This window comes from Solea solea, chromosome 11, assembly GCF_958295425.1.
Source record: "Solea solea chromosome 11, fSolSol10.1, whole genome shotgun sequence".
NCBI classification, from domain to species: Eukaryota; Metazoa; Chordata; class Actinopteri; order Pleuronectiformes; family Soleidae; genus Solea; species Solea solea.
Window position 1 is genome coordinate 16,122,639 of NC_081144.1, and position 140,771 is coordinate 16,263,409.

General features: G+C 39.4%; 13 protein-coding genes, 1 long non-coding RNA gene and 2 other non-coding genes across 23 annotated transcripts in view; 7 read left to right on the top strand and 9 right to left on the bottom strand.

Annotated features, from left to right (window-relative positions):
• Positions 1-11,290: 11,290 nt before the first annotated feature.
• On the bottom strand, positions 11,291-27,750 carry kif5aa (kinesin family member 5A, a). 5 transcript variants are annotated; one of them, XM_058643141.1, is made up of 29 exons: positions 26,926-27,624; positions 22,569-22,656; positions 22,406-22,479; positions 22,032-22,136; positions 21,818-21,866; positions 21,658-21,713; positions 21,475-21,562; positions 20,008-20,132; positions 19,765-19,869; positions 19,298-19,446; positions 18,707-18,867; positions 18,425-18,603; positions 18,219-18,287; positions 17,922-18,128; positions 17,509-17,655; positions 17,139-17,327; positions 16,843-16,960; positions 16,646-16,707; positions 16,271-16,380; positions 16,002-16,103; positions 15,776-15,836; positions 15,596-15,667; positions 15,384-15,488; positions 14,866-15,082; positions 14,599-14,773; positions 14,218-14,297; positions 13,912-13,951; positions 13,664-13,749; positions 11,291-13,271 (listed from the first exon to the last, which is right to left on the bottom strand). In XM_058643141.1, the coding sequence occupies exons 1-28, from the start codon at positions 27,052-27,054 to the stop codon at positions 13,671-13,673; spliced, it is 3,141 nt and encodes a 1,046-aa protein (XP_058499124.1). In that variant the 5' UTR covers positions 27,055-27,624; the 3' UTR covers positions 11,291-13,271; positions 13,664-13,670. The 5 variants fall into 5 exon arrangements, with proteins under 5 accessions (XP_058499124.1, XP_058499125.1, XP_058499123.1 ...); XM_058643142.1 differs by having other exon boundaries at positions 18,719-18,867; positions 26,926-27,619; XM_058643140.1 differs by having other exon boundaries at positions 15,596-15,836; positions 16,271-16,362; positions 26,926-27,750.
• A 1,580-nt stretch (positions 27,751-29,330) lies between these two features.
• On the bottom strand, positions 29,331-48,067 carry LOC131468487 (proline-rich protein 36-like). Of its 3 annotated transcripts, XM_058642798.1 has the most exons (14): positions 47,463-48,067; positions 46,684-46,908; positions 45,541-45,680; positions 42,528-42,630; positions 41,665-41,836; positions 37,781-40,033; positions 37,619-37,705; positions 36,057-37,060; positions 35,575-35,683; positions 35,312-35,457; positions 33,767-34,534; positions 32,334-32,386; positions 32,039-32,105; positions 29,331-31,067 (listed from the first exon to the last, which is right to left on the bottom strand). In XM_058642798.1, exons 3-14 carry the CDS (start codon positions 45,654-45,656, stop codon positions 30,996-30,998), a joined length of 4,950 nt encoding a protein of 1,649 aa, XP_058498781.1. In that variant the 5' UTR covers positions 45,657-45,680; positions 46,684-46,908; positions 47,463-48,067; the 3' UTR covers positions 29,331-30,995. The 3 variants fall into 3 exon arrangements, with proteins under 3 accessions (XP_058498781.1, XP_058498780.1, XP_058498779.1); XM_058642797.1 differs by having other exon boundaries at positions 37,619-40,033; positions 47,826-48,066; XM_058642796.1 differs by having other exon boundaries at positions 37,619-40,033; positions 47,463-48,066.
• Positions 48,068-49,648: 1,581 nt separating this feature from the next.
• Positions 49,649-55,236, top strand: stac3 (SH3 and cysteine rich domain 3). The gene is made up of 13 exons (XM_058643115.1): positions 49,649-49,869; positions 50,481-50,522; positions 51,195-51,273; positions 51,854-52,010; positions 52,119-52,216; positions 52,346-52,406; positions 52,640-52,737; positions 52,882-52,951; positions 53,271-53,332; positions 53,440-53,522; positions 53,672-53,723; positions 53,814-53,951; positions 54,674-55,236. The coding sequence occupies exons 2-13, from the start codon at positions 50,515-50,517 to the stop codon at positions 54,779-54,781; spliced, it is 1,014 nt and encodes a 337-aa protein (XP_058499098.1). The 5' UTR covers positions 49,649-49,869; positions 50,481-50,514; the 3' UTR covers positions 54,782-55,236.
• A 1,231-nt stretch (positions 55,237-56,467) lies between these two features.
• Positions 56,468-56,581, bottom strand: LOC131469304 (U5 spliceosomal RNA). The gene has a single exon (XR_009241792.1). It is a non-coding gene; the product is annotated as a U5 spliceosomal RNA (small nuclear RNA).
• A 550-nt stretch (positions 56,582-57,131) lies between these two features.
• Positions 57,132-57,245, bottom strand: LOC131469305 (U5 spliceosomal RNA). Its single transcript, XR_009241793.1, has one exon. It is a non-coding gene; the product is annotated as a U5 spliceosomal RNA (small nuclear RNA).
• Positions 57,246-60,526: 3,281 nt separating this feature from the next.
• On the top strand, positions 60,527-67,021 carry LOC131469196 (neurexophilin-4-like). Its single transcript, XM_058644131.1, has 2 exons — positions 60,527-60,708; positions 65,251-67,021. Exons 1-2 carry the CDS (start codon positions 60,622-60,624, stop codon positions 66,094-66,096), a joined length of 933 nt encoding a protein of 310 aa, XP_058500114.1. The 5' UTR covers positions 60,527-60,621; the 3' UTR covers positions 66,097-67,021.
• LOC131468210 (serine hydroxymethyltransferase, mitochondrial-like) lies at positions 66,587-74,842 on the top strand. The gene is made up of 13 exons (XM_058642213.1): positions 66,587-66,599; positions 66,984-67,108; positions 68,132-68,293; positions 69,168-69,247; positions 69,369-69,569; positions 70,073-70,154; positions 70,283-70,405; positions 70,572-70,711; positions 70,835-70,997; positions 71,641-71,740; positions 72,042-72,197; positions 72,518-72,625; positions 74,178-74,842. The coding sequence occupies exons 1-13, from the start codon at positions 66,587-66,589 to the stop codon at positions 74,303-74,305; spliced, it is 1,581 nt and encodes a 526-aa protein (XP_058498196.1). The 3' UTR covers positions 74,306-74,842.
• A 3,151-nt stretch (positions 74,843-77,993) lies between these two features.
• Positions 77,994-81,896, bottom strand: ndufa4l2a (NDUFA4 mitochondrial complex associated like 2a). Its single transcript, XM_058643379.1, has 4 exons — positions 81,737-81,896; positions 80,250-80,335; positions 79,141-79,201; positions 77,994-79,051 (listed from the first exon to the last, which is right to left on the bottom strand). Exons 1-4 carry the CDS (start codon positions 81,779-81,781, stop codon positions 78,995-78,997), a joined length of 249 nt encoding a protein of 82 aa, XP_058499362.1. The 5' UTR covers positions 81,782-81,896; the 3' UTR covers positions 77,994-78,994.
• A 6,206-nt stretch (positions 81,897-88,102) lies between these two features.
• Positions 88,103-91,305, top strand: LOC131469090 (transcription factor 7-like 1). Its single transcript, XM_058643942.1, has 7 exons — positions 88,103-88,303; positions 88,736-89,043; positions 89,470-89,531; positions 89,649-89,717; positions 89,918-90,071; positions 90,605-90,712; positions 90,841-91,305. The coding sequence occupies exons 2-7, from the start codon at positions 88,801-88,803 to the stop codon at positions 90,901-90,903; spliced, it is 699 nt and encodes a 232-aa protein (XP_058499925.1). The 5' UTR covers positions 88,103-88,303; positions 88,736-88,800; the 3' UTR covers positions 90,904-91,305.
• Positions 91,306-92,534: 1,229 nt separating this feature from the next.
• actr5 (actin related protein 5) lies at positions 92,535-98,359 on the bottom strand. The gene is made up of 9 exons (XM_058641876.1): positions 97,938-98,359; positions 97,113-97,351; positions 96,287-96,456; positions 95,910-96,127; positions 95,660-95,824; positions 95,015-95,119; positions 94,661-94,800; positions 94,373-94,505; positions 92,535-93,989 (listed from the first exon to the last, which is right to left on the bottom strand). The coding sequence occupies exons 1-9, from the start codon at positions 98,319-98,321 to the stop codon at positions 93,657-93,659; spliced, it is 1,887 nt and encodes a 628-aa protein (XP_058497859.1). The 5' UTR covers positions 98,322-98,359; the 3' UTR covers positions 92,535-93,656.
• Positions 98,360-104,552: 6,193 nt separating this feature from the next.
• Positions 104,553-108,763, top strand: LOC131468650 (vesicular inhibitory amino acid transporter-like). The gene is made up of 2 exons (XM_058643145.1): positions 104,553-105,358; positions 106,755-108,763. Exons 1-2 carry the CDS (start codon positions 104,969-104,971, stop codon positions 107,940-107,942), a joined length of 1,578 nt encoding a protein of 525 aa, XP_058499128.1. The 5' UTR covers positions 104,553-104,968; the 3' UTR covers positions 107,943-108,763.
• Positions 108,764-110,295: 1,532 nt separating this feature from the next.
• On the top strand, positions 110,296-115,813 carry bpifcl (BPI fold containing family C, like). Of its 2 annotated transcripts, none has more exons than XM_058644269.1 (16): positions 110,296-110,363; positions 110,464-110,576; positions 110,717-110,831; positions 111,265-111,396; positions 112,090-112,245; positions 112,335-112,398; positions 112,509-112,569; positions 112,897-112,988; positions 113,204-113,380; positions 113,465-113,524; positions 113,684-113,851; positions 114,729-114,796; positions 114,902-114,944; positions 115,028-115,088; positions 115,313-115,389; positions 115,470-115,813. In XM_058644269.1, exons 2-16 carry the CDS (start codon positions 110,477-110,479, stop codon positions 115,551-115,553), a joined length of 1,458 nt encoding a protein of 485 aa, XP_058500252.1. In that variant the 5' UTR covers positions 110,296-110,363; positions 110,464-110,476; the 3' UTR covers positions 115,554-115,813. The 2 variants fall into 2 exon arrangements, with proteins under 2 accessions (XP_058500252.1, XP_058500253.1); XM_058644270.1 differs by having other exon boundaries at positions 110,311-110,363; positions 110,446-110,576.
• A 1,633-nt stretch (positions 115,814-117,446) lies between these two features.
• LOC131469277 (uncharacterized) lies at positions 117,447-123,316 on the bottom strand. Its single transcript, XR_009241782.1, has 3 exons — positions 118,447-123,316; positions 118,194-118,363; positions 117,447-118,110 (listed from the first exon to the last, which is right to left on the bottom strand). It is a non-coding gene; the product is annotated as an uncharacterized LOC131469277 (long non-coding RNA).
• A 4,818-nt stretch (positions 123,317-128,134) lies between these two features.
• On the bottom strand, positions 128,135-133,496 carry LOC131469208 (PRELI domain containing protein 3B-like). Its single transcript, XM_058644148.1, has 6 exons — positions 133,376-133,496; positions 130,984-131,152; positions 130,778-130,867; positions 130,566-130,636; positions 130,316-130,418; positions 128,135-130,231 (listed from the first exon to the last, which is right to left on the bottom strand). Exons 1-6 carry the CDS (start codon positions 133,405-133,407, stop codon positions 130,115-130,117), a joined length of 582 nt encoding a protein of 193 aa, XP_058500131.1. The 5' UTR covers positions 133,408-133,496; the 3' UTR covers positions 128,135-130,114.
• A 1,045-nt stretch (positions 133,497-134,541) lies between these two features.
• atp5f1e (ATP synthase F1 subunit epsilon) lies at positions 134,542-136,351 on the top strand. Its single transcript, XM_058644067.1, has 3 exons — positions 134,542-134,674; positions 135,033-135,160; positions 136,181-136,351. Exons 1-2 carry the CDS (start codon positions 134,643-134,645, stop codon positions 135,157-135,159), a joined length of 159 nt encoding a protein of 52 aa, XP_058500050.1. The 5' UTR covers positions 134,542-134,642; the 3' UTR covers position 135,160; positions 136,181-136,351.
• Positions 136,352-136,436: 85 nt separating this feature from the next.
• si:dkey-11f4.7 (piezo-type mechanosensitive ion channel component 2) overlaps positions 136,437-140,771 on the bottom strand; it is a 29,363-nt gene continuing 25,028 nt past the window's right edge. The window contains exons 51-56 of the mRNA XM_058644068.1: positions 140,560-140,652; positions 139,903-140,072; positions 139,564-139,680; positions 139,053-139,132; positions 138,591-138,816; positions 136,437-137,269 (exon numbers count right to left, since the gene is read on the bottom strand). Coding sequence (XP_058500051.1) covers positions 137,014-137,269; positions 138,591-138,816; positions 139,053-139,132; positions 139,564-139,680; positions 139,903-140,072; positions 140,560-140,652 — 942 coding nt within the window. The 3' untranslated portion in view covers positions 136,437-137,013. The remainder of the gene's footprint in view (positions 137,270-138,590; positions 138,817-139,052; positions 139,133-139,563; positions 139,681-139,902; positions 140,073-140,559; positions 140,653-140,771) is intronic.

The window sequence follows — 140,771 nt, forward strand, 5'->3', positions numbered from 1 at the left end:
GGGGATGATAACTGTCAGTGTCAAGGGTCAGGATAGGGGGTAAGACAGATAAGTATAAAATTAAATTAATAAATAATGCAAGTCCTCACAGCACAAGTAATACATGCCCACACACACACACACACACACACACACACACACTATAATTATAATTAACCTATACTGCCTGCAGGGAACATGATCTTGATACCATCAAATAATTTATAATGGGTTAGTAATACTTAATTAATAATAATAATAATAATAATAATAATAATAATAATAATTGTAGAGGGCTAATTTTCAATAAAACATGGTTTACGCTTAATAAAAAAAATACATTTTTAAACACATTCTTTCACCACATGAGCGTCAATCCCAGCTGACATAGGGAAGGGCACCCTGGACAGTTCACCAGTCTATCACAAGGCCACATAGAGACGAACAACCATCCACTGTTAACACTCACACCTATGGTCATTTTAGAGTGTCCAATTAACCTAATCTGCATGCTTTTAGACTGTGGAAGGAAACCAGAGAACCTGGAGAAAACCCACGCAAACACAACGTTTTATTCGTGTGGCTGATCAGTGGCCGATCAACAATGTTTGATGACACCTTAAGATTTTGGTCCAGCATTGGTTTCAGCATTGACTATTGAAAGTAGGGTGTTACTCATGAGCTGCATCTAACCCAGCAACAGAAACAACATTTTAATCATCATCATTATCAAATGTAAAGTAAAATGTAAAAGTATCTATCAAGAGTTTCTTGTCCTCTGCTTTGACATCAGCAGTTGAGAAAATGTCCAGAGGACAAACGTATGTACAGTAGATGATGTTGTCACTGCTGTCTTCATGCTCCTCCCTCCCCCCCTGCCTCTCTCTGGTCCTGCTCCGAGCTCTGTTAATGCACTGACTCAACTGTGTCATCGCAAGTAACAAAGTGACAGAGAGAGAGAGAGAAAAAGAGAGAGAGAGATTGAGAATGGAAGGAACAAGAGAGACAGGGAAGAGGATGAGAGAGAGGATAGAAACAGTGTTTGTGTGCATGTGTGTGTCAGCATGATGTGGCATTAAGCTCGAGATGAGGGAGCTTGTCCTCGCCAGAGGAGAGAGAGTGTTGATTCAACTGGTTGGAGCCAAATCCTTGTCGTCCTTGTCCTCATCCCTCCATATCCCTCACTTGCTCTCTCAAAATCCCATTCTTACTAAGTCTCATTCACCCTCTCTCAATTTCATGCTCACATATTATGAACGAGACATTTTTTCTTTAATCCCCGCTTCTTTGTGAGGTCATTATTGTGAATCACAATCTGCACAGAACTGCTGGTTATAAATAAATCCACATTCTGCGCACGTATATGTGTCTTTGTCCTCAGGAACTATCTATTCACCCTTGCAGAGAACGACAGCTGCCTAACTCTGCACTTCCAGAGTATGTGGACATGTAGACATGGGCTAGACTTCGCGTAATGTTGACATGAAAGTTACATTACAACTGTATTTTTATTCCTCGAGTTGTTGTTGCACATGAGACAGACAACTTTCATTTCCCAAGCAATTTCTGTTTGGTCACTGTAATAAATGTCTGTAAGCATTGGTGCTTCTTCAACAGAGCTGTTGTGTTGTTATAATAAGCAACCCGAGGTTAAAAACGCACCAGGTGAAAGCTATTCTCTTCATTGTTTTGAATACACAATAACACAGTAATTGTAAGACTGTGTATTGGCAAGAATCTGGCGATACGATACATATCTGGATACTGGAGTGACAAAATTATATACTGCGATATATTGGAATATTACAAGCAAAGTATTATACTGTGATGTCTATCACAATATATGTCTATTTTAACAAAGTTTAACAATTTAAATTAAAATGTTTTTATTAAACAACAGATAAACACTGCATTGCTGACCTTTACTGCCACCCACTGGCTTTATTCCACATTGCATCTGTTCGTGTCTCAAGACTACCATCACAACATTGGTGAAGGCATGGTGTCCTGATTCAGATGTTGCTGAATCGAATTACGCATCAGCAAGGTGTACAATATTCTGCCGTATCCGTTTCATTAGCACAGCCCTACTGCTAACTAGCGGTCAGAGGCTTGGTTACAAACCAAAACCGCTGCCAGGAATATTTCCATATTGCTTCAAAGAGTCAATATCGTATAATGTCATGAATATTGCAATATATTAGTGCATCAATATTTCTTACACCCTTAAGTAGTTGCAGTTCCTTTGTGCCGTAAATTGCGTCATTCATCCAGGTATTTTCTGGCACTTTTCCACTATATGGTTCTAGCGAGGCTCAACTCAACTGCTTTTCTATCAGTGATTATTTTAGTACCTGCTCTGGCGAGGTTCCAAGCTGCTAAAATGCTAAAATGTGACTCAACAGACTCTCTTCTCAACAGACTGCCAGACACTGACTGATTAGTCAGAGAGTGCCGTCACTGAAAGAGTCATGAGCGCGACGTCTGACACAAGAATCAAATCAAACAATGCAAAACAGTAGATCAGTTAAAAAGACTTCTCAAACATTTAGCAAGGAAATGTCAAAAATATCAATATTTAACAGAGTCTGGTATATTTAGTGAGAACACTGCTGAACGCTGGTGATAATGAGCCGCATCACAACCCCTTCCTCCGTATTTCAGTTCAGTGACTGTGCTGTGCGGTCATGCAGGAAGTACTGAATTAATCTTTTTAATGGAGTAACAGATTCTAATGACTCAGTACACTGAAAACAACTGCTTTGCTCGACCACTATTTTGTCGGGGTGTGTCGCGTATAAAACAACGTCACAGCAGTTTTGTGCAGCTGACGACCCCGTCCACGCTGAGGTACTATAGTAATGGAAAGTGACGTGTCTGTTACCCAAACCAAGTACAGTTGAGCCGAGCCGAGTCTTGCTAGAACTATATAGTGGAAAAGCCCCATTAGTGAAAACAAGACCTATAAGGAATGATATAAATAAAGGATTGTGTCATTTATTTTACCACCATTATACTGTGCAATCCATTCTAACATTATCATGACAAGTTTCAGCCACAAAGTTGCTTATTTCACTTAATTTAAAAGGCATCCATGTAACTCTATTGTTATTTAAGTGCCGAAGCAAATTCAAAGAGTGAATGTGTGTGGGTCCATGAGTGTGTGTGCTCTGTTACTTGTTACATTATTACAATAGTCTTAATGGAACAGCGTGTTTAGAAGCTGCTAATCCGCACAAGTAATGGAAACAAACGCACCTCGAGCCTTGGCCTTCTATTTTTGCCTCCTGTATCCACAGCACGTAAAGCATGCAACTTCCAGAGCTCTGGCTTAGGCAGCTAGCACCTCGTTACCATTCTGTAAAGCAGTTAACATAGCTGGAGATGCATTTCCTATAGTGAGTAAGCAAGGAGTTGAACCTGGGCTGCACTGAACAACATTACTGATGCTTTCACTTCTGACTGTTACAGTCTACTGTGATCTGCAATCTGTGGTTGGTCAAGAAAAAACAACTGGCAAAAATACTCAATGTTTTTTTTCTGCAAAACTGCTCTTAGCTCTGTCCTCAGTGGTTTTCACTCAGGCAGCCGCCCGCTCAGCTGATCCTTAAATCCCCAGTGAGTCAGATGCAATAGCTGTACTTACCACTAGATGCTGCATGGCTACAAAATAATCCCTGTGTGGAGCTTAAATCTAAAAACCTATTTCTAAGTCAGTCACGGCTGATACCCCTTATGTCGATGTAGCTCTAACACAGGGGTCTCAAACTCAGATGACCTGGTGGCCAGTGAGTGTCTAGTTTGGTCAGTAGGGGGCCAGTCAAGTGAAAGAAAGTCCAACTTTTTGAGGAAAGACATTTAAATAATAACAACAATAATAATAATAATAATAAATGATGATATTTCACAAAAATAAATAAAAATTGTTTTGATAAGGAACGAAAAATATTTCACAAGATTAATGATGCAAAATAAAACTATTAATAAAAAACATACAGAAATAACTCATAACTTGATATTAAGTGGCAGGCCGCATGACATTCAATGGGGGGCTGCATGTCTGAGACCTCTGTTCTAATATGTGTCATGAAAGCATTGAGAGCTTCGGCTGACAGGAGTGGGAGCCACACCCTTCAGGTGTTTTGATCACCACCTGCTCCACCTACTGAAGAACATTTACATGTGCTGACCCACTTTACAAAAGGTGCAGAAAGGTTTGGAATGAATGCTGGCAACATCATGACAGTCGTGACAAACATGTGACATACAAAACTGTTCAGTTCATCGCTGGGTGCTAATATTATACCACACCAACACTTATGCCGTGTTTCCACCAGCTCTACTTGCCTCGCCTCGCCTCGGCATGGCACGGCACGGTAAGGTTAAGTTGCATTTACACTAGCATAGTACCTGGTACCATGTACTTTTTTTTTTTGTTCCAAGCGTGTCGAGTAGGTGCTATGCGAAAAAGTCTTAGACACGCTGGACCAGGAGATGTAGGCTGTGATTCAACACTTACTTTACAGCAACAACTCCAGATTTAAGAGAAACAAATCAACCCAGTGGGGGACAGAATAAGAGAAGCGTCTATTTTGGCCACTGAACTGACTGCGTGACACCAAACAGCCTCTACTGGTCCTGACCCTGCTGACCATAAATCACCATGAGCAGTGTTGTGTTGTTTAAATCACAATTACAATTTGAAAAAGATTAAAATATGTTCAGCCTCACTTTACAATGGGTCTCCTCTGCCCTTATAAATGACTTGTCATTGTCAATTTAAATCAACTAAATTTGAACTATTTCAAGCCCAAATTCACAAATCAATGTTTGTATGACAGACAGACATGAAGTAAATGTCATGTGTACAGAGCAGACAAACAAGAAAACATATTTTAAAACAGAATTAAGTAATGATGATTAAAATAATGATGATATGTGATGATGTATTGCAGTACATATATAGTAACAGTGGTAATACAGTTGCACATATACAATAATGATAGTAGTACTGTATGTGGAACCAAATAATAAAAAAATGAAGAAAAAACAGTGTCCTTTTTATTCCTTTATCTGATCAAATTGAACAGAATTTAACAAAAAATGGCTAAATATTTATTTATTTATTTTTCTCAAATTAAAAATGGTAGAGTAACATGTCACCATGTTTGATGCTATAACTAGAACTATAACAAATATAGTTTGTTCTATGTGGACTTGGTTTTGTTACAGCGGATATTAATCTGTCAGTAGATCTGTGTATGTGGTCGTCACTGATGGTGGTCTGCCCTGCAAAGTCAGGCCACTTTCCCATGCTTCCCTCAGTCTAGACAAGAACACACACACACATGCACACACAAGTACACACAACCCTCATCTTTTTTAATTCTAACTGTTTTTGTGAGCCACTACTGTTTCCTCCATCATGTATCAGGCCACACACTACGGCTACAGAATGTGTCGTTTTCAAATCGAATTTTCAATCAACGCAATAAGCAAATTGGAAAAGAATGAACTTTAGTTCTCCTACTTTTTTGACTGTTCTATCTTCTCACATACTCATACATACACATTTACAAATGTAACACATATATGTTGGGAACAGCTAATTTCTTTAAGTTCTCACTTACACATTACTATATAAAGACGTATCTGTTATTATGGTAATGTGTGGTAAGGCTCCTTCACATTTTATATTTACACTATTGCATCGTGGAAAATTAAATTAACTCAGAAAATGAATTGCAAATCAGAGATCGATAGGTTGATAGAGAGAGAGAAAATTTCATTTGAAAAAGCTTGAAGGAAAAATAACAATGTCTGTTTGAAACACATAAACTCGACAGGTGATGCTGATCCAACAAGTGGTAAGTGCTGAAGTGCTGGTCAAGCTTGAGAACAGCATCTAGAGGAGAGTTCACCTGCACTCACAGGAGACAAACAATCCTCCCAGCAGCTGGTTAAACAACACACACACGCAAAAACCTCCAACCTTTTTATTTATAACCTTGCCCACACAGCAGAGAAGAAGCCCCAGAGCAGAGAAGACACTGCCACACAGACAGACAGACAGACAGACAGACAGATAGAGACAGCTGGTTACAGAAGTGAAGTCTCACAGTTCAGGTCACACAGGAGGTGCACTGAACATTAACTCAGGAATAACAGGAGTACAGGCTCTGTTATCAATCAAATACTTTACACACAATAATTTAGTTGGTAATTATGGAAATGTGTGCATTTAAATTGCAACAGTCAAAAACCACAATATCGGTATATAAGGTATAGAATATACAATTTCTATATATATATATATATATATATATATATATATATATATATATATATATACACACATGTATATGTGTGTGTGTGTGTGTGTGTGTGTGTGTGTCATCACATCATCAATTTTAAGTTGATGCAACTGACCGCCTGCAGAGCAAATACTTCATCACCTTCTCCTTTGGCTTTTGCTTAAAAGAGCATCTTCACAGACTGATCAGTCTCCTCTGATGTTAATGTCATTAAAGTGAAATATAAACTTCTAGGTGGCGATGTGTGTTTTAAGGTGTGACATAAATTACCCCATTATTGAGACACCATGAATACATGACCAAATTAGATCTAAGCCCTGATTATAATAATAACACATATTATTTGTTAAATGAAATAATGCTAAAGTCTATTCTGTAGCTCAGTAAAATAACATTTCAGTCAGAGAGACAATCATAGCAACAATGAGGCTGGACTCTCCAGCAGTTATACTCTGTGTATGTTGATAAACTGCAGACATGAGTGACGGTGACCCGAACCTCTATAATAATTAACTTTGACTTCAATTAAAGTCAATTAAATTGACTTTGTCAGTGTCCTACTGACACCACTGGCCTCTTTATCACTCAGTTCTATCGACGTGTGGAAATCAGAACTGGGTTTTTCCAACCCGGAGCAGCTGGAGACCGTAGATAACACATCATCAGTACGATCCTCTAAAGCGTGACCTGCTCATTAATGACGCTTTCTCTGCAATAACATCTCACCAAAGGTCAAAGCGGTAAGTGCATTTCTCGACGCAGTGCAAATACCACAATATATTAGATTGTCCGCAAAAGTGTGTTCCTTGCTCAAAAGCCTTAGTTTCTCTCTTAAAAGTAAACACTAATGTCAACGAACATGCCTGTGTCATCAAAATGTTAAGTCATGATGCCAATATGGCTGAGGTTTTAATGAAAATCATTGAAAATGTGCAATGCTGAGAACCAGTATCATACATTTTGATCATGAACAAGTCACAAGCATCTGCTGTGTGTCGAGATTGCATTTACGATGTGTGCATTATGAGTAAACGAACAAAGATTTTTCAGAATTTTAGCACATTTGTATTTTCTCCAGCCTTTTACTTACAAGGTCCAGGATATATGAATTAGTGACACCTAATGGTGAGAGTGCACATTGTAACAAACGGAGGACTCTTATCTCAAGAGTGTCAGGGAACTACATTGCCCTTCACATAACAGAGAGGATGTCATTCTTCTTTCTCTACATCGAAAACCTCTGCTTTTAAAGACCAAAATCATGCTCGGGCTGGTTTGTCTGGTAGAGACACACTGTGTAACAAAATGGAGGCGCCGCCATTAATCAAGGCCCTTGCCTGAAGTCCATGCAAAAGTTATACAAACATACTTATGATACTACAGTCACTTTCTGCATATAAACCCTCATAAATGTTACACTCGAGACCTTAAATGTATGTGTACATGTTTAAATGAACATGCCTAAAGTAAAGTTGTGATTCATTTGTCAAACATACAATATTACTATATACTAATTTCCTTGTAAATAATGTTTGGTGTTTGAGAAATTCGGACACATTATATGACGCAAAACCTCGCGACACTTTGCCATCTTTTAAAAAAAATGAGTCCCATTTAAAAAAAAAAAAAAAAAAAAAAGTTCAATCAATCAATCAACAACTCATTGACAAACTTGACACACATGTGAGGGTGCTCTTTACCTTGCGTGTCGCTCCTCGCGTCCACACTGAGAGAAGAGCAAGAGTTACAGCGGGAAGAGACTGCAGCACAGCGGACACACAGAGCTCCGTCTCTTAGTCTGTGTCCACCTGCTCAAGTTGAGGGACTCCTGTCTGTCTGTGGGCTCCAGCTGTGGGGGGTCAGCGGCGCTGTGACGGTGCCACACAGTCTCCCGTGTCTGATCCACGAGGCAGCGGGAGCGCGCAGCGGGGATGCGCAGCTGAGTTTGTGAAAAGAAATGGACAGCTTCTCTCTCTGTCTCTCTCTCTCTCTCTCTCTCTCTGTGTGTCTGTCTCTCTGTCAGTCATTAAGTGGGTGGATCACAACTGGAAAAAAAACATTTCAGAAAAATCTAACATGTTTCTGGTGTTAACACTGTCCTCAGGCCTTTTGAAATCAGAAATACGATTTGGGGGCAGGTTTGTGTTGAAGGAATGCCCCCTCAACTTGGAATTTCCAACACCTGCCATGAACCAATGAAGGAGAAAGTTGGAGAGAGTTGTGAGAGTGCTTGCTTGTATCTTAATCCTTTCTAGTTTGCAAAAGCAATAGTTCCCTGACATATTTTGGAAAGGGAGAGCTGAAGAGTCCTCTGTATGTAGTAATCTGGAGTCCCACCATTAGATGTCACTAGTTCTTACACACTGGACCTTTAACATTTCAACTTTGATATAAAACTACATTAGTGATTTAGAGAAATCACTTGAATTATTTTTTTCACATCTGTATGTGATTTGTCTGATAACTGTTCCCTCACCAATTTATATTGTAAATCTGTTTTGGTGCTGTTCAGAAATAATGCATAGGTGCTTTAAAGCAAGTAAGCCTATGAGAGAACCAATAATGGTTTTGAATCAAAACTGCATTGTAATTATGTAACGTTTTTATCATCAATACTTCGCACATTCCATACAATACACATAATTATAAAAACAAATTCACATGATGGATCATCATTGAAGAGATAAAGGAGGTGAAAAAACAAAAACAAACCAAGATGGCATAGTTGATAAAAGTATGACAGTGATGTGTATGTGTGAAGCACAGATGTCTCTGTTTTGATGGGTCTTTGATAGGTCTAACCCTGGCCTAAAACCAGGTCCTCCAAAAACCTGTTAAAGTTGTGTCAACCAGCCAAAATGTCCTCACAAAGATAGGTTTGCTTGACAATTGGTCCACACAGCCAGAGACAGAAGATGTCTCACATGCCACTGCTGTTTACATCAGTGCTTCCTTTCTCATGAGAACGATGAAGAGAGGCTTATTATAGCTGATAAAAAAAAAACGACACAGAGGAAGTTCCTTTTGGAGTTTTGTTCACTTCTCCAGGGAAATGTATATACTGTACACAGATACACCCACATAACCACATTCATTGTCTGTCCACATCACACTGTCCATTCTTATTTATGATGACAAAAATGCAGATTACTGGCGACTTTATTAATTGCCATAGTCTTATCTTATTTAAAAGATGGAGTTTGAGTACATAATTGATCTCTGCTGAATGTCCCACTGAATGTCAATGATCAAGTTACCTTTTCAATTACTTGACTTGAGAACTCACGTTTTTCCTCTCATTCTGCTGTTCTCTTTCATCTGTTTTGGTTTTAAATTCTAATTAACAGCCATCTTCCTTTCCATGTTCCATATTTCTATAAAGAAGTAGTTTTCAGAAATGTGAAAATATCAGGTATTAGTTCTTCATTGTTGACTATTTGATACGTTTTCCTGTTTTATTCCTACTCAACAGCTATCTTCCTTTTCATGCCATTCATTATTTTTGTACAAATTATAAACTCCTCACATGATAACTCCTTAATCCATCACTGTTCTCTCTTCCATTGTGTTTTATTAAGATCTTCCTTTCCATGTAATTATTCTTACCAGTGAAGTGATCTTTATCCCATTAAACCTACAACAGTGTCCTGATTTCTTTACTACGTCCACTAGGTGGAGACATTTCTTGCAGTGTTTGCTCACCTCTCTTTTTCTATAAAACCATCCATGATATTCAGTTAATTGGACTCAAAATAAAGTTCCCCCATCACAAACTCCTTTCTACAAGTTTATTGAACTTTTACTACAACACAATGGTTCACATACAGTACAGCATAGTCATGAATCTATATATACAGAAAATTTGATCAGTGATTCTTCACACAGTCATGTTGACGCTACGGTTTAGCATACTGAAATAAATAAAACAAACATTTCTTTGAACAACGTTTGCATGTACCTCTCTTTTTTTATTTAACTATGACGTGGCACGCTATATTACTTACAAGAGTGACAATATATAGCACATAAACTTTAGATATGTTGAAATTAGACAGTGGGACAGCAGGTGACAATAGAGTACACATTCACCCTGGTTTTAAATTATTCAGTATACTTGAAACATGATGTCAGATAGAGGGACTGCTTGGACTCATACAGTAGGGTTTGACCAGGGCGCGCTTGAGGGATTAGTTTGTTTTCAGAATTGTGCGCTGGAAGGGAAATGTTACGTAGGTGATATATAAAATGTGGTATTTCATCTACATTATATTTATCATCCCGCTCCGCTGTTTAGCCTTGAAGAACTCATATGCACACACTGACTTGATTGTTCATCTATGATCACATGTCTTTTTAGCCGATGAGGAAGACGGTGGTGATGGCCCATGATCGCTGTGATTGTGAAGCCCTGAGATGTTGTTAATGTGATGATCAGGCGACTCTATGAGTCTAAACTACAATGAGTCCAGTCATGAAATGTGATGAACTCAGGTTTCGAAAGAAAGAAATTGTTTTGAACACAAAACTGAAGACAGTTTGGACAAAATTTGGATGGCAATGATGTAAGTAAATCTGTTCAAGTAAACTATAAACAGAAAATATGAGACACTGCATCTCCCATCTACATAATGTAATCATTTTACACATTCAGCTTCACAATACAGTTTTGAATTTGGTTAAACTTCTCCTTAATACAAAAGCTGAACACACTTCTTATCTGCTCTGATCTGACCTAATCCACTCGTCCTCACATGCCTCAGACGTTCTGTTTTCTTCTATCCTGATTGGCTGGTCAGGATTTTTGACAGAAGAATTACAGCACGACCAGACATCAAGCTACAGTACATGCTTGTGTCCACACCAGACTGGTGGCTGCTCAGCTGGGGACAAACCATGGCATCATTGGAAGTTTGAGGAATCTGACAGAAAACCACTAAACAGCTTCAATACTGTTTTAATGTTTTTCTGACGTTCTGTTTAAAAAGCAGAATTGAGAAGTATGACGATGTAATGTGACTTTAGATAAAGACACATAATGATGGTACAGTATCATCATTTCAGCCTCAAAAGGTTAAGAATTTTAAGATATCTTAATTAACCAATTAATGTAGTCCTTGTTTCTCCCCTGACAAAGAATATTGACCTTACATGATAAATGAAACCAGACTTTCAGTTACTCTTCTGCAGTGGAATATTCTTATCTACTCTCCTCCTCTGATCCTACTGTATAATAAAGGAGTCTGTGGATACATGACCTTACAAGAGGACACAACATCTGTACTAAAAAGAGCATTTATATCTACTTAAAGCTACTGTGTACTAGTGTTGCAACCTGCTCTAGAGACTCAAAGATCTGCTCGTATTTAGAATGTGAAAAGGTGATTTTGTGGTATATGGTGATGGGGGTATAATGAGTAGCTTCAGAGGTAGTAATTACAAATGTAAGCACGGGAGAAATTAACTCTAGCTGCAATGCAGGTAGGGAGCAACATTACCTGAAGTGCACAATAGCATCATACAGCTGCAACATCACAGTATCAAAGCAGTTACAAAAGATTTCCTCGATACAGACTTATAATAGCCTGGGCTGTGTTTCCCCTCACACATTTTGGATGTGATGTGCATGAAAGATAAAAAGGAGCTTTGTTTTTCTTTTGTTCATATTTCCTGTGATTATGTCACAACAACCTGATGTTGCGGTCAGATTTACATTAAAATAATAAGTGTAACGCACTGAGACCTGGATCAGGATTAAGGGAAACAAGCTATCTTCCTGTGACATCTGTCGAAGTCGGTCATACGGTTCAGGAGCAGCATACCAGCTCCCGAGTGGAATCATGACATGCAACAATTTGAAAGCTAACCCGCTAAGTAACATGCATGCAGAGGGTGGGTCTTCTGTTACAAGCTGGCGCTACACACTATGCTCTTATTTTTGACTGAGAAAAAGGTCATGTCTGCTGACAGTGTGTCATCTGTATGATGCCCTCATGAAGATGTGTGTGGGGGATGATGGAGGCTGTGTGTTCACACAAACAGTTGCTGGTCGAAAACCTCTACTGGAGTACACACAGCACTATTATTTACAACATGTGTACTAAATAATCAGGGGCGGAGTCTGCCACTCCTCAGTTCAAACACCTCAGCAGGTATTCAGCATCAGCTATGACATTAATTGCGTGTAAAGCAACAGGAAAACGTGTTACTAAAAAAAAAAAAAAAAGTCACTAAGTGTTTAAAATGAGGTTTCAAATCGCACACACCTACACAAACACACACATTCCCCCTTTAGTTGGGACCAAAGCAGGTGAATGTTGCCGTGTTTTTGCAGAATGTGAACGTAAATGCTATCAAACCACTTTTCATTTCCTCATCTCTAGTTGTTTTAAATAAAGTGACAGAGCTTTTCTGTGTGTTTTTGTGTCCAGCATTTGTCGAACAAAGCAGCAGTGCAGGAACAGCTGCAATTACTCATATGTTGAAAGTGCGCTGAGGGTTTGAGTAGTGGCTATGCTAACTAACTATGGCTCCAGTATGTCATTTAGCCACTTATCTATACATGCCGAAAAAAACATTCTGAACAAAACAAGGGCAGTCGTTATTGCATAAGGATTTTCTCTACAGTTGTATTTCTTTCACACCTCATCCACTGTATAATGTGTGAAAAGGAAAATCTATGTATTTGCTTTACACGCACTTTAAATAACTTGTGGTCATTAGTATTGGACATTCTGTTATAATAATTATACTAATAATAAAAATTTGATATTATTTATTTGGAATGACTGAACTGGAATGGACTGGACCCCAAACCTGAAGAGTGGCCACCATAAGAGCAGGGGGGGGGGGGGCTTCATCTAGTAAATAAGACTATAGGGCTACAGATCTTCATCCTCATCAGTGATGTATGGTGAGACGGGCTGCATGCAGATGATAGGAAAGGAGGATCCATCAATAGATACAGTGTTTGGTCACCATCTGCAGAGAGACAATGAAAGGAAAACATTGTTTGGAGAAACACAGAAGTATGAAAAGCAGGAAGTTCTGAATGTGAGATTATTGATAACATTGATCAGAGAGTGACAGTTGACTGGAAAGTTGAGTTTAGGTGCGTTCTCTGGATGAACAACATCCAGCATTGATAAACACAGCAGAACAGAACAGGCATGCACATTACTGCATCTGTTACACACCAAGTAGTGATGTCACAGGGTCATGGAGTTAACCTGTATGTCACTGCAGCAAGCTGACAAAAACACAATTTCTTTTTCGTGAGAGCTTTGTATGTACAGGCCTTAACACCCGTGCTTTTCTTGCTGAAACCTGTCTGCTGTGAAAAGGCCTATGTGTGTGTGTGTGTGTTACGTTACCATGGCATTAACTTGCTGCTGTCTCCTGCTGAATGATGAAGTGCCTGTTTGGATCGTCCACTTCACTGCCACAGTGAACATCACTCCTGTAAATGCAGGGGACACATAAACACAACACTCAGTACACTAACAACTGAATGATTATTATTTATTCTGAATATCTACTACTCGATGCTGTATTTAACATCAGAAGTGACAAAGAAAAAAATGATGTGATTAGGTATTTTTCTGTTTATTGACATCCTTACCGATTGTCATTGATGTCTCTCGTTTCACTGATGTTGTTACCTGTTGGAAACAAACAAATGATTTTATATCACTGACGGATCAATACTATCAAAAGTGAATTCATAATGATTCATTAATTGGTCACCTGATACTGATAAAATAATACTTGATATCATAATGAAGCAGATAGTTCACACACTGACACACTCACTTGGAATAATTATCTCGTACATTTAACATGATGGTCCAGAAACAGATATGATACACATGCATGCAAACATTACTCAAGTGAGCAACCAGGGGAGTTTTAGGATCTTTTTTCTTACCATTGTCAATGTTGAGTGGGTAGCACTCCAGTGTGTCTCCATTATATCTGCCTGCTCTGTAGCCCAGTGCTGTGGAAATTCTGCACCAAACACCAGAAAGGAAACAGAAAACAGTCAAACACTGGCGCAGTGATGCTGCTGGAAATCTGACACATCTTTAAAAATATGAAATAACAGAAGTAGATCAGTATCGTCTACAGTTGCTAGATGTGATACAGCAGGTCTCTATGACTGGTCTTAGCACTCCAGTGGGAGAATTACCAAAATTCTCCCACACTACACCTCTCCTCCGCTCTTTTGCAGTGACGCCGGGATTACTGATTTTACAAGAAGTAATAGTCTAATGTCTGGCGGCAAAAGGCCGGTCAGATACAAACTCACGGGTTGGTCTGGATAGAGTTGGGGTTGGTGCTGACGGTGCTGGCGCTCGGTTGTGACGCGCTGCCTTGGAAAAGGACGTTGCTGTAGGTGTTTGTTTGTTCAGTGGCACGCATGTAGGGGTAGAACGGGTTTGTGGGGGAGCAAACTGGCAGCTGCTTCGGCCTCACTGGCTTGGCTGTCAGGATGATAAAGAGATGTAAGATACAGTAAGGTTCAACTGTAATAAACTGGGTCACTGATTTAACAGTATACACTGCATTTCTGTACCAATCTGTGCTGCATGGGGGCGCCGTAGGGCATTCTTTGTTCTCATGGCATCCTTGATGCGGTCCACCTCCTGTTGATAGCGGCGGCGGTCCAACATTGCACCCTCCTTTGCGTCTCTCAGTGCAGTCTCCAGGGCCTTAACTCTCTCAGCAGTAGACCGAAGACGTTTCTCCAACTTTGGAAGCTCACAGCGCAGATCTGCATTGTCACTAACCAACTGGACGGAGGAGAGTACACACACACGCACAGTTTAAAGAAAATTACTCTTTAAACATCCTTTAAAAGCCACTAAGTGATATACATTTAATGTCAGGTCAAGAACTTTTCTTTAAGTATGTCTGAGGTATATCAAGTGCGAGTGATTTGTATGAATGGGAAAATTACACTCCAAAACTATTTTATGTCTTGTAATGAATGAAACAGCAGTGTCCAAGTTATGGATATGAAGACAGGACAGCCACATTTTCATCATTAAGTTTTCAAGTTACAGTTAATCTTGCAGCGTTTGTGCGTATCACCTGTTTGTGAACCTTTGTAAGTTGGTCCAGGTTATTCTCAAGAAAGGAAATCTTCTGCTTCTGGGTGCAAGACCCCCCGCTATCATCAGGCTCCATTTCGGAACTCTGCAGAAAGGATAAGAGAATTAAAATAAGTATGTTGCTATTCTTAATCAGGAAGAACTAAAGATTCCTAAAAGAGCCAAAAGATAATTTTTCTTTCAGCTGCTTACTTTTTTAACCCGCGACGTGAGGTCTTGAACGAACAGCTTGCGCAGGTTGTGGAGGGTCTGGAGTTCGCGGGCCTGGGGGACAGTTTGAAAGGAGGTCAAGAAAACAAAATGCTTATACAAAACAGAAAAGAGTGAGTTAAGACAAAACAGTAAGGTGTTAATGTAATCTATTTTACTCACGACAGTCTCCTCCAGACCCTTCAAGTCCTGTTTAGTCTGCTCATGACGTTCATGCAAGAATCTGAACAAACAACACAATATTTAAAGAAAAAAAAGGAAAAAAAAGGGAGCATATATATACAGTATATAGTGAACATGATTTTTGTATGCCCTGTGCTGGAATTTAAGGTGGACTGGTTTTCCTCCAGTCAACCTAAAAAGAACATGGACTTCAAATAAAACTTACGAGAGCTCCTCCAGGCGCTCGCTCTTGGTGTTGTCCTGACTCTTCAAACGCTCAAAGTCAGCACGAACCTGAGCCAGCTCCAGCTCCATCTTAGAGTTACGACTGTTGTGATGTAACAACAGACATGTTCAGGATATAGTATATTTACAAACACATGTAATAAATGATCAATAATAAATACAATAGTAAATTACGATTAATAATAAGACATTTTTGTCATCATGTAGTATCTTTGAGTAAACATGGAGGACAAATAAAATGGCACAGACTCAGTGAGTTCGTCGATGACCCTCTGCTTCTCATTGATCTCATCCCGCAGGCGGGTCAGCTGCTTGTGATGGAGGCCACGGTGAGACTCGCCCTGTTGACGGACAGACTTCTGGACATGAAAACAACAAACGCAAAGTGTCTCTTAAAAAAGTTGAAAATAAATCAAGCAAAATGTGTGGTTAAGCTTTAAAGCAACAGAAGCTGAGAAATCAATCAGAGATACAGTAGTATGAGGCGACAGATGAAAGACAGCAGTTTGAGATCTGAACAAAATGTGTATTTGACGTTCCAATGCGTACTTTATTTAAAAATGACCCGATATGTAAATGGTTTGTATTTATAGAGTGCTTTTCTAGTCTCACAAGGCTGCTTACCTTCACATTGCCTTCTTCAGTCTCACCCTTCTCGCTATCCTTCTCCTCTAGCAGGGAGTTATCTGGGAAAAAGAATAGACAGAAAACATTTCATATCCACCTAAAACAGCTCGTAAGTAAGGAGAGTAGCTCAAATATCCGCTCTTTTCTTATGCTTGCTTCTTTTGCTAATTTTGATACAGCATGTTTTTTTTTACCCTGTTCTTGCAGCTTGGCAAGCTCCTCGCTCAGAGAGTCGTGGCTCTCCTCCAGCAGCCTCTTCTTCTGCTCCACACTCTGCATGTACTCCGTCAGAGAGCGAATCTTAGCCTCATGCTGCACAAACACAAACACCCACATTAAATTAAAGAGGTGGCATAAAACCCAACCATGACATATCCATTTATTGCATCTTTCACAAATAATTTCATTCCCATTTCTCAATTCACTTGGTTCTTTTTTCAATCCCACCAGGCTCTCCCTTTATCTAATGTCACAATGCCCTGCCCTTTACCTGGGAGATGAGGAGCTGGCAGGAGGAGAGCTCCCTCCCAGTCTCTTCCATCTTGCGATGGCACTCCAGCTGCATGTTCTCCAGCTGACGGCAGCGCTTCACCATGCTCTTCACCTCTGACTTGATCTTGCTGATGTAGAGACGAGCCACCGTGAACTCCTCCTCGATCGCCCCACTGATCTCCACCGGCTGCACATTGGAAAAGAAAGTCAGATCACTATCCCTGTGAGGTCTTCTCCAATATCACGTGTATGAACATACAGGACACTCATTAAGAACTGACAATATATTTTGCATTATATATCAAACTTGTAGCATGTGAACTTTATGCTGTAATTTAAACACCTTTCTTCACTGTGGTCCAACTCACCAGTTTGATCTCCCCATTGCCCACAATGGTGCTGAACTCACTGAGGTCCCTCATCAGACCATTGAGGACATCAGCGATACGCTTCCTCTGCTGAGCACTCACTTCCTGCATGCGAGACAGTTCTGCCTCCAGCTCCATCAAACTGGCCTGTTACAGAGAAAAGAGTTACTTTTTCAACAGACGTTTCCAATATAATTAAGCTACAGTGAGAAGTAAACAAAAAAAATATACAGTATTATGTCACAAAAATTAAGTTAGCATTCATGTACCACATTTACATTAAGATCCAGAGCAGAGTAAAAACATAATGGGACTAAAGCCTCTTTGGCAATGGGCTAAGCCATGTAGTTCCATTCATGAAAACTACACTGCCACACTGCTCACATTTAAACACTGTTCCTCTCAAAATGTACCATTTTCTGGGCCAGTTGATCAGCAAGCAGCTGGTTCTGCAGGCCTTTCTCCTCCACCTCCAGGCTCTTCTGGTCATAGTTGATGGCCAGCTCCTCCAGAGCCTGAAGCACCTCCTTCACCTCGGCCTTGGCACAGTCACTCTCCACCTGCAGCCTGCCAAGTTCAGCCTGGACCTTATCCCCATCACCACGAGACGACGCCAGGAGCTGTGAGGAGGAGAAGTGGTGTGTGTGGTGGTAAAATATAAATATATAAAGTGTGACTTTGTGCTTGTGTGTGAGACTGTCTCTACTCACCTCATCCTGGTCCAACATCTGCTGCTTCAGTTTCTCCACAAACTGGCACTGCAGGTTGATCTCATCATCCTGTGAAAATGGTTAGAAACAAAACATTCAGTATATCTCTGATTATGAAACTTTTCTAAAAAGAAATGAAAACATAAAACATGTGCACTTATTAACATCATAACACCGCAAGTGCTGTCATCCAGCATCCAGTTCACCTTGTCATCCAGCTGCTTATACAACTTGCGGATCTCCTCCTCATACTTCTGACGCTCCTCCTCGGAAATACGGACCACGATGGAGGAGGTGTCATTGTCCAAAATGGGACGCTCTTCCACAGTTTCAATCCGGGTCACAACTTCTGATGTAGTCCGTTCTGTCTCGGGCACATCCTCTCCTGAAGCAAGGGATGAAGCGATAAAAGCCATGAAAACAAATCAATGAGCACAATGTAATTTTGCTTAAAAAGTTAGTCGGCGGTCATTCCGAAGGAAACTTACGTAATGACTCACCATTTCTCCAGCGGTTGAGCTCAGCCTCCAGCCTCTGGATGGTTTCCTTCATAGTCTTGTTCTTCTCCTTCTCCTTCTCGTACTTCCTCTTCCACTGCTCGGCCGTCAGCTCCAGATTGATGGAGGCGGTGTTCCTGATGGTCTTGGCACTGTGATGGAGGAAGACAGAGACATGTAGACACTAATGGACAAATCTTGCCACTGGATCATTTGAACATGTATAGAAAACAATATGACATGATCTCATAGACATTTGAGTTTATGCTTTCACAGAATTATATATTGATACAGTTTTTCATATTAGCATTTCCATCTGTTTTTCTCAAGTTAAATGATCACATGTATATGATTAGAAAATAATAAAAAAAAGTAAGAACATAACAAACAACTTGGTCTCACTACAAATCACATGAGCTCTTCCCTGTATTCCTCATCAAGTCATTTCTGAATGTGATGTAATGAAATGGGCAGTGCAAGGGAGCGTCTGTCTTGTTTGGATTTTTTTTAGGATGGCTCCTTTTAAAATGTGGAAATGTGAGCGAAGCATTGTTCTGCATCCTCCTCTGTGTTAGGATTTACCGTTGTCCAAACATCAGAGTGGATTTGGTCTCAGCATCGTTGTAGCTGGAGGGAGAGCAGCAGATGAACATGGTCGTGCGACAGTTCCCACCGAGAGAGTCCTGCAGGATGCGAGTCATTTTGCTGTCACGATACGGCACATGACTTTTCTGTAGGCGTGTGGAGAAGAGAAGAAGACGGGCAGTTGTTAGGGATCAAGACGAAAGAAAAAAAACGAGCTATGTTTTGCGCTTCTGCAAAACATAAATTAGCACCTCTTTATTTCTAAATTTTTTATCCATACAAACCCTAGAATTGCTCTGCAAAGAAGCAGATTTAATGTGCTGGATCCAAACACACTTCAATAAATCTCCCACATATTGCTGCAACACTGACATAATCATCATGACAATTAGAAATTTGTATTTTAGATGAATATCTTCACTATTTTTAGTTCTCCTGTTGGAACTTTTGTGGGCGTGACTCACCGTGCCTTCAGCCAAGGCAGAGATGACATTTCCCAAAGCAGAAAGAGACTTGTTGATGTTTTTTGCCTCGTCCAGAACGGCTCCTGCAGCTCCGGTCTTACTGACCTGGAATAAAGACAAAACAGAGAGTGAAGTCAAACACCACTGACGGCCTATGATCACACTAAATAAAATTTAACATAACTATTAACTGGTAAGTTGCACATTGGGAAATAGTGATCCTTATGCCCAGGAGTTTCCTACCTTCTCACTACCAGCCAGATCAACCAGGTACAGTTTTCCACACAGCTTTTGCTCAGTCTCCACGTGCTCCTGTTTGATGTTGATCAGGAAGATGCTGTGGCTGCGAGAGCTGTGCTCATTCATGTCTGAACAAAGACAGAAACAGTAGGTGGGACAAAAAAAAAACCCCAGAGGTTTGACAGCAGTTGTATTACGGTAGAGTAACTTTTTCCCTTAAGAAACCTTTTTCCCTTCTCAAAATCCCTTTTGAAAATGGTAAACTGACATATACATAGAAGGCTTGTTTTAGAAAATGTCTTATAGTATCTGTGGTTGTGTGTGAAAGGCCCTAATCAGAATCAGAATCAGAATCCTTTTATTATCCTGAAGGAAATTGTCTCGATCAGATAAAAAACATGATGATATTTGAGGCCTTAAGCTCATTGTCTGCACTGTTACACCCTTAGTCTGTTATCAGCTCCCATTCTGCAGCACGGTGAGTCAGCAAGCATCGACAGGAAACGGAGGAGACTGCGTCTCTATCAGACAACCTGGTCCACTGCTGCGTACATTCCGTTAATTTTCAAGGCTGGGATGTTGATTGTTATCACCTCATTACCATTAAAAGCTTTGTATTACATTTTTACTAATAATGATACCTTTATTTCTCATTCTTATAAACATGAAAAAACATTTTTAATGTTTAGTGGTTTTATTAGATATGATAAGTAAATTATTTCTGTCGATGATGATGTCTTACAACCATTCAATAAAGCTAAAGCATCACTCTTGTTTACGTGAACTACTGGAACATTGCGGTAGTAGTTCAATATTATAACTCGACCAAAGAGGAATGAGTCAGCAGAACAGAGTCCAAAAAAGAATAATGATCAGCTTTTTATTGAGCTTTTATTTTTGTAAAGCCAAACACGCTGGTGTCGGTTTACTGAAAGCTGCACGGCCAAATGAGCAGAGAACAAACAGTGTTTATGTTTTTTGTGGAAGGAATAAATGAGATGTTATCAATAATTTCCATTGCTATCATTATGTTATTATTATGTCATTTTGTTGGTGTAATGTTTATTTGAACGAGATATACTTTATTATCTTTATTATCTTTATCTTTACTGTCTTTGCTGCTGTAACAATGTAAATGTCCCCACTGCGGGACGTCTTTACGCAATTGGATGACGTTTGAGAAGTAAAGCTCACTGTAGCACGAAGATTACATAACAAGACACAATAACAGCGATTGGTTCACACATCAGTAACAAGCTGCAAGTGCGACTGCTGGCACCACAGAGAAACCAACACTGGTCTCAGGCTGTCATTCAACAAAAGTAGCAAGAAAACTGACTTCCATTGTCAAAAAGAGAGAAGAGAGCATTTTTCCTTTTTAAAAAAATAAAAAAATACGAATATCATATTGTATCCACAGTCTTTGATACAGTGTAGTGTATATGTAGGGTTAATATGAAAAAGACTTACTGGTCACAGCAACATGGCGGTTAGATTTGCCCTCGTCGATCAAATCCATGACCTCATCAGGGCTGGAGACAAAACGTTCAGTGCATCCCTGAGACAAAACAGGACACAGATTTAACATCAAAGACACAGTGCAAACGTATTTTCATTCCATAAAACAACATCTAAAGCATAACTTTCACAAACCTTGACAAACGGGACCCTGTTCTTATCTTCATGGACAGACAGGTTGGTCTTTGTCACTGGAGAATAAAGAAAGAAATGATGAGAGTTTTTTTCATTTATTTATGTATACGTTTGTTTTGAATTTCAGAATGAAGTACAGCAAAAGTTGGTAAGCACTAACCATCCAACAGATCGCGGATTTTGTCCATGTAGATTTCAAAGTAGGAAACCTGATGAAGTAGAGAGAAAAACAAGGAACCAAAAACAAGAGGTTTACATGTTGCATAGCTGTTAAATTATATCAAAAGATAAAGTAGTATTACTTTACAAAACAATATTAAAAAGATACATAAGATGCAAAGCACAATATAATAAGATATTTACTAAACAAATACCTTGATGTGGAATTCAAGGTTTTCATCCATGGCAAAGATATGGTTGAAAATGTCCTCAGCGATTCGAGGAATGATACCCATCTGGTGAGGATCGTGGAGTTTGCCCTGCAGCCCAAAGTCACACATATTATTATAACTAAGAATTTAGAAAATTCTGTCCAAAATACAAATATTATATACAGTATATACAACTACAGTGTTGTTGTGAAGGAGAGGGACACCTTCTAAATTAGGTAACATTAGATTTAGTTCATGTTTTAGGTTCAAGAGGACCAACTGCCACTGAAACTGAAAAGAAAATGTACTTTTTTATACAAAGATTTGCAACGCTGACTGAAATAAATTCTTATTTGTAATTTCTCTTTATACTGTACCTCCATGGTGTGAGTCTTCCCGGAGGAGGTTTGTCCATATGCGAAGATAGTGCCATTATAGCCGGAAAGCACATCTATAAGACCAGAAGAAAACAAAAATAAGGCAACCACTCCTTCATATTTATGCGATTTTCAATACTTTTAACGCAGCTCAGTTCCATACCCTTGACAATCTGCTTGGCACAGGTGTTGTACACCTGCTCCTGGGTGGTGTTGGTTGGAAACACTCGGTCAAAAGCAAAGGACTTCCCCTGTGAAGACAATGAAGAACAACAGTTAAAAACAACAAAAATTCAAAAAAAAGGATGTTTGCAATCTGAAGATCTGAAGATAATTTTGCAGAAGGATTTGTGTTGGGATTTGAGTGAGGAAGAATGACATTGAATACTTTTAAACACTGATAAATATATAAAAGAGGCTTCAGGAAAGTTCAGTCAATAAATATGAGTTCATAGGTTTTATTTTACAACTTGGAATTGTCCATCCCTTTTTGAAAAAGAGAACTAGAATGCATATGGAATGCATGAGTCACAAAGGCTTCTTCTTTTGGGCCAGACCAGTCAGTGATGCCTAATGCATAAATGCAGTATTTTGTGATGATATAATTAGGGCTGATCACCAGTGATAATTTAAATATAAAATACATGTTCCCCAATAATTCCATAGTAACATAATAATATACTTTTGTTTCTGACTGGAACGGTGTATATGCAATGTGTATATAACAAAGATTCACTGTATATCAATATAAATGTTGATGAAGTGTGCGAACACAAAATTGCCATACAATGTTTTGCCTTAGATTTGTGAAATGTCTATTGTCTGACATTTCTTCGGGATAATTATCAATTTCGATTGAAATTTCTTTTTGGCCACATGGCCCAGCTCTCGTATCATATGAAGAGATGTTGGCTAAAGACAACAATACTCTGTGCCACAATTCCATGGGATTTTATCTTTTATCTTTAATCAGTTTATTTATCATGGACCTGAGATGTTTATTGGATTTATGTGATAATGCTGTCTGGTCAAGAATAACAAAATTAACAAAAACATCCAGGAAAAAGAAGAGAGAGAGAGAGAGACAGACAGAGAGAGAGAGAGAGAGAGACAGAGAGAGAGAGAGAGAGAGAGAGAGAGGTTCTTTTTCAAATATGAATCCATAAAAAGTCCAATATTTCATCCTATGGGTTTCAGTTCTTCCACAAGGATGCAAGTGTTAGAATAGATGTCAATTAAAATGTCCTGCAACTTGCAACTTACTAATGTCAAATATTTATCACCTACATTTTTCAAATTCTTTGGGAAATGATGTCAGCCCTGTGAGGTGCAGTGACTAAGGAGTCTGATGTGATGCTTGGAACCGACTGACTCATCCTCATATATCTGACCCTGAAGATACCATGAATAGGATTCCCACTAGCTTTTTTTAGCCTTTACATGCCATCCCTCTGGGAGAAAACACACATTTACACAGCATATTGTTGAAGGTGCATGAAAACACAACAACAAGACAATATCAGCAGAAAGAAAGGTAGAATGGTCTGCAGAGCTTTTTTCTCCCAGTTAGTCAGAGAGCCATAGTTCACCTAGGACCTGGAAACATCACCGGAACAATGAATCAAAGTCAATAAAAAAAACAATGCTCTTTCTCTTTTCTTAATAAAGTGAAAGAGAACAAAGTCTTATGAAAGACAACATAGATGTTTCACCAATAACTGTGGATCTTTTGGAATTTCCTTCCAGCAAAAAAAAGGGAATGCTTCATAGACTCATGAGCCAATGAGCTAAGGAGGCTCTTTGGATAGTGACAATAATACATGAGTCAAGCCTTAACACCTACATGACCATGACATGACAATAACATTAAATAGCATTTTAATTGTTGAACAGAAAGTGCCTCAGAGTCTTCATATGGCTTTCAAGTTATGGATTTTAAGTATTTGTTTGGTATTTAACAATGACATCACCCCCCTGCGCTGAGGCTCTGGCAGTGATCCAAGACAACAGAAATCTTGGACAGTGTTGATCAATATTGACCATTTGACAATGCCGATCAATATTTTCCAAACCTCAGAGTGATGATGTTCTCTAATGTCTTATTTTATCCACAGTAAATTGTTCCATAGGGCAAATAAACTAGAAAAGAAACCAAGCTGGAAAAAAAGCTGGAAAATCAATTAAAACACAGCTGCAGCCCTACAGCTCACAATTTCTAGGCTGCATTGTGTACTTACTGGACACATATGCATGAAACTGCTGGTGATGTTATTAATTTAATTTCCTAAAATGGTCTTGGTTTTAAAAATGTAATAATAAAGCCATGTCAGGCCATCTATTGTAACTTCCTGGTTTCAATATTTTGGCTGATTTAGTGTCTCTTTCTGAAACTTCCTCAGACAGAAATAATGTCAGTACTTAGTATGTTGTAGGAAAACTTGGCAAAGGCCAGTTAATCAATTCAATCATTAACAGTTTAAAAAAAAAACAGTTGATTAAAAGTAAATGAGTGAAAATTAAAAACAAATTACTATCAATGTAAATACAAGAGTACAAAAATAAGAATGACGTACAAAGTGGATTCCTCGGTGTGGGATCAACCTTGTCAAATCTAATCTAAACATGACCTGTCCAAAGAAGCCTCTGTCTTTCTGGGACTGACTCCAGCTCCACCCGTGACCCTTAACCAGATAAGTGGTAGAAAATGCCTGACTGAATAAATTAAATGCACATTTGTAGAATGACTTCAAACGTATGCTGATGAGTGACTCAGCCTTTACAATCGTCTCTGCTCCTGAATGTCACCCTCGCTTGTGATGCACACGCCAAACTGCAACACAATAATGTCAGCTGCCAGAACACCAGCCATATTAAATGTCATTAACAGATTGATCCATCTGCGTACCCACCGGCATGACAGAGTGATTTAACAAGAGTGACACATCTTAGTCTCAGGATGTGGGAGGAAGTGATGGAGGAGGCACATAAAGAGACGTAAAAATCAGAGATGGACAAGCACAATAAAAAGACAGTGAAAAAAGGAGTGAAACAGAGAGACCGGTGAGAAACAGACAGTCTGAGAAAAGAGACAGCAGGTCAGTCTCTAATGTAGGAGCTTGTTGGATGATTATTGATCTCTCAGGAGGCAATTAGAGAGATCAGTTTCTGTCCAGCATCATACAAAGAGCAGAGAGGCTGAGACTGGAGCAAGTTTCAGCATTACTCCTACATTAATTTTGGAATTCATTTATTTTCCCTTAAATCTTTCAATTAAAGATTTGTCCTTCATTGTTACAGATTGATTTTACACCGAGGATAGTTTACAACTGATTACATTTTAGTTTCCTGCCATTTTACATGCACGTTTGAATCACAATTTCCAATAATCAAACCTTGTTGAAATTGTGTACATTTCTGCACATTTCCTTCTGTCTTTATTTCACGTTTCATACTGCTGATATTTTTCAGTCTGTTATTTATGTTGGTTATTGATAATGTTGGAATACATTCACATGTTGTAATGATTTGTTCTTTGACGTATAACAAATAAGTTGAAGAAGAAGGCAGTAAGGCGACATATAGTAAACATAAACACCACTAATCAATCACTTAACTGATCAAAACAGGAGATTGTAAAAGAGAGGAGGATAAGAAAGAACAGAGACCAAGACCAAACAAAAAGAAGAAGAATTAAGAAGTACTGAACCCAGAGGAAGGCAGTAAATGTTGCTGCACAATATATCAAAAATATAATATATATATTAGTTATATTATATTATATAACTTGTGTTCAGATATTTACTTATTTATGGCTACAGTTCAGGTAGTAAGGGGTGTTTTTATTTAGGGTAATGGAAAAGGGTGTTCAAATGTTTAATTTTCCATTAAATCCATGTTTACGAATGGAAATGTTTTTTCCACTGTCCGTTGTTTGCATAGGCCAGACATCGTCTGTGCCTGTGTTAGCAGGGAACCCAAATCAGCAAGACATAATTATAGTATACTTATCTGTTTATTTACTGCAACGCATAATGTCATTGCGATATTTATCATTATTGAATGTTTTCAAAATACTGTTCAGCCTCATCCATAATGCAACATGGTGGAAGTCAACAAACGCCACTAATAATAAACCAATTTCATATCATCATCGTCATCATGACATCTTTTATAAGAGTAAAGGATGTGGTGTATGATGTCACAGGCAGGGTATCAGTGACACTGCCCCTCAGTGCAGACCTCATCAGCTGATGCAGAAGGCCAGCCTGCGCATTTTAACATCACATTACATTCACTTTAACTTTGTCATGGCACGATCATAAAGACAGATTGCAGAGGGAAAGGTGTGGTTGTATGTATTTCACTGTGCTGCACTGATGCCCGTGTTTTTGCTGCACATATGGGTCCACAGCAGCTGATGATTTATTAATGAAGGGCCTGTTAGTGTGTGTGTGTGTGTGAGAGACAGAGAGAGGGAGAGAGTGCACAACAAAGCACCCGACTCCCTATTATTTACTCACCCCGACGACGACAGTGTCGTCCGCTTGAAATTTGGGCAGAAACTGGTCCCCTCGTATAATCTCAGACTGGTTGAGAGGACGAAAGCGACACAGCACTTTTATGTTACACTCCGCCGGAACATCGGCCATTGCGCAGATTCACAGATGAGGAGGAGGAAGGATGCTGGGAGAAAAGAAAGATGCTGCTGAGCCTGACTGACCGACTGACTGACTGAGGCCTGACGATGAGACCGGCAAAATAAACGGGATGCGGGATTGCGCACAGACGTCGACTTTCTCCGTGAAGGTAGGTTAATCTTGACAGGCTGAGTGTGGCTGTAATTTATTTGTGCGCAGCTGTTTCCGTGTCGCAGTGAGGCGAACAGGCTAAATGTTAGACGTCAAACCACAAAACAACAGCCTACATAATTACAAGAAACTCCTCGTGTGATGCTCTGTTCTCTCTTTCGGTAAATGTGACGCTGTCTTTCTCTCTCTTGTGTCTTTTCTCCTCTTCTTCCCCGGGTGTGGCGGCGGTGGATGTTGTGGATGTGTTGAAGGTGAGATGCTGCTGGAAGGACAGTGAGGTAAAAAGCTGCTGATAATCGGCCTGCTCCGTCGCCACAGCGCCCTCCATCGGTGGGCCGATGAAGGGCGTGGTCTGCATCCGTCTCTTTAAAGTGGTACCCACAGCCTCAGCATCTCTGACCGGAGGCTTTTAAAGGTCCGGTGTGTAACATTCAAGAGGGTTTATTGGCACGAATTATACTACCACAACTGTGTTTGTATCAGGGCCGGCCCTACGCATTTTGGTGCCCTAGGCGAGATTAGGATTAAGTGCTGACCACAATGAGATGTCATAAAACACTATATAGTATGGTAGTCAACAGTGAAGTTGATGATAGAAGTAGCACATTTTGATAAATAAGATAAAGATATTCTGCATAGTACTAAATAATAGTAAATGGTAATAAAATAATAAATATTGTGAATGGTTGCATTACAGAGCATTAAGATTTGACACGCCTTAATGTCCATACACTGTCTCTTTTTCTTTTTACTGTCTTAACTATTATCATGTCATTAGGTATGTTCATTTGTTAAGGGAAGTAAGGCACCCATGGGCAGATTTGTATTCATATTTTCTTTTGTGGATGTCCGACGCTCCTCCAGTAGATGGCGCCCTATGCAACCGCTTATATGGCCTATGCTTAGAGCCAGATTTTTATGATCATCATTTCTTACTTAATGTCAGAGTTGTCACATGCCGTACACTTCTTTGGGTCTCATGTTCAACTACTCATTACACAATCATGTGGATTAGACATGTAGTCATGACCAAGACAACCTGCTGAAGTTCAGAGCATCAGAAAGGGGAAGAAAGTTGATTTAAGTGACACTGAACATGGCATAAATCTAGGAGCTGGACGGGCTGCTCTGGAGAAACAGCTGATCTACTGTAATTATCACCTGCAACCATCTCTAAATTTTACAGAGAATGGTCCAAACAATGAAAGAAATGAAAGAAAATATCCACCGAGCAGCAGTTCTCTTTGTGAAAATACCTTATTAATCAGCTGGGATCGGCAGCAGCGCCTGCCACGACCCTCATGTGGAGGATAAAGCCGTAGAAGATGGATGGATGTCAGAGGATAATGACCAGCCTCCTGTGACCCTCTGTGAACACAAAACATTTCAAACCTTGAAGCAGATGGCCTACTACAGTATCAGAAGATTACACTGGGCACTTTGTTAGGTACACGTACAAGGACTGCAGTGGTAAAATTATTCCACATACGAAATTAAGTTAAATCAATATTATTGATGAAGCTCCATTTGTTTATATGAGGTAGCCACCAGATTTGCTGATACAGTGACTCATCATCACAGCCATACTTTACCTCTCAGATGCCTGACTGCATTTCCTGGAAGGACTTCTGTTCAAACTGAGGTATCACTGTCTGACGAAGCAAGAATGACGCAGCATGATTCCTACACTGAAAACTTGTCAAACGATGTCCGTTAAAAACAAATTCCATACTCAATACTTGAGAATGTGTACAACTTAGAAAGAGCACTTACTACGTACACACACAAGACGGGCTGATGGGCCGATGAAGGGCGTGGTCTGCACCCGATAATAAATGAACAACACAAAATCTTCAGTGTGGTGGTAAACTGTCAATAAATCCCCAATAATAGACATTGTACCTTTGACGCAATTGCTTTTGCCAATATAAAGACTCACTGAAACACTTAAACATATGCTGTACATGCTTGCAGGTCAGAAATGACTGCAACTTTGAAATGGTCTTACACAATTACACATTCAGATCACAGATGACTACAAAATAATATGCATCATACAACTTCTCACACCCTTCTCTGAACAGAAGTCAGCACAAGTTAAATTTTCTGTAAATAGTTTAATATTAAATAAAAAAAGACTCCCATATAAAAAAGAAAGCTACAGTCCACAATTTAATCGTCTTTTTAAACATAAGTATTGAAAGCAAGGGGTAGAATGAGAAAAATACTTAATTACAATTCCCAAAAAATTTCACAATTCATTGTTTTTTTCTCGTCTCTTTTTCTAACAATATAAAATCAAAATAAAACACATTAACTGTACATATGTACAAATCTCAAAGTGTAGAAATTGCATAATCTGCTTTCTTTTTCACTTTTTTTATTCATTTTTTTTTTTTTTTTTAAATACAGCTAAAGATGCCAGTACTCTTGGGGCAGGGCAGGGCAGTGTGTGGAGGAGTGCTCAAAACAGTGATATGAGACAGAGGGAAGATATTACTCTAAATCCACAGTAACACACGGACTCAAAAGATCCACCTAAGACATTATCACTCTCTGTGTATTAGTTTCTCCTGCCATTTGTTCATACAATCAAAAACAAACTGTACTTTCAATAACCAAAGGTTTCCTGCAAAACTTCATTTTCAAAATGAAATAATTTTTCCAGACATTTATCTCATGGCTGAAGGAGGAGGGAGTGAAGGTTTGGGTGGGTGTGATGTAAACAGACAGTCACACCGCAGCTACAAACAGTTCTCCACGACGACAAAAAAAGCAGCATGTGAAATTTAAGTGAGTTACAAAGTGGGAAAAAGGTGCTCAAAGGTTTTCTGAATGAATTCAGAATTGTTGTAGACCTTGTAGAAATCAGCAAAGTGGGTGTGGTCAGATAAATTTAAATTTAGTTTCCTGATCTGTTGGAAAAACCCTGATGTTAAAATCAATATTTCCTTAGTTCCTAAGATGATTAGTGATATACAAACCATTAAATCTCACAGAATGTGTTTAACAACATAAAAGGTGTGACAAGTCGTTGATGTAAACTGGCTAAGAAACCTGATGGAGTGAACCACATTGTTTCTTGGCTTGGTCCATATTAAGTTTATATTATACTGAGGAAAGGAAAAAAAGTCTTATTATATTTGTCTTTCAGCACCTTTCAGAACATTTCTCTGAAAACATTGGCTGTGTCTCTTTAAAACTTATGAAGAGTGTTTACTAAAAAAATAAAATGAAACAATGTTTGGACAGTGATGGGCTCAGCAACAGCACTGTTTGTCCAAAACACACTCAGACACATAAAAAGACACACATCCACACACATACAGACACACCTTCAACAGAGAGCATCGTTCAAGTAGATGGGCTTTATCCTGACTCAGTTACACACTGATGAGAAGAAAACAGTACTCATTTGTTATTTTTTTGTATTTTCTCACTGACATACTGTAAGTCTAACACCAAGCATGATTAACAGATCTCTGATCACAATGTCAACTTAAGTGACCATTAAATTGTGAACTAGACCTAAGAGTAGACCTAAGTGAAAGAGTATCCACAAACTCTTCCATTTTTTTCCACTTTCCTTTTTAATAAATTCATTTTTCAAACTAGATCTCTCTCCTATGTGTTTTTCCATAGTGGTTGCCATAACAATGGTTGACATGACAACAACATTTTAGTGCAGTTGAATTGATAAAAAAAAAGGTCTAAATGGAGATGGAGGGGATGTGGTCGCCTTTAATTGATGCACAGCTGTGACTGACAGCTCCCTCCACCAATCACTGTCTCTGAGACCTTGCGCCTCTTCGCCTCCTGCCACGGACTGACCTCTCAGGCTTCAGCAGTGCCGTCTGGAACAAGAGACACAGATAACAGTCAGTCATGCTCATTTCCTTTTCAGATGCTCACAGGTGGAATGACTTTACCATCGCAGTCAGAACTGCACAATCACTCAGCATCAAGCAGCAACCTTATGTGTCTATATATGCACTGGCCCTACAGTTCAGATTCACTTTTTGAAGGTTTTTTCATTACAGTGAACATTTTTTTTCAGTTTTGCTACATTATGTTTTCCATTGGTCAGCTGGACTGTTTTTTTCCTCCTTAAACAACAATTGAATGATACATTTATTGTGACAGTAATCCAAGAGTCATATTTGCAAAATCAGTGTCAGTCAGTCAGTCAGACATTTATCTAAATTGAAAGGGACAGTGATACATGACATGTACAACCAAATGTTTTTTTAAGTTAACTGCTACATTTAGTTGTTACTGCTAATAATAACATAAATACAATCAGGCCAAGTAGAATATAAAGCTGTGTTTCCATCATGGTTCAGTAGCCATCGGGCACAGTGAAATATGTAGCGTGACGTTCTACCAGTGGGCCAACAACGAACATGACATAGAACACGACACAACAGATAATAACGGAGCAGGTGGGTTTTTTCTCTGCTCGGTTTGTGGCTGTTTGTCTCAACAAAACGTCAGGATTTGTATGAGTATCGACTGCGGGGCATTGAAGAAACACTGGTCACAGGGGAGTTACGCTTTTATCAGCCATTACTCTGGCCGATTATTTTGGTACTATTTTTAATGGAAACACAAAAAGCCTACTTATCATTCACTTGAGATGCCATGGAGCAAGTTGCTTAAAATGGTAGCGAAAGCCAAATTGAAAGACAGCTGCTCTACAGTGGGCGCCATTTTGAATGTATACAAAAGGTGCCAGACGTTGCTTCTCTGTCGTCATTGCGTTAGGCAATGCCAGGGGTCTGTGATTGGTTCCCCTTTCCCCAGCTTCGGTCACACTGGCTCTTACCGTAGCCTTGGTTTCCTCTAGTGCTGTAGCATCCATGTCTCTGAAGTCTTCCAACACATTCTGTAGCCTGTAGACAAACAAAGTAAGAAACATATTACTAAGGAATACAGCAGGATGAAGTCAAACACGCTAAATAGGACAATTATAATGAAGTAAAAGTTTGTCTAATGCGTTTAAGATTTTGGTGCAATGTTTGGCAAGCTGAGTGAGTCCGACATCCACTGGAACTGATTTAGCTCTGTCATTTCACGTGTAGTGCATATCTAAGAAATTTGCCGTTCACAAGACAACTTACGTTTGTTTTCTTTTCCTTCCTCTTCTGGGTCCACCCACGGTTCCAGGTGGATCCTTGAAAGGTAGATTCAGATATCACATTACAAAAAACATAAAACTGAAGGCTATATAATCTGTGTTCTTTCAGTATTGAATTGAGAATTAAATGTTTTTCGAAATTTCAATTTTGTGCTCAATGATGTCGATATTTAATTTCTCCCACTTGAGCATGAACCAGAAGTCTTCAAATTAGGTAGATTTGGATTCACACAGAATCGTAGAACTGCGAAAATATCTGAGCCATCTCTTGGTATAAACAAGACAGATTTTCATTATTTTTTTTTTTTTTTAAACTTTAAAGTCGGCTTTATTGTTTGATTGTTGGGAGAATTTTACATCAGGAAGGTATGTAGTCTGAAGGTGGAGAGGCTCTGTTTACTCTGAGGTTCGCAGGTGCAACAGAAAACTTCCACAGTTTGTCAGTACATTCCTCAAGTTACAGCTGAACACATACAGAGCGGCTCCACTGGCGATGCACATATTCCTCCCGTATGCTGGTGCGAGCTCAACTAATTATACTGATCGCTGAACATGTTTACAGTTCAATCTCATGCACTTCTGCATCCTCGTCCTTTAGCTGTGTGTGACAGCGCGTCATCACTGCTACAAAGTGCATGAGATTAAACTGTCTGGTGGGAATCCCCAGAGATACCACAATACAATATCACCATATTTTTTTATGCTAATCCACAAAAAGTGTAATGTTTATTTATAAAATCAGTTAAAATGATATGCAAAATCTAATCGATACTTGGTGTCTCAAAGGCGATATAATATCCCCACACAAAATATTGCGATATTTCTCCCACAAACAGTCTCTCCACCTCCAGACTCATCCTTCTCTGATGTGAACATTCTGCAACCATCAATCAAGTAAAACCCTTATAACGACAAAACTATCTATGGCAGTTCTACTCTTCCGTAGATTTTGTAGTCTTACAAGGGGGTTAATACTTGTGCTCAACCATGGATAATATAATTCCTTAAGTATTTATGGTTCAAGTGCCACTATTCTACATGGAGTTACCACAGAGTTACCCAAACAACACATCAATAAACAATGGTATCAATAAACTTCCAATGTGCACACAAGGACAAATTTAATATCGACATCAGGTTTAGTTAATTAAGGTTTTTTTTTTTTTTTTACTATTGAGATTGTAAAACAAATAATACAATGAGGAACCACTTTCCAAATTTTCCAATACTCATATTTTTTGATACTCAATTGAATACTAAAAGATAGAGTGATACACAGATTGTATATTCTTCTATTTTTCCAGTCCACAGTCCACACTGAAGTCAAAAGAATGGCGTCTCAGTGGGATGATGAAGCCTCACTTAGTGTTATAAACTGTGCCTGAGACTAAAGAAAGCAGACACCAAGACACTCACCCTTTCCTGTTCCGAGTGCAGCAGTGTCCCGGTGGTCTCCTCATCAGGTCTCCCACTGCATCCATCCATGGAACTGAGGTACCCTGAATGTGGAAGGTGACCTTGCCTCTCCCCACCTGCCTCCACAAAAGGGCAAACAGCTGTAGCCGGCCCAGTACAGTCTGTTTTAGCCTCCTCCAAGTATATGGGTGGCATAGGTGGCTCTGGGTGGGTATGTCCTTCTACTATGACTGGTTTCCTTTGTAAGGGCAATGTAGACCCGTCCTCAGTGGGTTTGGGTGTCCCCTGGGCAGGGGAATGGGCTGCTGCTTCCAGGCTGAGTCGGGATAAGTCTGGATTGCGGAGGGAACACGCCCTGCGTGGACTTAGAGAGACTGGAGCACTTGCCTGTGGCAGAGTTGGGACTGACGTGGAGGGGGTATGGTGCTCCATGGGGAAAGAAACTGGCGGTAAGGCACAGAAGGGTGAAGTAGGGTCAGATGGCCCTAAATGGGCCCCATCTTCCTGCTCTTTAGCACTGACTTGAAGGAAGGAGGTATAAATTGTATCCATGAAAGATGTGTAAGGATCAATAATGGACCTGCCTTCAGATTCTCGATGGGGGGGATGAGTGGGTTCATGGGCAGGAGCTGTAGATGGACCAGAAGCCGGACTGGGAACTGCATCAGGTGCAATCTGACTGGCTGGAATGTCTTCCTGTGGGGCAGAGCTTTGTGTTTCTTGCATTGAAACTGGCTTCTCTCCCTCAGAAGGTGGTGCAAGGTTTAGCTAGAGGGAAAAAAGGAAAAACAATCCAAAACAAGGCAATCAGAGATGGCATTCACGCAACAAGCCACCTGTTGGCCTATATGGGAAACAGACTCTGTGGCGCAACAATAGAGTATCTGACTCCAGATCAGAAGATTGTGTTCAAATCCACAAATTTGTCAAAATTCTAGAAAAGTTATTCTAAATTCTTACAAATTGTGTCGGCCTGTGTTGTTCATATTGCACGCTAAGTGCAGAAGCACACACAGACAGAGCGACCAAAAACAATACTTCCCTCCCAAGGGTGAAGTAATAAATATTAGTATACAAAAGTAAATTTTCATACAATATTTACATTTAAATACAGTGTAAGATTTATGCTGCTAGGAGTCTCTCTCTATCAAAACAATAACAAAAAACCTAGTTTGATGACATCTGGGCGCAGCATTGGATCATGAGCTTCAGCTCACCTCCTTAATTAAGTGACTGGATCCTCAGTCTTTTTCCCAAAATAACTTTGTTTTCCAGCTTATTTTTTAAGTTGCATACCCCACACAATGATCTGACTTATTAAAAGTGTGACATTGACTGACCAACCTCCTCTTTCTCCCTGTCTGTCTCCACTGGCTACTTATAAGAAACCTCACTACAGTTGGTGAATCTGAGCTCTGCTGAACAGTACATGACTGACTTTTTCTGTCATTTGTGTCATATTTCCTTCTTTTTTCCAACAAGGCTTCACACTGAGGAGTGCTACCATTTTACAACTACAAAGAGTAAAAAAGGAAAATTTACTACCTGTATATTGTTAAGCAGGTTGATGGCCCCATCAGGACCCTGCAGCAGAGGCATACCCAAAGCAGAAGCTTGGACTGGGGGTAGGATAATGGAACCAGCTCCAATCCCCAACATGTTATGAAGGCCTGCGATGCCAGAGAGATCTCCTACAGGAGACACATTTCTTAAATTCTTGACATACAGTTGCTTAATGGTCATTTATTCCTGACATAGTGACTAAAAACTTGAGACAGAAGTGTTACACAGGAAAGTCACCAACTCACCTAACAACGCAGGGTTAAGCAAAGTGGGAAGTAACTGTTGGAGGATTGGGTTGTCTTTAGCTTGGAGAGACAGGGGTATAAGTGTGTCAACACCGGCATCAGTAGGTACCTGGACAGCAATGAGAGGACAGAAGAGGATTTCAGGTTCAGACAACAAACAAAACAACCAGCAACATAATGGGGCCAGAGACATAAGAAGAGGACAAATAAATGTTTATCTTTTGTTGTAGAAATTAAGACTTTTGCAAAAAAAATGTGTCCCTTAACAACTTAGACTGTGTCAATCCAAACAAACCATGCTGCTTGAGGAGGGCCTCATTTGAAAGTAGTTTAGAGAAATAAATGTTTTCAGAAATAAAGGGTGGGGAGAGAGGGGTAAGCAGGACAAATAATTGCACAGTTCAAGAAATTAGCCAATAGCTTTTGCAAGAGAAACTAGGAGGAGCTCTGGGGATAGAGATGTAGGAGACAGGGGAGCCTACCTGAGGTTGGGTATGTTGGGTTTGCTGTGCAGGAACTAATTGGTTGTGGGGAGGTGAGTGGAGCTCAGCAGAGTTCAGGGCAGCAGTGAGCAAGGCAGGGCTGAGGGGTAGGAAGGCTGCAGGGGGAGGAGGAAGAGCAGCAGGAAGGAGCAAAGACTGCAGAGCTTGGAGAGTGCCCTCTACTCCAGGAGTGATGGGGAGAAGTCCCTGGGCAAGCTCCAAGAGCCCTGGACCCGGTAGGGCAGATGGATCTAAAAGGCCAGAGACCTTATCCACAGTAAGGCCCTCCAAAGTAGTGGGGATGTGCTGTGGCTGTTGGAGGGGAACTTCCAAGCTGACCTGGCTCAACTGACCCAGTCCAGACAGAGGTATCAAAGGTGCCTGTTGTTGCCCGAGCAACAAGGAGGCCATAAGCAAAGCCTGAAGGGTTGGCTTTTCTATTAGCCCTAAATCAGTATCCTGTCCTGGGGCACAATTTGAGGCTGGTGGTGGGAGTGGGTTCAATAGGCCCAAAAGGTTCAGAGGCATTTCCCCTTGAGCTCCACTCAAGAACGGCAACAAAGGAAAGAGAGGGTTGCTGTTTATCTGTTGCTGCTTCTGTTGTTGATCCTGGTTTTGCTGCTGTGTCTCTTGTTGTAACAGTAACTGCTGCTGCTCAGCAAGATTATGTGGTGTTTGTAGTGCAGCATTGGCAGGGGGCAACTGTGCATGTTGTCCTCCCAACCACAGCCCCCCAAGGGGCAATGAAGCAAGGACTGTGGGGTCCAGGAGGGATGGTAGCCCCCCTGTGGATGACAGCAGCTGAAGAAGCTGTTCCTGGTTCATAAAGGGGAAGGCCTCTGCCAGAGGTAAAGAAGTCGTTGAGTCACCTACAGTTGAAGGGGCAGGCGGAAGATTGCTATGATCCACAAGACGAGACGAGTTGGCTAGCACAGGGATGACAACTGCTGCAGGTTTGGTTGCTGTGGAGACCTTTTGGTCCAAACATCCAGGCTCTCCTGGACCTATTAACAGAGTCACAATCAGTCATCTTTTTACAGGCTGATGTTATCAGTAAGCAACTTTTTCAAAGTGATTAAAAGCAGCATTGAGAACTGACAGCTCAAAAACATAAGACACATGAGTATCTGTGAAGCCTGATGTTTAGTATCAGTGCTTTACCACACAGAAAGCTAGTAACTTGTAAGAGTAACTCCATAAATGTACATTTTCAATAAGTAGCGTACCAAATTTATTTAACATACTTAACACATTTTTCGGGGGAAAAATGTTTTCAACCATTTCATGTCAAAAAATATCTGCTGTGAATAAGGTCTGTTATGCCCAATTTATACAAGACATGCTTTAGCATAACATACATGTTGTACTAGTAAACCCATTGAAACCTTGCTAATACACAAGACCAAATTTCAGTCAAATCATTCCAATCCAATCCAAATACCAATGACATAAATTGATAGGCATAAAAAAACAACAACACTGGTACCCTGAGACTTTTGCAAAATACAGACACATACACACTCAAAATGTAGGTTATATTTTCAAGACAAATATCTCACTACCTGTAGCATGATTTCCTGGGGAAGACTTCTCAACATCAGAGGTTCTGTCAGAAGAATCGTCCCCCCCGTGTGGCACAGTGGAGGATGCTGCAAGAAGGGCCAGGACATGGTTGCTAAGGTCGAGAGGCTTCGGGGAGGTGGATATTGCCATAGAAAGACTACCTTGCGAATGAGTCAGGTCCACAGATGTTGATGAGCTGTTAGTGCCCATCTCCATCTCTGCCACAGTGCGCTCTGGTGAGGCTTCCTGTAAAGGTGTCTGGTAAGCAGAGTCTACTGTAGGAATGTGGTTCTCAGTTGGTTGAGGCTTATCTGAAGGTGGGGACATATGTTGAGATGGGCCGCTGCTGTTGAGTAAAGCTACATTTGAGTTAGGGGGCAGTGTTGAAGAAGCAAAATGTCTCTGTAGAGAACTTAATTTACTAGTTGGAGCGTGTGAATGGGACTGTACTGATCGGAACTGCATGGAAGTGGAGGGAGGAGAAAGAGGCTGTGGCAGAGAAGTAGTGTCATTGGTTCGGTAGGGCGAGTGAGTCTGTGGATGCCTGATACTAAACTGGGGGGAGGGAGAAGAGGGTGACAGTCTGGGGCTCCGTTTATTAGTGTGTCCAACTCCTTCAACAGACACAGATCCTTGTGCAGCAGCAGAGTTAGATGCTGGAGCCGAGGCTGTGGCCTGTGCATTCTGCAGACTGAGCAGGTGTAACAGAGCAGACAGAGGCTGGGTTGGAGGATCCAAGCCAAGAGGTGCAGGTGTCAGGCCTGTAGTGTAATCCAGAGCCTCATTTTGGCGTGGGGGCCTGGATAGGTGTGCCGTCTGTCGAGAAGCAAGGAGCCTGGGCATCTGCCCAGGGAGGACATTATGATGATGATGGGTTTCCAACATGAACGCATTCTGGTTCTGCACAGCTGAGGTAGAGGAAGGGGAGTGCGACGAGGAAAGGTTGATAACTGTAGCAGAAACAGCTTCTCCTGATGGGGGTTTCTGTGGCCCATTAGCCAACTGCTGGGTGTCTCTAAGCATGCTGAGCACTGTTGGAGATCGTCGCTGCCTCTTCCTGTGTGATGCGTTGCGCTCTGCTGAGGGAGACGGGTGGGGCAAAGAGGAGGCCAGGGACTGGGCCAGAGAGTGGCATGGAGGAAAGAGGATGGCAGAGGCTGCTGCGAGGGAGGGATGGGGAGGTCTAGAAGCAGTGGAGGAGGGAAGGTTGCTGTTATGTAAAGTGCTGTTAGTTACCTTTGATGACTGTTGCTGCTGTGCCTCTTTCAATACCTCCAAAGAAGGGGACAAGCTCACTTGGTTGCTGGCAGCATTTGAGCTCTGACCCTGGGTCTTCTGGTTTGCCAGCTGAGCCTTGGCAGCTGCAGAGAGCAAATTACTTGCAGGAAAAGAACCTGGGTGTGGTATTTTGTCCGGGTGGCTGTGATGGTGGTTCAGAAATGCACCCAAGGGTAAACTAGAGGGACCTGTGGAGTTTATCCCCAAACCTGGTGGTCCTGTGCTAGAAGTCTGACTCATGACGCTCTTTGAAGGCTTCAATGAATGAGCATGAATGTTGCTAATGCTTTGGTTGGTCAGTAAGGAGGGGTTATTAGGGTTTAAGAGATGGTTATTAGTGCTGCTGTTGCCTGAGTTTTTAAACTGCTCCAAGATATCTTCCAGCTTGTACTTGGGGAAATGAGGACTAAGGTTGGGGGAGCCACCAGAGATAGGGGAATGGGGAGAGGAAGAGGTGGATTTCCTCCTCTGAGCAAAATTACTTCCCATCTGTCCTCCTCCTTCTGCTGCTGTTGAGCTGCCACCCTGCTCAGAGAGAGAGGAGGGAGAGGCTGAAGGGTGGCGGGTCCGCTGGTGAGGAGAAACACAGTTCATGTTATGGACAGAGGTTGAGTAAGACGGTGATTGAGAAGGAGTGGAGCCTCCAACAATGACACCATGAGGATGATAACCGTGAGTCTGTCCACCTCTACCTACTCCAACTGTCATCGGGGAAGATGGAGGAGGTGGAGAAAGGGGCCCTAGCCGTGGAGAACCAGGGGTCTCTGGAGTTTTGGGTGTTCTTTGACCTTGAGGTGTAGGGGTGCGGGGTGACTTCTGAGCAGCGGAGTAAGATGTAAATGAGGACGTGGAGGAAGAGGTGGAGGATGCAGGGAGAGAAGGAGGATGGTGAAGCCTTCTCAACGTATCTAAGGAATGGTATGGGTTTGTGCCTGCGTGAAGGATGGGGGAGGAACCATTGTAAGGGTAGATAAACTGGTGGGAGGATTTGGGGCTGGTACAGTTGTTTGAGTGGACGTTGTTGTGGGATCGGACAGGGACTGAATGGAGTTTAGGATGGTAAAAGCAACGGTCCTCTTCTTCCCGCTCTACGAGAATTCCATTTGGATTGCGGTTATCCACTCGACTGCTCAGCTCTGGAAGAGAACACACATGCAAAGCTTATTACTTAACTTCTCTTCTTTCATAATAACTATAATGTACAGTTCATGAACTACTTGCCATGTATAAATATTTTGATAGAATGAGGGACTGACTGAATATTAAAAAGAAAGCATCAGGATGACTTTCCTTAGTTTCTTTGATTGTTTTAGGGTCCAAAGAACAAACAAATCCTCTAATATGCATCAGCTTTTAGATACATGTTTGCTGTTGTTTGTAGAAGCAGAATGAGCACCTTGCCAAAGAAAAAATAAGGAATTGGGGGAGCCATTGGTGGCAAAAGGTGTAAGAATTGATTATGCTAAATATAGGCATCAATGCATTTATGAAATGAACAACACAAAGAAAGCTCAGATAAGCAGCTACTCCGAAGGAGTCAAAGATATTTTTGGATACATAGCTGCATCCTTAAATTGGTCATGCAAGTCTTGTACATTGTCATAAGGGTGTGAGTTTTTATCTTAGTGTTGGGCTCTTGCATTGTCTGTGTAATGTCGTAAACAAATGGAAAGAGCTCTTAAGATACTCTGCTATTAATTTGTGCTAACTGCTGACATCTTTGAGTTATAAATAGTTGAGGAATTCATATCCCTTCAAAAAACTAAATGTAAGCTGATGATGATAATGTTCTTGTTACTTTTCCTATAAAACATGTCTACAACTATTGTTAAAATATTAGTGGCTTCAAATCAGCCGCTGCAAAAAGCAGCACACCCATCAGCTCCCACAAGACTTTAAACCATCACTGTTAAAGGCATTCTGACCCCCTCTTCTGGTAATTGTGATCAGATAATTTTATTTATTTTTTAAAGACAGAAAATCAGTCTTCCCTTTCCCATTGGGAAAATTAAAAAGATGTATTCAGCAATTACATGTATTTTTCCTGAGGAAGCAGGAACTAAAAATGTATCCAATTTATGGAACATAACACTGTTTCTCTAAAAGCAGTGTTAACAGCTTTTGAATTACACAAAGCAAAAATAGAAACAGCACAGTATGAGAGAAATGAAGTTAAGAGATTTAAATAAAATGAAATGTATATGAAACAGAGAGGAAGCAGGAACTAAAAATGTATCCAATTTATGTAACATAACACTGTTTCTCTAAAAGCAGTGTTAACAGCTTTTGAATTAAACAAAGCAAAAATAGAAACAGCACAGTATAAGAGAAATTAAGTTAAGAGATTTAAATAAAATGAAATGTATATGAAACAGAGTATTTTCAATATACCAACAGTTTTTTATGAGTTAATTATTGAAATCGAATCTCCAATTCATCCAACATTGATGGTGATAATGTTAATGAGCTCCCATACACATTAAAGTAAAGTTAGCTCCCAAGGGAGCTGTTGGATCATAGTCCCATTGCAACCCTTGATGTGAGGCTACTACAGTATAAAATTAGACTTTGTTACAATCTGATGGACATGACTACCAAGAGATACTTTACAGAGAGACTCCATCCACACCAGAATTAAAATTCCTCACACGATACTGATCAAAATGTGTTGATTTAAGTGCAGTGATTAAAAAGGTAATTTCTGTATATTTGTTATACTGCAAAAATGTAGGCATACTATGTCTCAATTCATCAAAAAAAACTTTACCAGCATGATGAGGGTTGGCAAAGGGCAGCTGTGAGGCATGCATACTGCGACACAGAGCAGCCATTGCTACCACTTTCCTTCGATGGTTACACAGTTTGGTCATGTCCTGCTCCGTTTTGCCTACAGGCTGGCTGTGCTGTTCCACCTTCACTCCCACAGTGAAGTTGAAAACCTGCAGGACACCAGATATATAATGATTAGGAAGGGTTCAGACAGAATAATTTGCCTGATATTGAATTACGTGAAGGAGCAATTGGTGTTTCACACTCATGTATGCATTGTGTTTGAAGAACTTTTTAGTAAAACCCCAGACTAATCAAGTAAATCTGAGGATTTGTTTGTGGACACTACTATTTCTGGTAATAGTGTTCTAAACCTGTTAATTTAAAAAAAAATTCTCTCCAGGGGTTTTATCACACTAATTTCTTTTTTGTTGTATTCTTTTCTGACAGTGATGCAAATTCATGTCATTTTTGGCACAATGCTACGACATCTTCCATCCATTTGCATAGCCATTAGCCATGAATGTTAGTAGCAAATCTTACTTTTTACAAGCTGGGACAGGGCTGAGTATGTTTTATATCATTAGTCAGACCAACTGATTGATTGACTGAGACATGAACCAGAAGTAAAATATACAAAATACTAACCACTGCCAGTGTTGTTGATTTTTTTCTTCCTCTGACTTGTTTAGTTTCCAACACTTTCGTGACATCACAATTAACGCATTAGTGACAAGGGGGTGGAAAAAAAAAAACACCACGGGGCAGAACAACCACTGGTAATGGGAATGGTCATAATCTCCAATATTTCTTTAACAGATTCTGGTGGGTGTAAAAAAAAAGTTTTTAGACTAGTTTTACCTTATGGATGATGAGCGGACACTCCAGACCACATTTGCAGGTGCCATCAGTCAACAAATAGGCCTTGACCTCGTCCAGAGAGGACAGGACAGTGCCACTGGGACTACGGAAAGGAGACAGCAACAAACAGTCTAAGAACAGTCAAAACAAACTAAAAAGTATAGGAAGAAAGATATGCTCAATGCACAGCGAAATTCAAAGTTTCAAACCCCACAACTGGGCAACATACACAAAATAAAGATGTAGTTTTTTAAGGGATTCTTCAAAAAGCTGCCAGATTGTGTTAAGGAAATTCAGAAATACCACATTACCCAAATAGATGTAAATGAGAATACAAATTAGAAGAAAGAAATGGAGATTAAAAAACAAAAACAAATCCTAAATTATATGTGAAATCTTAACTGGCCTTTTTTTGATTAATTAAAAATATATTCAGTTCCGGTCAGAGACTCACACTCATCATACAGTGGGTACGGAAATGTTTCCCTTTTTGTTTCATTGCAGCCATTGGCTAAAATCAAAAAAGTTCATTTTATTTCTCATTAATGTACACTCAGCACCACATCTTGACAGAAAAAAAACAGAAATGTAGAAATTTTTGCAAATGTATTAAAAAAGAAAAACTGAAATATCACATGGTCATAAGTATTCAGATCCTTTGCTGTGACACTCATATTTAACTCACATGCTGTCCATTTCTTCTGATTGTCCTTGAGATGGTTCTGCTCCTTCATTGGAGTCCAGCTGTGTTTAATTAAACTGATTGGACTTGATTAGGAAAGGCACACACCTGTCTATATAAGACCTTACAGCGCATGTCAGAGCAAATGAGAATCATGAGGTCTAAGGAACTGCCAAAGGAGCTCAGAGACAGAATTGTGGCAAGGCACAGATCAGGCCAAGGTTACAAAATAATTTCTGCAGCACTCAAGGTTCCTAAGAGCACAGTGGCCTCCATAATTCTTAAATGGAAGACCTTTGGGACAACCAGAACTCTTCCTAGACCTGGCCTTCCACTTAAACTGAGCAATCGTGGGAGAAGAGCCTTGGTGAGAGAGGTAAAGAAGAACCCAAATATCATTGTGGCTGAGCTCCAGAGATGCAGTAGGAAAATGGGAGAAAGTTCCGCAAAGTCAACTATCACTGCAGCCCTTCACCAGTCGGGGCTTTATGGCAGAGTGGCCCGACGGAAGCCTCTCCTCAGTGCAAGACATATGAAGGCCCGCATAGAGTTTGCCAAAAAAAACAATGAAGGACTCCCAGACTATGAGAAATAAGATTTTCTGGTCTGATGAGACCAAGATTGAAGTTTTTGGCAGTAATTCTAAGTGGTATGTGTGGAGAAAACCAGGCACTGCTCATCAGCTGCCCAATACAATCCCAACAGTGAAACATGGTGGTGGCAGCATCATGCTATGGGGGTGTTTTTCAGCTGCAGGGACAGGACGACTGGTTGCAATTGAAGGAAAGATGAATGCGGTCAAGTACAGAGATATTCTGGGAAAAAAACCTCTTCCAGAGTGCTCAGGACCTCAGACTGTGCCGAAGGTTCACCTTCCAACAAGACAATGACCCTAAGCACACAGCTAAAATAACAAAGGAGTGGCTTCGGAACAACTCTGTGACCATTCTTGATTGGCCCAGCCAGAGCCCTGACCAAAACCCAATTGAGCATCTCTGGAGGGACCTGAAAATGGCTGTCCACCAATGTTCACCATCCAACCTGACAGAACTGGAGAGGATCTGCAAGGAAGAATGGCAGAGGATCCCCAAATCCAGGTGTGAAAAACTTGTTGCATCATTTCCAAGAAGACTCATGGCTGTACTTGCTCAAAGGGGTGCTTCTACTCAATACTGAGCAAAGGGTCTGAATATTTATGACCATGTGATATTTCAGTTTTTCTTTTTTAATAAATTTGCAAAAATTCCTACATTTCTACATACATTTTTTTTCTGTCAAGATGGGGTGCTGAGTGTACATTAATGAGAAATAAAATGACCTTTTTTGATTTTAGAAAATGGCTGCAATGAAACAAAGAGTGAAAAATTTAAAGGGGTCTGAATACTTTCCGTACCCACTGTACATATAGTATGTATCCATGTCACATACTATATACAGTGAAGACTTGTTATAAAAGAAAAATCTTATCAGCTTACAGATTTTAATTATTTTAATTATTGCCAAAAACATGTTTTGTGAAATCACTGTGACCTTACACCGACGCGTTCAAGAAACCAAAATGACCTTGAACCACCAAAATCTAATCAGTTACTCCATGGGTCAAACATAAATTGAGCCTGATTTTCTGGGTCATGGTCCAAGATGTATTTTTATAGGTCACAGTATCCATGATCATTGACATTGGACAACCAAATACTAGTGTGTTCATCTGTTAGTTGAAGTGAAACGGTTTTCCTATGGCTTAATGTTCACAAGTGAGAACGTGTATTTGGTCGGGTTACTGTTTGCAGACAGGCTAAAGTACACCATTTCAGATTTAAAATGATAACCTTTGTAAAATGACAAAAAACAAAAGTCAACTCAATGTTTAATGAATATGTTAACTCATCTGCCCTGACCTGGCCATAAATTGTAAGGAAAGGGAAAGTGAATAATGCTGTCTTCATGCCAGAGTTCTCCAACTATGTATGGTTTATTTTATAAAGAGATTAATTTTGCATCATAAATACATTTATATTTTAAACTGCTTAGTGTTCCATATCAACAGAGACATTTCCTTTTGAAATCACTTGAAATATCATCATAAATATTATTATCTTTTGCTCAAAAGGTTTTTTACTTGACCGGCCCTCTACTGACCGAACCACACACTCAGTGGCCCCCGGTTATTTGAGTTTGAGACCCCTACTTTATGCAGTGATCTTCAAAAAAGTCCACACCCACAGTCATCTTTGTTAGTAATATGAATTAAAAACAACAGCTAAATAATCTATTATATAAATCTAACACATGTTCATTTTTGGATTAAAACATATCTGTGCGCACACACACCTGACATAGATCACCTGCCCCGCCTCCACTCTCCTCTGCCAGCCGATGGGGACATGTATTGCAGTGGAGTGGACACCATCCTTGTCCCCACTGACAGTCTCACTGCCTCCCATCATTTTGTAGCTGCAGCCTGCCAGCACCTTAGAAAACCAGCGGATGTTAACACATCTTTGAAATTTAACAGCCATAATATTGAATAAACATTTTTCAAAGAACAGAGTTATGTTTCAAAATGTTATCAAATCCTTACTTATAATTTACAGTCAATATCAGTCTCAAATGTTTTTTTTATGTTACAGGCTAAAACCTATAAACAGTTTCCCTTTAATTTGATTTTGAATTATGCTAATTCACTGTACTAATGTCTTCAGTGAAATCTGAATGCCAATAACACTGCATATAGCATGCAAATGTTTTTATTACAAATTTGTTTCAAAGCCCACATCATTTATATGCACAAGAAACAAACTAATTAAAACAAACTGCAAGCCAAATATGTGGGCCACATTTGTCTTATAAAAAAAACTTCAAATAAAACAAAAACACACACCAAATATTACAATATGTAACACTGCCACCAAAATGAAACAGACCAAGCTCAGAAAAAACAACAACATTAATGGCTGGTAATTCTATTCTATTGCACCACCAGATTATCATTAGCATTGATATTAATGTAGGAGCTAAAATAATGTTTTTGTTTATTTTTTTGTTCTGAATGAATACGGTGTAATTGGTAACTCCAGGGCGTGGTTTCATCTCTATCAGCTATTCATTTCTTTGGCGGGTTTAGGTGGAACAAAGAGGGTGAGCTCTGAGCTCTGATATTTTCTTTTGTTGACTGTTGTATATATTTATGTTTCATTTTGTTAAAAGTTTATAACATATCAGGACTGCAGAATGATGACATGATAATGATACGGACAAGAGCCTACTCAGCCTCTTTGCCCTTTTGTTTATGGATCAAAGTTGCTACAATTAATCAACGTCAACCTTATGTTATCTCTTACATGTAAATCCTAAAGTATGATGTATCCTCATCAACAGTGTGAGAGGCTTTGGCAAAAGACACAGTGCAAATTAATTGTCAAGGTAAAGCAGTCAAATAACAAATAAAAGAACAACTCAAACACATTAACATACCTTGTCATCTTTGGGAAGCCAGGATCTGTTTTGGCTAAGGTATCCACTGTCCAATGTACATGCTGGTGGGTTAGAAGCACACAGACTGCCAGTAAAACCTGAGTCGATGCCCCAAAACCTAGACTTTCCCGAGCTACGAGACAGCTCCTGAGTTTAGAGGATGACTCCTACAGATTTCTCTCTTCAGTTCACATCAGAGAAAGAGCTCGGATGTTGTTGAAGAGCCTGCAGAGAGAGGTGGAGGTGGATTATGTAATCTGACAGAGGGAACCAAGGGAAATTATTCACGCAGTAAACAGCTGATGTAACTGATGTCATCTGAGCGTCCATATATTTAAAGCATTGTGAAGTAAGAAATTAAAGAATGAAATAACTTCGGGACACACTATGGCTACTTTGAAGTGGGAGGGTGTGTTTATTTAGGCCCGTGATTACCTGGACGTTTAGCTACACTGCAAAATAGCTGTCTCCCCAGAAAGCTAACAAGCTAGCAACATAGACGAAGCTTGAAAGAAACCGCTGAAGGTCCTGACCGCAGATCTAAATATATGCATTCTTTAATCACTGAATAATATCTACACAAACTGCAGGGCAGCTAGCAGCTAGTATAGCAGCTAACATGCTAACCCACTTTGAACTGTGCTGTCGTGACAGCTGTCAGGCGCTCAAAACACTCCGATGCCAAACTCTTGCGTGATAGCTTCAAGAAATGTACAACACAAGTCCACAGCAAATCTTCACGCATGTTGCCACCAGATTCCCGTCGCTTATTTACTTACTGAAAGCCGATAGCTAGCGTCAGTGGTAGCAGGACCCGTGAGACCCTCTCTCTGCCTGCTGGCCAAGTTTTGGACTCCTGGCTTCTTCGGGTCGCGGGAGAATCAAGAGTTAGCTGGTTAGCTAACGGACTAGCCAGAGAGTGTTTTGAAAACGGCGCACACTAATAAAAAGCCGAAAAATAAACAAATCCCACAGTTTAGATCCCGTGCTACTGCGACCAGTTAGCTTTCGGGGCTTATGCTACGTCAGTCGGTCGGATTTTTAAAAACAAAGGGCAATAACGCTTCATTTTCCTGCGCCTGGGATGTCGGTGCTAAAAGCCCACTAGGCTACGCTAACAGAGCTAACTGACTGAAATTTACTTGATTGTGGAGAGTCCCGACAAGACTGGAGGATGTCCCGCTCCGCTCCCGCTGCTCAGCTATGCAGCCGTCACTGTGCTCCGTGTGCTGCCGCTAAACCGTCCCACAGTCGCTGTTATCCACACACAAAACCATAATAATGAGTCACGAAATCCCAAATTCATAGTTTCCACGGCTATTTTTTCTTACAGATTCCGAGAAAAAAAATAATGGAGTTTTTTTTGTCGGACATGCGCACTGGGCGATCAGAGACTATTGTACCCGACATGCACCGGGACCTTTGTAGTGCTCCAGACAGAGCAGAGTAGCTCAGGGCAGGAGGACATGATAATGACACAATAATAACAGCACCGTGTCTGTCTGCTGCTTAATGGGGTGCAGCCAAAACACTTAATTTATTAAGGATTTAAATATGAAGATGTAAAATATACACATTTAAGAGTGGCCCTGGCACCAGGATGAAGTGGCAAAAGGGGCTTTCCAAAACATTTAAATAAAATGTATTTATTTAAAGGATCTCTGTGTAACATTTAGGAGGATTAATTGTCATAAATTAAACATGCTAAGTATGTTTGCATAGGTGTATAATAAAAAATAAAATTGCTTTATGCTTTATGAAGGTCACCATCTTGCACTGCTTTGGTTGTACAGGACATTTAATCACCAACTTTATCTGGTTATCTGGAATTACCATTACTGATATCTGTGACGTCATTTTGACCCATCATAATGTCATTGTGCCTTGTATGAATAGTTGTAGATATCTGTGACGTCATTCTTACTAGTCAAAACCACAGTTTTTAAATATCTGCAATTCAGTTTTTAGTCAGAATGACGTCACTTTTGCCATTCTTGCGAATGGGGTTTATCCTTATAGATATCTCTACTTCCAGTTTCTACAATGTCATTAAGACTGTCTGAAACTTAGTTCAATATCTAAAAAGGACAAACTTGGACATCTTCAAATAAGGATAATTAAAGTTATCTTAAACATAGAAACTGTAGTTTTGACTAGTAAGAATGATGTCACAGACATCCGTAGTGAATATCCTGTCTACTATTTGAATTTTAAAACCACTTGCCATAAGAGAATGTGTTTTGCATGTAGAAAACAAAAGCTTACTACACACAAAAAACAAAACATCCTTTCTGGTATACAAACGCTGCAATAGTTTCCTGACATGCTTGGGAAATTGAGGGGTGAACAGAGGAGAACTCCTTTGGTTGCAATCTGCAGTCTCACCGTTAGATGTCACTAATTATTACACACTGAACCTTTGACAATGAAATGGCTTCAGACAGGTTAAGTTAAATAATATTAGGGTACATTTTAAATTTGAATACTCATTAGTTGGAGCCACGTCTTCATACAAAAGAACAATTATTGCCAGAGGTAGAAAATAACAAATCATTTTGAGTCGTGGTAGTGTAATTTAGTAGTTTGTTTTGTGTGCTTGTACATTTTTAAAGAAAGTTTTGGTAGTTTTTACTTTTAGGTGTAAGGAGTAAAAATAACTACAACAAGCCCTGGTTGAGTGTTAGATCACAACCACAATCATTGATATACACACATTTCATTTTATACAGCACTTTATTATTGGATCAAGTTTCAGCATCATTTTTGCACTCCATGGGTTAAAGGACACTGACAGGAAGCAAAAGAGAACATGTGTGTGGGTTCTCTTTTATGTCAACAAGTGGGACAAGGGGAAAGAGGTGCGTATATGTATGTAATGAAGACAGAGGGAAAGAACGTATCTAATTTCCCCTCGTCATCGGTGCTCACTTCGAGGTCCCCAGCTGTCGCAAACAGTCAGCCTGACACATGAGTGCTAAGCCCACCAAGCACACAAGACACGCACACAAAATTATAGATAACTACACAACAACAGACATATGCTCACACCTTGAGCCTGAAATCACAGAGACGTTATAGAGATAATAGCCACAGTGGTCCAGTCTGATTTCTGAGGGCCTGCAGTGAGGAGGCAGGTTGATCAGTGAGACTCAGATCTACGGCAGAGCGACAGTGATCACAGACCAGGTTTGTGCTTTTTATTGGTGTGAATTTCAACATTGGATATGTTAGTTTGAAGCATGAGTATTTCTAGGGGGAGCTGTGTTTGCATGACAAAAGTGTTATTGTTTTTTTTGAAATATTCCAGTGGGACTCCTGTTTTCCTTACTGGCAGAAGCACCTAAATTTAGCTGTGATTAGATCCAATTTCACAACCCTGGAATAGTGTGGGTCAAGTGGACAAGTGTTAGAACAGTACGTAGGCAATAAGTTCACAGCAACATGGGACTTTTTACACGGTCACAAGAAAACATCCTATATTAACAGGCCTTTGTGTAATTGTGTTTGATGTGTCCCACAATATTTGTATTAAAATGGTGACAGCATGCACATTATAAAGGTAAAGTGGGACTAAATATTATGCTAAAATGTGTACTACATATTTTTCTACAAAGTTGTGCAAAATGCACAGTAAATGTGTAAAAAACAACAACTAATTTGCTGCCTGTGTTTGATCTAGGTGTGTTTAATTATTAGGTGTTCACCCACAGTGGCAGTTGATGACTTTTTGTAAAGACAATAATGAAAAAATTAATGCTTTAAACTAATAAATTATATATATGTCTATATCTTTGTAGGCAAAGGATTCACTGAGATTGTCCAGCAAACACCATGGACCGGTGAGTAATCTGTATTTCTAATAATTTAAATGACCTCTGCAATATAAATACACTGCAAATTCATTCAAAATCCAGCCTTCAAATGGGTTGGAGATTTTGGTTTTAATGAATGGATGTCACATATTATTTATGTCGTGAATGATATTACAGTTTATATCAGAAAAGATTGTCAGCTAAAATATTTAATTCAACAAATGTTTGTGTATGGTTTAGGTGTTCCCTTAATTCTTTTGAGCAAAATATACTGTTTGCTTTACTTTCCTCACCATCTCCACTTGTCTCATAGTGAACTTAAAAACCTAAAAACCACCACCATCAATTATCGGACTATATTCACTAACGATAAAGCAGCTCGAAAATATATCAAAGGAGTCTCTCAGAATAATCAACACAACTATTTTAAGGTGGAATGGCAACTTGATATCAAACACAGCGAGTACGTCAGTTACACGGGGTCACTCTATTTTTCCTGTTGTCCTGCAAAAACCCTGCAACGTAACATTGTCATTTCACATAATCAAGTGTGCTTTGTATCATTTATCAATTATCATTAAAAAGTGAATGTTGACACATGTTGTTTAAAGATACAAACTTTTCTTGGCAAAGTAAATATATGGAGCTTCATGATATCATTGCGTTTTTTTCTTTCTTTGTGTGCGTCATGTGTGTCAGGGAGGATGATAAAAACTCAGTGGATATCCACGACAATCCTCCAGTTCCTGAGAATTTTGTGAAGGAGGACGAAGACACTGTGAGTGACAGGATCATGTCAAATGCCCTCATCCCCCAATGTTAGCACTGCAATTCCTGAGCAGTTTAAAATAGCCACCAGTTGGGACAGGAACGCAGCGCAGCATCAACTAGAAAAAAAAACCCGTTTTATTTCATGGCAAAAGATTATCACTGCAGATTTAGCTATAAATGTCATTAAAGTAGAATATGAACAACAGAATGCAGGTCTTGAGAGGCATGGATGTTAGGTATTAGGTAATTAAAAGTGAAATCCAATAAAACTATGTTTCAGAAATATTGAAAATATGTGAGAGATTTGTACAGAATACTACAACTCAACACTCGGGAACAGTAGACCCGTTTTCCACAGTTTACTTCAATCAAATTTATGCTTTTGACTGTGATACATGGGGAATGTAGGTAATTATGTCAAAATGTCAACATTCTTATACATTTTCCCTATGGGAGTTCCATATTATTCACATGAACTTCATTTATATCCTCTCATTTCTTCTTCATCAACATGATACCCATGGATTGCATTTTGATTTTTTCTTCTTCTTTAGTGACTGTCTGTGTCATTTGTTTTGTATCTCCAGGTCTATTTCATATATGACGAGGAGGTGGAGGTGGAAGAGAAGGACCCAGAACCTCCTTCAGAGCCAGTTCGCCGGATCAATGACAAACCCCACAAGTTCAAGGACCACTATTGCAAGAAACCCAAATTCTGTGACGTCTGTGCTCGCATGATAGTCTGTATGTGCTGCAATAATCTCGAGACCATCTTCATCATGCATGCCATTTTCTGATAGATGTTGTTTTCTAGTAGAAGTAGTACCTGCCTCACACATGTTTATCTTTCAGTGAACAACAAGTTCGCTTTGAGGTGTAAAAACTGCAAGACCAACATCCACCATTCGTGTCAGTCATATGTTGAGTTTCAGAGATGCTTTGGCAAAATTGTGAGTCCCTCTGCTGCCATGCTCTGGAAATGGTCTTTATTTTCAAGATAATACAAATTTAGTATGTGGTAATACAGATTTTTGTTATTAAAACTGTTGGAACTGTTTGTTTGTTTTTTGTTCCTGTAGCCACCTGGTTTCAGAAGAGCCTACAGCTCCCCTCTGTACAGCAGTGACCAACCTGATCCAAGTGAGTCCACTGAGTCCTCTGTGACACTGTGTCTCAGTTTATCCTCATTTTAAGTTTTCCTGTCTTATCTGTCCATAAAAAAACACACTTAAATGTATTTGATTTAACATGTTTTTAATCCAGAATATGGCCTTCATATGTTATATATTCCAATTCAATTGTTTTTGTAACAAAAACTGCTACTATATATATAAATATGTCACTTCATAACCCCCGATTCTGCCCTTGTCCAGACAACCCAAACCGGAATGACCCCGTCTTTGACACCCTGCGAGTCGGTGTCATCATGGCGAATAAGGAGCGGAAAAAGAATGAAAATGACAAGAAAAATGTGAGTGTACAATATATTTTTCAGTCAGATCATAATACACAAGGTATTCAGGAACATCTTTGACACACTGATGCACTGACACCAGCTCTGAAACAAATAACATGAAAAACAATCTCATTTTAAACTTTATTTTCTGTCCTCTAGATGATGATGATGATGGAGGAAGAGGAAGAAGAGAACCACCAGCCCAAAGAGAACGAGGAGGGAGGAGAAGGTAAACAGAGACCAGTCATTTTCAGATGATTTCTGTGGTCATTTTGAGAATTCAATGAGAAAATGTACTCTCCAAAAGATGTGATAATACAGGACACAGCTGTAAATTCAACAAGGATGCCTAAAATCATACACTGAAAAAATTTGATATTTGACAAAACTAAAAAAACAATTATTTCAGTTAGTAAATTATTAAAGTTCATTCAAACTATAATTTGCAAGTTATATGAAACTGTTTAAATATAACTGCCAAGTAATTTCTTAAAGTTTAAAGTAGAGATGGCCTACGTTGGTGACGATCGTGTCTGATGTCCTCACAGGAAAGCCTGATGATAAGAAGGAGAAAGGAGGAGACAAAGCAGATGAGAAAGTGATAAACAAGGTTTGCTTTAATCTACGGCTGCAACTTATGCACTGTTTTCCAGCAAGTTTTGGTATAATTAATATCAGCTGTAACATGCAGCAGCATCTGTCCTGTCTTCTCACCAGAGTAAAGGAACGTTCTCGCAGTCACACTATTACCTGGCTCTCTACCGCTTCAAGGCCATTGAGAAAGATGACCTTGACTTCCAGTAAGTTTCAACTTTCATTTATTCTTATGTGTATCAGAGTAAATGTTCATTTACATTCGAACATGTATTTATTTATTTATTTTTTAAAACATGAAAGTTAATTATAAAGTATTATAGTCATGGTGATGGTGTATATTTTTGTGTATCAGCCCCGGTGATCGGATCACAGTGCTGGATGACTCCAATGAAGAGTGGTGGAGAGTGAGTTTAAACTTCCTCATTATCCCGTCCTGACAATCCTGCCACTTCGTAGTGATCATGAACTAGATGTCTATCCACTCTGTTTCCCAGGGGAAGATGGGAGATAAGACGGGCTACTTCCCCACCAACTACCTCATAAAAGTGCGTGCATCAGAGAGAGTTTTCAAGGTGACGCGCTCCTTTGTCGGGAACAGGGAGATGGGACAAATCACACTAAAGAAAGATCAGGTAACTGCACTAAGTTGTGCAAGCATGTGTACATTAAACTGAAATTCAACAGTTTTCTGAGCTCATGTTGTACAAATGCTATAGCTTTTTTATTTGAAATTTGCTTCTAGGGTCAAACAGCTGGTTAGCGCTTCTGTCCCTGCTCTGCTGTTGTACACACACAAATGCTCCCACAGTCGGGTCTGATAGTGCTGTTCACAGAGTCTTACATCATTTCTTTTATAATCTGCTGAAATTGCTTATGTACATACGCACCTTGTGCATGTCTGTCCGTCCTGGAAGAGGATCCCTCCTCTGTGGCTCTTCCTGAGGTTTCTCCCATTTTTCCCCCTGTACAAGGGTTTTTCCTCACTTGATGTGAGGGTCTAAGGATAGTGTGTGTCACTTGCTGTACAGACTATAAAGCCCTTCAAAGCTTATTGTGTTTGTGATGTTGGGCTATATGAATAAAATTGACTTGTCTAAAAAAGACCAAACAGAGGCAAAATAATAACAACAGCACCAACAAAAATCAGCAAAAGTTATGCATTGCAGCTTTATGTTTAAGCTAAAAATGTCTCAAATCTTTTTTCTTTATGACTCCACTGACCTCTTGCCCTTTGTCAGGCCCACTGTTAAATGCTGAACCAAAGCACCCAAATACCCTCATGTTCAATGGTGCATGTTATTGTAGAGTGTGTGTGTGAGTGTGTGACTATAACGCTGATGACACTGTGTTTCAGATTGTGGTGAAGAAAGGAGATGAGAAGGGCGGCTACTTGAAGGTCAGCACCGGACGCAAACTGGGCTACTTCCCCGCAGATCTGCTGCAGGAGATCACTGTGACATAAAGGCCATGACGATGTGACAGGGACAACGTCTGACAAACTGGTGTCACCACCTTTTTTTGCTCTTCTTCAACGTCCAGATTTGACAGCAGTTTTCTGCATGTAAACACTTAAACAGTCCGTCACTGTTTGTGCCTTTGATACAAAGTGAAGCACGAGAAAGGAGGGAGATTAGAAGTGAAACTAGTTTCTATGTTGGAAAGAGACGATGGAGTGATGTATTAGCTTTGTTGTGAGTAGCTCAGAACTGCAAATGGTCAGATGGGACTGTCTGTAGACTGTACAGTAGGTGGAAGAAACCTTGCATGCTTCATGCTTATTTAGAAAGGATCTATGTGTATGTTTAATGGTATTACTTTAACATAATTTAAGTTATAATGATCTTAAACTAAATTATTAATAACTTGTTTATTTGCTCTCAGTCCTTAATAATAATAAATAGTATTATTCCTAGTATACATAGAGGCTGTTAGTATTTTTTTTATATGTGTATATATATATATATATATATACATATATATGTATATGTATATATACACACACTATACTAACAAAACTACTTTGATACTTTGACAAATGTTTGCACTAATTATTGGCTGAAAGTGGGATTTATAAAGGTTTTAAATATTAAACCTGAAGTGCACTTAAAAGAAAAAAACTGTGAAACTTTTTTAAATGGGTCAAGGAACTTCTTTTAATGGGAGTTTCTATAAAGTATATTTATATTAAATATACTAGCGCTGAACGATTTTGAATAAATATCTAATTGCTACTATTTTGACAGGAATTGGGATTGTGATATGATTAGCAATATCAGAGGAAATGGTCATTTTTACATCTTTAGTCTCATTTTCATTCAAATGATCACTGTGTGATATTTGTGCAGATCTGTGAGAAACAAAGATTTGTTTGTCAGATTTGGTCTGTAGAATAAGATGTGTATAGATATTGCACCTCCTGTGAATTGAAAATTGCAGTAGGTTGGATTGCAGCGATAATTCTCAGTACACTGCATTGACTGCATTTATTTGGACAGCCTTGACATAGCATTGTCCTTAAATTAATCATAACAAGTGTTAATGCCAAAAAATAATAATTAATTATATATATATAATTATATATAACATATAATTAATATACCAGTCCACATGCACACACACAAACTTAGATTATTATTACATATATATCACACTTATGGAGACAGAAATCAACTGAGAATGTTGTTTGACTTCTGCACCTCCTTGTGGTCAGGGACGAGTACTGCAAAGGAGTGTGTAGTGTATGACATGATAATAAAGCGTTAGAAAATGGATGGATGGATTGTTAAGGCAACATTTTACAATGCTCAGTTTTATCAAATCCTTTCTGACTTCTTATGAATCCACAGAAACAGTATAATTTTCTAATGATTGCTTATGTTATGGGAGAGTGTTGTCACTCACAGGGAACTTCAAAATAACTGAATAAAAACATACACAATACACTATATGAATTCAGAGTCATAACAACGTTGAGAAACATTAAATGCAATTCGTTGTGACTTGTGCAGCAACATACTAGGACTACATGCTAGTACAAGTAATATAATATTGCAATTATATCATGTAAAAGTGTATGATCTACGCTTTCCATCAGTGTCAGTCGATTCCACAATCGTCTATGAAATATTTATGTTTCACAAGAATAGACAGCCCCACTTGCGTAGGGCATCAAAAAATTGAGTTATACTCTTATTGTTCCTCCCCACGGAAATCTTTAGTAAAAGGCGAAAGATTTATACGCTCTGAAGAGAAACGAGAGTGATCTAAATTTCGAGTGGAGACCGTGGCCAAAGTGATTCTCCGTCACATGTTTCTCACTCACGGTTCACTATTCAAACTTTTTTTTTTTTGCATTACATTGTTTTGGAGTCATGCGAAGCATAAACACTGTTTTCACAAGAAAATAAATGCACTGTTGGTGAAATGTTGTAAACTTAAGAGCGGAATCTTCAGCCTTCTAGCGTGACGAGCACACCATGCGGCCAATCACGTGCGAGGACAGACTAGGGTCATACCATTATGTGAAAGAAGGAAGGGCGTCAGATGACGCTATTTTATGTAAAGTTTCATAATATTATGACTATATTTGGCTTGATGCAGCTATTATGCGTTCAGTTATAAGTTTGATCAAGATGTTTTCTAGTAACGAAGAGATAAATAAGGTTTTCAAGTAAAACATTTTAACGTCGTGCTCTATTTCAACACTAGTTCTAGTCAATAGCTGACTATACTCGCTAAACTGATGCATGGCACAAGTTTACACAATAATCACTATATGTGATGTGAAAATTATAATTCGACATTGGAAAGAAAGCCCCACTTGCGCAGGGCATCAAAAAATTGAGTTATACTCTTATTGTTCCACTCCACGGAAATCTTTAGTAAAAGGCGAAAGATTTATACGATCTGAAGAGAAACAAGAGTGATCTAACGTTAAAGCATTACAGTGGCCCATGTCATTCTCCGTCACACCTTTCTCACTCAAGGTTCACTTTTCCAACACACACACTGCATTACATTGCTTTGGATTCATGCGAAGAATAAGCACTGTGTATAGAAGACGTGAGGTGGCCGAACCAAAACGCAGTGTTTCTTACATAAATACAACGTTTAGCAACATACTATCAAGTCAGCGCTATGCATTGTGGGATAAGTGCAATCATAACCACGCCCCTTTCCATGAAGACTCGCTTTATGACTAAAAAAGGTCTTCCCTTTTTAGTTTTTGTCAAAACATGTTTGGACTCTTCAATGACGAGTGAAATGTTTCAAGTTATCGCAGCACAAGTACTTTCGTGTCTTTAAGTTAATTTTATAAGTCTCCGACTCGCAACTTGAACAGCACATGCGCGGGCACGCCAGAGAAGAAGTGTTCGTCAAGATAGTTATCCCCTCAACGTGTTTAGGGCAGCCTTAAAACACGTTTATACGGTTACATACTTTACTATTGTCACTAATGAACGTTTGCACTTAGCACTTTAACATCTTGGTCATTGTTGGACATGGTCGCTTATTATTCAGCACTTTAATTTTACTGTTATTGTTGTATTGTGTTGTATAAGTGGCATTGGTCTGCCAAGGGACTGAAGTTGGAAAACTAGCTTTTCCAATCCTGTGTTCATTAATATGTAATATTTTCAGTTTTAGCCAGAATATTTCTATACTTTTGAAAGCGGCCACCACTTCATGAATTACAACTCACTTTCCAGTTTTTTTCTTTTCCTAAGAAACCCAACATGGCGTGGTAAGGTGATGGTTTGTGATTAGTCCATGTGTAACTTATTTAAACATCATCACTAATACACGGACGTTTCCAGGCTGACAGGTAGATACACAAGACAAAAAACCGCTCCACCCGCTGTCACACAATTAAATACAAATTAACTGTTTAACTTCAATACATTTTGCATGGAACACAACACTAATGCGTGTCGCACACGTTACGTGACACATGGACATACCTGTATCATCACCTTGTTCTGCAGCTTCAGCGACAATGTTTTTTTAATTAAAACGTTTCAGAGTTTGGCACTTTCGATGCACAAATCTGTTAAGATTTACCAATTTTCCGTTCTCTTGTCATTGTTTTGTCAACTCTTTCTTTATGACCAGCGTCGCACGATTCGATTCGATTTACTTATGTAGCGCTCATCATGCGTGACAACTGACGTCATCACGCTTCAACATTCTCTGCGTATGCTTCCACGCGAAATTAAAATGTGCCTAATACTGCCTAAAAGGTGACAAATTATCAAGACAAAGTTGATATATCTCTTCTAACCTTTTTCCACCGATAGTAAAATGTGTTTGTAATCATCTTACCAAATTTGAATGATACACACATGTATATATGAACCCCGTAGTCATTATTATGAGATACTTTATGTAGAGAAGTGACATCTTCCACACTCACAGGAGTCTGGAAGTGAAATTAAAAAGAAAAATAATTGATGATGCCATTGGTTGCAAAAGTAAAATGACCTCCCATATTAATGACATGACCCTTATTGAACAGCCTTTTGTCTTGTCCTCGTGTTTAATAAGTAATGAGCCTCCTGGTGGGCTTTGGTGGTACTGCAGACGGGCCTCAGAGTGGGCTGTAAACATTCACTAATTCATTGAACATGTATTCTCTTTGTTCCAGGGAAGGGGAAAAAACTTAAAACATCTCTGATCGACATGGTAGTACAAATTATTTTCACGTTATGAGTACTGGTGATTATTATTCATTGGTAATAAAACGTAATTCAAAAGTCATTAATGACTATTTACTGTAATGTTGCATCACATTCTTGTTGATGTACAAATCTGGACATAGACCATAGAAGATTTGCTGACATTTTCGGGGACTCAAACCTTGCAGTTTGAGAAGCTCCGACACCTTTTAAGATTTAATGATGGTCTGTCTTGTAATATAAATATTTCACAGCATTGGTAAGCTTTAATCTGAAGACACTTGAAAACCTAGGACTCCACAATTATAGCACATGTAGCCTATGTTAATAAGCTCAGTGTTGGAGCCTTGAATCTGTTTTCAATCCAGTTCTCATGACGTTTCTATGTCAGACGACCTGTCTGGTTGGGGAGTACATGCAGTCATTTGTTGGCTTGACTTTGCACTGATAGGCTGAGGCAGAGGAAGAATCTCACCAGACTTGTCAGGGATTTTTACATTTCCTGGAGAGAGCACTTGTCATTTTGTCAGCCTCCCTGTTGTTAAAGTATGCGGGGACAGCGGGGCGGGCTGTCAAACTGTGCCTGTCTCTGAGCACATTTCCCCGAGATGATGAGTCATAACAAGGGCCGGTCAGGTGGTGTAAATGAGCAGAGAGAGGGAGAGAGAGAAAGAGAGAGCATGATTGTATAACATTAAGGGGGTTTATTTGCAGAAAGTTGAGGTGAGTATGCTGTAATAATTGTCAGGTTTCCATAGCTTTTGGATAATACTTTTACATGATTTGTTTCCCTTCCCTAGAATGAAAGGAATACATGTTCAATTAATTAATGAAATGGGAGATTTTTTTACAAACCCATCCGTGGCCCATATGCAGTACCACCAAGGCCCACGAGGAGGCTGCTGCCCAGACGCAGAGCATTACTTATTCAATTTTAGGACAAGACAAAAGGCTGTTGCAGTGTAACATGGAGGCTGGAACCGCTTTTGTCATGCTGCATATCCTGCACACAGCAAGTTCTATTGTCTCCTATCTTATTTTATCTTATGTTGTATTTTACTTTACTTCGTTTAGTGCAAAGTTGAGCTGACATGTAGCATAAAGCATTTTTATTGCTAGTAATGATGTCCGTTGTTACATGGTGCCATGACAATAAAGAATCTTGAATCTTGAATCTTTTATGGTGGTCACTAATTCTTACACACTGGACCTTTAAGTGAGCGTAATTCTGTGTGTCAGTACTCGTCTTTGTTACTTCTTCCCCGCTATAAACTTGTTTAGAAACAGGAGTCATCATGTGAACCAAAGCCTGGTCCTAATGTGATACAACCACATTTTCGGAATGAGTCCGGCAGCTACACAGACCTGTGTGTTTGTGTTTTGGGAGGAGAGAGGAAGATACATGGTGAGAGAGAGAGAGAGAGAGAGAGAGAGAGAGAGAGAGAAAGAGAGAGGGGGGGGGGGGGGGGGGAGTGATCTGGTATAGGAGGCAGAGGAAGCACAGAGTTGGATTCACTCCAGGTCTTGGGTATTTCAGTGTCTTGTCTTCTCTCCACTTTTGAAGTGACTGTTTGCTTTTGCCTCAGTAAATCACCACTTGTTCACTCAGGCAGGTTATTGCCTCTGGATGGGGATGCGTTGCTGCGGCTGCTGCAAAATGAAGACACTCTGTTTGAACTTTGCCATCAGCTGTCTGTGGCTTTTCCCTTCAGCGGTGAGTAACATTAGTGAACAGCTCTGCTCTGCACTGCTCCTCAGGTTGTCTGCTCATTAAATAATACAAGGTGATGCTGTTGTGGCGCTGCCAGATGTTCATTTCTGCTGATTGGTATTGCTTATCAGAGATACTATTTATTTATAATGATTGTATATTGTACATATAGTGAATTTAATTATAGTTTAGTAAATGTCAATGTCTAATTGTGCAGGTGCACTCTGTTTCGGTCATCATTTTGCAGCAATGTTACACAATCCAACAATAGTCTTTTTCTGCTGATTTTATGTCTGTGTGTAAGGGTGAGATGGTTTTAAAAATCCAACAGAATCAATAATTATTTGAAGAAATTTCAGTTTCATTGTGTTTTTAAAGGTGTGCATAACTTAACATGGACAAATGGATGCAGAGCAAATCATCTGAAGACTCACATAGAGGCGACAAGTTTCAGTTTATATGTGCTCGCTTCTGACTGCAGTAAGAATGCCACTGACACAGGGTTCACACCTGACTCTAGGTTCTTATTGATTTAAGATGTTCTCTCACATCTTGATATATGCTGGTAAATTTAAAGAAGGAAATGGAGTGTTTTTTTCTGATTTGATTTGATTTTGTACAGTCAGACACATCTTGCGGCTTGATCAGAGTGGAATGTTCTTTTAGGAGGTGAAATTCATGCAAAAATATTATTTTAGGTCTCCTTTTTGAGAAAGACCTCGACAGCTCACCATACCCAGAGTTACAGTTGTTAAATTATACAACAGAACAAATCAAAAGAACACACATTCTAATAGTGATAAAGGAAATACACAAACACTAGTTCAGCTCATGAATAGCCATTTCTCCATTTTCATTAATATTTTGAAAGGAAAACAAAGCAATTAAGCTTTTTTGTGTTCTGAAGGTTATTCTATGAGGGAGGACAGGAGAAGGCTGTATGACCAAGGAAATCATTGTAACCCGTTTTTTGAAATTTTTTTAATGAAAAATGAACGCATACCGTCCTTCAAAATGTACCTTATTCCAGTACTTATTAACTGCTCATCTACTCTTTGTCTTTCTTGACTGTGCTACATGAGCAGGTGACTGCAACATCTGCAGTTTTCAGGTAAAACCTCAAGGGATCCTAGTTTTGTGCTTTACTACTTGAACCAAACAATTGCTCAGGATTTGCCAGTTTAAAAACTTTTATCACCCTGGGGATTAAGACACACCATCTCTAGGTTTAGCTAAGTATGAAAAACTGACGCATTAAGTGTCTTTTTTAGCCGGTGGCAAGAATGTTCTCTGTCCTCAGCCTGCAATTACAGCTCTCAGGTTTCTCCGTTTTTTTCCTCTCCAGGTGCCTCCCCACAGGTGTTGTACGTGCATCCGCTCCACTGCTGTTGCTCAGTTGCAGCCGCTGTGCTGGCATCTTGACACAGAGCCAATGACACGGCTGTCACACAGCAGGCTCCAATTAGAGTAGGTGAGAACAGCCCACAGTTTGAGATTTCGGCTTGTAACAATAGGCACAGCTGGAGCTCACTTTGTTCCAGGAGGAGGTAGAGATTGGCACACAGGGCTGAGGTGGTTAGGGGTGATATGAATCCTACATGTTGGTGAGAAATAATGATATCCTGGGAGCTGTTTATTCAGAAATCTGGGGGAGAATAATTCTAAACCTCCACCTGGCACTGACACATTATGATGTAACTTGACATAAAGTTCCAAAAAACAACTGCACACAAACTTTTCCCGCAACCCATGCCTCATTGCTCTAGAAAACTGTTTACTGTATCTGTGGAAGTGTTCTTAGCAACTGAATTAAGAATCTAAAGTCCGAGGACTGGGTTCACCTAACTTGGATGGTCCAATCAGTTTTTAACTGCAACTCAGTGATTTTTGTCCACATAGATTAAGACTGTACCCATGTTAAATTGAAACACATAACAGACCCGCATGACAGCAGTTTCATTATTGATCATTTAGTTTATAATAAACTACTTACTAATATTTTCTCACAAGTGGAATAAACAATGTTTATGTTTGATGATGTTTCCTCTGTGTCAGCTGTAAAAACCAAACTGTGCTGCCATACTCAAAGTATTTTATCCACCTTGTTTCTGAAAGCACTGCTGAAGAAATGGTAATAGGTGGAACTTGTGGAGCAGATGCTGAAGCAGCAGGAAACTGCGCAGCGGCAGCTGCATGGCTACAGGATCGTACAGTTCCTGCAATGCAGAAGCATCTTGCAGTTTGTTTCACATGTCTGCCTTTAAAAAAATATGATTGTGTCCACCTCCTTTATCAAAACGTGACTGACCTTACTAATACGTCAATACTGATACGCCTCAGAGCTTATCAGACTTGTTCACAGCCTCACCGTCTATAGTGACAGAGTTGGTGGCTAAATATGTTTGTGTACCTTAACTGAGGCCACTTTTATCAAATGTTTGATGTCACAAAATGTATATCTTTTTATTATTATTTGGGAAATACAGACACTGTTGCATTGCATTATTCTATTGTCATATCTGTACATAGTAAAGCTGTCTGGCAGTGTTGAAGTAACAATAAAAGAGTCAATTTAACTCTGTATATTTTAACTCTTAGTATTACGTTAACACAAATCTCAACTTGTCCTAGTCAGAATTGGTGTTAAATTGGCCCTTGTGTGAGTTATTTTCACACTACGAAATTTACTCCGTAGAAGGCAGAATAATGATCACATCATCCCTTTGTGGTTGGCTTTGTGTGTGTCTCAGGGAAAGGAATTGGGCTCATAACCAGAAAGTCACTGGTTCACTGGCCCCGTCGCTGTACAGGGCATTCAATTGTCCATTGCTCCTCGGGTGCAGATAAGTGCTGCTCACTGCTTCTGTGCCCGACCTGTGTGTGTTTAATGCTCGGGCAAATTCACTATCACTAATTGGTGTGCGCGCAAAAATGACTAATTCTGATTCTTTTTAGGTGTAACTGGGGATGTTCCCGGTACATGTTAAATGTCACAATCAGTACCAGTGATTAGTGTCTAATTACCACTAAACTAAGTCTCCTGCGAAACACCGAGCTGGGACCATAGGTGGAAAAGGGGATTAAGCGCTGTGTCCCACTAGTGGACCTTGGGGGTATTGCAGGAGGGGCTCATCCAGGGAAACTTCGTTCTATTTACTAAAGTTTGATTAAATTGCTATAAATAAAACAGAACTTGCTCCTCATATGAAATAATAACATGCATATGGAAATCCAGGTAAAAGCCCAGATATGTAATTTCAAGTCTATATCCCACAATTAAGAATGAAATCTAGGATATTTGATGGGATGACAGGGAAGGGAAGCTCAACATTAACATATCTTTAACCTTTTTTTGTACGACCTATACTGTATCATTGTAGTATATAATTATATCTGCTGCATTTTCAGGCCTGTGTGTCCCACTCTCTCTTCTCAGCATACTGATCAATATGCTCTTGGATTCGATTCATTACCAAGGTCAAATTTGAAAGAGGATTGAGAGTTTTAACAAGGGAATAAGAGGATGATGGAGGACAGCCAAATTAAAAAGTGTTCATGAAAATGTGAATGTGAGTTTGAGAGTGTGTGTGTGTGTGAATGTTCCTTCCTGTAGTCCTTGCCTGGAGGAGCTGACCTGCTGTATTGATCACAGTCGTTTCAATTTGTTCTCATTCCATGGACCTGGCACGTCAAAGCCTAATTATCTGAATCGATTATCTGGCTCCTTGTAACATGCCTACAGTGAAACTGTCCTTCATTTGTGGACACCCAGGTGGTCTGAACTTGTCTGAAGGGCTTCGTCTGCCTCTCATCTTTTGTGTAATTTTTCATAGTACAGAGCAAGTATTGCTATGCTACAGCTCTTCAAAACAAGGTGGAGTGATATAAACTTAGGTGCTGTGTTGCCAGAGAAACCTGTCAGAAAATAATGTCATCTTCTTTTGCACTTCAATCTTTTTAGACAAGTCCAGTGGGTCTCATCCACATGACTAGCAGCCTTTTCACAGATGATATGGTTTAGCGACAGCATTTTCAGCATAGCAAAGTAAATAGATACATGTCACTGTCATGTAACTGGATAATCCACACACTGGTCATAACTGTTCACAATAAAGGCTTGTATTATTCAGAGTAAAGTTCTGTACATTTCTGGATATACAGTTTAATGTTATATCATGTAGATGCTACAGTGGGAAACTTTTGTTGATTTTTGTTGTTTTGTGATGTCTTGATGTTCTTACTTTGCCAGCACAAAGGTAATGTTGCCTCCGTCAGTCGTGACATAAAATTAATAATTGTCGTTGGTTGACACAAGTTCTAAACAACGCTATACATGAGAGTGTCACCTTTTGTGAACCCATTTGACAATTGTTTGAATGTAATGGACATTTTTTTGTGTACAAATTTGAAATTCAGTGAGAATCACAAACAGTTATGTTTACATCTTTTGGACAGAGGTGGAGGCAGAAAACTCCAACCAATATGAGAACAAACTCATGCTGCAAAATGTTCAAGTCTTTGATTTGTGTTTTTTTCCCTCTGTAGGTTCAAGAAACAGACAATTCCTTCGAGTTTCACAACCAACAATGGAGGGAAGAGGCAGGAGGAAGAGAAGAGGCTGTGGGAGCCACATTGAAGGTTAAACATATGTCCAAAGATCTACAGATCATCGCCACCAAACACAAAACACCTGCTCATGGCTCACTTGGCCCGTATGGTTGGCCACAGAACTTTTCCCAAGCCATGGATCAGTATCTGTACCGAGCTGCTCCCAAACCCAAATCTCCCGCAAAAACACCCCCAAAGGCCAAGAAGATCCTGGGCTGGGGGGACTTTTACTTCAATGTGAAAACGATGAAGTTCAGTCTCTTGGTGACGGGAAAAATCGTGGACCACATCAATGGGACTTTTAGCGTCTACTTCAGGCACAACTCTTCCCGTTTGGGGAACATATCCGTCAGCATCGTCCCGCCCTCCAAAGCTGTTGCATGGGAAGTTCTGCATCCTGCAGCTCAGAGTGTTCACACCAAAACCTCAGTCCTGGTTCCACATGTGCTGCCTCACTTTCAGAGTCCCCCTCACTCCACCAGCTCCACCCCACCTGACCAGCAGAAGCAGCAGCAGGACACGATGATGGTGACCGAATTAAACTGCCGAATCGAATACCAGAGAACCAATCGTTCCAAGAAGACCAAACCGTGCATGTACAACCCCGGAGAGACCTGCTACTCTGAAAACACCCAGTCTCAAGCGGCCTGGATCTGTGCTAAACCCTTCAAAGTCATATGCATCTTCATCGCATTCACCGGCACTGATTACAGGCTGGTGCAGAAAATTTGTCCAGACCACAACTTTCAGACGGAGCAGAATCAGCAGCAGCGCTTTGGATGAACGATTCTGCAGAGCTGAACATCAGACATCAAATACTGACTCATCATACACCTGACCGACTCTTTCTTTGCCATTCAAACACATTTTCAAAATATTAGTGAGGGTGCTTTGAACAAATACAAGGGGCCAATTTATTACACCAGACACAATGTGGTACCAATAGTAACCAAGTGGTACCTTTACTCATTTCACACTGATGCAGCTGTCATTTCCTCATCCATGTCGTTTAAACAGCAAAAACACTTAAAATGAGGTATAGCCAGGTGCATTATTGGAGCATTCTTTTGTTTTTGTGCTCAGTGAAACAACCTTTTTTTTCAAATCCAGCTGTGTCATGGTGATGGATCAAGACACAAGAAAACGTGACTTTTCCTTGATTGGTTGCTTAAAATGGGTTGCTGCTAAAGTAAACATGATTAATTAAGGAACAAAGTACAAACATTTTGAACTCTGTGCCTGATATACAACCTTTTTTTCCCCGCCAAGCAAAATGACTGCTACAGGCACTTGTGCCATGTGTTTCAGACAAGTCATTAGATCATTACAGTAGACCCTGATGTGTTAATAACCATAACATGAGTTTGAACATGTGATCTTTGTGTTGTCTGAAACTACACTCACCCACCTAAAGCTCTATATGTTGTGCAGTGTTTTATAAATTTTGTTTTCTCAATATGAATTAATGGACACTAAGTTGTAAAGGTGTTATTTGGAAAAACAAAGTGCTTTCTTGGCTTACTAATAAAACAAAATCGACATCTGAGTTGTGCCAGACAGAATTATCTGAATTATCAGGACTGACAATGAATCTCGTTTGTTTTTCAGTATTAATGAATGATAAGATATTTCCTCTTCAAAGACATGAACCATGTAATATCTTTAATCAGTGCCACAAAGTCCAAAAGTCCTTGGCTCCTGTTTAGTTTCACCTTTGTACCTTGAAAGCGTTCTGTTTCCCCACTCGTCTGCTGTCACAGACATGCTCTCTTTGACTTTACGGCAGACACTCAAGGTGAGTCTGTTTACTTGTGTTTTTTTCAGAATTGTTACCGACTTATGCACAGATCCACCTGTGTTTCTTCTTTTACAACCATTTTCCATTCTTTTAAGAGCTTTTGTGATCAAATAAGTCATTTCTGTAAACTAGGTCAGACCTACCACCTCAGGTTACCTCACTGCTGATAGAAATGTCCGGTTTGAAAGTGCAATTGTGTTGTTGTTTCCAGTTTTTGTCTGTCGACTTGCATAAATGTTGCCATGTATGTGTGATGACTATAATTCTTTCATGTTGTCAAAGGAGGAAAAAGCACTCCTGTTCCAGAATTCATTGTGTTGTTGTCAATGGATATTTGACAGTGCAATCTCAGCTTTTATGCAAGGATCATTATAGTCAAGGCTGAGAAAACACAAAGAACACAGAAGATGAAAGAACAGTTTTGGTAACATATGTTTTTTGCTTAATAGTCATTTGCATCTTAGGACCAATGTAACACAGAGTTATGTAACTATCATGCAGCTACAAGCTGACTTCAACAAACAAAACCCTGATAACTCAGTCGCTGCATGCCTACGTTTTCCACATTACAGTGTCCAAGGTTTTCCATAACCGCTCCCCTGAATAACCTGTTGGGTTTTTCCACTGCCTTTCATTAAATGGAATGTTTAGAACATCAAAAGACACATTAGACTAACTCCCTTGTTTCCTAACCCCTGTAAAAAAACATTACACTTATTTAGTGATGAAAGCTTGTTTTTTGCAGAGGCTTAGTCCTCATGAGCTTTTAAAAGGACAACAAAGGAGAAATCTTGGACAACAACAAAACTGGCATGTTGCATCAGACCCTCTATCAGCCTACTCTTTCAGGTTTTAATAACAAATTTTAATAAAAAATTAGAGCAGAACAATTTCAATTACCAGGAGTTTCTAAAAAAAAATCCATAAATCACACAGTCAGTTTGACAGTTATTAGAACTTACTTCTTGTCTGTGATGTTCTGGTGATTCCTGTGTGCTTTTCTTTCACTCCTTGCTGCAGCCCCTCCTTCCCAGGGTTTTGGGATGTTTGGGCCGAAATCACCAAACCACCACTGGCTGGACAGGACAGGAGAGTCTGGCCCAGGATGACCCAGAGATGTGGAGCCTCTTGCAGCAGGAGAAGGACAGGCAGTGTCGGGGACTGGAGCTCATCGCATCGGAGGTGAGACCTGAGTATAAAACAGTGTTTCAAAGTCTAATCTACGTTCCTTCAGTCAGGACACACACAATCAATCACAGTGACATCTGGAAGATTTTCACTGTCAGTCTCTCTCTGAACAGAGATGAACACAGTCAAATTATCCCAGTAGGTTTCCTCACTGATATCTGCTATTGATCTCCACATCATAACTTCAACTATCATGATTGTGTGTGTGTGTGTGTGTGTGTCTGTGTTGAGATAGTGTTTTGAAATGTCCTAGAGAGAGAGTTTTATGACATATGGGGGACTGGCTTGAAATCTGTTTGACACATGACTATATGGAGAGAGAGAGCAAGAGAGAGTGTGAGGAGAGAGAGAGAATGTAATTTACATTCATTACCTTTTCCGCAGTTTCATTTCCATGTGTCTGTGGGAGATTTGACACCATGCTGAACCCCATGGGGATTCAATATTAGTTAGATTCCTCTTTATTCGTCCAATATTTTGATCATAATACCTCTAATACTTTATTGTTTTTTAGATTATTATTTTTAGATATATGCTGAAGCTTCCAGAACAGGATGTGACTGACCTTTTGTTAAGATTTATGCAACAAATTTAAGTGATTTCAATAACTTGGCGTCTACCTCTCTGGCTCTGAATCCCGCCTTACAGTATTTGTAATTGTTTTTCACAAGAGAAATGTGTTTAAGTATATAACCATGCAGGAAAATGCAAGTTTAGATTGTGGTAATATTGTGCAGCTGCGTCCGACAAAAATGTTACATCACCTCTCTGCAGGTACATACATGGTGACAGTGTTCTGAATAAATAAAGATAATTAAAAAAGGAAAACAGTGTGTGGCTCTGGATCTTGACACTGCATTTTTGTCAGAACTTTTGCAGCCGCGCAGCGCTGGAAGCCCAGGGATCATGTCTGAACAACAAATACTCAGAGGGATACCCAGGACAAAGGTAATGACAATCCTATGTATTATTATATAGCACTGGATTTACAAGAGAAAATATATATATATAAAAATCAAGCATTTTGGCCATTAAAATGTTGACTAAAAAATGCCTCTTGTCTCCTTAGGTATTATGGAGGAGCAGAGATAGTGGACCAGATTGAGCTGCTGTGTCAGAAACGAGCACTTGACACATTTGACCTGGACCCAAATTTGTGGGGCGTCAACGTCCAGCCGTACTCCGGGTCCCCTGCCAACTTTGCAGCCTACACATCTGTGCTGCAACCTCATGATCGCATCATGGGCTTGGATCTGCCTGACGGAGGACAGTGAGTGAACATTATTACATCATCTATAGAGCTGAGGACGTCCTGTGACTCAGTTTGCTCATTTAATTTTCAAGCTTAAATAATTCACTGCACACTTCAAATCCATGGAGTTAAACAACAAATAACTTGACAGGCTGACAGACAAGTATGAAACAGCCATTTTGGCTGTTTTTATGAAAAGAGCTGTAAAGAGACAAGTTGCCTGACATATAGCTTGGAGTGTGGCATGACATCACCTACTAGAGCTCTATTACAGCCACAGACGTTTAATTATTTTTAGTTGATGACCACTTTCTTTCCTTCAAAAAACAAGAAAGCAATAAGAAATCTATAGTCTTTACCTGACCAGACAAATTAATGTAAGACACACAGTAGACGAACAAACACATTAGAATAAAAAATTGTTGTATCTCTTTCATTTGATTATCTACCATTAAATTATGTCTACTGAGATGCAGGCTCCACTAATTAATTAATCAAATGCTCTATTTTCCACATTTCAGCCTCACCCATGGCTACATGACAGACACCAAAAGAATCTCAGCCACCTCCATCTACTTTGAATCAATGCCTTACAAGCTGGATGTGAGTCAATACATTTGAATTTTTGTTAGTAGAAATTAAGGTTTGATTTACATTTATCAAAGTGAATCTAACTGAGAAGATAATAAACTACATGTGACTGTCTCTCTTGTCTATTTGTATCATCTCAGCCCAAAACAGGTCTAATAGATTATGAGCAGCTGGAGCGAACAGCCCGGCTGTTCAGACCAAGACTCATCATCGCAGGAACTAGCGCCTACGCTCGCCTCATCGACTATGCTCGCATGAAGAAGGTCAGGATTTAAGTGCACTATGTTGATTTCTAAATTGAAAGTAGTACAAGTAATAGTCATAGTGTATTAAGTAATAGTGTTAGAAATGGTAAATGATTATGTACATTGGAACAGTACTTTTAAAAGATGGCTTTCATTCTCGTGTCTCTGACTGCGTGTGTTCCAGCTCTGTGTTGAGCTGAACGCCTACCTGCTGGCAGACATGGCTCACATCAGTGGCCTGGTGGCAACAGGAGCTGTTCCAACGCCTTTCCACCATGCAGACCTGGTCACCTCCACTACCCATAAGTCACTGCGTGGATCAAGGTAAGGGCCTTCAAGTTTGATGATTTCCATTTTTTTCCCCCATTACTTTATTTCCTCTACAAACCACACAAGTTTAGAGTCGCACTCAGACCATCTGGATTTCTTTCTCTCATCACTCTTTAGGGCAGGTTTGATCTTCTACCGCAAAGGTGTGCGCTCTGTGGATAAGAAGGGTCGAGAGGTGATCTATGACCTTCAGGACAAGGTCAACTTTGCTGTGTTCCCTTCACTTCAGGGAGGACCTCACAACCATGCCATTGCTGGGGTGGCTGTTGCCCTGAAACAGGTTCTCATGCTTATTTTAAATAAACCCACAAAATGAATAATTGTCATGGTCCAAGGCAAGAGAGAACCCAAAAGCACGACAACGAGGCAGTCAAGTTTGTGGAGGAAAAGGCACAAACAGGGTCAGAACAAAAGGGCAATCTCGAAAATGCTGGAACGCTTGGCAGAAAAACTAACACACAAGACAATCTGGCAGGGGTCAAACGAAAGTGGACTGGTATATATACACAGAGGGACTAATGAGCAAATGGACTGCAGGTGAGGAGATGGGCGGGGGAAACCAGGTGAGGGAAATGAGTTGATTGCATGGCATGGAGGAAAGGCGGGATCTGAAATGACAGGAGAATTAGTGACAAGACATGGACACAAATAAAAAGAAAGGCAAAACTAAGAGTGTTCGTGTAACTACGTTAAAATAATAAATGAAAGAGAAAAGCTTTTATTAAAATGCTCTGCATAACAATTTAATCTCCAGCTCAAACAGTGTAAAACCACTAAGAAATTCTCCGTCAAAATAATAACTAAAGACCTAATTTGATGACATCAAAAAAGTTCCAGTTGATCATGTATAAGTCATAGTCATTTTCAAATGAACTGTCCTGATGTGAACTCAAACATGCAATGTACAAACTCTGTCCTTTTAGGCTTCAACTCCCATGTTCAAACAGTACATCAGCCAAGTGCTGCTGAACGCCAAGTCCATGGCTGACGCTCTGCTGAAGAAAGGCTTCACACTGGTGTCAGGTAATAATGAAAAAAAAGCAGTAGTAAAGTGGCAGTGCTTATCAAGAAACATAAAAATGAATTCATGAAGGTACTTTTAGCAGAAAGTAAGTTAAATAATTAAAGCTCATGTGCCTCTTTAAATACCTGACACTGCTTTTGGATCACTTCACTATGAACACCAACCTAGTTTCCATTCTCATTTTATGACTTTGGAAAAGTTCCCTCAGCCATCACCTGACTGTTGAATGGAATCAATCCTGTATTAAAAGGAATTCTTAAAGCAACAGATTTATCCCCAGCATTCTTCTCCTCCTCTCAGGGGGAACAGACAACCACCTGGTCTTGGTTGATCTTCGACCTCGCGGGATGGATGGTGCTCGTGCCGAGAGGGTCTTGGAGCTGGTTTCCATCACTGCCAACAAGAACACCTGCCCAGGAGACAAGAGTGCCCTCACTCCAGGAGGACTCAGGCTTGGTACTCAAATAAAAAATATAAAAGCTTGTGCAGGACATGTTGGTAAATAGATTATTTTTGGTGATGAGCTGCAGGTAAGGAGGTTGTTTGTGCAGAATCCGTCAGGTTAGTCCTTTGTGATATTGGACCCTTTCTTCTCTGCCTGTCTGTCTGTGGTGCATCTCTGTTTGCTTTCATCTGTCTGTCTGTTTTTGTGTTCCTTCGAGCCTGTCACTCATCTGTAAACTACATCATGTCAACCCCTTGATCAATCACCAGTATGCATGTCTTTTTTTTTTCTTTTTTTTTAATTCTCCTACTTTTTTATTATCTGTTATCAGGAACTCCAGCTCTGACCTCCCGACAGTTCAGTGAGGCAGACTTTGAGAAGGTTGTTGAGTTTATTGATGAAGGGATTCAGATCGCACTGGATGTGAAGATGAAGACTGGTGAGAAACAATTTTCTTATTGTTTGCATCGGAACGGGATGTACTGTAGTGCGCATGCACCACTTACGACGAGAGTCTATGGTAAAGATATTTGCGGCCCAAATGAACAGGAAATACGTCACTTGACCGTTCACTCACTGTAAACGAGAGAACATCTTTAAACGCAGATTAGGCGCACATTACACACTGCACAGTCTGTATAATGTATAGCTAATTTATTTAAATGTTCAGAATTTTGTAAAATGATAGTTCATTCTTCATGAGAGACAGGTGAGAGACTAGTGCCCTCTATTAACAGGCCACCACTGGCCAATACTATGGAATTGTAATGTGTTTTTATCTAAGTTAAGATGAGGAGCCAAAGACATTATCACTAATCTTGGAAAGCCATGCTTGTGTCCAGTGTATATATATCTGCAGGATTGGATTTTCACAAGATCATAATCACCTAAAAAGAAGAATTGCTGTGTTTTCATCATCTTACATGAGTCATCATGTGTCTCAGTTTGTTTACACCCTAACCCAAAAATGAACAGCACCAATGCTGGTTCCAAGTGTTCATTATGCACTTTAAATTCACAGAGATAAAGCAATATACAACAACTCAACTTTCCCTCATCCTATTCTGAGGAATGCTCACACATCACAATAGAAGCATGTTAAAAAAAAAGAAGACGATTATTACAGTTAGTTAGAGTTGGATTCTGTGTCTGATATCAAGTGATCACTGCACAAACAGAATATATTGCCTGTTGTGTCAATTGTCTCTCTTTTCAATGCTCGCTTCAAGATTATTTCATGGCAGTGATTCAACCCTGTCATCTTACAGGTTCTTTGGGGAGTTGGTAAAATACTCTCTCTTTTGCTTGTCCCTGACAGTTTTGGTATCCTGGCACAACATCTATCCAATATCTTCACATTTCTCTTCACATAGAGATATTCCATAATTACATTAATATTTGTTTAGATATATATAGTTGCTTGTGTTACATTTTAGACACCTTCTAATGTGGTTAATCTGATCTGTGACCATTTCTAACTACAATAGTGTCTGTCTGTACATTAAGATGTCAGTAGAACATTCTGAAACTTTCCACAAAGGGGCAATTTACTCCGTTTCCTTATCTAATTGTAACAAAAAAAGGGTAATTAGCAATTCCTCTAAAAATCCATGTGCAATACAAAAAGCACTTGTAGTCTTACGCACCAATGCTGCTTGTCCTATAGGTAGTCAGTGTTGAATTATGATATTTATATATTTATTGTCTTGTTCTGGAGTTTTTTTTCTTGCCTTTCATGAATGTACTTTAATATTTAATCTTGTTTTATCAACCGGCCTTGGGATTAGAATAGCCACTAGCCACTGCCTAATGATCATTCAATATCCCAGTTAAATAAATAAATAAATAAATAAATCAATAAACTAAATAAATAAACCTCTGAAACATTAATAACAGCCCTTCTAACCCTTTGACAGTTTGTTTTCTTTACAGCAATAACGGTGCTAAAATGTAAAGCCTCTTTTTATTTTTGTTCTTTTTTCTCCCAAAAGGAAACTTGGCCAGCTTCAAGTCCTTCCTGCTGGAGGACCCTGTGACAGTGTCGCGCATAGCAGAGCTCCGCCAGCGGGTGGAGCTATTTGCCAGGCCCTTCCCCATGCCAGGATTCACTGACCACTGACAACATTAATGAGAGAAAGGCCGTTTCCCTGTTGCTTCATGAAGACCCTGGATCCAGAAGACCTCCTCTTATGTGACCATTTCTGCACACAGTCACATCATATCACGTCTGTACCAACTCATGACATTACATCTGCAATATAACATGAAAGATCTAATGTGATGTGAATGATTAATGATAAATAAAATGCCACGTGATCTAGCTAATGTGTTAAGGCTGGTCATGATCACTGATGTTGTGCTCAAAAGAGAAAAGTGATGCTATTACTACTAATAGTACTACAACTAATTTCAATATTAATGATTCATAATGATATAATAATGCAGAACTGGTTCTTTAAATTTTGTTTGTATTTTATGCATTGTTTTTATATACTTATCAACAACCATATCTCATGCTGTTGACACTGGCAAAAGAAGGATTTGTATGACAAGTTTGTGAACAGTAGCATATTGATCTACATACAGCTACATTATAATGTGTTATAAATCATTTATTAAGTGTCTGTTATTTGCTAATAAATGTTGAAAAAGGGAAGCATACGGTCTTGTGCTCTTTATGATGACGTTAAATCTACAGTGGGTTATCACATTAGCAGGTTCAATTGCAATAGTATCTAATTTATAAGAATAATTTATTACAAGACGGCACTTTTTAGAAATTGTATTTTACTCTACTTTATATGGGAACATTTTGATTGAATCAGGAGAGAAATGACAAGAGTCTAAGAAAGAGTTTATACAAATGTTGTAGAGCACTGTAGGTTCATAAATTGTCGGTTTTCATGCAGGAAAGCTAAGATGGACCTTAAGTCAACTTAAGTGTTTGGCCTTTTGCCACTTAACTCTTTCAAGAGCCCTCTTCACTGTCAGGCTTTGTCCCAGGTCCTGGGAAACTCAGAGCAGCTGTCTTGGGAATTGAACACATGCTCAGTTTATACCCACAAAACAGGAAATAGTTAAGCAAAACAAACATTGTCAAAATGAGTTTTTCCTATAAAACATTACCTTTAATGTAACTTGTTATTGGGAATGATTTTCCACTGTATGTCAAATCTCTCGGTTGCTATAAAAAAACTAGAGCTAAATTATATTTATGAAAGTTTGTTGAATTCTCAAGCTCATTGTTATGATTTACACCGGTCTCGTTTGATAGAGATGGTTTGTGTTTACAGGCAAGTCAAAGGAAGTAGAAGACTCCTCTGATTCTATAAACACTGATCTTTGTTAAGCTGCTGGTATTTCCTCTGTTCATTTTCTCTCACTGTCGACTTCAGGAAAAAATAAAAATAAAACTTGATCTTTGTCAGAGACACAGATCTGACAGGAAGATAGTTGGAGCCAACCAAGACTTTCTCCACTCAGCTGTTCCAACAAATCTGTTTTTATTGTTGTTATACTCCATGTTTACGTCACCCTGTGATTCCTCATTACATAACACTAATAAACCCACACAGTTTTATGTACACATGAAAAAGAAAATTATGTAGGATTTCACTATCCTAAAAAATATATCTTACTTAAATGCTGCAGTAAGATTTGGCTGAGCTCAACACCTCTTTATTATCTAAGTCATTTTATTCTAATGTTTTTATTTATTTATTCCACTGAAGAAGTGATCTGATTAACTGGACGTTTTTGTTTTGGGACAGACTTCTTTATTTATATATCTATTTCTGTATCTATTCATTTATTTATTTATGTATTGGTTTATTCAAACAGGTATGAGGAACATTTCTGTATTTTTTTCATCTGTATTCCATGGAGATGTAAAACAGTGTCACCTTAAAAACTGAAAGTAAAGTTGAAATCACAAGTTTACAGAACAACAATGAAATAGAAACCAATGTTAATACAAAAGGTACTAAAAACATGCAACATTTATCGTTAAAACAGTATTTAAAATTATGTAAAAGTAAAATAACAGCATGCAGGTAAAGTGTGAGTACTTTTGGTTCTTGGTTTAGCTTAAGGTTACTGCTGCAGTGTTTGCTGGAGGAGGACAGTGTCCTCTTCATGGAGAGTGTCCAGCTGAATTATAGCTCAAAGGTCAGGGAAGCTCTCAGCTCTGTCGTCAGATATCAAACACAAGGACACATAGACGCACACATGCGGCATCACAACGCAAATAGTGACTCATCTGCCTCATCTCTGTGCATGTTTCTCATGACCTGACAACTCCTTTGACGCAGTGTGTGTGTATGTGCACTTAAGGCTTTTAAATGTCCCTCAGGGAAGTCATTTGAGCCGACATTTTCCATGGTTTTGGGCCACTAGAATGCTCCTTGTTGCTGTAACAATCTCTGTGCCGTTAGAAGGAAGGGTGTTTTTTTTTTTAATCCACGTTATTCTTATTCATGCTTCATCCCCTCTCTTTGTTACAGGGAGGATAAACCTGGCAACACTGAGGTGAATATGAGCACTGAGAGCTGAAGGCGACGTTTGAAGTTGAGTCTCAACTTCACTGAACAAAGCTGCTCCTGTAAGAAAGTTTGTGTATTTTATCCTTCAGAAGCAGTATATGAGAGGTACTCTTGTGCAAATCCCAGCTGACATAAGGCAAAATGTGGGGTACACCCTGGACAGTTCGCCAGTACATCACAGAGCCACATAGAGACAAACAACCATTCACCCTCACACTGACATTTACAGTCAATGTAGTGTCCTAATTTCCCCATTCCTCAAATCTGCATGTTTTTGGACTGTGGGAGGAAACTAGAGAACATAAAGAAAATTAAAAGTCTTGGAAATCAGGACAATATGTTGTGCATCAGTTTGAAGGGACAAACAAAAACATGGTCTTCTGAGAGATTAATATTCATTTTTGTAATCCACTCACAGAATAAAACTATGGCATATAGGTAAATGCTCAAAAATATCTTCAGAAGAATAAAGCAAAAACAATCAATCAATCAACTAATCTTCATTTGTATACAAATACAATCTAACAACAAGGAAGTGTTCCATTTTCATTCCATGAGCAGTGCATATGTCTGTTTCTGCAGCACAGAGAGCTATCAGGATGTGTGTGATTTTAAACTTGTATTTTTTCCATTTTTAGACCTTTTCTGTCATAAACACTGACCCTGTCAGGACGAGGATCACTGGTCAGGACCTGGTCCTGATGAGGCAGAGCCTCATAGCGGAGGAACTGGTTAAGTTAAGAGTGGTTAGGTTAAGGTTAGGGATAACGCTTTGTTTAGGATGTCCAACTGAATTACTGTCAATGCAGTGTGCGTGTTTGTGTGTGTGTGTGTGTGTGTGTGTGTGTGTGTGTATCTGTTGTTTTCACCATGCTCTGCTGTGATGCGTCAACACCATGCTGGGAGACTGTTCAACATCCTGCCACTGCTGTCGCAGATCAAAGACATGGGACTACTGTCACACACAAAAACATGCATGCGCACACACACAGACACACACACACACACACACACACACACAGACACACACACTGTGGTCATATAAAAGCAGCGCCAGCTGCAGTGCCAGCAGATGTTCCATCACAGTTACTGATTGTGTTTTTTTATCTTAGGACATGGAAAGAGATCTGTATCTGACTCAGTACTGTGCAGGTGTTTAAAGAAAATCACCTGTGTGTTTGAGAGATAGAGAGAGAGAGAGAGAGAGAGAGAGAGAGAGAGAGAGAGAGAGAGCACAGATTAAAAAGTAAATACTCATAGCCAAACGTGAATTAAAATGTTTATTTGTTGTAAGAATTCAGCTCCATTCTTCCATCTCTGCCGTTGTTCATAACTCACACAGTCATTGCAGATGTTTAGTGGATGCTAAACTGTTAAATGTGACAGTTATGAAGAAACGCAGACAGGGAGAATATTGTAGCAGGTGCCTGTAGCTGCACATAACAGCCTGGAGTAGATAAATGCTTTCAAAATTCTAAATCATAGCAGTGTAGTGAACAACAAAGATACCTGTGTTGTATTTTTGATCTCTTTAATTTACACCAAATCTAAATATTTTTATCTATGCAAGCAAAACACAGCAGGGAAGTTCAGGCATAAAGGGAGCATGTGCATACTACACTATGTATACTATGCCGTATGCTCGGTAGATTTAAATGAAGAAATGTTACATTATGGAACTTTTCAGTTTTCACATGCTCCACTTTAGAGCTATTAAAGGTCCAGTGTGTAACATTTAGAGTGGTTTATTGGCAAAAAAATGTTATAAATATATGAATAGACTACCCACAAGTGAGTTTGTGTTAATGTTTACTTGCTTATTTGGAATACATTTTTCATAATGTACTTTAGGCAATAGCCTTGCATTACGGAAGCCGCCAAGTTTCAACAGCAGCCCAGATGGAGAAACCAGCCAGAGTGTACATTTCACATTTTGAAATGCAAGCTACACTAAAATGGAAGATCAACATTTATTCTGGTATTACTGTAGTTCCTTGACACACGTAGGAAAGGGAGTGATGTGAAGAAGAGTCCTCTGTTTGTTCCAATCTGCAGTCTCACCGGAAGACTCACTACTTGTTACACACTGTACCTTTAATGTAAACATGTGGAACTTACTCTAACTTTTCAGAGTTATTAAATGACAATCTCAGCTACATTAACGATGTCACCAGCTTATCAGAAAACATTTCACCTTCCACTGGCAATGATGTGCATGAGGAAGGGGAATGAAACTGGGCTGGATCCTTCTTCTCCACTTTTGACATCTAAAACTTGGGTCCCTCCCTCTTCAGGTTTTTGTAGTCTGTGGTGATGGCTGCAAACTGTGTGGGGGGAAGAAGAAGAGTATGATATCTGCATTGAAACAAAAATGTAAATTTCAGAGAGAGAGAGAGCATGTGCACTCTGTCACCTTGTACTGATATGTGGGGTCGAGGTTATTCCAAGGCTCAGGGTCCTTGGTCCTGTTCCAGCTAAACACACAGATGCACACACATGGAATGAATTGGCATCATATTAGACTGTTTGGGAATCAGATCTACATAAATAAAGATCTCATTTCAAGCCATGCATGTCAATATTTACTGATACCCCTGGGAGCTGCTTTATTTCAAACTTAACACACCACATGCTTTAAACCCACTGTGTCACCACTGAGGACATTCTGTCTAATAATTTCATCAAGGTTGTCAAAAGTTGTTCCACAAAGAGATGAGACAATGCACCATCCTGTGAGCTCTTGTTAAAAGCACTTAGCTGTGTATGTTTTTAGTGATACATCATAATGGCTAGATCAACAGTTTGGAAAGCAGCAGGGGCAGAGGATGTCCACACAAGAGGCAGTTTGAGGGAGAAATGGAAGGAAGCGATGTATCCTGTGGTCAGATTCTATTTCTAATAATTAAACACATTCTTCTGTGTAATTATAGTGAAAAAATATTCTCCTGCTCTCCACATGCCTCATTAAAATGTTAGCACATCTGCATTTCAGGAAGGAGATATAACGAGGAAGAAGGGCAGAGTTTAATTAAACATGTATATTTATTCATGTAATAAGAGAGTTGGGGTTTTTTTTAAATCTAGGAAAACACACACATATTAACAATACACAGCAAATGCATTGTGCACAGGAGGATAGAGCCTGCACAGTTATTCCATCACACAAAAACTAAAGTGAGAACAACATTTTGATTGGGTGTGGATCATACCTTTCAGGTCAGCATGATACAAAAATCACTCTGACCTATGGAAACTCTACACCGGATCATGATTCTGACCTGAGGGAGAGCCGTTCTTGATTGTAACGTTGTCCTCAATAAAGTTTTTGTGGTATGGAGTAAGTGTCAAGGCTCTTTGAAACTTTATTTCCTGCTGTTGCAGTTGTCTGATAATGCAAAAATAAAGGCCATGAAACCCATCCATGTCTTGTTTGTCATTTATTTCGGCTTGAATCATGCTCTAATATTACACAGAGTGTTCTTTTTCATATAGAATCAAAGTGAATAGCTTAAACATCCTTACACAACATAGGGTGATCGGGCCAGCCGTAACAGATACAGAGACGCGCCACCTAGCCCCAGACAGATGAAGAATAACTGGGGGATGAGCTGTGGGCAGAGGGAGAAAATCAAATGATTAAATTTAGGTAATGTTGTTGTAGTAATCAAAGGCTTAAGGCCAACAGTTAACTACTTCAACTGTTCATGAATTACATTGTAACAAGTGATCTTGCACCACCCACCCGACCTAACCCTAAACTAAAACTAACTTAACACTGGCTCCTACAGTTGTATTGCGACCCTCATGTGGAGGATAAAGCGCTAGAAGATGGATGAAAGAATGAATGGATGTATTGACATGACTTTGCGGCAGAGGTGTAAACACAGGCAAAACCTAAATATAAATCAAATTTCGGGTGACTCTCCATCTGTCTCTCTGTCTCAGTACTGCCTGTCTGTCCCTCTGCGTGTCTCTGTCCTCATCTGACTCTCCATGTCTGTCTGATTGTTGTAAGTTGATCAAGGAGGCTCTTTTAGTCTCTGAGGCATTTGCTCCCTGCAGCTTCTCTCTCTCTCTCTCTCACTCTCACTCTCTCTCTCTCACTCTCTCTCTCTCTCACTCTCACTCTCTCTCTCTCTCTCTCTCTCTCTCTCTCTCTCTCACTCTCTCTCACTCTCTCTTGCTGTCTTTCTGCCTGTTTGTCTGTCCGGATGATATCAAGGCACTATAACAGTGGAGTCTCACAGGGAGCTTTTGTCCCTGGAGTTTCTCCCTCTGTCTCCTGGGACGCTGATGACAAAAACTTAAAACTCTGTCACTTCATCATTCTCTGACAGCGGAGCTGGTAGAAAAATAAAATTAAATAAAAGCAGAGATAATCCTGTCCCCTGCAGGGCCAACTTAAATTTATTTTACTCCAGCTTTTTGTCAGTTTAGATGTGTGTGGTTTGTGAAGGTTACGGGTGTTTTTAAAGTCTTAAGCTGTGCCACTAAAGAAACTCAGTCAGAGTTAAAATATGACCCAATTACACAATTGCTGTAATTGTGCAATATCTTTTTATCATATTTCTTAATTCTGTGTTTCTATATATTAATATTTGCAGGCTGTAGAAATTATAAAAACATAAAAATGAAAAACCTATCCACATATCGTGGGGGACCTGAAGCAACAAAGCTACTATAGTTAACACAAATGCATTTATACTGATGATAGTGTAGCACTGAAGTTGAATAATATACAGAATGAATATATGAAATAAAAAAACATTTTGCATTGATCTATAAATGCATTCTCACTATTAGAGACTGCAGATACTGACTGCATTGAATGTTGCACATCCAATTTCAATAATAATAATAATAAATTCAGGAAAGTGGACCACACAGACACTTTCTGTATTCCTTTGCAAACTTAATCTACATGTTATAGCATCTTTTTTGTTGCAACAACAGATTATGAGCACAACAGGAAAAAGGAAACAAACAGGAAATAATTAAAGACTACTTACGCTAGGGTGCTTTTTAGCTTTTGCTACAACTGTCCGAAATATCATCGCTCCAGTTTATGAGTTTATCAAGAAATTCTTCAAAGACAGTAATTGAGGCCCTTGTTAGCAGAGAACACAAGATTTGCAGAGCTGTGCACGGACAGGATTTGGACCTGTTGCCTTGTGCATGTGGAGGGAGGAGTGGAGGAGGAGGGGGAGGAGAAAGTGACCATTTAACATCTGATTACAGCTACTTTACCTCCCTCACTGGAGTGTTTGCACTGTGTGGTAGTTTATTTAGAACAATACCTCTAACTCATATCAGGGTCTTCAATCAGTCAAGCCAATTTCATTTATACAGCCCAACATCACAAACACATTTTGCCTCGAAGAGCTTTACAGTCTGTACAGCAAGTGACACCCTCTGTCCTTAGACCCTCACATCGAGAGAGGATAAACTGGGGTTGTTTCCAGCTCGTCATTGTGAACCTCAGTGAAGGACACGCCGATGATGAACAGCGGATGAGGAAAATATTAAAATATTAATGTTAGCAGTAATGAGTAGCGATATAATGTATAATAATAGTTCATTTAGTATTTGAGCTGTGGTTTGAGAAAAAGAAAAAGAGTTGAGAAAAAGTTATTGACATGATACAGTGTGAGTGCTGAGAAGAGGAGGGAGTGACTGACAGATAAACAGAGAGGAGGCAAGAGAGAGAGAGAGAGAGAGAGAGAGAGAGACAAAGAGAGAGAGTGTGTTTGCTATCAGCAGATGTAATGTAAACTCCAGCAGAGAACTGAGAGGCCTTTTCTCCCTCGTTTACTTCACTGAGCTTGAATGCTCACTTACCCTTAAGGAAATGGGTGGATAAATTATAAAGACATAGAAACAGTAAAGCTAGTAAAGCAAATGCAGAGATTTTGTTTATCTTAGAAAATGACAGATGTGGAGAAAGGAATTATGACATAAAGACTGAGAACAGTTTCTCTTCAGTCTTCGGTTCATTTTTAGGTGTGTCTGCACTGCAGCCATAGTTAACATAACTCCTTCTCCAATGCTGTAACAATATAAAACCCCTCAGCACATGTTAACATTGGTTTACCATTTGTAATTGCACTTAAAATGTTTTAAAATGGCACTTTATTTAAGTTAAAATTCCTAATAATGAGAAAATGAAGTATGGAAGAAGAACAGGAAAAAATGTAAGTTGGGACGATGGTCACTTCTCTGCATCTACATACACTCTACACGTGCTTTGATACCATTTCTGTTGTACAAACACTGATAAACAGCAACGTTCACCTACTTCCCCACTAACAACAGAGAATGTTGTCTTTTGTAGTTTAAACCATCATCACACTAGACTTTTTTTTTTTTAATCATTCAAATTTGGTACGGTGGTTAGTAACACATTTTCCCTCATTTTAACACATCATTCTCAGGGAGTAGGTCAATACAACTATTGTGAGAAAATGTGCAACACTGTGTGTTGTCTGTCTTGTTTTCATTTTTGTTTTCCTCTTCAAAACCACTCACGAATTATCTTTCTTCTTCTGTCTTGGCAAACAAAGTCCACTGACCCTCCAAAAAACCATTACGGAGCACAATCACAGCCATGTTTGTATCTCATTAGGGAGGCAGCACATCACTTCAATCCCTTAATGATTCACTTCCCTGACAGGGAATTAAAAGTGACGTCTGTAAGATTATCAGCTGTTTACCACAGGAACATATTTGTTTTAAGTTCCAGATTATGCAATTTACATGGAATATCATGGATCGCACATGTGTTCAAAGCTGGTTTTACATCATAGCCTTCTTTATTCATAAATTTTAGTATGAAAATGCTCACGGCAGCTGCTTTTAGGTTGAAATGCAGTGTCATATTGTCACTTTTGTCAGACTGTAAATATTCATACAATAAAAAGAAAGATTTGGCTAAACATGCTGTATGACACAATGTAGCCATCGTTGAGTTCTTAAAGCAGTGGAACACATGAGCAGATGATGAGAGGTTATTCTACAGAATCTGACACCTGTCCCTAATCTTTGTGTAGCAGAAATTAAACTTTTTTTTTTTAAAGGTACCAGACGAAAAGAGAAAGATTTCTGGTGCATTATCTTCCATTAAAAATAACTAATGGCTATTACATTTCCTGCTTGACGGCTCTCTGCCAGGCAGGAAATCACAGTCCTTGTTTAAGCCAATCTGTTCATATAATGTTGATGCTGCTCCTGCTGATCTGTGAGCTTCTCTGTGAGATGGTGGCCAACTGAATCATCAAGAAACTCTAAAGGGAACACAGTTTTGAAAGTATAAATATTTATATATATATATATATATATATATATGCTGTCTGGAACTGGCTGCATATAATAGTGTGAAGTCATGGTTGCTATAATTAATCTATAATAAATACATTGAGAATTTTAAACCTGGAAAAAAAAAAATCAGCTTGCGGATGCATTAACATTTCTTGTGGTCAGTGGTCAGTTGCTCTGCACATTGCCATGGATTTCTCATGAGAATCCCTGACATTTGAGATGAAAAAGGCAGCAGTCAAACAGCACTGAATCTGTTCGCTATAAAAATCCCATGAGACAAACAGAAGTCAAACTTGAACTTGAACTTTTCAGAGCATAATGTGAAAATTGCAGTTTGGCAGCAGCTGTCAGATGTCACATCTAATATTACCTTATCAACTTAAAACTCTGTGTGACTTTCAGCAGAATATTTTACTTTATTTTAAACGTTCAATACATTTCTGTTTTGAGTAAAACTGTATTTTTTATTCCAATCCACATATTTTTTTCACATATATTAGTATATTTAAAATACCCTTCTGTATGTTTGATACTAATTTTACTAAAAGGTCCAGTGTGTAAACTTATTTTCTGTTGACAAAGATTGAAGACAAAACACCTGCTGTATCAATTGTTGTTTTTCGTTACCCAGAGTGAACCTTTAATTTTTATATCAGGAGCCACGTCGCCTCTATGGAGCCTGCCCGTTTTGGACCACCACAAAAGACAACAAGAAGAATCTTTTGAGTTTTGATGCTAACTGAAGGCCACATATGTTCTCCAACATATTATTTATGGTCAGGGACGGACTGGGACAGATATATAAATCCACTCAAATCTTGCTTATCATGTTATCTGACTCCAGATGTGAAAGGAAGGCAGAATAATTGTTTTGTTTTGTTTCTTTTAAGTTGTTCACTCCTTATGTGGCTTAGATTTGGTTACATTGCCATTTAACAATGATAATTGTGACAATGAAAATAAAATTGATATTAAACAGTGCACTTGTAACTTTTACTGTTAACAAAAGTTAACTGAAGGGACCAGTGGCCCCCGAGAATCTTCCCATTATCAAGTCTGGCTCTCTTTGTTTGGACACCCCTGTCCATCACACTTGGAAGGGAAGTGCAACGTGCAATTTCACTAATAAATGTTGCAACATTTTGCACACTGTACCAAAAAACATATTTCATTACTGCTGGATTTAAGGTGTATTTTAAGATGAAAGTGACAATAGAGGGACGGAAAGCTTACAGTGAAAAAACAACTAACTGATTCCCACACATTTGCATTTGCAACAGGTTTCTCCATGAAGATGGTTCACAACCTGCGCCTCCTCCCTCCTGCAGGAGCCCTAATAAACTGGGAGTTTGTAGAAATGATGACATGATTCCTCACTGGCTTCCCACCCTCAAACAAGGCCATCTTTTTTTTTTCTTCAGTAATTTAATCTGGACTGAAGAGACACATGAGACGTGGAAACTGTCAAGTTGTCTGCAACAAAGATCAAACTGGGACTTAACTCAATCCCTGCGGTTACCTGGAATATGCCGTATGTAACCATGCCAACGAGATATTCTGCTAACAGGCTATTTTAATCCCTGTAACCACGAAGACCCATCTGCTCTCATTAAAAAAGAGCGATAGAACTGGATCGTGATGTTTCCCCCAGAATTACTCGTTTTTTGACAAGCGGAAGTTTTTTTACACAGGAAAAAGCTTTAAAAATATTTCATTGTGCATCTGTCAAACTGCCAGCTCTTGGTTTTGATTTTCTCCACCCCTCCAACACAGGACTGTGTGACATGAGCTCAGCCCTGTCTGGTGACCCTGCTGACCTGCAGCACTGCTGCTCAAAGATAAATCCTCCTAATTGGACACTGTCCAGCACTATTGTCCAAACAGGGGCCAATAATAAAGTGCCAGGGTTGTTTAATAACACACACGATCCACTGTCCATGCTGTATCTACACAATCACATGAACTGTTTGAAACCTCACATAATGATGACATTTATCAACCCAAGCAGTGAATTTGACTTGTACATCAGAGGCGACTGGCAAGATGGTGACAGCGCACACGACAGAGAGGAAAAAGCAGGTTAGGAATAAATAGGCACCATGACCATGGTTTATTCCCAGAAAAGACTCAAAAAATATGCACCTGCTTGTTTATGGTACATAACAGAAGGAATAGTGGCAGCCCTACTGGCTAAACATGATAACAGTATGGGAATGAATCTCAAGAAAAAACATTGTTATTGTTATGTTGCACTTAAAGTTTTGTTTTTAAGTAAGTCATTCTGTATTTTGCCGTAGCCACAGAAATAAATCCTCTTCACTTACTTTTAAACTTTCTTCCCCCTTTAATCCCTCTTGTGAATGTAAATTCAAGCCAATCATTGGCAGGTCTGTTCAGAGTCTGATTAGTCCCACTCTGCCATGGTGTGTGTGTGTGTGTGGGGGGGGGGGGGGGGGGGGTGCGTGTGTGGCTTTGTGAGGACCAAACCTTGTATAAACCATACGGAGTGAGGACACTTTGGCTGGTTGTCACTTCTTTAAAGGGCTTTCTGAGGGTTAAGACTTGGTTTTAGGGTCAGGGTTAGAACTGGGTTTAGGTTAGGGATAATGCTTTTTTTTGGCTGTCCAAATTAATAGAAGTCAGTGCCTTAAAAGGATAGCTGTGCGAAACCTGTGCATAAGGAATTACTTATTTGGTGGGGACCTAATCTGTTTATGTAGTCACATTATTGGGACAAAAAGCAAGTCCTCATCATGTAAATTATTACATTTTAAGGTTGAGACATGTCAAATAGGATGAGTTTACAGTTAAGGTTAGTCACGGTTAAGTTAAGCTTAGTTATGGTTAAAGGTAAGTCTCCAGAAAATAAATGTAAGTTAATGTAATGTCCTCTTTGGGATATTTTCTGTTATAAATATTGACCTTGTTAGGACCAGTAGTCCCCATGGAGACCAAAAACCTGATTAGGCTGAACCTAATTTCTGAGGAGCTGGTTAAGTTTAGGTTTGTGGGGAGCAGAACAGAACAGAACAGAAAACACACCTGGCAGACTCCTACACAGACCTGCCAGGACCTGGTTTGATGAATCAGTAATTGATTAATAATCCATTAATCATTGCAGTCCTACAAAACTGTGTGGTGTCTGGTATGGTATTGATAATGATACCAACTGATGAACAAGAATTTATCAATATCAAAATCAACATTCACCAACAAACATCACCTTCTCAAAATATAACACACAGACTCTCTCTCTCACACAGACACACACACACACACTCAATTTGTTCATTTATGTCATCTATTGGTGGAATACTACATTGCAACAATATTGTAAGGGTTGGATTTAAACTCAAATTAAAAAATAAAACATACTTTTACCTGTGATGATTTCTATCAATTAAAACGTAAGATACTGAAAGAAAAAAATACAGCCAAGTCAGAAAAGTCAGAAAAATCTTTCACTTGTTGAAGGTGAAGATGTCATTTATCCACACAGATGAGTGTTTCCCCGCATTTTGTGTGTTTAAAAGTGATCTCACTAATGATAGACTTTCCATTTGTCTCTCAGAACTTAATGAATGAATCATAGAATAAATACATTTTATCACATTTGTTAAAAAAAAATCACAAACCAATAGCCATTAATAAAGCTATTTGTGGCTCTCGCAATATTATAATAAACAAAATAAATAATTTCATACACAACAATAAAAACATAATTTATATTGTATAATATTATCATTACAGACCAGTAGACAGCGCCTCTCTCCTCCGTACATCACCCTTGTGCGGCGCCACATCGCCGACTAGAGGCAATAATTGGTTACAGCATGTCAACTGACTTCATAACATGTTTTAAACTTCCCTCTCACAATGATAATTACACAATGAAAATGACCAAAATAAATATTGTTTTGAATGATAATAATATTAACTATCACTATAGAAAGATAAGAGTAATAAAATAAGTAAATAATTATATTTACTTTAATTGTTTTTTTAAGCAGGACGTCTTGGTGGTGACGCAATTGCCGCAGGTATATGCGGTTGCTATAGAGATTGATTTTATTTAAAAAGTAGCAAATGACAGTTGTTGTTCGTTGGTGTTGTATCGTCACTGCCTCACTCTACACTCATCACTCGCAACTTCTCAAGACAACTGTTTTTTCGAGACAATGTTTTTTAAACCAACCATTAACCACAGAAGGAACGAGACCATCTGAACCCACATCAGCTCTGAGTGAATCATCGCTGAAAACGTGAGTGTTTATTAAGTTTTATTTATTAAAATCACTTTTTCAACCTGTTTAATCAACACCTCAAATATAAGCTAGCAGGTGCTGACGTTCAGACAAACCCAGATATTTCTTTTTTTTGTTTGTTTGTTCACTTACACATTAAATATGATTTATTTAAGTCTTTATGAAAAAATAACTGAAGCATAACAATGTAATATCATGGAAAATAACTTGACTCTTTTTTTTTACCTAAGCTAAGCTAGCTAACTGTTTATATGTTAACTCTACGACTTTAACTTTAACTTTCTTAAACGTAAAGTAAATTCATGTTTCAGGAAAACGTATGTGTAGTATTTCCATCTAAGCTGTAGTGGTAGTAGTGTAGTAGTAGTTTGTACTTTTATCTTTTGACTGTTTAAGTGTGTAAAAATCATCTTCCTTTAACTGTGACAGGATCTCAGTCAGAGTCAGACTTGAGGAGACACTGTAGGGACAGAGCAGCAAACTCCTGCACCCACATGGAGCTTAGTGCAGTGTTTCAGTCCACTGTTGAGATGATGGAGCCACAAGATATTCTAGACACAGCATGGAGTTTAGTCAGTGAGATGGCTGAAGCTACAGCCAACACTGCTGCTGCTGCTGCTGTTGTCCCTGCTGCAGAGTTTGAGTTTAACATCCACCTTCAGTCAATCCCTCTGGAAACTGTTCCACTCATCTTTGAGCAGCCTTTCATGACTAACATGCACATCCAGGGGGTACAGGTAAGATTATAAGTGTAGGTCAGACTGAGATTCATAAGGATTTAAAAATCCTTATGAAAAACATATATTTTCTGTGTTGCTGAATGTAAAGAAATATAACCAGTGCTCATCAGTTACATTAATAACTACCAAAGAGTTATAGTTGAACAGTGATAATTCAGATAATTCAGTGAAGTTAGAGGTCACATTTAGTGGAAGTCATGTGGGGGGGTCAGTAAATGCAGCATTCACATGTTTTATACTGTGGAGTGATCTTCACATGAAAAGTGACCACTGTGACCCTCTGCAGAAACACTCACACACCACTGAGATGCTCATTCACACAGCTACTTTAGCTAGAGAGATAAAACACCGACACCTGGTGGACAGTTGACACAGGTGATGCAGTTTTTCTCATCACCTGTTGTGTGTTTTTGATTTTTCCAGACTCAGCCAGTGCTGACGCTTCCTCAAGGTCTGGAGCAGAACCTGGCTCCTGTTGGAATAGTGTAAGTAACACACAAAGAAATGCAAACACTAAACACAAAACTATCAGACAACGTTTGTATCTAAATCACAGCCTTTCTTTTTGTAACTTATGTATGTGTTTGATTTCATTGTTGTAGGAATGGAGAGTTGGTGTTTGCATTGCCAGCAGGAACATCATTTGCTCCACAGTGCAACTCTTTGTCACGGTAAGTCAGCCTGACCTCATGATCTGTGGCTGAAGTCACCAATTGATGGACTCATGGTCAAATCACACTCACCTTGTCTTTCACTACTTGCATCTGTTATTTGTCAGTCAACTTTACAGACTGTTTCTAAAACTCTTCTTCCTTCAGAGTTTCTCACAGCAGTGACTCGTGCTCTGATTGTGTTTCTTTGCTTCACGTAGAAAGAGAACGTCTGAGAGCCAAGATGAAAATCAGCCCTACGTGACGAAGCCTCCGAATGCCTTCATGCTGTACCTGAAGGAACAGAGGCTACATGTTAAGGCTGAACTCCAGTGCAAGAACAATGCACAGGTGAACACAGTCCTTGGCCAGAGGGTGAGTGTCTTTTCTCTGTGTGTTTGAGACTCACAGTGACACAAACTTCATCACAGTATGATTACTGAAAGGAAAAAGTATTTACCAAATCATAATGTGGTACTAAGGTGTTGCTGGGTGTCATTCTCATGAGCAACTGAACTTGCTGGCTTATATAGCAGGCTGGTAATTGGGCGGTAGTGATTTTGGATCTGCTGCAGGTGTGTCAGCCTGATGAGGAAGGAAAGACATGGGGGTTTAGGCACAGCACAGTGATTGAATGAATGTCTGAGTGAGTGAGTGAGTGATGTCATGGCCACACACAACACTGTATTTGTACACATCGCCACAGTAGTTTTTGTTCTGAAAGAGAATGATTTGTATTTATTGTCATGTGACCAGAGAACAAATCTAAATTAAACTGGATTTTCATTGTTTTCTGTTATATTGTACGTAAATGTTTTTATGTTTGTCTGTGTGCAGTTTACACTGAGATGTTGCATGTATTTGTGTGTTGCTGTGTGTGCTGACAGTGTGTTTTTGTGTGCCAACAGTGGAGGTCATTGTCAAGCCAAGAACAGGCCATTTACTACGAGGAAGCTGAACAGCTGAGGAAACTCCACACTCAGCAACACCCAGAGTGGTCGTCTGTTCAGAACTACGTATGTTACATTAACTCACACATATTTACATTATTACAGCAGATGATTACTAAACAGGTGTTGCAAAGAGTTGTCTTCAGCTGATGTGAGATGTAACGTCTAATGTTTCTGTTTTTGATTTTATCCAGGGCAAAAAGAGGAAACGGATCAGGAGGAAGTATTACACAAGTGCTGAGGGACTGAGCAACTAGAGCTGACCTGCTCCACCACTGCACAGCCTCCCCTGACTCCCCCATCCTCAGTCAATATGTAAATAATGTAAATACATCATGAGTAAATAAATAGATACTGTAGATACTGCCACACTACACCTTACACAACCCAATGTAAAACCACAACTTGACATATTTACTATAATTTATTGCTTGGAGTCATATGTGGTAACTTTTCAACTGATAATGTAACAACTGTTTTGTTTTTTTTGTTTTTTCAATAATTAGGAGAGTAAGCTATTGTATTATTTGTTATTAATTTTGATGTGTTTCCTGTCTGTTAAGTAACAACAAACCATGTAACCTGACAAACCCATCAACGTGACTGTAATATGCTAATGAAATGTGACCATCAGTTAAAGACTGTTGGATTTTAAAGCTTGACAAAATCTGGCGGGGGGGGGGGGGTTAACTCAGTAATCTCACACTGAGTTTTATGGTTAACAATTATGTATATAATATGTATTTATATGTATTTTTATAATAATAATGTTTAAAATAAATGTCATTTTTTTATTCACTTATATACTCTTATTTTGTCTTCTTCACCTAAAAACGTTTGACTCAGGTCACAAAATACTTTGATAACATTAAAGTAAGTAAGTAATTTAACTGTAAATAATAAAGCTACAAATAAGACACCTGGCAACAACTGTACAAGAAGCAGCACAGATGCAGACAAGACTGCTTCCATCATACACCAATGTCTGCTCCAAAAAAGTCTGTTGCTATATATCATTAAAAAAAAATCCATTCTCAATCATTAAATTTGCATTTAGTTGACTTTAAATGTGGCATGGTTGCTGGTGCCAGACGCGCTTGTCTGAGGAGTTCAAAAACTGCTGATCTACTGGAATTATCACACTGAGATTATTAAACAAAAGGCTCACAAAGTGATGCTTGAACCATTGTGGTCCAAAAACAGTGAAGATATCCAGTGAGAAGCAGTTCTCTGAGCAAAAATACCTTGATGCTGCCTGTCTGTCACTGTGCACTGCCCTTGAAGGGTTAGGGTTGTATGAGCAGATTTCTGATATTGTTAGATTTATTGGTCAAGTTTTGCAGGCACACATAAAAGCTTAACGCTTGGTGGATTATCTAAAGTAAAAATGTTGATGTTATTTATGAGTCAGTCAGCTGCTTACCATTATCTGGTGGTCTCACGTTCCTAAATGTGAGTATTTAGCTTCTCTCCATTTTGTTTAACTCATTTGTTTCAATGGCAAAACCAGACAAAAAAGTAAAACACTTAATCACAGCTGTGGGAAATGAAGTCACCACCATCAGTCAGAAGATCACAGGTGTAAATAATCAAATGATGACTGAGTTCCATTCACCTTCCTGTTTCAGGGTGCATACAGTCCCTGACTTACATGTGCTGAACAGAGTTATCGTTAATGTGATCAGCAACAGAGGCCATTGATTAAATGACAGACTGTATAATCTGCAACATAACTGTTATCCAAAATAACAGTTACACACGCCACCAGAAACACATTTAATTAGCTGCATTGCATCAGTAAATATGGACAGTAAAACTAAACCGATTAAATAGATGTACATATAGAAGAATAAGTGAAATTGAAATGGATGGATACAATGTTCAAGTGTTCTCTGTTGGTTTCTTTTCTCATCAGTGAAAAACTATTTATTAAAAACACACACACATTCAATTTACATAAAAAATACAAATATATACATCTTCATTGGATTTTTAAGATCATGCATTTGATGGCATTCAATATGAACAGTTCCTTGGGGGTTTCCTCGAGCATCAAGAAACAGTAAAAAAACAGCAGTACTTCTGAAACAGGCCCTGTGACAATGCTAGAAAAATCACAGAGGACCAAGAGACAGACATTATTAAGAAGTGCAGACTGAAAATTGAAACAATCATTAATGGTGACCTTCATGTATATAAAGGAAAAATACATTACTTTACATTGTCAAAAACAGCGACTGCCAATTGTGATGCTGTTTGTGTGCGTGTACAAAACCAACAGCAGGTCACACCAAGATATTTCATTCAATTTTAACAACAAAAATATTTTCACTCTTCTTTAGAATCAAAAAGCAAAGTCTTATTGTCATTTAATTAATTGGATGCAAGTTTTCCACCTGTTGTCTGGAGGATGTTGAAAGAGATAAGAGAAGAGAAAGAGAAAGTCATACGTCAAACTGAAATTGTGTCCACTTCTGAAAAGTGAACACACAAAAGTAAATAGCTGAGATATCTGGCTACGTTACGATTACCAGCAACACTGCTGACATCTGATTAAAATCCGATTTACTACAGATCAGATTTGGCGGTTCATGTTATAAAAGTGTCTCGCAGCTGAATGTGATCACGCTCTGAATCACCATGCATGTATCAAAAAAATGCAAGATAAATTGTACCTTTATTGTTCCCCATAGGGGAAATTCAGAGATGGAAGCTACTGCAGCATAATTTTGTGAGTGAGAGGGCGGCACTCTGTGGGGCAGGTCAATGTCAACATTAGCACATGAATGCTGTACCAGCATAGCCAAAACTGCAGGTATTGTGATATAGTCTTCTTCATTCATGTCACAGGGCCATGGACTGGACCACATACTGACGTGACAGTAATCTGATTTGAAAATCTGAATTGACTTATTGGATTTCTGCCTGAAAAAAGATCAGTCACATCAATGGAAAAAAAAACAAAAAAACTTTAGCCTGGTAATCTGAAAATAACCTCTTAGTTCTCAGTTCAGGTGGTAACCACAGTAACATCAGCAGCAACTGTAGGACAGGAGGTAGTCAGAGAAGACGTAACCATGGAGACAGTAGCAGGAGCTCCTGTTGAAACCTGTGTGGTAATGGATGGCTCGGCAGTCCGAGTAGGAACCAGCTTGGCGATCTTCATGGGAATGAAGAGGTTAGAGGCGCAGTGCTCGCTCAGATACTCGCCTCCTTTCTCCTCATAGTCCTGTCTGCTGATCCATCCCTCTTCTGCTGCTGCTCCTCCTACAGGTGGATGCTCCAAGACCCAGTCTCTCGCCCCATACCAAGCACCCAGGGCTGGCTGTGACGCCATGGTCACCTGAGTAGAGTTTTTGAAAACAGATTACCTCTGGATTATCTATCTAACTGTATGAACCCTTCAATAGAATGCAAATGACTTATTTTGTCTTCTATTCTTACTAATATGTACTGAATATAAGGATCAAGTCAAGATGTGGACATACACTTTGTAAGAAAGAGTATCATTTAACAGGATTAACTCTATGTGGAACATCAATCAATTATGTTTATTTATATTGTGAGTAAGCAAAGAGAAAGTAGTTGTCTTTGTGCTTCTCATTTGTGCCATGAATTAACATGTACTGATTATTTACTTCTAAAACGTTATGTGTGGTTTATACCATTAAGGTTTGGCACTTCAGAAGAACAAGTACAGTTATAAAAACAGAATGTAGGCTGTACCTTGAAGTGTGATTGGAACGGTCGCATTGCCCGCAGTTCTCGCTCCACTCTCTCCTTCATCCCTGGGTACTGCATGTTCCCTCCTGTCAGAAACACATTGCTCACCAGTGCCTCCTGCTGCTCTGGAGTATACCTGTATGTAATGTTGGAAAAAGATGGATGAAGCTACTGAAAGTCAAGAGATCAGTGTGAGTTTACATGTCTGGCTATGTACACGTACTGTTTTCCACAAATGTGAGCTTATTTTTGTTTGTGTGCACTTAAAGTGCACCTAAAGTGTATCATTACCTGGCCAGGACATACTGTAGCGTCTCAATCATTCCCATCTGGTCCTCTCCAGTCAACGACGGCTGGAATAGGATCTCTGGACACCGCAGACGCTCTGTCCCCACAAACAGCTGATGGTACTCTGCCACGCTGAACATCGGCTGGAGACAAGATGAAAGTCATTTCTCAACTTTCAACTGGAAGAACTAACACCAGTGTGTCCGTTCATGAGAAAAGTTATTTTCATATTATTCTGCCACACAAACAGTGTAACAAACAAAACGCGTCGCACACATTCTGCCACATATTGAAATATGTATGTTCACAGGATTAATGAGCCTCTGAATGAAACTTTCAGTTTCTCTGTGCCACTACCTGAACCACATTAGCAGGTTTTTCTGGCAGCGTGTCCTCAGGGAAGTCAGTATCCATGAGCGCCACTCCATCTCCCTCGTCTATCGGATGCTCCAGCTCAGATACCTGACAGAGAGCGACAGAACAGCCTCAGGCCTGGTGTCAGCAGCAGTACATCCACCGCAGCAAATGATGGCAAGAGCCCCACAGCACAGCACAGCACGATAATGATCATGTATGCACCTAATTATTTATTGAATTATTTGAATTTCACAGCAGCGCAGTGGCTCCAAACTTTGACAGTTGCTGTCATTTTACAGTGTGTTAGATGTCAAAAGTATACTGTACTGTGTATGAATTTATATATACATATGCATCCCGAGTTGAAACCCAAGTTATACAGTTCATATATAAAACACGGCTTTTATAATACACTCAAGCTATATGCATAATCAAGTATTTGATAATATAATGTTGGAAATGCAAGAATGCAAACAATTAAAAACTAAAATCAGTTCTCCCATTATAACAGTTGTTAGATTAATTCTTGATTTGTGTAGCCAAAAATAAACAAAACAACTGAACTAAGAACTTAGATGTTTTTTTTAACATGTAGCATATGATATTTTTTGTTTACTTAACTGTTTCACTGGACATGCAACCCACCTCCATCTTCAGCTCTGTTCCATCACTCTGCAGCAGTTTCTGTCTGCCCTGCTCCACAGCCAGCTGCAGTTTGTTGATGTACGACTGCAGCTCCTCAGCTGAGTCCATGTTGAGCTCCACCAGGCTCTTATGAAACTGATCCAACAGGCCATCATCCAGCAGCTCCTGAACACATAAACCTCTAATGAGCACACATAGGCTTTGGCACACTTTGATACAGACACTGTTGGAACTGTTGTAGGTTCCTTGCCTGTACTGCCATTAATCTGTCCAGCCTCTCCTGGTCCTGCTGCAGCTTCTCCTCCCGGCGGCGAGCATTGATCTCCTGAAGCCGTCGAAGCTGTTGAGCTCTTCTCTCTTGCCTCTCCTCCACACTCACGCAGCCACCTGGCACTTTAATTGAGAAGGGAAGCTGCATACGGTGAACCTCCTGCTCATAGAACGATGGGCTGCGCCATTTTTCCAGCTCTGCAGAGAACACAACATGGAGGAAATGGAAAGTAAGTGAGTAAGACGAAAGGAATAAAAGGTGTCTGCAGTTAATTATGTAATTTGACATATCTGAACTGTAAACATGTCCAGAAAATGAATATACACTGTACATATAAATACACTGACATACTGTACCTTCATGGTAATCAACAGCAGTGTAACTATGTTCATGCAGTAGCTCCTCCATGCGGCTGAGAGTGATGGCAGCAACGTGACCTGGGTATTTCAGATGGAGGAGGCGCTGTAGGTAGGACATTGCCTGGCTTCCGGCCACATTCACACGCTTAGAGTTTCCCGCGTCCAACCTTGAATTAAAAACAGGACAAAAATGGACTTGGGAAATACGAACAGTGAGATAAAAAGTTTAAAGTCAAGTAACAGTTTTGACATGTCACAGTGGGTAAAGCTCGGGTTTAAATATTGCAGTGAATGAGGGCTGAATTCCATATTGCTGCTTCAGTTTCTGAGTCCTATCATTGTACAGGCTGGCCCAACAACACCATGTCATATCTTACTGTGACACTTGAACAAAACCGTTGCTAGTTTGAATAACACTATTACACTATAGATATTTTACTATTGTCTTTACACCTACTAGTCAATGGTACCTGGTCTCTTTCCTCCATCTACCCCTCTTTACCTCTCCTCTCTCTCCCATTTTCTCCTTTCTCCCCCAACCAACTGAGGCAGATGGTTGGACATGACTGAATCTGGTTCTGCCAGAGATTTGACACCAAGGCTCATTGTGCTCAATGTGTGAAATGTTGCGATTTGACACTTTACAAATGGATATATGACATTTGTTTTTCATGTTGTTAAATCAAAATGTGTGTTGCGGAAAGGAACAGGATGAGGAACAAAAAATGACAAAATCAATAAGTAAATAAATATAAATGAAAATGAGCAGTGAACAAAACAAACAAGAATACATAAGCAGCCGTCTGTGTCCATCAATCTTTACCTGCCATTGATGACTGGCAGGATGTGTGAGCAGTGGTATCCTGAGGAAAGAACAATGCCAGTGTGCGGAGGGTGGATGTTCCTTTGATTGTTGCCGTGGTAAAAACTATACAAACCATCCACCCCATAGGAAACGTAGGGCACACGATAGCACTCAAACAGCAACTCTGACATCATCTGCCGACAGTGCAGCGGGTTACACGGTGCCTCTGTGAGCACAATGGGGTGATCCACACTGCCCTGTAAAATCACAAAAAAATAAAAATAAGGGTCTGGTCATCACTCACATCCATGTGGAAAAGAATGGTAAAATGTGTCTACTAGTTTATTATTGTGTGTGTGTGTGTGTGTGTGTGTGTGCGAGAGAGAGAGAGCTCATGTTACTGTTTTGGTATGTTGCCATTGCACAAGCACATTATCAACAGAGAAATATGTTTCACAAATGACAAAACACCCTGACTCTGATCTAATATGTGATGCTAGTTGTACTGACTGTTTGATTTGTTTGCTGCTTTGCAAATGTTAGGGTTTTTTTCATATATTATGCACTGGTTTGGTGACTTGAAAAACACTTATAGCGATAATGTGAAGAATGTAGTGAACTTTTTTGTTGTTGTTGGATACAACAGATAAAACACAGACAGTACCCACCTCAAGAAGAGGTCATTACTGACTTTTTAGGTGTGTGAACTCAACCACTATGACATTAACGTTATCAAGACAAAGGAGATGGTAATTCACATTACGGGGCAGTGTCCCCGACAGTCTTGTAACCCACACTTACTACGCTATTGGATAAACTACATCAACCCTATTGCATTCATACCTCAGAGGCGATGCCCAAGTGTGTGAACACATGGTCGAATATAAGCTCTTGGATCTCAAAGTTAACGACCACGTTTCGGTCGAACTGGCTCTTGAGCAGCCATCGCAGTGGCTCCAGGTTCGGGATGTCGTTACCGATCTGTGTTTCACTGCGGGCGGCCCCTCTGCTGCGAGCCGCCACCGACCTGAAGAGCAGCCGCGGAGAGTCAAACTCTGCCCCTGGTATCGCCCAGCCGGCCCGGGTCTGGAAGGAGCCGTTATCTATCACTATCGGCGACGCTGTGGGAGTCAGACCCGGGGCGGGGAGTTCAAAAATCGGGTCAGGAGAAGTTTTACAGTCCTGAAATGAGAAGATCTGACAGAGTGCTCGCTCTTTCGAAGACATTTTGAATGTGTCTTACTACAAAATACGTCCGACTGGAATCTCGGTGCCGGAGACTTTGTTCCGCCTCATAAGAAAAAAAATATACATTATCCTTTCAAATATTGAATGATTTAATATTAATTTGCTGTATTGAAAAAATATATGTATAGAATAATTTGCTCAAATCCAGTCAATGATTCAAAATTCTAGAAGTGGCATTTTACCTTAATGGAACAATGCAGCCATAAAAATCCAAAAAATGTCAGTTTTTAATCTAAGGTACATGCAAACTAATTTTCATGTTTACTAATGTTTACTCATCATCACCTTAATTTTGGGGTCAACTAGGAACATTTGCTAGAATTGGAGGAGTCCGTTTAGAATGAACCCATGTAAACAGACATTTTCCCTCAGGCTTGAGACTGATTTCTTTTTGTCTGCCATCCTGTTAATCTCAGTTGACCGGGTGAAGCCTCAGCTGGTGATGTGGGACACCTGCACATGAGAGCTATACTGCACGCTTGAGTTCAGACCATCCAGTCAACAGACATTTTAAAGATGCCCTCACTATCTATCATGTGTCATTTTTATAAAACTATTGCTTGTTAGAGATTCTGCTGATGTGGCTTTCTGTTTTTATTTTTACTGGGGCATGCCACTTTTTATTTACTAAAATATGTACACAGTTATCTTAATCAGCAACACAAAACTTTCAAGTTTCCTTTATAGCCCGATTCAGTAATCCATGAATTAACTGGATTATGTCAGAGATGAAACATCAAAAACATTATCAATTATTTTTTCCACTTATTACATCACAGAGGCCTAAATCTAAATCCTAAATTCTGTTTGGGTTTTATGCATGTTATGTTGTTCATTTAATCCAAAAAAAAAATTTTTTTTACTGTGAATATAAAGTCTTATGTTGGCCAGAGTGTATGTTACTTGTCAGATCTATGTGATATGATGATAGGTTAAATCTGTCAAAAAAAAAACAGAGGTCACACCAAACAGAACCTGTACATTCTATGTTAAATCCCCAAATACTGTATGTCTGTCATTTCATGTACATTTACTGTTGCCATTGTTTTTGCATTTGTCTTAATGAACTGATAATTAAAAATAGAGGAAGTCAATAGAGGAAGTGTGTTTTATGGACCAAGTGTGTTTATTTCCTGGACAGCACAAATATTTGGTAGCAGAACAATAAAAGAAGAAGTGTGTGGTGTGTGTGTGTGTTAGTATATGAAGCTTGATGGTGTGACACTGAAGCACAAGCACAGTTCAGTGCTCAGGCACAAAGCTCTGAGTGCCTGTCGTCCCCCTCCTCCTGATGCTAATAAGCAGATCTGGGTCAGCCTACATACTCAAACACACACACACACACACACACACACACACACACACATGCATGCTCATACAGCCACTCATACAAATAATTCACCCCCATTTTTGTTCTCTCCTCAAAGACCAACACACACACACGCACTGTCGTCCATTACTCCCAGGAGGCATGATATAACATTGTGCCGCTGTCCGTGCACAGTGCTTGCAGCGTTCTGCTTGTTTTGCTTGTCTGCAAGGCAGCAGTGATGAGGCATAAGGGGACTAATAGTCTACAAGCACTGTGGAACTGCCATGTGTGATACCAAGCAGCATCCTCCACAAAATGGATGCTGCTTGGCATCACACATGGCAGTGGTGCTTGGCAGGAAAGGGAGAGGACATAGACAGGGCCAATTATGTCAGGAGTTAATTAACAATGCCAAGGTTTGGTTCTTGTTATTAGTTTTTAATACTAATAGGGTGGTCATGTTTTTTTTTCTGTACACTTAGATATTGTCACCAGAGATTAAAACGAGCAACCCCTAAAACACAAGGTCACCTTCCTAGATTATTTTTTTTTTTTTTTTGTCTCTGAAAGGAAAAACATCTGTCCATGTCATGAGTATTTGCTTATGTGTGTGATTATGACTCACAGAATTCTGAAATCATTTCCACTCCACGTTCTCATGACAGGAGGGAACGCTGTTGCTTAATCACTCGTGACCACTTCAAAATCACAGGACCTTTTACATTTAAAATGGAGCTTCATCCATCTTGTGACATTACAATGTTACAATCCAAGCGTTTAAATAAAATGACACAGACAGTACTGACTTAAATCTTACTCTGTCTGTGCGTGTGTTACCTCTTGAGGACCTTTTCTGGCCTAAACACTGACCTTGTCAGGACCGGTAGTCCTCATGGAGACCAAGATCAGTGAGTGTGTGTATGTGTCTGTGTGATGGAATGTCAGATGGAGAAACAGAGTCCAGTCCACACAAAATCGTGACTCTGTGCACCTTTTATATATCAGAGTTACACCGTGGACAAAAGCCCCTGCACTCTGTCACGCCTGCATGTACATACTCACACACACACAGAAAGAGAGAGGGAGGGAGAGAGAGAGAGAGAGAGAGAGAGAGAGAGAGAGAGAGAGAGAGAGAGAGAGAGAGAGAGATACTGTCAGGAATGCTCTCTTCAAAAGTCCCTGCTTTAAGCCCAGCAGATCTTTTTGGGCCATAGAGTGATTAATGTGCTTGTGCACCTGTCACTTTTCATGCATTCATGTATGTGTAGTAGGGTCTGCATGAATGCATGTGACTGTGTGTGTGTGTGTGTGTGTGTGTGGTATCACTGGGATTGTGTCTCATTATGAGGAAGTTATTAGACGTTGAAGGTGAAGAGGAGCTGTGTTTGGATCTGCATAACCTGTCAGAATGACGTTAAGTAAAGCTGTGCTGTAAAATTACTCTTCACTAAACTCTACACCCTCTACTAGCACAAGCTGTAACTTAAAGTTCCAGTGTGTGAGAATTTGTGACATAAAGGTGAGACTGCAGATTGTAAAAACCGGAGGACTCCTCTGTTTACCCCTCCTCTTCCCATGTGTGTCAGAATAATATGGTGGCCTTCATGGCCTTCATATATTGTACGGTATATGGAACAGGGTTCACCATAGTTTGAAAGATGCTGTGTTATGGTTTTTATTTCAATAGATAAACAATAATTAAGAAGACAGTGGCCAACAAAAAACAACATACAGTAGAGGTGAGGAAGGTTTTAGCCAAGTGCAGTGAATGCAGACCCACACACTCACACACTGGTCAGAGAATTAATCACCTTCTACCAACATGTTATACTGTTTAGCAAGGAGGTCTTCACCAAAAGCTGTAAAGTTATATTCCTGCATCTGTGTCTTTTTACAGCAGAGTTATTTAACATGTCACTGTGTTACTAATAACATCAACAATTATCTGAACTGTTAAAGTGTCCCATGAAGACATAACACTGTTTTACAATGAATTAGCTAAATGGAATGACAACAGTAATTCTATTGTATAACTTGACAATTTCAACATTTACAAAAAGGCAGTAATGAAAATGTATTATTTCAGCTGTGCACACTGCACTTCATTTTATTTTAATTTTATCCTAAGCATAATTAGGAAACAAACATGATGCTTTGACAAACAAGCTGTTTGTCAAAGCATTATGGTCACAATCAGCCAGTCAGCATCACTGTATGAATGCAAGAAAAAAATTGTATCATCAAAAAAGAAAGTCCTAAGGGCTTGTTCCTCTCAATAAGATTTATTTTGCCTTTTTTTTACTCAACACTCAACAAAATATATTGGCTTGAATCATTTAAATTATGCTTACATCAAAAAAAATAAAAATAACCCCTTTCTCCAAAATTTCATTGCACACACAATTACTGTGGCCATGGCAACTATCAGAGATTACTGCTCCCAGTCAGAGCTGCACGGCTGTTAGACAAGGCTGTAAGCCCCTCCATATCTCAGGCCTACACACACACACACACACACACAAAGCTTGAATTAATCCTTCTCTTTATAGCCTTAGTAGCTAAATTGGTCGCCCCAGCAACCAATCTCCAAACCTCCAAACCCTTTCGAAGAAAAAAGGCAGACTGGAAATCCATTTTGTCGTGAAGGGAGTAGCTGAAATAAATCTGTGGTGTTGAAGACAAATCACATTTGGCAAACGCATTTTTATAAATCAAATTCATATATTTTTCTTTCTTTTACGTTTCACTTTGGTTTGTAAATGTTGGGCAAGGAGTATTTGTGCGTGCGCGCGCGTGTGTGTGTGTGTGTGTGTGTGTGTGTGTGTGTGACATTTGCAGCTCATCCTCTGTCCCAGCGTTAGCCCGGGGTTTGTGGATGTGATGGGGGAGGGAACGATGCCTCAAGGACCCTTCACTGTCCCGCACACGCACGCAAGCACACACACACACACACACACACACACCTCCAGACATTGATGACACACACTCACTAACAAACACAGTGTTGCCCCGAACACAAATAGCAGCTGGCAAAGCAAAGCAGCTCAGGCCGAGCATGAAAATATACAGAACTTTCTCTGTCCTCTGGCTGATTCTAAATTTAGATCTCTCGTCCAAGTCAACGTCTTTCTGTGTGTGTGTGTGTGTGTGTGTGTTGTCACTGCACTATCCCTGTCTGCTCATTGGCAAAAAATCTTATTTACTCTCACATCCTTAATCGCAGAATGTTTTTTATGTTGTTTTTTTTTTTGTTGAAACTGTCAGAGAAATGCCATGGTTTGTGAGCCTTCTTGACACAGCGTGGGCCACGTTTCTGCAGCAGGCTGCAGGAAAATGACAGCTTTGCTCAGATGTGTCACAGCAGATTAAGGAGGCAAAGACGAGGCGCTTCATATTCCCGCAGATTAGAGGTGATGTGGAGGAGAAGTGAGCCTCCTCCTGGGAATATTTGTAAATCTTCTATATGTACATCTTCTGTAGCTCACTAAAATGTTAGAATAAATAAAGAACACATGTATATGAATAATGGGTTATGTATTGTGTTTATTTAAGTGAGAGGCATATAAGAAGCGTGTCAGGAGCTGTCCGTGGTGCTGGGTGTCGGTGCAGCAGCAGCAGCAGCAGCAGCAGCAGGATGTTCAACAAATCAGCAACGAGTTGCATGAGAGTCCACACAATGTTGAACATGCTCCTGTGGAAACAAGCTGTTAAATGAGCAGGAAAGCTGACGTTCACACGCAGTGTTTGAGAATTTCCCACAGACAGCTGTCATTCATTTTAAGCGTTTTAAGGTATGGAATATAAAAGTGGAAATATTTAAATCCAATGTTCACGCTGTACATATTAATCCATTATGTAATTATATAGGAAAAAAATAAGGAATCAAATGATTTGGTCAAACAAATCTGTAATTGTCTCATTGTGTACATTTTACGCAGATGTATTCATTTCATTTTTTAAAGATGTAAGATAATAGAAATAAGGCCATTTGTCTATATCCATCACAGAAAATGAACATGAGTATGAGGATACGCTGTGTGTGTGTGCGCGCGCGCGCGTGTGAGAGAGAGAGAGAGAGAGAGACTCAAAGTATATGGTTCATTTCACAATTTATACAAATTATTTTGCAGCTGAACGGGTCAAGTGGAAGAGTTGTATTTTATTGCAACGAAATACTCAGTACTATTAGTCATGGTTGTTTGATACAAACTGAATTATGCATCCACGCAAATTGTGAGCCTTGTTTAAAATATAGGCTTTTATTTTGTTGAATGTTTAACGATGTAAATGGGTGCAGAGGCGTTTGTTCAACATTGACCAGCTGCTGTGTCTGTCGACCTGTTGACGGAACAGAGCATGAAGGCAGGTGAACTATTTGATCTCCTCATCTCCGCAGTACATTAGTTTTAACATATAAATTAACACAGACGAAGTGACGCAACAGGGAGGCAATGTTCAAGTCATCTTACTTATTTCCAATGTCACGTCGTGTATCATATAAAAGCTCGAGAATAACAATGTGAATGTGTGTTAAATCTAATCCCAAACAGGTAAATTATCATTTTTGAAAATCAATTCACGGTTTTTACACATTCACAGCTGTGTCCAACAAGTCCCAACGTCACCTCGGGACTAAAGATTGTGTACGTGGGCCATTTTTCAACATGAAATTGATCCATTTGATTTGATTGCAAAAAAAAATACAAATATATGAAGTTGTTACACTTATAGTAAAAAAAAAAAATCATTACTAAGAAATTCCCCACCTTACCATGATATTACTGAAATGTAAAGTGGGAAATAGCAAATAGGAAAATCTCTCTCTCTGCCTTCCTCTCTCTCTCCCTCTCTCTCCCTCTATCATTCGTGACAGCTCTACTATGCACGAGCCGCTACACCAACACTCTCTCTGCAAACACGTGCACGCCCGTCTCTCTCTCTCTCTCTCTCTCTCTCTCAGTCACAGATTCCAGCGCTCGCGCTCTCACCATCAGGACCCCGACTGGAACAAGAAAAATGCAATTTTGTCCTCTTTAACCACAAATGAGGACACATTTTCTCTTCTTTTGTCTCGGTGTCTTTTGGAGTCAAGGGAGTAACATGGATGATCAAGTCAAGAGAAGAGGCTGAGGATTTATTTTGAAGGTTTTGGCTGAGACGGTTCAGGAGGCTGTGGTTCTTGGTTTTCAACAGGCATGACTTTACAGTGAAGACTTCTCATTACAAACACCTGCATGCGCCTGCCTCGCTGCTTCTTTACTCTGTGACATCACTTCTTTATTTGCAAGACTGCATTTTCTTTAGTTTGTTGAAAATGGCTCACCTCATCCGACACAAGCTGACCAACAAGCTGACCAACGCGGCCCACACGGTGTCCAACAAATCTCAGGCCAAGGTCAGCGGGGTGTTCGCCCGCCTCGGCTTCCAGGCCGCGACCGACGAGGAGGGTTTGGGTTTCGCCGAGTGCGACGACCTGGATTATGACTACAGGCAAGGGATGCAGATGGATGTCCTTCAGGGGGAGGGGGAGGAAGGGGGACACATGGAGGAGGGAGAGGGGGAGCTGGATGGAGACAGCCACTACCAGAGAGACGGCACCGGGCCCAGGCCTTCATCACTGAAGATTGCAGGAGGCTCTCTGGATGAGGACAAACCAAAAATCACGTCCTGGGAGGCTGGATGGAACGTCACCAACGCCATTCAGGTATATATCACTGTGATTCTACATAAATGTAAAAAAATAAAAAACCTGCTGCTGCATGAAGGCAGGCCTCAGTGTCCACAGTCACCTTGAAGATGTGTCCACATTCAACACTGGAACATAATAGAACTGGAAACAATCTGTGGAGTTTTCATTAGGGCTGAATGAAGTGGGGATAATATATAACTGTGATTTTACTGGCATTTTTTTAAGTCAGCTTTAGTGCAATATTAACTAGGTAATAATAAATGTGATTTAATGAAGCATTAACACTTGACACTATCAAAACATTAAAGGAGCAGTGTGTATGAGTTAGTGGCATCGAGGGTGAGAATTCATATTTCAACCAAAATGAATCCTGGTACAACATGGCGGACTTCATGGAAGAGGAGGGTTATGAAACCACAGCAGTTAAATTTAGACGATGACATTTCTGTGGCTAGATTATTCCTAAATTCTACAAACTGGACCTTGAAGTGTTTTAATGAAAGGTTGTTGTAGAGTATCTTTTATTTTTTATTTTTTCCATTAGTAGGGAAAAAAAGAACAATCAAATATTGATAAAATTGAACTGCAGGTTTTGCGATTTGGTGACTGCTTAAAAATTAGATTTTTGTGATTTGAAAACGATTAATTGTTTTTTTTTTGTTTTCAGCCAATTATCAGAACAATACGACAGCATCACCCATGTAGTATGAATTATAGGATTAAATAAAAACCCAAAAACATTCAAACCTGATTTATTAAAAATAATATGTAAATAATGGGTTACATAAATACAAGCTTTAATAGAACACTCGTTCCAATTTAGTGAATTCACTGCAATCAAGGGTCTTTACAATTTATTCATTCAAATCTCTTTATCAGTGAAGCTGCAGGCAGGGCCTGTTTGATTCTGATAGACCTGAGGCTGAGTGGCAGCCACGTGCTTATCATTGGCTCCATCAGATTTCAATTTTTAATCAAATTATTGCCAAATAAATTCGTTTTTAAATGGCCTGATACTGATGTACTGGCACTAATTATATTCAGATCAAAGCCAACAGAATTGAGGGTGAGGTTTCAGAGAACGTTATGGTTGAATCAATTTAATCAGATTAATCTTTTTTTTTTTTTAGATTGGTATACATCGATTTTACTTTCCTGTCAAACGAAAAATATATCACGCTCAACAACACGAATGTACACATATGTATATGTAAATGTATAGGTATATATATATATATATATATATATATATATATATATATATATATATATATATATATATATATATATTCACACAATCCCACACACACAAAACAAATCCTAATTAGATATATTATGTAAGGTGTGTGAGCTGTGACATGGCCCCGGCCTGTCACTGCGATGTGGCTAATGTGCGCTTCTGTGTCCGCAGGGCATGTTCGTCCTCGGCCTGCCGTACGCCATCCTCCACGGCGGATACCTCGGTCTCTTCCTCATTATCTTTGCGGCCGTGGTGTGCTGCTACACGGGTAAAATCCTCATCGCGTGTCTGTACGAGGAGAACGAGGATGGCATCAAAGTGCGCGTCAGGGACTCCTACGTGGACATCGCCAATGCGTGCTGCATGCCCCGCTTCCCCGCACTGGGCGGCCACGTGGTGAACGTCGCTCAGATCATCGAGCTGGTCATGACCTGCATCTTGTACGTGGTGGTCAGCGGGAACCTGATGTACAACAGCTTCCCGGGATTTCCCTTCTCCCAGAAAGCCTGGTCAGTGGTGGCCACGATCGCGCTCCTGCCGTGCGCCTTCCTGAAGAACCTAAAGGCCGTGTCCAAGTTCAGCTTCCTGTGCACTGTTGCGCACATATTCATCAACGTCGTCGTGATTGCCTACTGCCTCTCCAGGGCACGTGAGTGGGCCTGGGAGAAGGTCAAGTTTTATATTGATGTGAAGAAATTCCCCATCTCCATTGGCATCATCGTGTTCAGCTACACCTCCCAGATCTTCCTCCCCTCCCTGGAGGGAAACATGCAGAGGCCCAGTGAGTTCCACTGCATGATGGACTGGACTCACATTAGTGCTTGTGTCCTCAAGGGCCTCTTTGCCCTTGTGGCCTACTTAACATGGGCAGATACCACCAAAGAGGTCATCACAGATAATCTGCCTTCAACCATCAGGGCTGTGGTGAACATCTTCCTCGTGTCCAAGGCGCTCTTGTCTTACCCACTTCCATTCTTTGCTGCAGTAGAGGTTCTGGAGAAATCCTTGTTCCAGGATGGAGGCAGAGCCCTCTTTCCTGACTGCTATGGCCCTGCTGGGCAGTTGAAATCATGGGGTCTGGGCCTTCGAGTTGCCCTGGTGGTCTTTACCTTGCTCATGGCCATCTTTGTCCCCCATTTTGCCCTCCTCATGGGCTTAACTGGGAGTCTCACCGGCGCTGGCCTTTGCTTCCTCTTGCCAAGCCTCTTCCACCTGAAGCTGCAGTGGAGGAATCTCCTGTGGCATCACGTCTTCTTCGACGTGGCCATTTTTGTTATTGGAGGCATATGTGCCATATCTGGTTTCATTCACTCCGTTGAAGGACTTATAGAGGCGTACAGGTACAATATCCACGACTGAGAGCTTCAGCGATGACCTTTAGTGAACAGTGATGTCCCAGAATACCACACTACATCGGGCTGTCATCACGCAGACGTTATCAAACCATCACTTGACACAGAAGCTCAAGAGGAGGGTTGTTTGTGTGAAATGTAGCCTATACATCATTTTATTTTGCCTTTGTGATAATGTGCAATAACAAGCTCACAATCATAGTGTAAATGTCTAGTCTTCTCTCGCTCCATATGTTCTATTGACTGGACAGAGGAACATGAAGGAGACATTTTCAGGCCTGTCCATGCTTCATGTCTTCATGCAAACTTATCAAAGACTCTGTGAAAATGTCTGACGTGGTTCTAACTGTGAGTGTGTACGTGTTTATAGCTGGGGAATGAAATGTGTGAAAAACAATGGAGTGAATATGTTGTTACTGGTTTTTGAGCTGCTAGATATATCATTTATCCCACTGAGGGAGAAAACACAAGACCAGAGCATCCTTCAGATCAAGTGGTGCTGTGTGCATTAATAATAATACATTTACATGAGTAACTAATGTGTAGTTGTTTAAACAAAAATAATTTAATGGTTGTTTTTGTTGTTGTTTTCTAAGTTACACCTGTATATTAGTCCTGTTGGCTCGTATGTTTTCTTGGTGTTTCATTCTGGATGAAATGAATACAAAGTGCAAGCAAGTTGGCCCTAATTGTGTTATATGGAGAAAAAAAAAAGTGTCTGATAATATTCTCTTCCTAGTGAAAATGTTGATCGTGGTTTAATGGAACTGTGTGCCAGACAAAGGGTTTGTTGAATTACAAGAGGAAAAAAATAAATCAAATATTTTATGGCTGGTGATTTTAATGTTTCCTTGCCCAGTGAAATGTAACAAAGGGACAAAAACAGTCTGAGACATTTGACTTTCTTCTTTCTTTGAGGCTTCAGTTTGCAGCAAAGAAAATGGTCGATTTCAGCTGTAACACTCCAATGAATTAATATCATTCAAACTAAAGAAAGCACTCACAACACCTCAATTACCTTCAATTACGATATAAATACTAAATATAGAAGGAGTAGCTACACTGATTCAACAATGACCACACTTCATGCTGTCTTTGGCAGTTTATTTCTCTTTTTTGTTCATGAAACGCCTTGCACACCTTGGACACAGTGAAGACTACAAAATAAAAACAGAAAGGTATGAGTGTACATCTCTGTCTTTCAAAGATAGATGTCCACAGTTTCCTTGTTTTATCATAACAGAAATGTGATGAAATTAAAATGACAACATCAATTTATTGTCCGTCCTAGGTTCATCAATATAATTATAACAGCCACCATGATTATCTAACGCACAATGCTACTTGTTAATGACATCGCCATGACATCATAACGAAACTTAACTCAAGTGCACAAACTCTGTTTAAAAACAAACATAAATTCGACAACATGTGAACATTTTATCAGTATTTAATCATCTTTTAATGTTGTATTTACTTGTATAACCGTGAATTTGTGACCCAACCTATACAAAATGACCACCTACTGTATATGAAACCTGTATCTTTAGACAAAAGGGTAAGTGGAGATGCACTTATGCACATCAACAGAAGAATAGAACAAAATATACAAATCATAGCTACAGATCGTAAGGATTCAGTCAGTCAGAGCAGATGTGCTGCTTCACTGTTGTTGGTCTGCGTTAGGCATCATCAGTTACAGCTTGAAAAGTTCAGTAAAAGTCCTAAACAAGACAGGAGTTTCACTTCCTTTACTTGAGTATCATGTGCCTTGAGTCTAAGAATGAGGATGTTCTAAAAAAAAAAAAAGCTTCTGATGCTTCTACACCCATGATTACTCTACCCACAGTGCTCACGTGCATGTACAGAACAAGCTATATCTCTATCCATCCATCCATCCATCTTCTACCGCTTCATCGAAGGGTGCATCACAGGGCCACATAAAGATCAAACAACAGTCAATTTAGAGTGTCATATCTCTATCAACATCTCAATTCCTATTTGATATATTGAATGTCATGGATTTTTTTCCACACACGTAATGTCTCAGTGGATTAAAGATTAAGATTAATTTTTTTATTAATCCCCTTAGGGAAACTATTCCTCTGCATTTGACCCATCCTAGAATTAGGAGCAGTGGGCTGCCACACTGGGGGTGGTGGGGATTTGAACCGGCAACCCTCCGGTTACAAGTCAACTTTCCACTTGGCCACGGGCTGCCCTTCAATAATGAAGACAGCCAGAGCAGAATAATTAAAAAAAACAAAACAGCATATTTTGTCTTCCTTCCACCAATCCAGCTCCTTCTGACAGAGTCACATGTTATGAGTTTCACTTCTCAAGAAACACAAGCTGCAGTACATAAACCCACAGAAGAGAAGCGGAGAGGACAAGAAACAGCAGGAGCATTTTTCATCTCGTAATTCAGGTATGCAACATAAATAACTGGTTAGTTTCACTGTGAACATGCTTCATTTCAGAAATACTCGTGTCTCACAGTAAATGTAAAGACTTGTATTTACAAACAGTGCACCCAGCAACATGCATCTGCACATGTTAGTGGTGCTTGTGCTTTGCTCTTGTACCTGTGGAGAAAACCCTGCAATTCAAATGATCCTGAACAACAAAGGACTTCAGTATGGTAAGGCACGGGGAAATTTACACTTGTACATTCATTGATGCACCAAATAACTGTTTCTCCACGTGACAGGATATAGTATTTTGGAGTTCTTTTTGTACAAAAAAATCTGACTGTATGATCTGTTGTACTGTTCGTCCCAGCAAAAAACACAGTTACAGACTGGACTCAGAAGATTTTGGGGAACATCACCCTCCCCGACATCAGTGGTAAAGTTCACATAGGCTTCTTGGGCAGCATAGACTACACACTAACAGGGTAGGTTTTAGTGACTTTTTTGAACACTGGTGTGTCCTTTTTGTTTTCAATTATGTTCACATTGAAGGTAACCTGTTCATGCTGTCCACTCTTTAAAGATGTGTGTATTTGACTTTTGAACTGACAGCTGTGGTAAATATTTGTCTTGTTATATAGTCTATAGGCTCAAAAACACTGAATCATCATCGTCTTTGATCTTCTGCGTGATTTTAAATCAAATCCTGCACAGGGTTTGTGGTTTTGTTTTCCATTGATGGATGTTACATTATCAGTAAAGATTGCAGCCGAAAGGTTCTATTCATTAAGTTCTCATGTGTTTATATTCAGGTGTTGCCTTGTTTTTTGAGCTGTATATATTGAGTATACCTGTTTTTATTGCTCAGGTGTCGTCATACTGTATAACACCTCCCTGTGCTCTCCCCATGTGCTTTAGCACTAGTGTAAGAAAGTGTGACCTCCCACAACCATCTGTTGAGTTCTCACCTGGAACCACAGGAGTCAATGCATCCATGTTAGGCCTCAGTGTTGCACTAACTGGAGAGTGGAAGACACACTATGGCTGCATGTGAGTTTTCTGTAATCTCCACCATTTATATGAACCACAGGAACTGATGTCCACGGGGGGGTTTTGTATTCATGTGTGGTTATGTTTGTTCAAATCACCTTTTCATGTTATACTAAATTATCCTTTAGGATTTAACACATTTCCTTTTTTTATTTTAGTTAAATCTCATTAAGAAAAAAACATACATTTGGATGAATATCAATATTAAAACTGGCCATACTTCCCTAAATCAGATGCAAATGAGCTGATTTGAAATGACCGATAACAATGACTTCCTGTTTTCTCCCATTGTGTCAACAGGCCTGTTTAGGTATGTAACACGAAGTGAATGTGAAAGTTAACATTGTCTTTGGTTTGTATAACATTAAAACATTGAACACTGAGCAATAAATCGACATATCTCTGACCAAAGAGTATGTAGCTCACTATTGTCATGACAGCCTAGAATTGATAGTGACGTCATGTTTCAATATTGATAAATTACTATTCCAATTTATTGTAAAATCTAAAGAAATAAGGAGGAGCAGATGAAAACACGAACATATCCCTGAATCAGGTCATTTTACAAGCATTTTTGATGTAACTGATTGTGGTTGTGATACATACAATCAACACATGGATGGGGCTTTGGGCACCTTATAATGAAGACCTAAAATGAGGAAACACTGAACTGTTCATACTGTGTATTTTCAGACATGATGGTGGATCCTTTGACATGGCTTTGTTTAATGTGGATGTGGTATCTGCAGTGGAGCTGGGGGAAAATGCTGACGGGCATTTGTCTGTCACCACTGTCAGCTGTGACGCTCAAGTTGGATATGTGGACATACGCTTCCGTGGTGGAGCGAGGTATAATAAAACAGAGAGAGCGAGAGAGAACTCGAGGGAGTTGATATTGACTTCATCATATAAACCCTTGCATTTCCACTTGTACATAGTTGGATGTTCCGACCATTTGTGAGCCAGTTCAGACAACATATCAGACGTAAAATAGAGAGCAGTGTGAGTGTTTCTCCACACAAAGTTCCCCCACTTTACACTCAGGTGAAACTTCTCACATTTCTAGTGGTGAACACTGAAGTAGGACATTTGTTTTGGTCTTCTCTCACCAGATTTGCTCTCATGTGGAGGAATTGACTGCAGACCTAGACTACCATCTACAGACAATGAATGGTATTACAGTTTTGGGGACTAAAACATTTATTTCAAGAAAAATCTGTGACTTTTAATTAATCTCACCCGTTGCTGTTCTGTTTTTATGTTCATACTTTTAATATATATATTTTTCATATTAGCTTTTTATCACTTTTAATTGATGTGATTTTATTTACGCTGTTTTGTTTATGTCTTCTAATGAATAATTATTAATTATTAATTTCTTATAAAATAAAATCAATTGAATTATACTTGTATGTTAGTACTAATACTTAAGCTAAAAGTAAAATATACATTTATATGTATAGATTTTTACTGAATACATAATTTTTCTATTCTATTAAGTTTCCTTTGATGTGGGTCAAGCTCTTACGATGAACCTCTCTCTCACTGGTTCGCCTGTCATTGATGTTTCAAGTCTGAATCTAGGACTGAAGGTGAGGACACACATGGAGAGAGTTCTTTGTTATCTGTTTGCAGTGGTAGTGACTTAAAGGACTAATCTTATGTCATTACTTTGTTTATATCTATTTTTGTTTAAAAACAAACAGTGTTATGTTCAACATGGTCTCAATGAAGGCTTGTGAATGTGAGATAAAACATCACTTTAAATAACACTAATATATGATCATTTGAAACGTTTTATTTAAAGGGAGAGTTCTTCAATATTAAAACTCACAGTGAGCCTCCATTTGATGCCCAGCCTTTCACTGTGCCTGAGCAGCACGGCTACATGTTTTCAGTGGGTTTGTCAGAATTCACCCTGAACTCTGCTTCCTATGGATTGTACTCCGCCGGAGTGTTTCAGGCCTTCATCACCGACAGCATGGTAAGCAAAACCTTAAAAAATAGATTGACGTTTTCTAGCCCTAAACAATATCTGTGGATACGACATGATGTTTCTTCATCTCAGATCCCTCCAGACTTTCCTCTGCACCTAAATACCAGCTCAATGGGACCATACATCCCTCAGGTATGTTGATACATACGAAATCGCAGTCAAATTTTAATATTTTAAAATGTTTTGAATATGCTTGTACAGATGACACTGGTTTTGCTGCCCCTCGTCACTTGACACTGTTGATGAAGTCAATATAATATTCACGTGCATCCTCTGTTTCTCTCTTTGCAGCTCCCAAAAATGTTTCCAGGTCTGCCAATGAATCTGCAGGTTTATGCCACAGAGGTTCCCATGTTTTCCTTCCAGTCTGGTGTTGTTAGACTGGGTTTCCTGGGTGCTGTCAAGGCTTTTGCAATCCAGTCAAACGGTACTCAGACACCACTGTTCAAACTCAGTGTGGTGAGTAACTTTATGTTTTTGTCCGATAAATACAACCGGACGGGATGATTAAAGTAAAGATATCCTATTTGCAATGTAAAAAAACAACAACATATTTGTGTGTTCCAAAAGTGTTTTGCAGGCACGTACAATACTTCTTAAGTCATTTTGAGCACAATTTAAACATAAATATTTTTAATCCAATTCTCAAAATGATTGCAAGTGCTTTTACATTTTTCATTTCTCTTGCCACCTTGCGCTTCCCTTCCAAGTGTGTTGAAAATAAGAAAATATGTAGCTGTTAGCATCAAAACATTTTATTTATTTATTATTTATTTTTTATTTAATTTGTTCATTGTGGGCTATTGTAAAATTATGCTGGTCCATAAATATGAAAGAATAATTCGGAGGTACTTATGTGTATACATGTGTGTGTATATATATATATATACACACATATATATATATATATATACACATATATATACACACACATGCACATTTATGTATATATGTGCATATATATATATATATATACACATATATATACACACACATGCACATTTATGTATATATGTGCATATATATATATATATATATATATATATATATATATATATATATATATATATATATATATAGGCCTATTTGTTCATCTTCACATTCTACCAAGTAAAAATAATACCTAAATGTACTTCCTAAATTTGACACATTGGACATTTAGTGGCTAATGTCATCATTCAATCCACAGTGGTTGTACATATATACTTGTTTTTAGCTGTAAAATGTACCGTTTTAAAGCTTCAATTTGCACAAATAGAACATGCAGCTGAATTCTTTTAAAACAAGTCGCTGACAAAATAACAAATTATTAACCCAAACCCTTTTCCTTTGTCAGATCTCAAACTTGAGCAGTAGAGCATGGGTTGATTCTGGAAGAGTGAAAAGCTCGATTTCACTGGACAAGTGAGCATCACACGCACACACACACATACACACGCATGCATGTCGGTGCTAAAGTTAACAAACAAATACTGATGAGATTTGACCTGTTTTCTATGTTTTCTTTAGTTTTACTCTGACACTGATGGAAAGTGAAGTAGGAGCCTTTAAGGTACAGGACACTAAATAAAACTTTTTGTTCACGTGAACACAAACTGAGGACAAAACAGTTAATGATCATGTTTCTTTTTTCAGATCACAGCTTTAGAAAAATGTACAAGGAGAGGAATTGAAATGGGCTTAGCAAAGCTGAATGGTGAGTCTGGGGTTATACAAGTTCTGGGTTGTTGTTTTTTGTTTCAAATACTAAAATGCTTGTTTCTTCTTCCTAATATTATTTTAAGCAGTATTAAGTATTACCATCTCTTTTTCTTCATCATACAAAATACACCGCATCTTCTCCTTCAGAATGTGACAATGAAACACGGTGATCATCAAAGACACCGCTGCATAGTATTGACTTGCACTTTTTTGTTTCAGAGTATTTGGGAAAAGGTGTACTTTTACCCAGAATGAAACAAGCACAGCTGGTCAACTCAGTTCTGAAGGTGGAGCAGGTCAGTATCTGTATTTTGGTGAAATCTTAAATCAAGGGGAGAAAAGATTTTGACCAGACCACTTTCTTTGTTCCTCACAGGGATTCATAGCCATCTTTTCAGACGCTGAAGTGTCAACAAACAGACGCTTCAAACAACAGGCAAACACACTTGTGTATCTTTGATAGTGACAAACGTACGAGTGTGTTTAGAAGATAAAATTGCTTCTATCCCAGTCTGATCTTAAAATGAAAATAATTACCGCTCGACTATAAAATGCAAATTCAGAATTAACACACATTCAACCATTGCGAGAAATCAACAAGTCTGCAATTCAGCTTCAAATGTTGTATATAGGCTACACACTGCCAGGTCTTTCTATAGAATAATAAAATCACTTTTTAGGGTTCAAGTACAAGGTGCGTAGAACCCTATTGAAACTGAAGGAGTTATTCTTTATTATTCTTCACAATGAATCACATTCTTAAAGCCCTAAACATATTTAAACACATTTTTGTGACCGCATCAGACCTGGTGAAAATTTACGTCTGAAAAAGGTTCGGGGAATGTGTGCCAAAAATTGGATGAGGGAGGGGCAAATAACTGCTCCGCCCCTGAAAACTTGTTGGTCTGAGGAGCAAGTTTAGCGTACATATACAAAACTTCAAAAAAGGAAGTGAAGACCTAAGCTCTAAAACCAACAGGAAAGCCACCATCTTGGATTGAACGTTCATTAATTGGCGATTTTGGCGATTTCGCACCAATGGTATTTGAACGAACTTGTCCTAGGGTTTTCGTGCCATCACCTTTAAACTTGGTGAGGTCACTGTGGACAACTTCAGGAGCTTATGATGCTTATGGTTAGTTAAAATGTCACATGGCGTATGAGAACGGGCGCGGCAAAAATGTCCATTTTTAGCACTGAAAATAACTAGTACCACAAGCGGTGAATGAATGGGAGATGAGCTAGAGGCGTGCATGGCGACGTGGGCACATGTAGACTCGCGAGCCCTCAAGCTCAAACCCGTTCAGAACCGCTTGCGCTACTAGTTTTTAAATTTCTTTGTTCCATAGAACACAAATCATTAAAACCAGTTCATTTGAGAATATCATTTCCAGGTTTGAAAAACAATGATCAATATTTTTCAACATTTTCTGGTCCAAGGAATCAAATAAAATAATTGACTGGTGATTTGATAAAAACATTTTTTTTAAAGAAAATCAGCCCCCTTGTCCACAAAAGCATGCAAAATGTCGGTCATCTCTTCTTCCTGTCGAATTCATGAAACACTGGATGCTGAGACTGGAAGAACCGTCTCCTCGGCCCTCTCTCCATCTTGGGTCACCAGTGTTTGCAGCTTGCAACAAGCCACTGACTTCTTTGTCTACCGCTCAGTTGTTCCTGCACTAATGTGTGGAGCCTCATCTGGCTATGATTCATCACATCAGCTACCTGAGGCTGAGACAATCAGAAATATTAGCACTGCATGTGTGGCTGCTCATATTGCTGCTGGTGTTAATGGTACTGCAACACTGTTTAAATAACTATTTGAATAGCACTTTTCAAAACAACTCTACAAAGTGCTTTCCATAGTAAAAAAATAAAACTTTTAAGCATAAAATAGTAAAGACAGAATTAAAAGATAAAATGAAAAGCCAGATGAAATAAAATAGTAAAAACACATCTGTAGTTAAAAGAAGACATTTTAAAGCAAAGTAGTCTAATGTTCAGTGGCATATTTTTATACATTAGCCATATTTAGTGTTAGTGGCTAGAAGTAAGGAAGTTGTGAGATGGGGCAAGTAGCAGCATCACCATCCACTGTAGCATTCCCCGCTTTAGAGTCCAATTTACTATATTCCCTATAAAAACTTGTACAAATCCATATAGGGTTTGAGTTTTCTGGTTAAGATCAACCGAACACTTGGAGCAGTGTCAAAAGGTGCCAAGTCTACAGTAACAGATCAGTGCAATTCGTTTTAAAAGAATTCCATATCTTTAAGTTAAAAGCACTAACTCGTCAAAATAACAATCATCACAGAATCACTGAAAAAATACAAGTCAACCATGAAGTTAAGAACAAAAGTTTTACTTAATATAAAGAAGGCAATAAATACAAGTTTTCAATGTCAAACATTATAGGCTGAAAGTAGCAGTGTATGTACACCATCAAGTGATGTGATTTACACTATAAACCTGTCCATTCCAATCCTTTGTTTCGGAGGAAGATACATGCATATCATGACAGGCTGAGTCACAAAATCAGATGGATCCTTGTCTGATTTTGGAAACTGCACAGCCATGGTATGACACTCAGTCAGGATCCGTGGCCAGATTTCCTCACACACAGAGAAGAAGGGGAAGGACGAAATGCCTTACCATGTTACGAGTCGACTCAATTTACCTTGTTCTCTGTTGTGTGAAGAAGACCCAGCTCATAAAATCTTGACTGATTTAAAAATTGAGCAATTAAATAACTCAAACATCGATGCTGTTGGGTCATGCAGAGGACTTGCGATCTTTTACAGACTGAAACAGGCTGAAAGTAGCAGTGTCTGTACTTTAGTGTGGTGATGCATCACATGTACAGTGTTTTGTCATGTGTGGTTGTGGGTCAGTGGGGACAGGGGGGGTTAAAGTCCATTTAAAACATTTTTTTAAAATCTCAGTGACCATGTCCTATTGGGCAGAGTGACGTAGCAGCCATTGAAGCATGTGTACAGTTTGGCAAGGTCCAACATCTAACAAAAAAATAAGAGTCAGCACACTTTAGTATTAAGTAAATATGGATTAAACATATTGAGTACCATCTGAAAGAATTTACCTGAAGACATCCCGTGGAAAAGGTTGGTTCATCTTGGGCAAAGTCCTTGTCGTAGAAGAGTCGGTTCATCTTGGGCTAGGTCATCACTGCAGCCATCCAGGACAGGAATTCTCCAGGTCGTGGTGTCCAACATGGAGTCCTCTGACCCAGGAATGTGCTGCAGCCTCCATCTTTTCAAAACAAGGAAGAATTTGATAAGTCACAAGAAAAAAAAAAAAGAAGTAAACAAATGACAAATCTTCAGGTAGCTCACCTGGTCAAGTGTGACAGGTCCTCACATCCAGTCAAAGCTCACCGATGGATGCACTCCCTAACCTATACCTGCCTTTCCTGTCCTACACTGACAGTAACAAGCAATCTTTGCCAGCCAATTGGGATGATGCTAACCCCAATGTCTTGGTTGGCTGCATGAAAAACTGTAAATCTCCCAGTTGCCCAGACAAATGTTCCTTCTGATTCTGTAGCCTCGCCACAAAAAGGTCCTCTGCTGAAACCCTCATTTAACTAAGCATGAAATCAATTCCACTTTCCTGTCCTCAGATCTCGTTTTCTCTCCCTGCAGCCTTTCAACAGTCATTGCTGTTGTAACATCTGCAAGAGGCAGCAGTTTCACAATTCAGAGCTTCTTGTGTGTTTAGCAAGACGTGGCACCAGAGTATTGACAAAGCAGACGCCTTAAAATGCTTGACCCCAATTTAAACAAATGCTTCACCACCTACAAGTGATGTGTTGTACTACAAACCTGTCCATTCCAATCCTTTGTTTCGGAAGAAGATAAATGCATATCATGACAGGCCGAGTCACAAAATCAGATGGATCCTTGTCTGATTTTGGAAACTGCACAGCCACAGTATGCCACTCAGTCAGGATCCGTGGCCAGATTTCCTCACACACAGAGAAGAAGGGGAAGGATGAAATGCCTTACCATGTTACGAGTCGACTCAATTTACCTTGTTCTCTGTTGTGTGAAGAAGACCCAGCTCATAAAATCTTGACTGATTTAAAAATTGAGCAATTAATTTACTCAAATATCAATGCTGTTGGGTCATGCAGAGAGCTTGCAATCTTATGCATGGTTTCCCAAACATTTAGAGGTCAGGTTACTGACCCCAAGAATGTCAAAGTCAATGATTTTCTGTCCTAAACTGATGAACCATTTTGGTAAATTAGATCAAGCATTTAAAAGGTGTTTACATTGTTAGTAGTCCAATGACACTTCTTACCCAACACATGAAGATGCAGTGAATCAGGATACGGCTACCTTTAGCAGATGCAACAGCAGCAGTGGGTGGTGGAAGGCTGCAGGGAGAAAAAAATTGATATGGAGACAAGTTGGAGGAATCATTTAATGCATAGCTCAACAAGAGTTAAAGCGGAGAGAAACTTTAGGGCAAGTCTACAAAAATCGGAAGAGGAACTTCGCCAACACATCTAAGAGATAGCAGTTTCTCATGCAACCAACCAAGACATTGGGATTAAGCATCTTCCTAATGACTCTACAAGCTGCCTAAATTGTGAAATTTGAAAGAAAGTCATGGTAATAACAGACTACAGACACTTGTTTGCTGAAAACGCTAGTATATGGTGAGGTGTTAACCCTATGCTCTATCAAAAATCCCACTTTGGGCAAGCCATAAAGTCCTACCATTTCAACCAGCTGCCAGCTTCGCAAATAATAGTCAAAAGACCACTTGTGTTTACACATTTACATGATCACTGTTAACCACAAAGCTCCAGACACCAAGTCAATCCAAGAAACAAATCAAATAACAAAAAATAAATTAAAAAGCTGCAGCTGCTCACTCCTGCTATAAGAGGGTACTTGCACAACCGTCTTTAACATTAAGCCAAATTCTGTCTGATTTCTGTCTGAATTCAGCCCACAGAATAAAAGTTTTATTTCAAGTCATCTTATTGAAAGATAAAAAGTTTGATAATTTGGCGCAACTTTCACTTAAATAATCCGAGTTGTCTCTCTGCCAGGTTTGTGTCCTTCTTCAGAAAAGAAACACGCTCTAATCCTGCAACCTACAATCTCATTTATGAAAGAAACTATGCAGGATAGCCCTGCATCTCTAAGGTGTGCAACGCATAGTTCTGCAGGGGAAGATAAAAATCCCCTGCTGGGAGGCCTCCCAACATGACGCGCAAAAAGACTATGAACACAAAAAGGTTCAACTCCTTTAGAGGGAAATAAACTTGGCAGCGTAAGACAAGTCAGCATTAATATTGAATTTGATTTCAGTTAGCGACTACAAAGGCTGATGGCAGTGCGTAAAGTTTAAGACTTAAATGGATATAAAAAGTGTGCCAACAAATGCCAAATTTAAAGTATATCATAACATTATCCATGGGCTGAATAACACCTACAATCTAGTGTGACTACACTTGCATATAAATCAAAAGTTTAGCTTCATAATCAAATCAGGAACCAGCTATCTTATCAAAGCAATTACCAGTTGAGAATAAAAGACCTGGTATAGCTCATCATAATCAATTATGACATTTTTACAGTACTTTGAAGTTTAGACAAGCTACAGTAAACTTTGAAGCATTTACTACATGATTCATCAGCTTCTACATTTGTCAACATTCCAAGTTGCAACTATAACTGAGATTCAAGAGGAAAATTACATTTCTAAATTAAAGCCATTTCAAAATAAGGTACCACAATTACCTGCAGAAATCAGACGCCTCAAGACTAATCAACTTTAAAATCATCCATTTAAGTTGAGGCTAAAAAAGCGACTAAATCCAACACAGGACAGATGGATACCAGACACACAGGACAGACAGAGACCAGACACACAAGACAGACAGAGACCAGACAGAACAGCAAGAGAGAGACAGACAGAACAGCGAGAGAGAGACAGTGACACATGCCATGACAGCAGTCTTGGCATGCATCAGTGTGTAAATAAAGGCCGTTGCGCTCAGTAACGCAAAACAAAAAAATTAGATTGTAATGCCATTGTGTCAGGCATTGTAAATGTTTAGATGCAAATTAACTTTTTAAATCGAGTGGACACGATTTACCCACAAAGATCATGTGGCAAAGGCCTTTAATACTTACCTGAAAGATAAAAATGTACCAGTTTTTGAAAGAATTGGACTTTGCTTGTTGTCTAATTGGTGTACATCTTGCAGCATAAATGTTCACCTTTCTGGTGCAGTAAAGTCAATTGGAGTGTTAGTCTTGGTCCAAAGGTCAGATAAACGTCAGTCATCTCACACACACACTCCAAGTCAGTCATCTCACACACACACTCCAAGTCCGTCATCACACAGACACACACACACACTCCAAGTCAGTCATCACACAGACACACACACACACTCCAAGTCAGTCATCTCACACACACACACTCCAAGTCAGTCATCTCACACACACACTCCAAGTCAGTCATCTCACACACACACTCCAAGTCAGTCATCTCTCACACACACACACACTCCAAGTCAGTCATCTCACACACACACTCCAAGTCAGTCATCTCTCACACACACTCCAAGTTAGTCATCTCACACACCCCAAGTCAGTCATCACACACACACACACACAGGAAAACTTAGTATGAAAAACAGATCAGAAATTATAGACTGGCATAAACACCAAGACCAAGTACAGTCATGACACAATGGCCATGAAGAATCAAGATTCAGGTCAGAGCAGGTATAGTAATGGCACAGCGGCCAAGAAAGAAAAACTGCACTTAACATTTGAAATTTTACCTTAACTAAAACGCAATCTAATTGGGGTGGACATGCAGTGATGTCGGTGCTCCTCTTGATTGATGCTAAAAGAAAAGTACAGGTTAGTTCACTTACTGTGCATGGACGCGGAAGGCACCCATGTTTGCCTATGTAAAATGACTATACGCGCAAGGCCAGACGTACAATAACACAAGTAGACCATGAAGGCGCGGGCACAGTTAGCAATCATTGCCTACTTGCATTAAGGGACGTATGGCAATACAAAGGCAATGGCACAGCTGCCATCCAAAGCCAGGTACTGTTTGTAGATCACCAGGATCTATTTTAACGTTCTAGGGCTAACGGTAGATTAATGGCCACGATGGAAAAGAGAAAAACAAAGGCACAGCGGCCAAGAAGTCTAAGCCTTGTGACAGAGTGTACAAGGCACAACATTAATTTTATTCCTACCATCTAGCTTTAACTGTACACCAACATCCATTTAAACCTCATTTAAGATCTGGTCCTCCAACATCACTATATTTTAGTGCTAAAGAAAACAGTTCAAGTTGATTTTTTTTTTTCCTTTTAGAGACACGTTTTCATTAAAGTGAGGAAAGGCACGAGGAGGGCCAGGACAGATCGACACGGCGGCCGTAAGAGCGATGGCCCGCGGCCTGCGTGTCACTTACCGTCCTAAGAAACAGTTGGAAAGAAAAAGTTGTTAAGGGCACAGTGGCAAGGCAAGAAAACGCCTCCATAGAGAGACGTGTTCTTAACTTTGCATGCAAATCAAGTCAGTGTGATTCGGTAGTTAGCTGTGGGCAGCTAGACTAGCTAGTCAGCTGCCAACACCTAAGTACCTTCACTTTCAAAAAACACAAGACACGTTTTCTTTGGTTTATTCCCCTACTCTGCAAAAGAAATAAAATATGGACTCACCCTTTGTAGACAGACCTAAAAAGTAAATGTTAGTGCATTATAACTTATCAAGCATCTAAGCCCTTCAAGACACCATATCTACTTTAATGTGAACTGCTGAACATAATCATATTCTCAGACCATCTTAACTATTCAATCCAGGCATCTCAGTCACACACAACCCATTCATTCAGAGAGAATTTCACACACTCCATCAGTCACCTCATTCTTTCAAATCACTCTCAGCAGTTGCACAAAAATATAACCAACAAGGACCAGATTTCAGACCACCTAATAAAGTGGACAGGAACATACAAAACCAACCTGTGGCAAATGCTCCATGTACAACCCTCAGCTATTTGACAGATGGAAAGCAGGAGAATAGAAAGAACGTGGCCATGTTGGACAATGCAGATAGATGTAGGCACAGCGGCCAAGAAAGAGTGGGGACACAGCGGCCACCCAGAATTAAATCATGACACCTACTATTTGACGACCTTCATGAAGATCAATCTGGGGGGAAAAAAAACAAAAAACACCGTTACAAGTGTAAAATAACTAGGTAAGGTGTTCTAGAATGTGTTTGTATGAGGTACATGCATGGTTCACCCAGCCTGAGATATAAAGACTCACTTTCAGTGAAAACATTGCTGCCAGCACAAATTCTATTCTAACAGTGAAAAAAATAAATTAACATAATCACAAGTGATGTAGAATAAAGTTGATTAAGATTTAAGTAATATCTTTCAAGTTCAAGTATAGAAATGTCAGTACCTCATACGGCCACACTCTTTAAAAACCCATACAACTTATATTATACATGTGTGATTAAATTAATATGACATATCACCATCAGTTAAATACATTATGAAAATTAGCCATAACATTTTCAATGATGTAGTAAATTATCTCTAAAGGTGTCACTCACCTTTTTGACAACCTCAGGCTTTTGTATATGGCGGGTCCGACCAGGTCTCCGTGAGCTGGACGCAGGTTGTTCCTTTAAAAAAAAAAAGAAAAGTTGTATTTTCATGACTACATTAAAGGTTTAGAATTATAAAAGACATGTATAACCCTGAATATGTTTTTAAACATTTAACCCTCGAGTTCCTTTAAAAAAAAAAAACTCAAATTTGTTCCAAATTACAGAAAATGCCACCTTCCAAACCTGCTGTAAAGTTAATATTTTTTCCCCCACTTTAAATGAGTCAATCTTTTGAAGCTACTTCAGCCTGAAACATACATATCAATTAATATTTTTGAGATTTTAACCCTTTAAAGGCCAGGTTGTTTTCACAACTCCACTGTTTTTCGATCTATGAAACAAGCAACAGAAAATATCAACTTCTCAAATGCTGCAATTGTACGTTAATTTTTTTCCATTTTAAAATACTCAATCTTTTAAAACTACTTCAGCCTGAAATAAACATACCAAATAATGTTTGGCATTTTACCCCTATAAAGGCCATTGTTTACACACAACTCCACTGTTTGACAAAAAAACCCCAATCATTTGCATAAAATACATTTCAAAGAATATGTGGTTATTATTATTATTATAAGGCCCTGAGATGGGTCAAAGATTATCTTGCCTATAATGATGATTTTCACTAGACCTGCTACTACAAGGAAAATATTTCTTTCCTACTAAATAATTACCCTGTTTTGTTCTAAGATAAACAAATAAAAGAATAGTTTGAACCAGAAAAAACATTTATTTTGCAGAGAAGAACATTGAATGAACACTGAAGTATGAACATTGAATACAAAACATGGGGCAGTTGAAGATACAGATGGCTGATAGCAGATGGTGGGTGAGTGTCGTGTGAGAGTTCAGCTCAGGTGGAGCAGAGACTTCAAATGGACAGGCAGTGGTCTTTGCATGTAAACTCCCCACATTTACAGCAGGTGCTGCCAACTCTGGTCTTTCTTTCAGTACAAAACAATGGCACCGCTTCCTGTCCTCACATTTACTCATGAGAAAAGGGCCTGTAGCAGCAACAGCACCCTGCAGTTAGCAACCATTCCTGCAGCAGCTGATGAGCAGGGTAGGCGCCCTCTCCTCTCGATGTGTGGGGGGTCACCAGCATCTCTCCCACGACAGGATAAAGGTGTTGTATAGTGAAATGTCCACCAGGTTGTGAAAAGGGCCAGTGGCTACTAATTTATTCTGCTTCTGCAGGGGTTGGTGCAGACAACCTAAAAAAAAAAACAGTCAAAACAATATAAAAAAAAAGTATCCAAGTATTCTCTCATGACACATTTAATTTATACCAAAAATGTAAATTTACAACAAAAAAAACCTACATATAATTTAGAACTTTAGAGTAACAATAAATAAATAAATGTGTAAAACTGATGCATAATGTCACCTACCTGATCATGGTTATCGAGACCTTTGCATCTGTTGTAATATTTGATGGGCTTTCTCTTCCTTTCAACGCTTCAACGTTTCTGGAGTAGCACATTCTTGGCTCCTCAGGGGATGTAAGAGACCAGTGTGTGTATCTTCATAAAAAGCATCATCCTCCTCCACTTCACACTCATCTTCAGATCAGTTGGACTACAGCTTGTCTGTTTCTACTTCTGAGGCTTCATTCATGATCATTTCCAAAGTCTCCTGTGTGGTGTAAAGTCTTTCCATCTCCAAAATGACAACTCCTACACTGCTGCTGCTCATACTTATAACCATGGCTGCAGTGCACCTGCATACTAGAACTACCTAAGCAAGACTCAAAACAAAAGTCCAACTTTGTTGTTTGAAAACTAACAATGCAACAAAATCAATGTTGCTGCCAATCATTGACCGATCTTAGGGCCCGATAATAACCAAATACTCCTTGAATTGTATTTTACGGATAGAAAAGTTGTGAAAACAAACTGGCCTTTAAAGGGTTACATTTTCAAAAATATTAATATTTGATATGTATATTTCAGGCTGAAGTAGCTTTAAAAGACTGACTCATTTAAAGTGGAAAAAAAAAATATTACTATAATGTTTCTACAGCCGTTTCTGGGAAGGTGGCGTTTTCTGCTGCTCGGTACACCTGAGGAATTTCTTGCATAGCTTAGCCATTTTAAGACAATTAAATTAATGGAGATGGAAAATTTAGCTATACTCATTCAACACAGCCAAAATGGCTTAATTAAAAACAGAAAGGCTGAAAATTGGCCTAGGAAAATCCGTGTATCATTAAATTTAATAAATTAAAAAAAAAACAGACTTGTTCAATATTCGTTTACAAATTCAAAATGAAATACAGATAACGGCTCCTTTTTCTAATTTCCGAAATTTTTTCCTAATTACTTTGCTCTATTTTAGCAATCACTGAATCCAAATAACTGAATTTAGAAACTGAACATTTAACATTTTATGGACCAAACATGAAAATAAATCACAGGTTAATGAAAATAGAAATTAGTTGCAGCCCCATTTAAACCAATGATTTAACTGCTGTATATGTAACCAGACAAAACGGCTGCTAATTCAGATAACTGGCTGTCAATGAGGCACAGCTTGAATATTGAGGTAAGGCTAATTGTGAGCTAAGTTTGAGCATATAATTCAGCAAACGGAGTCACCATTAAGATCATTTGACAAAAGTTACTCACAATTCTGGACGGGTCACCAATCTTGACCAGGTCGAACACGCCATCCTGGAGCGCCTTGCTGCATTTTTATACAGGAGCTGATGCACCACGCGGCCACCTTTTCGGCGTATGACGTCACGCCGCGGTGGTTTTCTTTTTCTTCTCTTCTTTTTTTAAAGTTCCCTCCTTTTTAAGGTTTCATTGCGGTTGGTTGGTGCATTACCGCCACAAGTTCCCTCCTACCGGAACAGTTTCAGTAGTTAAGCAGCGATACTTCTTTCACGTCTTTTTTTTCATTCCACGGCTCGTGCAGCTTCTCTTCAAAGTAACAGCACGAAACTGTTGGCTGGAGGAAGAAGAAGAAGAGGAGGAGGAGGCAATCAGCGGTCATCAGCTGATTAAAAACACCTGCGTGAAGACGAGCAGGTGTGTTGGGTCACCAATCAATCAGTCTCCTCCTTATGGAAGAGGGTCTAGCTGCAGACCACTACATGACACACCTACTCAACTCTGATTGGGTCACAGAAGAGACTGCGTCTGAAACGTGATGACGTTTACGCTAAGAAGAAGGAAAATAGAAAATCGTCAGTGACAACATTATGTCTCCATGGGCCAAGAAGGAGGACAGTTCTTTTTTCTCTTTATTCTTTTTGAAGATGATGACCAAGTCTTGTCTGGAGTGGTTGAAAGTCCACAAACAGATAAGAAGTCTTAATCATTGATTTATGTCCCTGCAGCTGTACTCTCCATCTCCCTGGACAAAGACATGTACACATGTGGAACTGAGTTTGACTCCAGGTTAACTGGATAGTTTAGGAAACTGTTAATCAAATTTTCACAACAATTTATATCCCATAATATATGTGAGTGTCATTAATGACTTCATTGTTTTGTTATATCATTTTGTCTTATCAGCAAGATAACTCAGCTTCAGAGCCACATGTCCAAGGAAGCAAGGCTCAAACTGGAAAGCCGTAGAGGGTAAGGACTTTGTCAGGCACCTGTAATCCCTGACAACCTTTTGAAAAATGTTAATTGTCAATTGTCTGCTGTGCATACAAATAAATATAATATATCATTCATTACATGGATTTGAAAGTTATACAACTTTCTGTGCAGAATCAAGGGTTTCAGGGCTTTTGTTTTACTTTCATCAAAATACCTACTGATGTCCAACTTTTACAGAGATTATCGCATCGACTTCAAAATTGGTGGAAGACTCAAAACACATGTTAGATGGTGTATGCTGAATATGATAGCACAACGTTTAACGTGTTGCCATGGCAACGATGCAAAGTTGGATTTCTGCAACAAAAAAACAAACTGTCACAACTTTGCGAATCCTGGTCCGATCTGAACCAAACTTGCTAGGACTGATGATAGTCCGGCCCAGAAGTCATCTGTATGAAAGTATTCAATTTTGAAAACAGCGCCCCCTGGTCAAGTTGCTGAAATTTTTTTAAAATGTCGACGTGGGCACACGGAGACTCGCACGCCCTGGAGCTCGAACCCGTTCAGAACCGCTTGTGGTACTAGTTTAAAATTGTATTTAGACCGTCTCATTAAAGCTGCTGCAATGTTCCTCAGTAAAGAAGTGCTTATGTTCATGTCTATGGAGACACCGGGAGTTGAAAGAGAATGGTTTCAGCTGTACGTTTTACTTAAAGAACTCTTAGTTTAAGTTGAGACATTTACAAAAAATAAATAAATAAAAAAAATAAAGGACTATGACTTGATTCATGAAACACTGACATCTCTTTATTTTGAAACATTTCTGTGCACACTTTTCAGATTCTGTTACATGTTCACATTCTTGGAATGTAACACAACAGCAAAATATAAATATAAGCCTATTTACAGCCACCTGTACTTTTAATGTTACCCATAGAAAAATCACATTTTGTTCAGTCAGGAAAAGGACTTGATGTGTAGATACTGAAGATAGGAAGATCAACTGTTAAGGAGCAAAGCAGACTTTGAACAGAAGGATCCTGAGCTGGACAATGCAATGATGGGATTGAGATACAAAAATAGACTTAACTGAGATCAAAGATAGTGGAGCGAGACTGTGTGGCAGCACCTGGGAAGATTTGTGATGTTGCTAAGTAATGCAATACTGCCTCTACATCTCGGAGGTATTTATCAAATTGAACAAAAATCAATAAGTCTGTAAAAATGGTAAAAACTGCACCACCACTTACAGATTCTAAATTAAATGAATTTGCCAGCCTTTTTCAATGATCACCAATACAAATATACAATATATAAAGGTGTACAGGCAGTTTGATCATAAATAATACTATAAATAAACAGTTTTGAAGAGCTAAATTGATAGGGGCTTTTTTCATGTTGGCATACCCAATGATCCTGAAAAGAACCCAGTAGTGTCCACAACACTGAAAACACTGGTGATGAATAACATGTAGCTGCAGCTCTGCACTGTCCAAAAAGAGTTTTGAACATTCAAGTCTGTGTTCTTAAAATGTAATAATTGACGATGCAGCACATTCTCAGTGAAAGAGAAAAAACTGAATGGAAGAGACTACATGGGAAACATGGGTTAATTTAACCTAAACTCTTCTTGCTTTGTTTGTCTGCTCTGAAACCTTCAATAAATAACAAACGAAAGGTGACATTGATCATTGTACAAAACTGTAACTTCTCCAACCCCTGCTGCTGAGCTGTGGACCTTATAAACACACAGGAGGTGAAAAACAGGCAGACTTCCAGCTGATAACACGGGACAATGTTGGTTGGACCAAACCTCGACAGGACAACATGCAATTTGTGTTCCAGTACCACGTAAGTGCTGTTTGGCCACTTCACCTTCTCTTAGCTCTGATTGATAACACATCTAGGAACACAGCCTTGGATTTTCAGACTGTAAAACAAATACTCAAGTCTTGGCATTTCTAAAAAATACTTCCCAGGAGATTATAAAAAAATGCTAGTTCAATGTTACACTACACCTGATTAAGTCTCTGGCAAATTTAATGAGTACTGGTATCCAACTGTACGGGTTTTTGATACTTTACTCTTTGAATTAACAAGAAAGCCTCAGTTTCACCCCACCTCTTACACTGTTCTGGGTTGCAGGACTAACAGCCTATTTTGAAATGATAATCCATTTTGTGTCTGTACCATCAAAAGTTTGGTACCCAACCCTACTTACAGTCTGTTTGCGTTGAGGAGTTTTTGTCTTTGGGGATATCTCAGCAAGTGACTTAATTTCAGCTATTGCCAGTGCTATACTTGTGTTTACAAAGATTGAGAAACAATAAAAACGTTGGGAAATACGAACAATTGAAAAGTTGGAAGAGAAGGGTTAGAAAAGAGGAAGTTAATGAATGATGTAGAGGCACAGTGTGAACTTTAGAAAAGAAAAAGAGCTTTAACACACAAGTCTACAAGTTATATGAGCTTCAAGTGCAGTCCAATTCAACCCTGCCTTAGTTTGTGTTGCCTTCTTGTTTTTCATTTTAGATATGATCGGCTCAACACTCCCTATCATAGTCCACACAGACAATCAAACTCATCAGAGCAGACTGCTGAGGAGGGAGGAAAAGCAACTTCTTGTGACATACAAACATACTACAGGATGGGGCTGTGGTTACTAGGCTCTGCTGGCAGATGAGAAGTCCCCTTAAAGGAGAAAATGTTTGAGAGGTCCATCGGTTCATGGCAGTTGTAGGAAGCAGCAGCGGGGTAGGCCGTTATCATTTGCCTGCAACAGCTGCTGCCATGGGAGCACGCATCGTACCACGAGCAGTCGCTGCCAGCTCCTCGATTTCTGTGTTTAATCGCATGATGACCCACTCCATGGCCTCCCGACCCTGACACAGACAAATGAGGCATTAGTGAACATTAGTGTTCACTGACAGGTTTATTGACAAGTCAAACGGTCATATTGAAGTCACCTTGCCAGCGTTAACAGAGATGGTCTTGGCCATGAGACCCTCAAGGTAGCTGCTCAGACTGACACCTTTCACACTGATCAGAGATTCATGTGTCAGCACTGTTCTGAAAAACACAAACAAAAAGGTCACAACAAACCTCCAAAAATATAAAGCATGATGTGGAATTTTATATATAAACTATTACTTTTTTGTAATCTTTCAATCAAATATGTTACACAGGAATAGAATTTAAAACTATAAAGACATTTACTTTTCCGGATCCTGTGGATGTGGCTTATAGGTCAACTTCTCGTCCACAGATATCAGGTTAGTGAATGTGATCTGGGTAGACAGAATAAAATCGCCATTGGACTTTCGATAAAATGATCCAACTGATAAACAATTATCCCTATGCGAGTGTCAAACAACAAGAAATCTTATTGAAAGTGTTTTCAATCACATCTCTTCATCAGCACTACTCACATTTGTAGATTTTAACTCAAATGTCTTCTCTTTAGGGTCCACTAATGAATGCTCCTGAACATAAATGCATGTCCTTGTTGCCCCAATGATCTGCAAATAGGACAAAATACAGTCATGACTGGTGCAAAGAGAAAGTATTCACATCATCAGTCACTATACAGCTTCCTTTAAACTCAAGTAATTTTTTTTCCCACTCTCAAACCTACAGACTTGGCCATGGCAGGTAGTCCCCACTCTGTGCTGAGCAGTCTGGTGCTGTGTAATCGTCCCTGTGTGTCCACACTTCTGTCTAGAACGTCCACACCAAACACACAGGGGTTCATGGGGTTGGGGTATTTCTGCATTGCTGCCTTTGTCACCGTCTCCCATGGGTGGCTGTCAAAAACAATACTGACATTAGAAACAACAAGGTCCTTTCCTTGAAAGGCATTTCAGGTCAAGTTTATGAGTATATTTAGCAGAGGTTCATTATTAGAAATTGGATATACTACCATGTGTTAGTATCAGTGTATACATGCTTTACAATCTTATGTTGCCATGTTTCAACAGAAAATGGACAAACCAGAAAGAGCATATATGTAACATTGTGAATCAGACTACAATGCAAACAAAGCAGAACGTTGTCCTGTCTGGTATGCCAAGTAGTAAGTAGGGATGCACCGAAATGAAAATTTGTGGCCGAAGCCGAAGCCGAATAAAATTTAAATGTGTGGCCGAATACCGAATACCAAATACCGAATATTGAATGCTGTTGTTAATTTTTTCATTATTTTTTTTATATTGCATTAATAGCCTAGAATAAATTTTTAGACATGTTATTCCAAGAAAGTAAATGTTTATTGATAATGACATTTTTAAACATTCCAGTAGGCTTTTCTTTTCAAAAAAAAGCACAAAGATTTTTCATTTATATTAGGCCTTCAAACAAAACATGTATTCCAATAAACTAAAGTGCAGTGGATAAACTCACAACAAATGAATTATTGTCTTTTTGGCAAGTCTGCTTAGCCACAGCAGGCTAATAATGTAAACAGAAGGCTCAAGTAAATCGCAATAAGTGTGTGCTTGTAACCTCATACACTTATACAGGTACACAGCATATCCCAGGCCAGAACAGATTTGTCAATAACAGTGCTTCAAAATAAAAAGGAAACTAACTATGACATCGGTCATAGAGCCCCGTTATCGGTATCGTGTAACGGGGCTCAATGTACTGCACAAGCCTCCGAAAGCCAATGTCCTCCACAACACTAAACGGTTGATCATCCAAAGCCATATACTCCATTACCTTCTTTGTGATTCCGTTTGCTTTGGCACTGTCATTCGCAAACTTTTTCGTCTTTTCAAAGACGTCTTGCACGGACGGAGTGGGCGTGCTGTGACAAGATTTCCTTTTAGCTGCTGCAGCCGTCTCTCTCTCGTACTCGGCATGCTGTTCAGGGTGTTTGGCTTTTAAATGAAAAATTAAAGCAGTAGTGCTAAAGGTCTTTGCAGAGACACCCCCTCGAGATAGTTTGGTTGAACACTCGTTGCAAACTGCAATTCTTTTCTCGCTCTCCAACACTTTAAAATATCTGCACACTGCCGACATTTTACCGAAGGCGCCGGGTCACCGCGTCACTGGTCGTTGTTTGATTGCGTCACACGCCACTATTCGGCCTTGCTTTTAACTCACTCCACCGAAGGCCGAATGTGGCTTTTTTTGCAATATTCGGCCGAATATATTCGGTTACCGAATATTCGGTGCATCCCTAGTAGTAAGTAGTATGGTGAATGCAAAAGATGGTGAAAAGTTTAACTTTTCACTAAACATAAAATACATAGAATGGTTATATTTTTTCTCCTACAAATATTCCCCCTGTAAAGTTAACTTAAACTGTGAAAACTCTCTTCACAGAGACAAACGAAGGGTACAATAAAAATCAGGTAGTCACATAGAACTACAAAACTATGAACAATATTTCAAAGTTGTTGTGTCATTACAATTAATGACACAGCACCAATAATTAATTTTGTATGATCTTCTAACATCGCTACATATACATTACAATCGTCTCAAAGTATCCAGTTCTGACATTACGTAACACACTGTACGATGTCACATACGTAATCTCTGCCATTAACACTTCTACCAATCTGAGGCAGACATGATGCTTTAATCGTTCACGTCAAACACTGTGCACTTTTTTGAGCAGCTAGCATCAGATGACCAGACGCTGGCTCAAGGCTAGCGGCTAAAGCTAACCTACCAGTTAACTGAGCTAGCTAAAGCTGTTCGGTTCACTTGTAGCGGTCAAAGAGTGACACAACGACAGCAGCTAAATAACCTCATAAGCGAATGAGACCGGGGTTTGGCAACTCAGTGTGTTAGCCAACAAACACAGACAAATTAGTTAGTTTAGTTTAGGTAACTTGTATTTTTACTAAAAGTGTTGGACTCTTTGTGTGAAGTTATGTGTAGCCGTAGCAGCTAAGGCGGCTAGCAGCTATTGCCGGGAAAGTGTGGATGGAAAGCATACAACTGGTTCTACGAGAGGGGAATCGGTTAATAAACGTTCGTATTTGTTTAAACGGTAATCGCAAACCAAAAGTACTCACTTGAAAATGTGCTCTGACGACCAGATCTTCATTTTCACAGTGTTTTCTGTCAAGGCACGGGAGCCGGTGACAGCGTGACCGATGTTACTGGGAAAGAGGGAGGGAACAAGAAAAGGCTTTAAGTAACATGCATACTGACTGACTTTTGAGAGACGTTGCAGAATAGCATGCCTTGACAAGAAAAGCCGCCTGGACATTTACGTTTTTATTTATGGTTGCAATATATTTGTTCAAGTTCACAGTTTTGGAATAAATGTATTTACAATGTCAAGCTTTGAAAAGGGCTTGATTTCGATTTTTGAGTCTGTGACAGTAAGAGAAATCAAAACAATTCAATCGGATTTTTTGTTAAAAAAAAACAAAAAACTTTTTGCTCAGGTGTGTTTATATAGTTGGTCAAAATTTCATCAGACTGCCCAGGTTGTGCCGAAAAAAGGGATATAAGACACTACATTGCACATTATTATAGCCTCTGTCTGTACGTTTTAATATAGTCATGGAAAAACACATCCCAAATGTTCTGAGGTCTATGAAATTTAGCTTCTTGTTTGCATTTAAGAATGTGAAATTTGGCGAGATGTTTTTCTGTGGTCTCCTTTACCTTGCCTGTACAGTAATTGTGTGTGTACATTTAGTACTTTTAATTAATTGAAAGTACATTTTAGTCAAGAATACATTCTGTTAGAGTGGCAAGTGGATATAGTCATGATTTGAACATCAAATAGTAAAACTTCATATCACGAGTGAAAAAAGATTTGTCTTTGAATAAACATATTTAAATATGGCAGCAAAGCATGCAGACATGGTCAAGACAACCTGCTGAAGTTCACATTGAGCATCAGAATGGGGAGAAAGGTGACTTAAGTGACTTTAGTGAACATGTCATAGTTGCTGGTTGGAGTGTTTCAGAAATTGCTAATCTGAGATTTTCCTGCCCCACCATTTCTGTGGTTTACAGAGAACAATCGAAAACAGAGAAAATGTACAATGTTCTTGTTTAAACTTCTGTCAACAAGGGGGATGTTTGGCTATGTCAGGGCCAAATCAAATAGATATTTAAGGTAATTTGTCCCATCCGTGGGTTTTTGTGCAAAGGTCAACATATATTATATACTACACAAGGGGGCGGGAAAGAGACCGTATACACTGTCAATCGTGATTCAGGACTGTTCTTATTGGTTGCGGAAAACCCCCAGAAACCTGCGTAACTGAAATGACGTCATCACGCACGCATCCGACCTGTCCTTGAAAGCATAACACAGGCAAGATGGTCGCTTACTGGAGACAGGCTGGCTTAAGGTAGTAAAACCCGATATAATATGCATTTATCGAGTCAGCTTCATGATCTGCCGACTGATTCCGTGTAGTTTACAAGGAATTGTCAACATGACTGTAAACGAAGTGTTAGTCTTTATCATAATTAAATGTTACCGGAGTTGCATTGCTATGCTAGTGGCCCGTGCTAGCTGTCCCTTTTATGCTTTTAATTTACAGCACGTGCGTCATTTATCAGCCGTTCATTTGATTATTTTCTGTCAGTGTTTAGTTGCGTTATTTGGCATGTGAGAAGCAGTGACAGTCATCATTTTCATACTGTTCCCTCTGATATTCGCTTGCCCTTTAGCATGCGGCTAACAAGTGTGTGTCTTCTCTGCAGCTACATCCGCTTCTCTTCTATCTGCGCCAGCGCGGTGCGCGCTGCGCTGAAGCCACAGCTGAGAGCCGAGGCGCAGAAGGCCGCAGAATCCAATGTCAAAGTCTTCAAACCCAAACCAGTTGCATAGCGTAAGTTCATCATATACTCAGAGCTTAGCTAGCAGCAGTTACAAGAGGCTGACCTCTGCATAGCTTTAGCTTTTCTGTCCAGTCTCGCACACACAGGTTTGCGCAGTTATTGTTCATAGGATACTGCATTGACTTCCTTAATTCAGCTCAAACAAAGCATTACCCTTAACCATAACGATTCATTATACCGCTTTATTCTCCACATGAGCGTCGCTGCAGTACTGGTGTCAATCCCAGCTGACATGGGGCTAAAGGCAGGGTATACCCTGGACAGATGGCCAGTCCATTACAGGGAGCTCATAGAGACAAACAGTCTACTAACATTCACATTTACAGTCAATTTAGAGTGTCCAATTTGCCTTATCACCCAGAACCTGGAGAAAACCCATGCACACATGGGGTGACCATGCAAACCTTAACCAGTTCATTAAAAATGAGGTTCTCCCTCAAGGGCCAGGTTTTGTGTCTCTGAGAACTACTGGTTCTGACAAGGTCAATGTTTATGCCAGATGTAACCAATACAAGTATACACTCTGGGGCTACAACCGTTAATCAAATACGAATTGGATTGTTTTAAATTATATCAATTTGAAAGCCATTTATCTTTCAGCTATACTGTAACTCAGTTCATTTTCTTTTTACTGTGATAGTAATCTTGACTAGTAGTGTGTTCCCAAACTTCAAGGTACTTTATACTTGGTGTGTTTACATAAGTTACTTTACAATGCAGTATTAAAATAATCTATTCAGCACCAAATATATTTGGAATGTCCTTAAAAATTGATGTCAAGTTATTTTTCTAATGCTCTCTTTAAACACACGGTTATTGTGCCGTCACAATTTTCTTAGATCAAAGCAAGTGGCACATTATTTCTCAAAATAGTTATATTTTTTTTTGCGTTCTTTTTTTCTTATGATTGAGTGATTTAGGTGTTACCGGTTTGCTGTTCATGTATATGAATGTGTCACCTGCAGTCACAGAAATATTTTAAGCTTTTTGCTCTTTTTTTCCCCCTGCAGGATGTGATGTAGATAATTTTCCTGCCGGTTCGAGGTCCTGTGACTCTCCTGCACACCATGGAGGAGGAAAAGGAAGATGGACAATATCCAGATGACTTGTTTGAATGCGGACCTGAATGAAATTGCTGTTTTCCCTTTTATTTGTTAATAAAGATGAATATCTGAAATGCGTTTTAGGTTTCTTGTGATATTTGGTAGTTTTCTCAGCACTGCAGATTGAGACTCTGAAAACATTATGTGTAATTACAATTTTTATTTTGATATAAATAAATCAGTGCAGTAGTGTACATGGACATGTTGGTCAGTACAGAGGTATGTGTGTGTTGATCAATAAACATATCAAGGGTTTGTTAAAAAGCAGGGATAGTGATGATTGAACTTGACAAGAATATAAACTTGAATTCAAAACCAGAAATGCATGCATTACCCTGTGGACATATGATAAGCAGGTACTTCATTTAACTGCAGTCCAAGTTAAATGGTGTCACAGTTAATTAATAATTGCCTGAATTAAGTCTGAAGTTACTCTGCTCTAAGCAGATAACACAAGTGTAAGAAAAAGAGCTAAAGTACTTCAGAAATCTTTGGAATTAAATCAGCATGTTTGCATGAATATTTAGAATAGGGAACATTTTATGAAAAACAAAGCTTTGTTACAAGTAATAGTCTGATCAGAAATTAATTCTAATGTTGCTTAGTTAAAGTAAGATTGTTTGTTTTCAGTTTATGCTCAGACCACAAATCCAATTTTGACTGTATTCACGTCTGTAACAATTCACCATAATAATTAAGGTTTATTTGCTTTAATACATCCAGACAGAGCTTGATAAATCTTAGCTGTCTTTCTTCTCTCTGGTCATCTTGATCATGGTTTCCGGTGATCGGAAGAGGAAGATAAGTTTCTCAAACAGCGTCTCCTCCAGCTCCATCTCTCCTGTCTCCCGTACAACGAAAATGTCCGTGCACAGCTTGAGGACTCGGTCCACGCACGGCAGCTCCTCAAACATGATGGACCTGGAGATCCCGTTGAAGAATTCCCTGACGAACTTCCCTATGACCAAAACCACGGACATGTACAGACCTACGATGCTGTGGTGAGGAGCAGAGAGAGTGGACAGAGTAAGTGAGGCTCAGTGTGAGAGTCGTTTCTAAAAACACACTGACGTTTTAATAAAATGAAATGATAGATACATTTTTCACTGACCTTTGCACTGTAAAATTAAAGCGGCAGTTCTCTGAATATTGTACACGAGAGCAGTGGTTCTCCAACTTTTTATACCAAATACAATTTGAGAGCTATCGAAGTATAACCATTATCACCAACGTTAAAATACAGTGGTGCAAATAGTAGATAGACCTTTCACAGAGGCAGATTTATTCCCAACGATAAGATAATTTGCTCTCTCATCATCCTCATCTTTCTCACATGTACTTCAGACACTGGTACAGCAAAATTAGATTAAGATGGAGCATTTTCTACGTACTCTGGTCAAAATTTCTCAGCTCCACTCCGGTCACATACCCTGGTATATACAATAGAACAGTATTTCTGATTTTCCTCCAAGTACCACCAGAGGAAGCTCACGTACCACTGGTGGTATACGTACAGTTTGAGAACCAGGGCATTAAGAGTGTTTTCTATCGTATCAGTTCCCTTATGTTTAAAGATACAATATAGAATAGAAAACAATACAGTACTGCTTGTGTGTTCTTTTATCAAAGGTTGCTTGTCAGTGTAGCAGCGATTGTACAAACAAAGACATTGATGAGTGGAAACTAAACTGTGCTGAAACAGAAAGAACTAAATGGAAACGTGCCTGTGATTATCTATGGATTGAACTGTGATTGTTACCTGTGCTAAGGTGAGCACAAATGTACCAAGTGACAATAAATAGGTCACCACACTAAAACCTAAATAACCTAAATACCATGTCAAACAAGGTATTGGTTTTCTTTACTTGATTATTTGTTTGTTACTCACTGTTCTTGTTTTTAAGTAGTGTATAATAAACACACAGTTTGTCAGTCAAATATGTAGGCCTTCCTCCGAACAATGTTGCAAGAATTATTGCCCATCAAGTTAAAAGCACCAGTCGTCTTCCATCATGTTGCACACGTGAGAAATTAGGTGAGGGGATGAGCATCATCAGCCATCGGTGTGTATCGACAATGATATGGTACTGCTGAGTGCTTGAAATCTAAAGTTAAAGTGCTTAGAGAATAGAGGACCACAATCCACTGGTCGAGTTTCCTCTGTGAAAGACAGCAGACTTGAAATAACAGTAACACAAGTTTTACTCTGAAGATCAAAATGTTTCCCTAAAACCTGAAATGATAGCAAGCCAAGTCCAGCCACAGTTACAAGGAAGATTCCCTGACAGTATATAATCAAAGGTGTCTTGTTACCTACCCATGTCCAGCCAAAAATCCCAGACTGGAGGGGCTGACTTTATCATTGAACACCACAATCTCTATGTTGTTACACTTGGGCTCAGTGGAGGTGACAACAGGTAAGCACTCCTCCACCACCCACCACTGGTCTGCATCTTTCTCTGACGTCCCATTGACCTGCTCAAGTTTAACTGACATGGGCCTGAAGAAAGCAAGTGTCTGGAGGTCTGGTCGGTCCGAGAGCTCTGTAGAAAGACATACTGGGGTTCAATTCAAGTCTATGAAAGCTATGATTACGATTATGATAAGTCCAGAACTCACTAATATAACTACACAGAGAATAAAGAAAATCCCCCAAAATAAAGGTAGCAAAAGAAGTTGAATAACAAAAAAAAATCAATACATGTCAGAACTACACTACATTTTCAATTTAACAAATAACATCTGTATATTGTAAAATTCAAACTAAACTGTAACTAACCTACTTTCATCCTGGTAGCCATTTTGGACTCTGGTCCTTTGGGACCCCTAAGGAACTTTGGCAGCAGAGAGTTAATGATCCTACAGAACACAAAAATCACAGTTGAACACATTCTGAGATCAAAACAGAAAATATGTAATGTACAAAAGCATCTTCTCTCATACTGAGTTTAATGTATTTGGCATACTTCCCCTGAGTACATTTAATAAACTACTACACTGTCACATGTCTGGGCTATGAAATTGTTAATAAAATAACTGAAAACATACATAATTGTAACTGCATATTTTTAAAATCAGTCAGTCAAACTTTATATACAGAAAATTTTTTATGGTTTTTATATAATTCTTTTAGGTCTCCAGATAAATTCAGTGTAGTGTACCACAAAATCATATGGACTGATACATTTACTCATGTAATGCGGTAGAAGATGGATGGATGTTAATTCATATATACTAATTCAATCTATAGGTATTTGTTTTTGTGCGTGTGTATGTTGTCTGAGACCCACACAGGTTTGCTGCTGTTGCCCTTGAGCATGTGGATGATCCCTTCCCTTAAGGTCTTGTCTTCAAACTTCACAGTGTGTTCTCCCACTGACTCTGCATGCATTGATATTGATGCATTCCTGAGGAGGGCAGGGGAGAGAGAGAGAAAGAGAGTATTAAGCAGCACATAAGCCAATGTGCAATTCAAATTCAAATCTTAGCCCTAAACGTAACCAGTTCCTCTGCCTCATTAGGACCAGCTTTTAGTCACCACCAGGGCTACTGGTCCTGACAGGGTCAGAGGCCAGAGAGGTCCTAAAAAGGTAACAAATCCAAGTTCACACACACACACACTGACTGACCGTATGAGCGTCCAGCGTAAGGTCATGTATATGTGAGAAGATTTGCTGAGCTCCTGTATCATGGCCTCTCGACTGGCTGGGCTGATGCTCCACAGCAGACTGGCATCACTCTTGATCTTAGCAACAACAATGTCCTCTGTAAAGTAATTCATAATGAACTGCATAGCAGACTGTGTGTGTGTGAGAGAGAGAGGGAGAAAGAAGGGGGAGGGGGATAACAGACATCCACAGATTAATAAATCATATTTTCTATTTTTCAGTAGTAACATATCATATCATGTTTTTTTAGCCAAACCTTGGCTAAAAAGAAGTTGTGTCCTTCACAGTGACATTACTGTCTATGTATTTCCTATTTTATTTTGGTATTCATTCTGTTTTCCCAATACAGGCCATTTACTTCCTGTTCCAGCTTTGATTTCCCATACCACTGATTACATGTTCTTCACCTTATTGTTTGCACTTGTGTCATGTTAGTACTGACAACTCACCCAGAAACGTCAGAACTAGTCATAGCTCATAACACTAGCCCCATATAAAGACAGGTGATAGCAATGACACAAGGTAAACTATAGCGCACACATCAATGCTTCCTAGTGATAAAGGACTTTTATATCCAGTCTCAGTTTGGTGTTCACAGCATACTGACATGCATCTTACTGGATGAGTAGCGTAGACTTTGGTCAGTCGGTTGAATCCTTTTTCTGTGTATGGAACCAGGTTCTGCTCCTGGGCACTCATGGTGAACAGAGGCTGTGAAAACACACACACACACACACACACGCACACAATGGACAGTTAAACATGATGTGCTGTATGTTCACTTTAGAGATGGACATGGTCTAAGGCCTGAAGTGCACAGTTAGTGAACA

What these genes read in the sequence shown, in the direction of transcription:
- kif5aa (XM_058643138.1), bottom strand. Translation starts at nt 27,054, where the DNA reads ATGGCCGATGTTCCGGCGGAGTGTAACATAAAAGTGCTGTGTCGCTTT. An exon ending in AATCCGCGATCTGTTGGATG is followed by an intron (nt 21,714 to 21,817) that starts GTTAGTGCTTAC and finishes TTTATTCTCCAG; the next exon opens with TGACAAAGACCAACCTGTCT. An exon ending in GCAATGGGGAGATCAAACTG is followed by an intron (nt 17,328 to 17,508) that starts GTGAGTTGGACC and finishes TCCAATGTGCAG; the next exon opens with CCGGTGGAGATCAGTGGGGC.
- LOC131468487 (XM_058642797.1), bottom strand. Translation starts at nt 45,656, where the DNA reads ATGATGGGAGGCAGTGAGACTGTCAGTGGGGACAAGGATGGTGTCCAC. An exon ending in GGGCAGGTGATCTATGTCAG is followed by an intron (nt 42,631 to 45,540) that starts GTGTGTGTGCGC and finishes TCCTTTCCGTAG; the next exon opens with TCCCAGTGGCACTGTCCTGT. An exon ending in CCCAGGAAATCATGCTACAG is followed by an intron (nt 37,061 to 37,618) that starts GTAGTGAGATAT and finishes CTCTGTTAATAG; the next exon opens with GTCCAGGAGAGCCTGGATGT.
- stac3 (XM_058643115.1), top strand. An exon ending in ATGAAAATGACAAGAAAAAT is followed by an intron (nt 52,738 to 52,881) that starts GTGAGTGTACAA and finishes TCTGTCCTCTAG; the next exon opens with ATGATGATGATGATGGAGGA. An exon ending in CCAATGAAGAGTGGTGGAGA is followed by an intron (nt 53,724 to 53,813) that starts GTGAGTTTAAAC and finishes TCTGTTTCCCAG; the next exon opens with GGGAAGATGGGAGATAAGAC.
- LOC131469196 (XM_058644131.1), top strand. Translation starts at nt 60,622, where the DNA reads ATGGGGATGCGTTGCTGCGGCTGCTGCAAAATGAAGACACTCTGTTTG. An exon ending in TGTGGCTTTTCCCTTCAGCG is followed by an intron (nt 60,709 to 65,250) that starts GTGAGTAACATT and finishes TTCCCTCTGTAG; the next exon opens with GTTCAAGAAACAGACAATTC.
- LOC131468210 (XM_058642213.1), top strand. An exon ending in CTTTACGGCAGACACTCAAG is followed by an intron (nt 67,109 to 68,131) that starts GTGAGTCTGTTT and finishes TCCTTGCTGCAG; the next exon opens with CCCCTCCTTCCCAGGGTTTT. An exon ending in CAATGCCTTACAAGCTGGAT is followed by an intron (nt 70,155 to 70,282) that starts GTGAGTCAATAC and finishes GTATCATCTCAG; the next exon opens with CCCAAAACAGGTCTAATAGA.
- ndufa4l2a (XM_058643379.1), bottom strand. Translation starts at nt 81,781, where the DNA reads ATGATATTTCGGACAGTTGTAGCAAAAGCTAAAAAGCACCCTAGC. An exon ending in AAGCTAAAAAGCACCCTAGC is followed by an intron (nt 80,336 to 81,736) that starts GTAAGTAGTCTT and finishes CTCTGCCCACAG; the next exon opens with CTCATCCCCCAGTTATTCTT. An exon ending in ACCCCACATATCAGTACAAG is followed by an intron (nt 79,052 to 79,140) that starts GTGACAGAGTGC and finishes CCCCCCACACAG; the next exon opens with TTTGCAGCCATCACCACAGA.
- LOC131469090 (XM_058643942.1), top strand. Translation starts at nt 88,801, where the DNA reads ATGGAGCTTAGTGCAGTGTTTCAGTCCACTGTTGAGATGATGGAGCCA. An exon ending in CTGGCTCCTGTTGGAATAGT is followed by an intron (nt 89,532 to 89,648) that starts GTAAGTAACACA and finishes TCATTGTTGTAG; the next exon opens with GAATGGAGAGTTGGTGTTTG. An exon ending in CAGTGCAACTCTTTGTCACG is followed by an intron (nt 89,718 to 89,917) that starts GTAAGTCAGCCT and finishes TGCTTCACGTAG; the next exon opens with AAAGAGAACGTCTGAGAGCC.
- actr5 (XM_058641876.1), bottom strand. Translation starts at nt 98,321, where the DNA reads ATGTCTTCGAAAGAGCGAGCACTCTGTCAGATCTTCTCATTTCAGGAC. An exon ending in ACTTGGGCATCGCCTCTGAG is followed by an intron (nt 97,352 to 97,937) that starts GTATGAATGCAA and finishes GTGATTTTACAG; the next exon opens with GGCAGTGTGGATCACCCCAT. An exon ending in AACCTGCTAATGTGGTTCAG is followed by an intron (nt 94,801 to 95,014) that starts GTAGTGGCACAG and finishes TCTTGTCTCCAG; the next exon opens with CCGATGTTCAGCGTGGCAGA.
- LOC131468650 (XM_058643145.1), top strand. Translation starts at nt 104,969, where the DNA reads ATGGCTCACCTCATCCGACACAAGCTGACCAACAAGCTGACCAACGCG. An exon ending in ACGTCACCAACGCCATTCAG is followed by an intron (nt 105,359 to 106,754) that starts GTATATATCACT and finishes CTGTGTCCGCAG; the next exon opens with GGCATGTTCGTCCTCGGCCT.
- bpifcl (XM_058644269.1), top strand. Translation starts at nt 110,477, where the DNA reads ATGCATCTGCACATGTTAGTGGTGCTTGTGCTTTGCTCTTGTACCTGT. An exon ending in AAGACACACTATGGCTGCAT is followed by an intron (nt 111,397 to 112,089) that starts GTGAGTTTTCTG and finishes GTGTATTTTCAG; the next exon opens with ACATGATGGTGGATCCTTTG. An exon ending in CAGTTCTGAAGGTGGAGCAG is followed by an intron (nt 115,390 to 115,469) that starts GTCAGTATCTGT and finishes TGTTCCTCACAG; the next exon opens with GGATTCATAGCCATCTTTTC.
- LOC131469208 (XM_058644148.1), bottom strand. Translation starts at nt 133,407, where the DNA reads ATGAAGATCTGGTCGTCAGAGCACATTTTCAA. An exon ending in TACCTGCCATGGCCAAGTCT is followed by an intron (nt 130,868 to 130,983) that starts GTAGGTTTGAGA and finishes TCCTATTTGCAG; the next exon opens with ATCATTGGGGCAACAAGGAC. An exon ending in TCTCTGTTAACGCTGGCAAG is followed by an intron (nt 130,232 to 130,315) that starts GTGACTTCAATA and finishes TGTCTGTGTCAG; the next exon opens with GGTCGGGAGGCCATGGAGTG.
- atp5f1e (XM_058644067.1), top strand. Translation starts at nt 134,643, where the DNA reads ATGGTCGCTTACTGGAGACAGGCTGGCTTAAG. An exon ending in TGGAGACAGGCTGGCTTAAG is followed by an intron (nt 134,675 to 135,032) that starts GTAGTAAAACCC and finishes TCTTCTCTGCAG; the next exon opens with CTACATCCGCTTCTCTTCTA.